At 42.0% G+C, this 109,567-nt stretch overlaps 1 protein-coding gene across 1 annotated transcript; it reads left to right on the forward strand.

Annotated features, from left to right (window-relative positions):
- Positions 1 to 19,054: 19,054 nt before the first annotated feature.
- On the forward strand, positions 19,055 to 87,527 carry LOC124595350 (serpin B6-like). The gene is made up of 8 exons (XM_047134065.1): positions 19,055 to 19,127; positions 33,475 to 33,564; positions 42,778 to 42,957; positions 45,136 to 45,340; positions 58,208 to 58,422; positions 58,976 to 59,161; positions 75,786 to 75,921; positions 87,276 to 87,527. Exons 2-8 carry the CDS (start codon positions 33,487 to 33,489, stop codon positions 87,419 to 87,421), a joined length of 1,146 nt encoding a protein of 381 aa, XP_046990021.1. The 5' UTR covers positions 19,055 to 19,127; positions 33,475 to 33,486; the 3' UTR covers positions 87,422 to 87,527.
- The last annotated feature ends 22,040 nt before the right edge of the window (positions 87,528 to 109,567 follow it).

Below are 109,567 nucleotides of genomic sequence, written 5' to 3' on the forward strand. Positions count from 1 at the left end.
CAACCGCCAGACAGTCAATGAACCCACCCAACCAGCACACAACACGGAGTTCAATGGAACAACGTACAAGGTATTGGCACCCACAATCAATTATACATTGAGCTGTCAAACTACACACCGTGCTGGATAGCGACAACACAATGAGGAAAATACACTGCCTGAATTTACGTCAACGGCCAGGGCAGGTAACTGGGACGTTAACGGCCATAAGCCAGATTCCGCTGGTGCACTTCATTTCGAAATAACCAAGTACAGTTAAAGTCCACCGGAGGGTGTATAAACTTGCCAGCTTGAAAACACACATTGTTGCTCGCGGGAATGTCCCAACAGCTGACAACGAATTCCAAACGACACAGTGTGAACGGTCGTGACTTGCTGATAGATTAAGTCAAAACTCAACTTTCGTGTCCAGGATCGGTGAGCCACCGACCTTGTAGCAATGGGAACAGCACCACACACTCCGACCGAGCGTGGACGCTGCCAGCGGCCTCGGCCAAAACACGCACCACGGAGATTTCCTCGCTGCTCCACGCCAACCGACCAACTGCCAGGCCCAGAGACAGTGAAAGGACCAGATTTACGTCGGCCGATGAGATGACCAACAGAACGACCAACCAACGGAAGTCCCGCTCCAATTTCCCTCTGTCGGACAGTTCATGTATGTCGCCAGCGGTCGGCGAGCACTGGCTGTCGGCGCTTCACTGCTGCTGCATGCCAGCTGCACTGCTGGTCCGTCTCCAACTGACTGCCAGACACACGACGACCCGGAAATACTATCGGTCGTTCCAGAGATGGTACGACAGTGCACTTATCGATACGCCGCTGCTGCCGCTCACGGGCAAGAAAGGCAGGAAGTTAGCGAGCTGTGCGCGGCTCACTGCCCACTCGTTTAATACAGGGTGCCTAGGAAGCTGATTTCTCTGGTCGCTAGACAACAATTCAAGCAAATCACATTAATGGAATTCATTACAGAAAGTTAAATTGACAATACTTACCACAGCGTATTCGCAAAGGCGTGTCACAAGCAAATGGCAGCATGCAAATAATCAATGTCGTTCGGTACATAAAATTTCAAGGCAAGAAAAACAATACAGTTCATAAGTCACTACTGTGGCGTTTGTATGACTGCTCTTCTTCCACTCCGGCCACGCCTAGGTGGCGCGGCGCTTATATTCTTTCCGTGTAGAGGCCGCTCCCCTCTCAGTGTTGTCCTAGGGAGCGTACCATTGGTTGACGGTCGTCTCACAGCCCTCTCTGCTCTTCCATTCGTCCTCGTCGTGCCGGCGCTTGTCGTTACTCTGGAACAAAGGAAAGGAATGAAGATTGGGAATAAACATCCTTTCGACATCGAGGTCATTAGGGACGGAGTACAAGTGCGGATGGGTCAAGGATGGGGTAGGAAATCGGCCATTACCTTTCAAAGGAACCATCCTGGCTTTTTCCTGGAGCAATTTAGGGAACTCACGGAAAATCTAAACCTGGATGGCCGGAACCGTCGTCCACCCGAATGCGAATCCATTGCGCTGACCACTGCGCACCTTGCTCGGTTCAGCTAGATGTCTGAATCATCTATGTTTACGCTTGCATGGGCATGGCTAGGAGGCGGGAACGGTCACGATTCTCTTCAGAAGAAATCGCTACTTTGTTTCTGGGCCGTTACGACCTTATTATTTTTGGAAATTTGTGGTAAGATCTTATGGGACCAAACTGCTGAGGTCATCGGTCCCTAAGCTTACACACTACATAATCTAACTTAAACTAACTTACGCTAAGGACGACACACACACCCATTGCCGAGGGAGGACTCTAACCTCCGACGCGGGGAGCCGCACGGACCGTGACAAGACGCCTGAGACCGCGTGGATATTATTTTTGGTGGCGACTTCAGTTGTGTATTATTGCCGAACAACCAACATCCCCATTTCACCACATGTCAGGAACTCAAGATGCTAGTGCACGAACTACACCTTTCCAGCACTTGGGACTGTATGTATGTTTATCGGCCTGGCTCTAAGTAAGTCAGCAGTCATTTAACGAATCGTCTTCTCTGTGCCTACGTTTTCTCAGGGGTCACAGCTGCCACACTTGACTCTGAGTTATGGCCTGCAGTCTTCTCTGATCGTATCGCTTATATTTGCACTGTTCCCCTCCAGCAGCAGAGAATGTGGCACATGGAGGCTGAATGTCGCACGTCTCCAGCATCTAGAATGCAAACAGCTCGTTGAGACCACTTGGAACATCTGCCGGAGACGCCTTTCAGCATGTCCTTCGACGCCCCGGTAGTACCCATGAAAAAATGCAATGGCACTGACATACCATGGAGTATTATTTCACAATACAATGTCCAGAAAAGTTAGTAGGCATCAGTCTTCTGACTGTTCTGGACATCGTCAACTTCAGGTGATGGTGCTGTTCTGAAGATGGCGTAAGACTAGACCGAAACCAGTCATTTTAAATGAAATAACCATTGCGATATAGACTGTTTTTCACTCATTTTAAATAGCTTACAAGATCGCTGACCCGCGAAAAGGTTACCAAAATTTTTGGATAAATTTGCAAAATGAAAATTGAGTCTTCTTCGTTCTGTTCTAAGGTTAAATACTTTTGATAAGATCCAACTAAACGGAACAGAACATTGACAGGTTATAAAAAAGTGTTGAAGGCGACTGCTCGTGACAAGTGAGAAATCCGGGTTCCAGACCCGCCCCAGCACAAATTTTCAGTGTCGTCATGCCATTACGCACCTGAAGGTTGTCCATGTTAGCGAATGCGAATACATTTCATGCGCAGTCAGTTAAAGTCTTATGAGAGACTTGTAGGCCGAAAATGCTAACACACACAACAGAAACAATCATTACATGATTAATGTGAAGAAATGACACATTTGAGCATACACACACAAATGAATACGCAGAATAGCAAATAGACTGAAAAACAAGAATTCACAGAGCATAGAGAACAAGAAACATGCTCTAGTCATATTAATAAACACCAGCAGAAAACCCGAACAGATACAATGGAGCTGGTGTATACCAATTGGAATGCCTAGACTGCAGATCGGTGTATCCGGGATAACAGAAAGAAATTTGAAAACTAGATGGAAACAACATCTAAGAAGCTGGAAATCTAAAAGCAGCCTTACTACCTCTGCTGAATACCTAATAAAGCACTGACATGGACCATTTCACACGGACAGGATGTGAAAATTGCGAGGATGAACAATCACAACAGGAAACTCTCAACACCACAGGAAAAATTTCACATACAAGAGCCCTTGTAATGAACAAGAAAGTAATAAATGATGAAATAAAAAAAAAAGGTTCAAATAGCTCTAAGCACTATGGGACTTAACATCTGGGGTCATCAGTCCCCTAGAACTTAGAACTACTTAAACCTAACTGACCTAAGGACATCACACACGTCCATGCCGGAGGCAGGATTCGAGCCTGCGACCGTAGCAGCAGCGCGGTTCCGGACTGAAGCACCTAGAACCGGTCGGCCACAGCGGCCCTCAATGATAAAATCAATATAAGGAACAGCTCATTAACCATATTAGTCACAAAAAAATTCTATTCGCAAATAAAAAGTAGTGAAAACAGTGTGCCACAATAATAACAGCCTTTCATTTACTTGCATTAGACGAGAGGCCCATTATAAGAATATCAAAGTTGCAAAAACCTTTTAAAATACTGCGTCCCGGAATGTTGGCCTTAGATGTTATTTACTGCATTGTGTCTTTCTGTAATTAGAAAGAAATTCATTGTTTAACTAATAATCCAGTGAGTGAGTAATCGACAGAGGAACAGTGTACGGTTTACGATATTCAAAAACTTTTAATCGAAGTTGCTTTACCTCAGTGGGACTGCCCGAGAGATTGGTTGTCTTTATGTCTGAGGAGCAATCCAAGTCATCTCGAGAAATTCAGATAATGTAGATAGTGTTTACTTTCATTCGTAAACGACGATAATTACCGCGCCCGCATCTCGTGGTCGTGCGGTAGCGTTCTCGCTTCCCACGCCCGGGTTCCCGGGTTCGATTCCCGGCGGGGTCAGGGATTTTCTCTGCCTCGTGATGGCTGCGTGTTGTGTGATGGCCTTAGGTTAGTTAGGTTTAAGTAGTTCTAAGTTGTAGGGGACTGATGACCATTGATGTTAAGTCCCATAGTGCTCAGAGCCATTTGATAATTACCGCGCACTCGTGCAGCATTTAACGTTACACAAGTCTAGGGAGTGAAAACTGTATTCGACAGATTCTATAAATAAAGTATCCAACTTATAGAAAGAAATGCGGTACAGATTATCACGGTCTAGCTTAATTCACTGGTGGATGTGACAAGAATGTAGAGAAATCTTTGCACTAGACATATGGTTCCTGTTACCTGGCCCAAATATGTCCCATGAGAGATATAATATTTAAACATTTCTGGAAGGTGACTGTCAACAGCCGTTAAGTAATGAATTAAATGCATATTTGTACCACCAGCTGCTTTTATTTTAAACCCAAATATCAACTGGTTTAAGTCTTGGTCCAACCTGACGGATAAGGGTTAAAATGGCTTAATCCACCACATTGCATTAGTCATTACTTAAATGATGTGTAGTGCATGCCATGAATGTAAATATACAACACACGACTTTTAGAAGCAAACATACGAATACTAAATCAAGTATTCCGCAGCAAGCAGAGTATAGGTGCGAGGTATAAAACGTGATGCGGTGACAGTATTCTAATCCTGTTTACATGTATATAGAACAACGTTATACCGCATAACTATTTATCTATTTATGTATCGTATGATGAAAATGAATACAAATATACATTTGTGGACAAATTTGCTCCATCACAAGCTCGTACGTGTCCCATTCGATCGCTTCATCCGATGTGTGAAGAATGTCCATTATTGTTCCGTTGTGCATTCGAAGAGGACAGTCAACAATATCGTGGACTGACTTGAAGGAGGCACCACAATCAGAATTTGCGTGGCTAAACTGAAGTTTTATCACTAGACTCAGAACAGGAAGCTTCAAAACAGTCTCTTCATTACTTGCGTTCTATTTAAGGAAACAACAGTTACAAGTAATGGAGTACAAAGAGCTGTGATAAACGGTGATAAATGAAATGTCAAGTGTGACAACTTCAATAATCCATTACGTTACCCTATCGTGTGACTGCTGTGTAACCTTTAATATAGTCACAAGAGTTACGACATGCTGTTCCAGGAAACCAAAAGGTCAGCAAACATTTCGAACATAACAGAATTAAGAGTAGGCCTCCTTCCAAGAACTCATCAGACGATGAAGGTGCATAAGATGTCAGTGACTCGACGGAAGAGGATGTAGCCAAGCGCTTGTGACGTAGAATGTCGACAACGGATGTCAACAGCACTGCAGACAACCTTTTAGGTGGGGCGGCCAAAGCTGTGAGTAGTCATCTTGGGTATTAATAACAGCTTCAGCTGTATTTAGTCCTTTATTATTGGATCATTAACGGTTTCGTGGCACTAAAATCCACATCTTTAGGGTTGCTATTCCTTCTGGATTTATTCTTTAACAGATGTTCACCTGCAGATGTGGGTTTTAGTGCCACGAAACCGGTAGTGATCCAATAATGAAGGACTAAATACAGCTGAAGCGGTTTGTTAATACCCAAGATGTTGAAACGTCCCCTTAGAAAAATTTATGAATGACTGTGCTGATAAACCCCTTACGTTATTTGATTTTTAAACAGCTGAGCAGAACTGAACGTACTCAGACATTTCGCTCTTTACTTATTCTGATTAACGCTAAACTGACACACAATATTTTTAGCGCAACTCAATCTGACTTTCAATAATCCCTACAAAAGAATGACCCTGACTAACAATAACCTATACCTTTCATGAATCACTTACCTCTCAAAAATCCTCGTTACTCGAACTACTGCAATACAGCGAGCGCCAATACTGCCAGCTAAATAAAGGATTCTAACTACTGAAGGCACTAACTACTGATAGGCGTAGTTAGCAAATGAGAGATTTTGATAGAGAACAAACAGTGTATTTACCTGAATAGTGTTCAAGTCATAATATATGTATCAGTTCATGACATACAGTCTTACAAATTTACTCTCTCTGATGGACACACGTCCAGATCATCCGCTCTCAAAATTCCGCCATCTCTCTCCCCACATCCACCACTGCTGGCGGCTCACCTCCAACTGCGTAACGCTACGCGCTGTTCACATCCAACTGCCCAACACTACAATAGTGAATATTCCAACAATGGAAACCAGCCACAGACTGCACACAGCACAGTCAGTGATTTTCATATAGAGCGCTACGAGGCGTTACCAACATAAAACCTAAACAGCCTACTTACAATGTTAACAAAACTGCTTCGATGGAATTTTGTCTTAAAGATATTTGAAACTAGGTTGCGCATCTTGCATTTTTATGCGAAAGTATAACCGCCGAGATCACATTGCGAATGGCACCGGCGAATTGTTGTCACACACAGTAAATACCATATACGGCCCAAGAGCGGTTTTCCGGCTTAGAAATTATGTCCAAGTCTTTGTCAATTTCTTTACGGCAGTTCAACGAAGATATTTTCCGGTAGACAACCGCATCTTCATGTAACAAAGTGAGAGCGCTGCTGAGCCTATCTCATATATCGTTTATGTATATTCAGAACAAAATATGTTCTATTACGGTTACTTGATGCGCACCCGATGTTACTTTCACTTATATTCAACATTCGCCATCCAGTATAAAATGTGGAGCTATATTAGTAAAATATCCACCGTGTCAGTTACATACAAACGTTGACAAACGTATGGAAGTACCGAAATCACATTGTCATTCCTAATAAGGTGTATGAAATGCGTTGGTATTCGAAACAGTTTCCAGTCGTCTTGGAATAGATACGTAAAGATCCTGTTCGGTTTTGAAGGGTATCTAAAGCCACTCTTCCTGCAAAATAGTTACAGGTTCAGGCAATGATAAGGGAGTTGGACAGCCATCACCCACCCTTCTAGACCACAAAGGCCCAATAACACTGAGATCTGGTGACTGTGTTGGCCATGGGAGACGCGACAGTTCATCCTCGTGCTCTCAAAAACAGTCCTGGACGATGCGAGTTGTGTGAACAAAGGCCGTGTCGTCTTGGAAAATCAGCATTACCATTTGCAATCGACCTGATTCACCAAAGTGCTCACATAATCCTAGGAAAGTAATCACACCTTGCAGTGTAACCAAGGGAGAGATGCAATACCACGATACTGGTGTCCAGGTCATCATCGAATCGCTGTCATTTTTCGCTTTTGGGACATAAACTCGACCAGAAGTAGGAAACACTGTAAAACAAGACTTATCTGATCAAATGATATTCTTCCATTGGTCCATAGTCCGGTTGTTATGGTTTCGCCACCGCCTCTCCTGTTCCAGGCATTGTATCACTGATGAGTGGGTTTGGGATTCCAGCACGCTTTTCAGTCTCCTGCTTATGGAGCTCCCTTCGTGTTGTGTTGGTGTTGACAGGGTTCGGGAGTGCGACATTCGGTTCTGTAGTGACTTCTGCAGCAGTCGTCCTCTTATTTTTCGTCATAATCTTATTACATGACTGTCGGTCACAATCACGAATACACTCTTCATCCGCGTTGTGGCTTTGTGGATGACGTTTTCCTGCTTACTATTGAAACACCAAACACTTCGGCTACCTTGATTGCAGAAGGTCCTACCATACGATCGCCAACACGTTCAAATTCACTTAGTTCTGTCATAATGACTCAAAACTCACTGAAACTGTTGTGACCACGACTGACACGTTATAATATCCCTTCCCCAAGTCAAATGCATTAACGTACTAATTCCCTCTTGAATGAATGTGTACTGTAATGGGCAACTGTGCAGATAAAAAAATGAAAAAAGAAGAATATTATGAACGTTTGTGAAGTTAATTGCAGGATTTTTCCTAACAAAAATCTTGAAAATTCTCTGAAAATAATAACAATTATTATTATTATTATTATTATTATTGTATCTACAGCAATAGAGATTCTCTGGAAGAAGAATTCGTCTTCTGAATCTCGGTGATGTCGATCCCGGGACTCCACAGCTGCGGCAATCGAAAATTTTGTATTGCTGGTTCTGCAAAATCTCGAAGAAAAACGGGTGGGGAATGAAAATGGCAACATATTCTTAATCGTTTTAGCGAGAATAAATCCACGGCCTGCTTATTGAATGTTGCTTTTGAGAAAAGACGGAAATGTCACTCGTCGCGGGTTTTGATCGGTGTTATAAATTCGATGTAGGCTCTTGAAATTATTTTCGCCACAGGATGTAAATCTTGCTGGTAAAAAGTTAAACATATATAATGCCCAATGTGAGGTGCCGGGTTTTTAAAAGAATGCATTACCTTTTCCTCTTTTGTTGCCTTTGACGATAATTATATTCGCCGTTTATTCATCAAGATGAGCTCTTTCGAATTACAGTGGTTTTTAATCCTTTCTCCTTTTCTATATGGAGACCAAACATTAAAGTCGCAATTCTGATTGCAATGGCGGACTATTCCTTTCATACAACCATATATACCTCTCTCTACTTCCGTTAGGAAGACAACACAAAAACCTCCCAAAAATTAGAAATTACATCCAAGTCGGCTAACCAACGCAGAGATACGATGTACAACAGTCTATTTTTAGCGTCGATGCTACCAATCGCAGCCACTATATCTTTGAGTGTTAATATTTCAGTCATAATACAATATACAGCTGATTTAGTCTGGTCAGATCAAAATAAAGAAAAATGAGTTATGGATTACATTTCTAATCATGTACGAAATAAACGTTTTGACACTATCAGCTTTTAGCAAGGTAGATACTATAATCATCTCTGAGACGGTTCTCTGGTCACCTTTGGCCGAGCCAAAGAGAGAAAGTATACCAGAACACCAGAGGGCCTGGAATGTGGCTGACCAATACAGTGGCAAGGTCCTCCCCCACTTCTGCGGAAGTTCGGGATGACCTGATGAACAGCCATGTTTCAGCACTCTGTCGCTGGTTCCTGTGCTTTATGTGTGCTCCAGAAAGACAAATTTAAATGAAAATGGTATGCATGTGGAAATATTTAAGAGTAGATAAAAATGATTTACCTTTTCAGAAACTTTTGGTGGGAGGCTCATGTGATTTGTTCGGAAAAAGAAAGGCAGGTAAAATTCACAGGGAACATAGGATTCTTCGGAAGTGACCAACAGTCACAATGAAACCACACGTTGTAATTATAAGACGAAGTACTTGCTTGTGGTAATATTAAGATGAAATACTTGCGTGTGTAAATCTAAGTTGAAAATATTTAAGAACTGCGTGTGCAGAACTTGAATTAGAGACAAGCACTTCCATGTGGTGAGTACAATGTGAGTCTGAACCTGACTATGAGACAATAAAAAAATTGAAGTGCTTGTCCAAGCTTTCACTTGAGGATCCGTGTGTGAGATAATTAAGATACCAAAAATTTCCATTATGAGATGCATTCGTGTGACGCAAGCTTGATATTCTGATACTCTGAGAGAGAATTAAAGTGAGTCAGTCATCTATCCGGCAACGCCATGTGGGTTGCATTGGACAGGGAGATGTGCATAAAACCTACAGAGTTTGTGGTAGGGAAATTTATTACGTGGGTCAGTGACGTGTGAATCTGGGATGACAATTGATTGATGAGGGAAGGCAGAACAAGTAGATAACCAAACATTTTGTTTCTGAGATGTGTTTTATACTGCCAATGTGATTTATTTTGTATATTTAATCTGTGTGATTTGCATAAGGCAGTAGAGAATTAGTTTCAAATACGGTGGGTCAAACATGATTTTCCTTAGTACAGCCCGATAGTCAGTAAATTCATTGTGTTGCTAATGAATGAGCTTATGAGAGTATGGGAGAGGATGAAGCAGCGAAAGATTCCTAACCAAACCAGAAAGTACACATTAGCAATAAACAGAAACATTGCAAGACCATAGAATAGTAAAATGCTTATGTAATGTCATGCCCATTGGGTAAAGAATCCCTGGTTTAACTATTGTGTTTAATAGTAATGCAAGAAATTATGCAACATTAGCGTGATGGAATTTATTATAATAAAAGTGGAGATGTATGAAACAAATGTTTGTTGAGACATTATACCATAAGCTTCATTTTTTTGCTAGTATGCCCAAGCTTTGATTAAAATATATGCCACAGAAAGGAAATGTGGTCTTGCCTGGACGGAGTAAGTCCATCAGAAATGTGCACAAGCTATTAGTCAGATGCGTTATCCATTCCGATGTGTTAAGAAGTAAATACGAGAATAAATTATAGCTTAACTGTTAGGTACTAGGGCTCTAATTTCAAGCATAGTTGCAGTGTATATGATTAATCATAAAAATATTTCTGATGTACGAATAATAGTTGCACTCGCTTGGCAGGCCGCTCATCTAGTAGGCCTGACTACTAGATGCCACAGATGAGTGTAGCCTCCCAACTGGTGGGCGTTATCACCCTCCGCCTGTATGGCGACTTAAATTGTCCTGGGGTATTTTCAGCCGAAACTAGAGACGGTAATGGTGTTGGACACAGGTGTCTTGAACGAGATGGACGTTCCAACTCATTCAACGGGTGTTCCATTGGGTTCAGCTCGGGACTCTGTGTAGGCCACTCCGTTAGAGGAATACCAGTATCCACGTGCCTTTGCGTCACACATCCTGATTAATGACAGCGTTCATTGTCATGCTGGTACAAACAGCCATCTTCTACGAACTGGTCCTTTTCTGCACGCAGTACACAATGACCCGAAATATATTAATGTCCTACTGCATTTAGCGTTTTCTTAATCGCAATAAGGGGACAACATCCCAATCGCGAAAAGCATTCCCACACCGTAAAGACCACTTCATTCACAGCTGGCACTACATGTCATCAGCTAACGTTCTTCAGGCGTTCACCAAACCCAAACTCTTCCATCGGTCTGCCAGTGGGTACAGAGCGATTTTTTTTTTGGTCATCAGTCTGCTGACTGGTTTGATGCGGCCCGCCACGAATTCCTTTCCTGTGCTAACCTCTTCATCTCAGAGTAGCAATTGCAACCTATGTCCTCAATTATTTGCTTGACGTATTCCAATCTCTGTCGTCCTCTACAGTTTTTGCCCTCTACAGCTCCCTCTAGTACCATGGAAGTCATTCCCTCATGTCTTAGCAGATGTCCTATCATACATCACTCTAAATCAAGTAGTTTCCACTCGCCCGCTGCCCAGTGACGTCACTCTTTACATGAACTCCAGTGTCTATTTGCAATGACTACAGAAGGTTGTGTACATGGAAGAACCCTGGAGATACTAAAAGGTATCAGATAGATTATATAATGGTAAGACAGAGATTTAGGAACTAGGTTTTTAATTGTAAGACATTTCCAGGGGCAGATGTGGACTCTGACCACAATCTATTGGCTATGACCTGTAGATTAAAACTGAAGAAACTGCAAAAAGGTGGGAACTTAAGGAGATGGGTCCTGGATAAACTGAAAGAACCAGAGGTTGTACCGAGTTTCAGGGATAGCGTAAGGGAACAATTGACATGAATGGGGGAAAGAAATACAGTAGAGGAAGAATGGGTATCTTTGAGGGATGAAGTAGTGAAGGCAGCAGAGGATCAAGTAGGTAAAAAGACGAGGACTAGTAGAAATCCTTGGGTAACAGAATAAATATTGATTTTAATTGATGAAAGAAGAAAATATTAAAATGCAGTAAATGAAGCAGGCAAAAAGGAATACAAACGTCTCAAAAATGAGATCGACAGGAAGTGCAAAATGACTAAGCAGGGATGGCTAGAGGACAAATGTAAGGATGTAGAGGCTTATCTCACTAGGGGTAAGATAGATACTGCCTACAGGAAAATTAAAGAGACCTTTGAAGATAAGAGAACCACTTGTATCAACATCAAGAGCTCAGATGGAAACACAGTTCTAAGCAAAGAAGGGAAAGCAGAAAGGTGGAAGGAGTATATAGATGGTCTATACAAGGGCGATGTACTTGAGGACAATACTATGGAAATGGAAGAGGATGTAGATGAAGATGAAATGGGAGATACGATACTGCGTAAAGAGTTTGACAGAGCACTGAAAGACCTGAGTCGAAACAAGGCCCTGGGAGTAACATTCCATTGGAACTACTGACGGCCTTGGGAGAGCCAGTCCTGACAAAACTCTACCATCTGGTGAGCAAGATGTATGAAACAGGTGAAATACCCTCAGACTTCAAGAAGAATATAATAATTCCAATCCCAAAGAAAGCAGGTGTTGACAGATGTGAAAATTACCTAACTATCAGTTTAATAAGCCACAGCTGCAAAATACTACCACGAATTCTCTACAGACGAATGGAAAAACTAGCAGAGGCCGACCTCGGGAAAGATCAGTTTGGATTTCGTAGAAATACTGGAACACGTGAGGCAATACTGACCTTACGACTTATCTTAGAAGAAAGAACACGTGAGGCAATACTGACCTTACGACTTATCTTAGAAGAAAGATTAAGGAAAGGCAAACCTACGTTTCTAGCATTTGTAGACTTAGAGAAAGCTTTTGACAATGTTGACTGGAATACTCTCTTTCAAATTCTGAAGGTGGCAGGGGTAAAATACAGGGAGCGAAAGGCTGTTTACAATTTGTACAGAAACCAGATGGCAGTTATAAGAGTCGAGGGACATGAAAGGAAAGCAGTTGTTGGGAAGGGAGTAAGACAGGGTTGTAACCTCACCCCGATGTTATTCAATCTGTATATTGAGCAAGCAGTAAAGGAAACAAAAGAAAAATTCGGAGTAGGTATTAAAATCCATGGAGAAGAAAAAAAAAAAAACTTTGAGGTTCGCCGATGACATTGCAATTCTGTCAGAGACAGCAAAGGACTTGGAAGAGCAGTTGAACGGAATGGATAGCGTCTTGAAAGGAGGATATAAGATGAACATCAACAAAAGCAAAACAAGGAAAATGGAATGTAGTCGGATTAAGTCGGGTGATGTTGAGGGAATTGGATTAGGAAATGAGACACTTAAAGTAGTAAAGGAGGCTTGCTATTTGGGGAGCAAAATAACTGATGATGGTCGAAGTAGAGAGGATATAAAATGTAGACTGGCAATGGCAAGGAAAGCGTTTCTGAAGAAGACAGATTTGTTGACATCGAGTATAGAGTTAAGTGTCAGGAAGACGTTTCTGAAAGTATTTGTGTGGAGTGTAGCCATGTATGGAAGTGAAACATGGACGATAAATAGTTTGGACAAGAAGAGAATAGAAGCTTTCGAAATGTGGTGCTACAGAAGAATGCTGGGGATTAGATGGGTAGATCACATAACTAATGAGGAAGTATTGAATAGGATTGGGGAGAAGTTTGTGGCACAACTTGACCAGAAGATGGGATTAGTTGGTAGGACATGTTCTGAGGCATCAAGGGATCACCAATTTAGTATTGGAGGGCAGCGTGGAGGGTAAAAATCGTAGAGGGAGACCAAGAGATGAATACATTAAGCAGATTCAGAAGGATGTAGGTTGCTGTAGGTACTGGGAGATGAAGAAGCTTGCACAGGATAGAGTAGCATGGAGAGCTGCATCAAACCAGTCTCAGGACTGAAGACCGCAACAACAACAACAGAAATGTGTGGCTTATGAAGAACTGCTCGACCACTGTAGCCCATTGTTTTCAGCTCCATAGGCACAGTTATTGTGATAGCTAGAATGCTGGAAGCAACATGGAACTAAAAGGTGATTCCTTTCGCTGTTTTCACGTGATTTTATTTGCAACCACCCTTCGCAAAGCGAAACTGTCCCTGTTTGTCAGTACATAAGGTGTACCTGGTCTTGTGGTTGTTCCTTCTCGCCTCCACTTCTCAAATTACCAATGGTCGATTTGGGCAGATTTATATGGGTGAGAATGTACCTAATGTGTTTGTTACTCAGGTGATATCTAACGAGTAGTCCAAGATCGAAGTCACTTAGTTCTTGCGACCGACCCATTTCCCTGTTATTCCTTCTCCACACACAATAAAATTTTTCTCTCCTTTTATACTGTCTATCGCGACATCGAGTGGTCGATTCCGCGTTATATAGGGGTTTCCGGATACTTTTGATCATATAGTGCAAAAAAACAAGAAAACAGTTCTTAACACGAGAAGTATTTTAGCCCCTAACTGAAATTCAATGTTAAGAGGTCTTTTCTGAAGGTATTTGTCCAGAGTATAGTCTTGTACGGAAGTTCAGAAGAGAAGCTTTTGAAATGTGGTGCTACAGAGGAATGCTGCAGATTAAAAGGGGAATCGGATAAATAACGAAGAAGTACTGAATCTAATTGGGGAGAAGAGAATTTTATGGCACTAAAGACTAAAAAAGAGATCGCTTCATAGGACACATCCTGAGGCACCAAAGAATTATCACTTTCACAATGAAAGGGAGTAACGGAGGGAAGTAGGGAATGAATAAAATTTCTGGAAGATTTCAAGTCTTGACTAAATAAAAATGTTAGAATGAATGAAGGCTGTAGTAATGTAGAGATGAAGAGGCTTCTCAGGTTGGGCCACCATGGAGAGCAGAATCGGACTGAATATTCTCAAACAGCACTGTTCAACTGGGCAGATTCACTGATAAGTCACTGTTTCAAAAATCCAACTAAGAGAGCAATTAATTTTACAGTGGCTATTAAATTTCAGGAGACTCTCTACTGCCGGTACTTTCAGAGCGTTCATTTATGCAAATTAAAATGTGCTACGATTAATAGCAATGCGTGACTGCTTTCAGTATTGGCACTGTCATCTTTGAGTTTCTACTTAAAACAGTAACAGAAATTTATAGTGACTTTCAGATAACTAGTTTTTTTCAAGTATCTTAGACTTATGATGTTAAGCAACAATACACACACGTGGAATAGGATCAGATCACAAGTAATTAATTAGTGTTGTACATGAACTATGGTCTCCCTCCTTCGATTGTGGACTGACGTGCCGTACACACAAAATCACGCTGAAAAACATAAATGAACCTGAAGTAACAAAATTTTCCAAGAAAGTAGGAGAAAACTTACGCAACAGCATTAGCAAATTCTGCAAAACCTTGGTGGAGTTGATCAATTCTTGACGTAGTATGCTGCTCTTTATAGTCACTGCATTTGGTGCAATGTGCGTAAATAGACGAAAAGATCCGATAACGTTAGATAACGACCAGCAACTGTAATAATTTAAAAGCATCTCGTGTTATTTGTCTGGAGCGGTGGAAACTACAAAGGCCTTTTTTTTTTGTATGTAGCAACTATCCGTGTCTTCTGCATGGTTTGATGTGGTCCGCCACGAATTACTGTCCTGTGACAACCTCTGCCTCTCATAGTAGCACTTGCAACCTACGTCTTCATTTATTTGCTGGATGTATTCCTACAGTTATTACCCTCTAAAGACTCTCTAGTACCGTGAGAGTTACTCCGTGATGTCTTAACAGATGTCCTACCATCGTGTTCCTTCCTCTTGTCAACGTTTCCCATACATCCCTTTTCTCGCCGATTCTCCGGAGAACCACCTCACTCCTTACCTTATCAGTCCACCTAATTTTCAACTTTCTTCTGTAGCACCACAACTCAAGTGTTGCGATTCTCTTCTTTTCCAGTTTCCTCACAGTCAATGTTTCACTGCCATACAATGTGTTCTTCCTTAAACTAAGGCCTGTGTTGGATTCAAGTAGATTTCTCTTGGCCAGGAATGCTCTTGTTAAAAGTGCTGCTCTGCTTTTCATGTCCTCTTTGCTCCATCCGTCGTGGGCTATTTTGCTTCCTATACACCAGAATTCATTAACTTCACGTACTTAGTGATCACCAATCCTGCTGTTAAGTTTCTCGCTGTTCTCATTTCTGCTGCTTCTCATTGCATATTCTGTACTCATTAGACTGTTCATTCCATTCAGCAGATTATGTAATTCTTCTGCACTTTCACTCAAGATAGCCATGTCCTCAGCAAGTCGTGTCCGTGATGTCCCTTCACCTTGATTTTGATTACAGCCTTTAAACTTTCTTCTGTATCCGTCACTGTTTCTTAGATGTATAGATTAAACGGTAGGGGTGAAAGACTACATCCCTGTCTTTCACCTCTTGTAATTCGAGCACTTCATTCTCGCTATTCTACCATTACTGTTCCCTCTTGGCTCATGTACATATTGTATATTTCCTATCTTTCCCTTTAACCTACCCTTGTTTTTCTCAGAATTTCGAACATCTGACAATATTTTACACTGTCAAACCCTTTTTCGACGTCGACAAATCGTATTAACGTAACTTCGTTTTTCTCCAGTCTTGTCTTCATTATCAACCACAATGTTAGAATTACCTCTCTGGTACCTTTAGCTTTCCTAAAGCCAGTATGTCCTCAGCAGCCAGAGGCTGCCGTCTTGTGTGTATGGGTTGCGGTTGCGTTAAGTGTGTGTATGGTCTATCTCCGAAAAAGGCCTTGTTGGACCTCATTTTCTGACAGTATTTTTGTTGTTCCTACCCTCGACTCAGCATCTCCTCTATATGGTGAGTAGCAACCTTTTCATAACGTTGTTACATTCCATCCTGGATTTCCCATTGACGGATAGGGTAATTGGGAACACCTGATATATAGTGAACGGTTTTTCAAACTAGTGAGTGATTTTAGAATCACATGTAGGAACACACACTAGAGACCTTCATAAGCAGTTTCCTTGCTTTTCTACAGTTTTAGGGTTTGTCTTCTGCAGCGTTTGTATATATTAACAATTCTACATATTTAAGCATTGTATAATATATTAAAGCTGTTTTGAAGATACTGTGGAGTCTTCAAAAAATGGTTCAAATGGCTATGAGCACTATGGGACTTAACTTCTGAGGTCATCAGTCCCCTAGAACTTGGAACTACTTAAACTTAACTAACCTAAAGACATCACACACATCCATGCCCGAGGCAGGATTCGAACCTACGATCGTAGCAGTCGCGCGGTTCCAGACTGTAGCGCCTAGAACCGCTCGGCCACTCTGGCCGGCGTGGAGTCTTCAGTTACGGGGTTTATGGTGAACTAAAGTCCATATATTTTTAAAATTAATTACATAAGTTGTTGGCTGTTAAGTCATAATTCATCAGTCGTGCACCACCTAGTACGTCGAATGGGAGGTCTTTGTACCACGGAACACTTGGTATCTGCAAATGAGCTGAGTTTCTTTAACGTCTTGACAATTTTCCTTGTCTCGAAAATGGAAATTTGTGTTAGTTGCCAGTAGCTTCTATTTCAAAATGTTTTTAAAAATATTTCTTCTTAATTTGATTTCAGTTTCTGAATTTTTGTATGCAGCAAAGTAACTGTTTAATACATCGAGTGTTAAATACGCTACTAAGTACGTGAAATGTATTTGTAAATTGAGAACACGATTATGCATCAGCTGTACCATTTACTAGGAACACATGAAAATGTATGCTTGACCAGGACCCGGTCCCGGATTTCCCGTTTATCGTGAGCAGTCGCTTTAACCACTTCGGCTATCCGAGCACGCCTCAAAGACCGATTCAGACTCCCACACGTACTAGTGTCTCGCACATAATGTGGTCTCCTCAAAGAAAGACCCAGTGTTCTGCTCGTCAGTTTGCCTTTGCTTTGGCATGAAATAACGTTATTGCAGTGACTATTTTCCACTGCCATGTAGCTCGATGCAAATATCCTGCGGACATGCTTGCACGGAACGGGAATAGGGACATACGGAAGTCTGAATCGATACTGGATGCGTGGTATGGCGACAGCCCACGATTAGCTGCAAATCCTGGTTCGAGTGCTGGTCCAGCACAAATTTTCGTGTTTCTAGTAAACTGTATAGCAAATGTATAATCGTATTTGCAAATTGCGAATACAGTTCACGTATGCCTGTCTGAAGTACATTTGCACCGAACTACACATACTGTGAAATGCAGACTCTGCAATAACTGAAATACATTACTGACAAAAATTTCTGGATTGCAGGACTTCAAAATTTGAATGGAAAATTTGTTTCTAGGTACACAACCAGGTTGTACCTTGGAACAGGATTTCACATTTGGAAAAACCTTACTTTTCCGGAGTAATTTTTGTAACTTCCATAATCGACAGCAGCACACATACAGTGAATCCTATCACTTAAAACTGTAAAAGGAAATATTTTCAACTTCTATTACAGGACTAGCTAGAGGCGAATGTGTTGTAAATGTTCCAAGGTAAATGGCTCCGCCATACTGCAGAGATGAGTCAAAAGAAAGCGGTGCGTTTTGTCATGGATTTCTTGTAGTCAGCACGAGAGTTTAAAAACTGGGGTTAATAAATTCCAACAGAAGAATTACAAGCAAATCGAAGTGCATCGCCAAAAGCCTTCCCCCTTAAAAAGTCCGAAATCCCACGCTTCATCACGAATCAGGATACACATTATTTCCTCTAAGGTATACTCGCGTAATGATCGCAAGAGTAAAATTAAAGAAATTAGTGCCTACGGTATTTCTTCCCGCACATCGTCTGCCATGAACTGTACCCTGGATTACGGACTATTATGTAGATTTAAGTCTTATTCATGCGCTACACGCGATATACACACGCAGCACAGGCGTTCACTTCAATTCGACGATGTACTCTACAGTAGCGTGGAAAGAAAGAAAGAATTAAAATGAAGAAAAAGAAGCAAAGGAATGTAATTGTTCTTTTCCTTTGCTTAATGTTAGAGGATAAGGGACGACTAAACAGCATAATCAACGGAATGAAAATCTACACAAGTTATGGAGTAACGGTCAATTCTCCCTGTGTGCAACTGAGCAGTTTTCTCTTTTTTATCTCTTGTGCTTTTTCTTTGGAAACGGACATATAGAAGGGGCAAGTGCGATATGTGGCCCGACCAGTATGAAGCAATAACAGAAAAACCCGTGGGCTCTCAAATCTTCGTTGTGTTGTGCTACCGCTCAGAATCAGTGAGCTTAAGAAAACTGCACGTCGAATTTGGGGCGGATGACGTCAGTAGCTCCTGCGAAGGACGGAAACGCTCTGTCAGGGCCTTGAAATAGCTCCTCACTGCCAGTACTACTCTTCAGTCGGCTGGCATCGGGCAGGCGCTGCAAGTTGTTTTGCTCTCCTCTGAGTAAGTGTGTAGACTATTCGTACTCGAGGACTACTAGTCTGAGAAACAGCCTGTCATTACTTAATGTACCTCATACTTAGTGTATTTTATTAGGAAACAAAACAACCAAGTTTTGAGCGAACTGTACAATAATCTACTGCATTCAAAATATGCAATGTATCAGTTTCAGATATAATCCAAACGTGCGACCTAAAATCCATGACGTACTGTTTTATGCAGCTCGATCACGCTGTGTAGAGCGGATGGGCAAAAATGCGGAAATACAAAAAAACACATTGCTATACCTAATACGGTGTAGGAAAATCGTTGGTATAAAAGAAAGCTTCCATTCATGTCGCAGTGGATAAATACACGTTCTATGTGGTTTTCAAGGGAAACTTACACCATTATTCCTGCACAATAGCGACAAGTTCGTGTAACAGTGATGGAGGACGAGAGCGATCACGGATCATTCTGTACAAAGAAGACCACAAAGGCTCAATAATATCGAGATCTTGTGACTGTGGTAGCCAGGGTATATACGATAATTCATCCTCGTGCTCGCAAGTGGCAAGTGCCCCCCCCCATGCGGTATTATATCTCTTAAAAAAATTATGTAACTATTTATTTACAGGAAACACTCTCCTAGTAAATTTGTTTGTCCTTTGATTTATCGTGATCTGTTACTGATTTTTAGTGAAGTTAGTTTTTACGTTTAGCTTTCAAAAAAATACGAAAGAGATATAATAAGCAAATTAATGAATTTCGTAGGTTGTTAATTACGTATTATATCTGGTTTTATCCAGCGCCAGGCTCCCTACAAATTGCTGTAAATGCAATAGCGTAGTATTACTCAGCGCCAGTTCACTGATCTGAAATTATTACTATCACAGAAAATAGACGAGTTTTAATAAAATTATTTCACTGGGATTCCTTCAATTAATCTCACTGAATATTTTTACATAATTTCTTCCGCTCCGGCTATCAGACATTGTGCTGTGAAAAAATATTTTCAAATGTACCGCGTAATGGCGGCTAATTGTTAACAGTCAGAGATCACTGTTACTCGCTCCGCAGCAGCTGGAAACATGCTAATTATTTTCATTAAATATTCTTTTCATAAGATAAATGTGGCGTAGGTTCTTGAAATAACACACGGAGATCACTTTATACTAATATAGTCTTACTAGGATACAGTTTACACCATTAAATACTTGCAATTACGTTAAGACAGAAACAAATGCTAGCGCAGTACAATATCTTGCGTACTTATTCCAGCTAACACCAGAAAGAACAGAACAAAACAGACTAGACAGAAGAATGAGCATTGCATTGTGTTTTATACTCTTACAAAGATAAAAATACTTCTTTTAATTACTTACACATTATATTCTCATACAATAAAAATGTCTTTTCTGCATCTATCGATCTATATTGTGTATTTTTACAGTTAGTGTTATAACCTTTCGTAGATAAATCGAAGTTTGCAGTTCATTTTGAGTCGCATACAGTCATTTTTATTTATGTTTCACCTCGATAATGGTGAATATTGCAAAAGGGACACTATAGCGGCATGCGGACACCAACAATACTCCCACATTCGGATTCACTTACTCCGACATAACGCACTCACAATTACACGGAACACTGTTCTGACACGCTTAACGCTTGTAACGTGTTAAGGAGTTCGCACAGGTACCGTTCGTACTCAAATACAACAGCGCCACTGGCAGGCTTAACCAGCATCTGAATTTACATTCAAGCATGCGTTTCTCGGGGTCTTTGCTTATTTTTCTCCAACGCTCATGTATGCCTGGTAGTATAGCAACGCGCATTTGAACCGTTAGACGTGCTGTATATCCAAAGTGTCTACTCTCTTTATTCTCTTCATTTAGTACTCTGGATGCGATAATAGCTTTTATTATGTATTGTTTCCTGTTCCTTTCATTATTTCTTTTGTAGATAAGTAAACAACGTTCTATAGTTACATGTACACAAAGTCCATATTTATTGTTATGCATTCTATACGAAAGTAATTACAAAGAATTTGAAAAACAGAGTTCTTTTAAAATAGTCAACAATCTGTAGTTTTACAGACTTTGTTGCACATGCTTATTATTTCTGAATGCCTCGTTTGTTTTCTTCTGAATGTATAAATATATAACTTTGCTAACGTGTGTATTTTGAGAACCCCTCAGCCTTCGTTACAGCCGCGGAAACTCCGAGCGAGAATATGAAAATATGGATAGACCGCTTATTGTGGTTCAAATGGTTCAAATGGCTATGAGCACTATGGGACTCAACTGCTGAGGTCATAAGTCCCCTAGAACTTAGAACTACTTAAACCTAACTGACCTAAGGACATCACACATATCCATGCCCGAGGTAGGATTCGAATCTGCGACCGTAGCAGTCGCGTGGTTCCAGACTGTAGCGCCTAGAACCGCTCGGCCACTCATGCCGGCGCTTATTGTGGTGGTCTGTACAAAAAATCGGTTAGGCTGTCATGGCAGTAATCTCATGATGTTGGACAGCGATAGCTCTTATATTTCTGATATTCATGACTGATGCCACTTTGCTGTCAACAAAAGTTCATCACGAACATAGCTGTCACTCGCGCAAAGTTAGTCTTTCGCTGTTGTGACGATAGTTTCATCATTTGAGAAAACAAAGAGTGAAAGATAGTGTAAAGTGTATCTTAACGTGAACCAGCCGTTTGAAGATGAAACTTTCGGTTCGAAACCAGTAACAGCGCTATTTTAATTAGCACTGTAAAAAATGACTGGTTGCTGTTGTCTTCTCATTAAGAGTCAAAACTCCTTCGTTCTCGAAAACTTACATTAGAAAGCCGCGTGACAGTGTTGGTCACATGTTGGTCAAAACTGCATGACGCGTAAAATTTCTAAGTAGTGGGACAGTCCGGCTCTTACGCAATCCACAAACAAACATTTATCAATAGCGAGCACAGCCGCAGAGTCTACTGCAAACTACTTCGCAATCCCTACTGACCAAGACTTCCACGAAGTCGCCTATTTATAACCACATGGACCATTGCCAAGTGAATTATGTTCACACGTCTTACAGATACACGATAAAATGAGCATCATTTAAATTACATAATATTTCTCAATATGGAACGTACTAGGAGGAGCGCCTACCCACGCTGGCCACTTTCTGACCTCACAAATCATCATTAAATAAAGATTACGCCAAAGAACAATGAAAATGTGAAATATATCTTAGTGCACAACTGTTTTAAATAAACATTAAAAGTACACATTATTTCACAAATAAGTGTTATATATCAGATCACAGTATATGTACCTGTTCTTTTACACGGTGCTATTTATTCAAATCCAAACTAGGGCCCTTTTAATAAAGGCGTTTATCAGCAAAATTAACAAAGGCTTAATTTAACAAGGAAATAGCTTACACATTTAAAAAATACACACTTCGGAAAAAGGAAATGGTATAAGACATCACATGCTGACTTCATGTGGAGTATCTTTAGTTTTGGTCAATTTAAATTAATATTTTTAAAGTCCCGACACTCTAAATCCATCTCAGTGGCAGTCAGTCGGTGTTAGTATGTGTTCAATGTACAGTTCAGTGGCCGTATGGTGTATTGTTTATGACTGTGGTGCCTGTTTTTATTTTTGGGTCATCAGTTCTCTCAGTAGTTTTAATGCTGTCCACTACAACTTCATCTGCTGTGGCAACCATGCCGTCCCAGAGTGGCGCTTGAACCTTACGTCCTCAACTATTTGTTGGATACATTCCAATTTTTGTCTTCCCTACAGTTTCGTCTTCTATAGCTCCGGGTAGTAACAATGAAGTTATTCCACAATGTCTTAACATGTATCCCATCATCCTCTCCCTTGTTCATGTTAGTGCTTGTGACAAGTTCCTTTTCTCGACAAATCTGTGCAGAACTTCCTCATTCTTTATCTTATCAGTCCACGTATTTCTATCGTCATTCTATAATACCATAGCTAGAATGCTTAAATTCTCTTCTTTTCCGGTTTTCCCAGTCACTACCATACAATCCTGTGTTTCAGGCTTATATCCTCAGAAGTTACTTCATCAACTGTGCGGCTGGTCCCGGCGGAGGTTCGAGTCCTCCCTCAGGCATGGGCGTGTGTGTGTGTGTGTGTTTGTCCTTAGGATAATTTAGGTTAAGTAGTATGTAAGCTTAGGGACTGATGACTTTAGCAGTTAAGTCCCATAAGATTTCACACACATTTGAACATACTTCATCAAAGTAAGATCAGTGTTTGATACCACTAATAGACTCTTTTGGCGATGAGTGCCCTCTATGCTTGCTACTTATATTCTCCTTGCTTCCTCTGCCGTATGTTATTTCGCTTTCAACGCACCGGAATTCTTTGACTTCATCTATTCACGGTCCAAGATTAGTATGTTAAATTTTTCACTAATATATGTTTACTACTCCTGATAACTTTTTCTTTCTTCAGTTTACTCTCAATTCATATTCTGTGATCAGTAACCTGTTCAATTCATTTAGTATGACCTGCAATTCTTCCTCGCAATGCCATGAGCAAATCTTGTCATTGATCTTTTAGCAGTAGTGTATTTTAAGGTATTTTCTTCGTCATTGCCCCCAGAAACGGATGTCGATTGAGAAACAGTACTGTGCCATGCAATATTTCACTGAACTCTTTGCTTGAAGAAGCGCAATTTGATGTCTTCAGCTATTACGATTGCACACTGCTCCGCAAAATTTAAGGACGAACAAGATGAAGTAGCATAAAATATTACGCTACTGGCCATTGAAATTACTACACCAAGAAGAAATGCAGATGATAAACGAGTATTCATTGGACATATATATTATACTAGAACTGACATGTGATTACATTTTCACGCAATTTGGGTGCATAGATCCCGAGAAATCAGTACCCAGAACAACCACCTCTGGCCTAATAACGGCCCAGATACGCCTGGGTATTGAGTCAAACCGAGCTGGGATGGCATGTACAGGTACAGCTGCCCATGCAGCTTCAACACAATACCACATTTCATCAAGAGTAGTGATTGGCGTATTGTGACGAGTCAGTTGGTCGGTCACCATTGACCAGACGTTTTCAGTTGGTGAGAGATCTGGAGAATGTGCTGGCCAGGGCAGCAGTCGAACATTTTCTGTATCCACAAAGGCCCGTACAGGACCTGCAACATGCTGTCGTGCATTATCCTGCTGAAATGTAGGGTTTCGCAGGGATCGAATGAAGGGTAGAGCCACAGGTCGTAATACATCTGAAATGTAACATCCACTGTTCAAAGTGCCGCCAGTGCGAACAAGAGGTGAACGAGACGTGTAACCAATGGCACCCCATACCATCACGCCGGGTGATACGCCAGTATGGCGATGACGAATACACGCTTCCAATGTGCGATCACCGCGATGTCGCCAAACACGGATGCGACCATCATGATGCTGTAAACAGAACCTGGAATCATCCGAAAAAATGACGTTTTGCCATTCGTGCACCCAGGTTTGTCGTTGAGTACACCATCGCAGGCGCTCCAGTCTGTGATGCAGCGAACAGGGGTAACCGCAGCCATGGTTTCTGAACTGATAGTCCATGCTGCTACAAACGTCGTCGAACGGTTCGTGCAGATGGTTGTTGTCTTGCAAGCGTCCCCATCTGTTGACTCAGGGATCGAGAAGTGACTGCACGATCCGTTACAGCCATGCGGATAAGATGCCTGTCATCTCGACTGCTAGTGATACGAGGCCGTTGGGATCCAGCACGGCGTTCCGTATTACCCTCCTGAACCCGCCGATTCCATACTCTGCTAACAGTCATTGGATCTCGACCAACGCGAGCAGCAATGTCGCGATACGATAAACCGCAATGGCGATAGACTACGATCCGACCTTTATCAAAGCCAGAAACGTGGTGGTACGCATTTCTCCTCCTTAGACGAGGCATCACAACAACGTCTGACCAGGCAACGCCGGTCAACTACTGTTTGTGTATGAGAAATCGGTTGGAAACTTTCCTCATGTCAGCACGTTGTAGGTGTCGCCACCGGCGCCAACCTTGTGTGAATGCTCTGAAAAGCTAATCATTTGCATATCACAGCATCTTCTTCCTGTGGGTTAAATTTCGTGTCTGTAGCACGTCATGTTCGTGGTGCAGCAATTTTAATGCCCAGTAGTGTAAGTATTCGGTGGCAATGAGTGAAAGTATGGGTACATGGTGCCAGAGGGCTCCCAGTCGTGCACAGAAAGTTGGACGCCACATGTTGTGAGGTCAGCTTGACCGTAGCGCCAAATGGAACTGGCCTGGCAGCACGGGACAGTTGGACGAACGAGAAAAGACACTGTGTGTGTCAATCAACGAGCAGTTACGGTGTACTGTGGTGGGATTCTTCACTACAACATGGCCTAGTTGAAACATTTGGATGTCTTCACGCGGTAATCTGCAAGAAGAACGAAATGTGTAGAGCGTAGGGTAGGTGTTCCACCACAGTCAACTACAGCAGCAGATAACAGCTACATAGTGCAATAGAGGAGAAGGGACCCACGTCAAACAGCAAGTGCAGTTGCACCTACATTTAACAGTACTGGAAGGTATGCAATCTACATCTACATCTACATGATTACTCTGCAATTCACATTTAAGTGCTTGGCAGAGGGTTCATCGAACCACAATCATACTATCTCTCTACCATTCCACTCCCGAACAGCGCGTGGGAAAAACGAAAACCTAAACCTTTCTTTTCGAGCTCTGATTTCTCTTATTTTATTTTGATGAACATTTCTACCTATGTAGATTGGGCTCAACAAAATATTTTCGAATTCGGAAGAGAAAGTTGGTGACTGAAATTTCGTAAATAGATCTCGCCGCGATGAAAAACGTCTTTGCTTTAATGACTTCCATCCCAACTCGCGTATCATATCTGCCACACTCTCTCCCCTATTACGTGATAATACAAAACGAGCTGCCCTTTTTTGCACCCTTTCGATGTCCTCCGTCAATCCCACCTGGTAAGGATCCCACACCGTGCAGCAATATTCTAACAGAGGACGAACGAGTGTAGTGTAAGCTGTCTCTTTATTGGACTTGTTGCATCTTCTAAGTGTCCGGCCAATGAAACCTTTGGCTCGCCTTCCCCACAATATTATCTATGTGGTCTTTCCAACTGAAGTTGTTCGTAATTTTTACACCCAGGTGCTTAGTTGAATTGACAGCCTTGAGAATTGTACTATTTATCGAGTAATCGAATTCCAGTGGATTTCTTTTGGAACTCATGTGGATCACCTCACACTTTTCGTTATTTAGCGTCAACTGCCACCTGCCACACCATACAGCAATCTTTTCTAAATCGCTTTGCAACTGATACTGGTCTTCGGAAGACCTTACTAGACGGTAAATTACAGCATCATCTGCGAACAACCTAAGAGAACTGCTCAGATTGTCACTCAGGTTATTTACATAGATCAGGAACAGCAGAAGTCCCAGGACGCTTCCTTGGGGAACTCCTGATATCACTTCAGTTTTACTCGATGATTTGCCGTCTATTACTACGAACTGTGACCTTCCTGAGAGGAAATCACGAATCCAGTCGCACAACTGAGACGATACCCCATAGGTCCGCAGCTTCATTAGAAGTCGCTTGTGAGGAACGGTGTCAAAAGCTTTCCGGAAATCTAGAAATACGGAATCAACTTGAGATCCACATCTGTACGGCGTTTGCATGGGCATGGTCTCTTTGTCCGACCAGTACGTTGTGGTCCGTTGCCCTCGCACATCGGCCATACCTTTTGCGACGGTACCAAGAGCGTAGGGAGTGGACCAATGAGGAGTGGGATCACGTGGTCTTCTCGGATGAAAGCAGATTCAGTGTGACAAGTTACCCTGTGTAGCAGCCCTTTTTCTGTTTTCGCTATTTCGTTAATAGGTGAAAGTTTGATTTTATTTTTTACACATTGACTGTCGTTGAAGGGTTTTACTTTTATTTAATATTGTCCCGGCTAAATATCAGTTTGATTATTTTTAAAACCCTGTGTTAAACGTGGGTCACTACACGTATAGTCTTCCCAACTCTGAGAGAAAAAATCTTTAGTAGCTTTGCTACCAATGTTTACAGACGACGACACTTCAACCTTTCGTTCAATTGTTTTAGTTACGAATCGCTAATTTGTTCTTGGCATAGATCACGTAATCTTGACGTTGATTAATCTAAGTTAAATTAATGTTCAAGACTTGTATTATGTTTCAAATTAACAACGTCAGTTTATTGACAAGAATTATTAATAAATAGGTTCACTCATACGATCTCATTCAAAGAAGTTCTTGAATTAGATGTCTAAGTAGGATTGCCGCTAGCATCAGAGATGTTAGATAATATCCTGTCACTTTCGGTAAATAAGTTATTTCTATTTAATATCCGCAAACTGTCATTAACTATGATCACTAGTCGCGTGAAGTTTAAGTTTCCCACTATCACAATTCAAAGTCCGAATCCGGTTAAAATTCTCAATTCAGTAAAGCGTTTAAATATTCACACGAATTGACATTAAAGACAAAGAGATTACTATTCACCTTCCGTTTATCTAATCTGATAAATGTCCACATTGACGTCTTGAATTGACATTCCTCAAAAACAATCTCGTCACGATCTATTGTTGATACCCGTTTAATGAAGTCCCAATTGTTGTTCTCTAAAGCTGTACGTCCTAAATAACTTCCGAACTAGAACAGACTAGAGATTAGAGTATCGTAATTACAACGTATGGCTATTTATACTTTAATAAACACTATCTTTGGTGTCCCAAACCTACGCTCTATGACTACGATATTGATTTTCGTACCTATCGGAATAACTAATATTTTAATATTTTCTACTGTTTTTCCCCCTTCCCATGTTTCCAAAATTTATGATTAAATTTTCCTTTTCTTTTCTTTTGCTTTCTATACTAGATATTTCCCTCTATTTGTTTTTTTATTTATTTTTCGTAATTACTACTTGTGGAGGAACTTGGGTCATTTTGTGAATTGATATTTTAAGGACATGGGAACTAATTTGCGAGCTATTTTTGATTTTTCAACACCGAGAGGCGCTGTAGGTGTTACACCTGGACGTACTCTCGTCTGCCGAGTGGTGGGATCACATAACGCACCCAGGAACAGAGCCGTTTTGGTGGTCCCTGTGTTATGGTGTGCGGGGACTTAATGTGGAAAAGGCGTACTGACCACCAAATCTTTGAACATGGTACACTTTCCAGTCTGCATTATTGAGACGCTCTACTCCTTCCCCATGTGCGCCTTTTCAAGGGTGTACACGGCGCAGCATTCTTTCTTTTTTCTTTTTTTATTTTTTTTTATTTTTTATTTATTTATTTTTTTTTTTTTTTGCTTGCTAATACGCGACTGTGTCAAACAGAGCAGGTTGAAGGAGGTCTTGGAGCGAGAGGATATGCGGCGAATGGACGTGCTTGCCCGTTTCCTAAACTTAAATCCCATCGAGCATGTGTGGGATCCTTTCCTTGCAGCACGTCCACACGCAAGTAACGATCATCTATCAGTTAGGAACTGCCCTCGTGGAGGAAAGGGGCCCCATACCACAAGAATTCCTTACAAACATTTGGGCGGGGTGGGAGCACGCTGTAGAGCATGGATTGGTATCCATGGTGACCACACACCTTATTAAGAGCTATGTCCCGCCTTTTGTGATGTTAACTGGACCACCTTGAATCACGATGACTTGAGTGTAATTAGCCTTTGAATAAAACTGTCATCTGTGTTACCGTCTCCTCGCGTTTGTCTTACAATTACCTTCCGTACTATACAGTAGTGGTGCTTTCTACGTACGGTGCAAGTTTCATCGAGCTATGTTATTTGGCATTGACACATCAGTGTATTTCGTCTGCAGTAGGAGGAATATCCGCGGTATGCCACCTGTCCGTAACTGCCACGGTCGTTAGCATCCCTCCTGTTATCTAGCGAGTGACCACTCTTTCCTAGCTCCCTGCCAGCGCTGAACTGCACAAAGCCTATGCCGGAAAAAAGTACAATCTGTGTCTGCTAGTCTCCTCGTTGTTTCAAGGCAGGAGTCCACCAGTATTGTAAATTCACAGCACTTCCCTCGTTCTCTTCCATTCTCATTATTCCTTCTTGATATTTGTACAGTATATTCATTATCTGTCCTCCACTACAGCTTATACGTATTTTTCTAAGATTTTCAAACAGTTAACACTTTTTCTACTTCAACAAAGCTGATGGAGATGACTTGACTTTTCTTAGGTCTTGCCTCCATTACCAACTGACTTTTCCTTTGCTAAAGGACAGCCGGCCGAAGTGGCCGTGCGGTTAAAGGCGCTGCAGTCTGGAACCGCAAGACCGCTACGGTCGCAGGTTCGAATCCTGCCTCGGGGATGGATGTTTGTGATGTCCTTAGGTTAGTTAGGTTTAACTAGTTCTAAGTTCTAGGGGACTAATGACCTCAGCAGTTGAGTCCCATAGTGCTCAGAGCCATTTGAACCATTTTTTTGCTAAAGGACAATCGATCGGCATGTGACAGATCGCCTGTTTTGTTTTACGTTCTTCGGTGTATTACTCTTGTCAGCAACTTGTATGAATGAGGTGTTAAGCTAATTGTTCAATATTTCTCTCACTCGCCTGCTCTTGCTATTTTTGGGATTGTGTGGGTGATATCCTTTCGAAAGTCCGGCGATACGCCCCCATCGCATAGACCCTACACACTAGCTCAAATAATCGTGTGGTTGCCTCGATGATTTTAGAAATTCTGAAGAAATGTTATCTATTTCTTGTGTCTTGTTTGCTCGCAAGATTCCCATAGTTCTAATACTCAAACACGTATATCTTTCAAAATGACATCCACCTGTGCTTCTACAATGCAAGATGACAGTTCTTCCCCCTCATATTGAGCCTCATATATCCACTCCTTCGCCTGCATCAAATGTTGGAATATCATCTGATTAGATTAGATTAGATTAATACTTATTCCATAGATCATGAATACGACACTCCGTAATGATGTGGAACGTGTCAGGTTAATAAAAGGTGTCAATACAAGATATTACATTACACAAAATATTACATGACACTTGATTTTTTTTGTCTTTAATGCTGACGCTCCTTTTTCAGATTATTCCTGCAATCATTTCACATTATCTCCCCCCTCTTACTACGACTTCAACCCTAAGTCATTTACGTTGTTGTAGCCTTGCTTTCCCTGAACACTCGTGTAATTCCTTCTTTCGTCAAGCAATTGAATCATTCCTTCTCTTAACCATGGTTTTCTCGCAATTACCTTTCTTGAGAGATTATTCTCACTGTTTTCGACCCTCTGCTGTTTTATGATATTTTTGCGTAGCTTGTGGGCAAGGTTCAAATCCCTGTCGAGTTAAACACATATTGCCTTCCGTGGTCTTCCTAAATCTCTCAAGACGAATGCTACCTTGGTCCCTTTCAGTAACGACTTGGTCGATTTTCGTCCCCATCCATTTACGCTCTGAACTTACACCTCGGCTATGACTACTCGTTGTCTGTGAACCGGTACATCCTTATCTTCTTTCCAGTTTTTTGTTCAATATCATGAAATAAAAACCGTTGATTAGTTTTGTAAGCTCGGCAAATGTTAGTTCTCTGACATGACTTTAAAACTTGTTTGTTTGAATCCATCGTTCGTTCATGCACTGAACAGACGTAGAAATGTGTGTTTCAACCCGAAATGGTTTTTTTTTTTAATGTGAAATGTCGGAGGTGATGATAGCCTGAAAGCCTGTTTAAATCGACGGGAAGACCTTGAAGTGGCGTTCTAGTAACTGGATGCAAGCTCTTCTTTGTTCTATACTTAAATTTCTTTACACCTTCTCCCGGTAAAGAAAGTAGCTACAAACTGATTTTATTGATGTAAGCATCACGCGTGGTTAGTCAGGCTGGGTTCAGTGGAGACTTCCGTATGAAGAGCTTGCTCGTAAGAGGAATTCGGAATAATCAAGGTGGTCAGCCACTTGCAAAGCAAGGACATTTTGAAGTAGTTAGGCCACTAGCGTAGCATTCTAACAAGTTCATATCGTCATTGGTTAGCATCAGGCTGTCGACGAGTACAAATTTACACGACAAACAGAGCACCTTCGCCCGAACCAACTAAATGCTAGTGATAAACGATAACCAATAGCTTTGTCACATGCACGCCACAAAAGCCTCTGAAGTTCACTACTACCAGTAATCCATGTTCGACGGTGACTTTAATCAAGGGCGTCCATACCCGATGGGAAGGGGGGGGGGGGCGACATATCTCTCAGGGAAAGGGCAAAATGTAATGTAGTCAGGTGTTTTTCTTTCATGAAAATGATTTTAAAGAATGTATTACATAGGTTTTAACAGGATCGGAATGGAGCTTTTTTATGGTTACTTACAAGTCGCCATTCCTCTTCCAAAATATTAAAAAAAAATACTTCATTTCCTCCCCACCCCATCCCCCATTTGCCGCCCAGCTCCACTCCAAACTACCGTATGGACACTATTGATTGTATTGACGACTTATCCTGCTCAGATTTTACGATTTAATTTTAATTCAATGAGCCACTGTAAAGATTCAGCAATAACTACTGTAACACAGTTATTTATATCACAACTACCGACTTACGTTGACACCAAATGTTCTAAATTGCGAAATAATATAACTTGCGGTCTTGTGACAATTGCCTTTAACACTAAACCAGCCGGCCGGTGTGGCCGAGCGGTTCTAGGTGCGTCAGTCTGGAACCACGCGCCCGTTACGGTCGCAGGTTCGAATCCTGCCTCGGGCATGGATGTGTGTGCTGTCCTTAGGTTAGTTAGTTTTAAGTTGTTCTAAGTTCTAGGGGACTGATGACCTAGGATGTTAAGTCCCATAGTGCTCAGAGCCATTTTTTTGAACACTAAAACAAATATACTTGACTCGGATTTCGCGGCCAAAGTCAGTCGACATAAAAGTTTTCTGGGTATGGTGCCGCGTCATATTGGGTAAAACTACTGCTGGAGAAAACAACGTTTCGGCCACGGTTGCAGCGGCCTTCTTCTGGGTCTACTGGTGCGTTCTAACTATGCAGTGTCCCTTACATTTTGTTATCACTGTTCACTGCACATTCCATTACGTCATAATTTTAAGAAGCTGGTTCATCTCATTGGTCATTTAAGGAAGAAGGAGAGGGAACTTTATTTTAATAGTTTACTGCACTGGAGGGAGAGCGTAACCTCAGTTGTCTGTTGGCTCTTGTGCTAAGTGCCACGATGGGTGGTCACCGGTGAATGAAAAGTTGGCTCCTGTTTACCAAGGACACGAGCGCTATATTCGTCTAGGGCAACACAACAAATCTGCAGTGGTAGAATATCAGCAAGATTGCAGAAAAGAAATAAAATTCAACGAAGCCTACGTGTTGGCCAAGCAGCCGGTTATGACGAAACGCAAAATCAGAGAGACCATCGAAATACTTAAACACACTAAGAACATGAATAGGGAGGATGGACTCCGGCTTGCCACATGTTGGGTGCCAGCAATCAGAGCCCAACAGACCGTACTGTCAACACGAGGTGCGAGCACTACCGGCGAGTAACTGCCGCTGTGGGACCGACCTACTTCTTACTTAAGTGACCAATGAAATGAACCATCTCTTTAAAATTATTATGTGATAGCATGCGCAGTGAACAGTAATAACAAAAGATAAGGGACACTGCGTAGCCAGAACGCACCAGTAGACCCAGAAGAAGGCGGCTGCAATGGTGGCCAAAACATTGTTTGCCGCGCGGGATTAGCCGAGTGGTCTAGGGCTCTGCGGTCATGGACTGTGCAGCTGGTCCCGGCGGAGGTTCGAGTCCTCCTTCGGGCATGAGTGTGTGTGTGTGTGTGTTTGACCTTACGATACTTTAGGTTAAGTAATGTGTAAGCTTAGGGACTGATGACCTTAGCAGTTAAGTCCCATGAGATTTCACACACATTTGAACATTTTTTTCGAAACGTTGTTTTCTCCAGGAGTAGTTTTACCAATATGACGCGGCACCATCCCCAGAAAACTTTTATGTCGATTAAAATAAATATTTACGATGATTTTCGTTAGATTTATCGGCGTATAAAAATCACCTTCTATAAAGCAGAAATAATTTGCAACGAATGTTTAGTCTCATCTTACAAGGCTGACACGAAAAGGAAAAGAAAATTGTTATGAGTCTTAGTTATTATAGAAAGGTAGGCGTGTACAATTAATGTGGTACTGTCGCAATACATCACGAGGAATAAATAACTTTAAAATTTACCACTAAGGCAACCGAAGACCCTATCTTTAGCCATGCTGGAAGCCTCTTTCCAAAACTGCTCTGATTTGTCATTCTAGGTTTTCGAGAAAATGGCTGATGCGGCCGTCAGTGATGCGCTGCAGACGGTGTCTGAAGCAAACGGCCTCTTCACCTCGGACATCTACAGGGTAAGATTACATGCAACATCTCGCACGCTCCTCTACACGGAATGGGCAGCCAAATGGCCTATGGCTGCTGCATAGTCTCTGTATCCGTTACGAAATCATGAGACACGCCACATGCGCCTGTAACAAATTAACAATGTCACTAATCTCAGTTTTAAACTTAAAGAAGGCCACAATTAAAGGTGTGAGTCGCAAGAGTTCAGAAGCCTGCCGGACATACAAACAGATCTGTAGCTCAAATTTATAAGTAAATTAAGATTAGTGATGCGAACATTTTTAGGTAAGGTTTTCCTGTGACTGTTATTGACAAAGAATGTTGATCCTTAGACTGCACGGGCGACACAAATGTACCGGGGAACAGACGGGAGAGGATGACAGGATTCTGACTGTAACAAAAGTGAAAGTGAGCTTGGCGAGATACAGAGCGGGGTGAATGATGATGAATGGACCAAGAAAGGGCTTTGCTGGCGTCGAGTCAAGTGAGCTGAAACATTAAGACCATTTGGTTAACAGCCATCTTTGGAATGAAAAACAGCACAGCAGTTCTGCTTTCCATGGATTTGGCAAGGTCTTCGTAGCTTACTAGAGGTATGTGTCACTAGATTATGCACAGGTCACGTGATTACCATAAATTGCCGAAGGTCGCCTTCGATAGCGATCAGGATGTGTTCCAGTAGGTTCAAATCAGTCGAATTTGGTGGCCAAGACATCAACGTGAGTACACTATCATGCTCTTCAAACCACGGTGGCATGATTATGGCGTTGTTACATGGACATTTATGCTGCCGGAAAATTTAATCGCCATTGGGGGAGACATCGAGCATGAAGGGATGCTGCTGATCCACTGTAACGTTCAAATAGACCACAGCTGCAATGGTGCCTTCCGTTACTAATGCAGGTCCCTTTAAAGCTCAGGTGAATGTTCCCCACAGCATAATGCTGCCCCAGAGAGCCAGTGTCCGCGATGTGGTGGATGTTGCCAGCAGCCGTTGCCTGAAAGACGACATATCCAGACACGACCACCGCCCTAGCGTAAAAGGGAACTTGATCTTCGGACCGGGCCACACGTTCCCATTTATCCGCGGTCCACCATCAATGACATCGTAGCCACTGCAATCGTAATTGATAACATCTTTGGACGGAGATTGGAACATGAAGGGTTCGTCTGTTGCTGAGCCTCAAGTTTCATAATGTGCTAAATTTTACGTTCAAGAAATCGTTCACACTGGACAATCGTTCAAACATACCGTCATTTGGCCATCGGACAGAATCCCATAAGGACGACGTAGTAATAAACATCTCTGCCGTAGAGAAGCAACTGAAAGATTTGAAAAGAAACAACTCACCAGGTCCGGTTGGAACCTCACTTCGATTTTACAGGAAGTGCTCTACGGGATTGGCCCCTTACATAGCTTGCATTTATTGCGAATCTCTCTCCCAGCACAAAGTCTAAAGCGACTGGAAAAAAGAGCAGATTACTACAATATATGAGAAGTGTAAAAGAACGGACCCGCAAAATTACGGAACAATGTCTTTAACTTCGGTTTGCTGAACATATTCTCAGTTGGAACATAATAAACTTTGTTGAGACTGAGAAACTTATGTCCATGAATCAGCATGTTATTCGAAGGCGTCGCTCGTCTGAAACTCAGCTTGCCCTTTACTCTCATGACATACTGCGAACTCCCGCAATTTTTGTGGAACAGCTTGAAGGAATCCTCAGCGAGTGGCTTAACCTGTATGCGACGTACCTGTACAACCTTGTGGACTCATTTCCGAACCGAATCCAGGCGGCTATCAAGTCCGAGGGCGGAATTGACATAGTAAATTACGCCTATAATGGTTTCCCTAGGAATGTCTAAATTTTTGTCTGGGGAGCTTAGCTTGCATATTACGGGTCATTCGTAACATTGATTTGACATTATTTAGCATACAATCTCTACCCTTAATCATGTGTCATTCAGTACAAATAATAACTTGTGTTAAAATTATAATCTCAGGGATCGTATTTGCAATTTCTGAAACTAAAGTATTTCATAGTATGAAGTTCATTTATCAGTTCATTTAAACTGATTAAAAATCTAAGCTCTATGCATTGGTAGCCTTTGTTTAACCATTTGCTGACGTAAATTTTGCTGAGTGAAAGTCCAGAATGTAATCAATAATTTTTAATAACTGATTACGTAAAAGTTTTAAACATGGCTGTGTAGACGTTGCATTAGAAACACTGTTACCTGCTTCCATCTTGAATTTTTAAGTACAAAATCACTTTAACAGACCGGATTATTAATGAACAATAAATTTGAGAATGAATAAAGTAAATTAGTGCCTTTAGACCTTGGTGTACATAACCACCTAGCCATAACATTTATTTCACAGGATTTAATAAGGTGAGTCACAAACATCTTCTTTCCTGTGGCTGCAGAAAGAAACTGTTTAGATATAATCACGGTGTCAAACCGACATCGAAGGTAGGCAGTCCTAAGTTTAAGCTAGTGTTTTTGTAATAGAGGCTGAAACATACGATTGAGCACTTTCTGCATTACTTCGAAGTCACTAATCGATCGCATTTTTTGTTTAACATCTATCTAGTTAGAGTACACATGCACCAAATTAGAAAACAGTGATTTTAATAACGTTATTGTCCAAGTAACAATAGTGCAAATACTCCATTAAGTGATGGGGTAAAACGCTTATTGCTGATGACTGTTGCGAAAGCAAGAGTTACTGTTTGTTTCACAGACAAGATCGAGAGCCACGAAGACGCAGACCGTAGGTGTAGCGTCCGATTTTGTACGTAGCAGCGGAAGACGGGAACAGTGCACTTCGTAGCTCAGTATAAAAGTGTTGGCCGCACTTTGCGTAATCAACTAAAATTAATAAATGGAGGAAACTACAATAAGCCCAATTAGTCGCAAAATATCAGGTATTTCTGTGACTGATATGTAAGAAACCTGACCCGATTTTACGCAGTTTCCCGCCACACCAAAGCACAAATCAAAATATTACAAAATCATTGGCGTTCGATCACAAGTGTGGCTATGAAAGATGGGTAGATAACATTAGTAAATAGGCAAGAGCAGTATGGCTGCATATCGTTGAGGAATGTAACAATTAATAAGTTTAAAGGAGACCTATACGCGTCATTGGATGTCAAATGGCTGGTGATGTCACTGATGATTACTGTTTTGATAAAAGCCTACAATGACATTTTACAGCACGCGGTAAACATCACTGAACGACCCTGTGGCCAAGAGGCATTAATTTTCATGACGACTGCACATAGTTCGTTTTATCCTCTGTTTTCCATTAATGAATGATACTGTAGACTGAAATTTCTAGACACACCTAGTAAGCCACTAGAGCTCCAATTATCCGATTGTGTAAAAACAGCAAAATGCATTAGGGCGACCGATTATCAGATGGTGTAAAAACAGCTAAATGCATTGGCGCGATTTACCATTTCTGTACGTAAAACACAGTCTACACATAGATTAAGCTATTCTGATATCCTTAATATCGTTATACTATGCGAACCAACCAAGCAAGCACACACACACACACACACACACACACACACACATGTCAACAGGTTATCTCTTCTGACATTTGTGAAGTGCAGCTAATACTCTCTGAGACCTGTTGTAGAATATACTATATTTGTGGTTGTGCTCACATCCGGCAGCCAGACCAGAAGTGGCTCTACCCCAATAGGCAAAAACTGAGCTCATGAGCCAGCACTAAGCTGATTATTAAGTTGTGCTTAAGTATAGACTGAGGTGACAATAGCAGTGTGCACATATACAGATGGCGGTAGTATCGCTTACATAACGTATAAAAGACCTCATAATACTGTTAATTCCGACAGCAAAATAATTAAAACCATAAATACTAAGCTTGTAGAAAAATTTGCTTTGCTAACGAAGTCTGATAAGGGGATTACCATTGTCGTTGCTAGTAAGGAAGAATACGTTAAAAAATTTTGCAGTTCTTTGACAAAACGGTATTTTCGAGCTACATGAGGACCCCACGCCAACTTTGCAGAAAGAAGTCAGAACCGCAATTAACGATGCCAAATCTTTTCTTAAGCCTTTTCGGAAAAAGCAGCTAATCAACATGAATTCTCAATCGCCTAAGTTACGAGCTCAGTTTAAACTCCATAAAAAAGACCAACTGATCCGCCCAATTTCCAACAGTATGAACAGTGCCTATCACGACTTAGTCAAATTTCTGCAAGACATATTGAAAAAATCGTTCACTTTGCGTAATAATTATTCTGTTTCCAATAGTCAATATTTAGTCAACAAAATTTAAATCGTTCACTGTGACAAAGAAACGAAATTGCTTCCTATTGACATTGAAAATCTCTTCACAAAGGTGCCAGCACTTGCAGCCTAACACATGGTAGAAAAAATTTACGTTCGTTCAAAAAAGACTTGTGTGATGGGCAAATAAAGGATCTTCTCAGTTTACTTCGTATGTTAGTGAAATGTAATTATTTTGAGTTTAAAGGAAAGCTATATCAACAACTAGCTGGCCTTGCAATGGGGAACCCCTTAGCAGGAATCCTTGCAGATGAGTTCATTAATCCCTTAGAAGAAACATTTTTCAGTAATTTCTCAGCATCAGCTGTAGGCATTCTTTCATACGCTAGATACGCTGATCTGAGGTTCGCCGATGACACTGTAATTCTGTCAGAGACAGTAAAGGACCTGGAAGAGCAGTTGAACGGAATGGGCAGTCTCTTGAAAGGACGACATAAGATGATCATTAACAAAAGTAAAATGAGGATAATGGAATGTAGTCGAATTAAATAGCGTGATGTTGCGGGAATTAGATTAGGAAATGACACGCTTAAAGTAGTAAAGGAGTTTCGCTATTAGGGGAGCAAAATAACTGTTGATGGTCGAAGTAGAGAGGATATAAACTGTAGACTGGCAATGGCAAGGAAAGCGTTTCTGAAGAAGAGAAATTTGTTAACATCGAATACAGATTTAAGTGTCAGGAAGTCGTTTCTGAAAGTATTTGTACGGAGTGTAGCAATGTATGGAAGTGAAACATGGACGATAAATGGTGTGGACAGGAAGAGAATAGAAGCTTTCGAAATGTGGTGCTACAGAAGAATGCTGAACATTAGATGGGTAGGTCACATAACTAATGAGGAGGTATTGAATAGAATTGGGGAGAAGAGTTTGAGGCACAACTTGACAAGAAGAAGGGATCGGTTGGTAAGACATGTTCTGAGGCATCAAGGGATCACCAATTTAGTATTGGAGGACAGCGTGGAGGGTAAAAATCGTAGAGGGAGACCAAGAGATGAATACTCTAAGCAGATTCAGAAGGATGTAGGCTGCAATACGTACTGGGAGATGAAGCAGCTTGCACAGGATAGAGTATAGAGTAGCTTGGAGAGCTGCATCAAACCAGTTCAAATGGTTCAAATGGCTCTGAGCACTATGGGACTTAACTTCTTAGGTCATCAGTCCCCTAGAACTCGGAACTAATTAAACCTAACTAACCTAAGGATATCACACACCTCCATACCCGAGGCAGGATTCCAACCTGCAACCGTAGCGGTCGCGCGGTCCAGGCTGTAGCGCCTAGAACAGCTCGGCCATTCCGGCGGGCATCAAACCAGTCCCACGACTGAAGACAACAACAACAACAACAACAATGTTTACCGAAAAGCCGTATGCTGTCTTATACAGAGTTTATCATAGATAGTGGCGTAAATCCGCACAGTTGAATGTTCACGATACCGCAAGCAAAAACACCTGAATAAACGTAGATTCCAAAACGCATACCTTTAGAACTAACAGCACTTCTTCATCTTCGATGTCGCAAAACAAATCTCTTCCACTTCAGTTTCTCTCCTCTCATATTTTGAGAGCTGGTCGTATGGACCAAAAGAAGAATATACATTTTCAGTAAACATGCTCTCTAAAGTGTATGTTTTAAGAGCCAAGAGTGCTCCTTCGGTGGGGACCCTTTAAAACCGTTCGACGAAATTTGAATGTGATTCGAGGCAGCTCTCCTGTTTCGCTACCTTGGGGGGTGGGGGAGTGGTCTTAAAGGGTCCCCTTACCACTTTATTTACTTCTTTGTAATCATGCCACAGTACGGCGCGGAACAAGACGGCTGAAAAAGAATAAACACCCATTGATGTTTTGCATCATTTTCAAATTTCGTTGAATGGTTTTAAACGGTCCTTAGTGGCTTCACCGTGTACACTAGAGCAAAATGTGTGATCGCTCTACACTCCGAAAAGCCAGGAATATATACCATGGGTTTGTAGGCCCACGATGTCCTCAGAAGATAAGACTTGAATTTGTCTGGAGGGGAAGGGGTTGATATCAGCAGTGTCAGTTTTTCAAGAATGTGACCCTGTTGCTCAATGCACTGCGAGCTGTCTTTTACTACGTTGGAAAGTGTGTAAATGACACATAAAGGGAAGGGATGGCTTCATTGCCACCCTCTATGACACGCTACGACTTTTCGTGTGTATTCCGAGCGGCGATGTGTCTGAAATGTTATGCTCGGCCACACATAAAGAAAACTGTGTGATGTTAACACTGGTCGTCAGAGTTCTGACCTCCATCGCACAGGAGTCAAAAGAGGGGGTAAAATGTTGGTAAGAGGGGGATTGACAACCTTCCCCATCGTGTAACTGTCCACTGTAGCTTTCTGCAGAACTGTAGTGAAAATTGATGCCAATGTGACATCATTAAGCAACTTTATACTTCACATGAACTTCTGAGCTCTCCTCTTTTACGCATGTGTCGATATCTTGCTGCCTGAAGCCACGACAAGCCCGAGGATGACGTAGCTTTGTAGACACTATTGAGTCAAGTTTAAAACTGCTGCGTCCGAATGGGAAACAATTAAGAGGTTTCCAAAAAGTGACCCTTAAATTGTGTTGCGCAGTGTAATTACAAGCATGAAAGAAAAGGTATGCCTTCTCAAGGATCTTCGTCGCTACCGGTTACCCAGAAAATGTGACAAGTGTACGAACTAGGTGAGCTTGAATTCCTGACGGAGAGAGAGCCGAGGCCTTTTAAAAACTGTATATCTGAGCAATAACGTTATTGATCACCTGCCGGATGAGATATGCAGCTTAAGAAACGAATGCATAACAGCAGAAAAAGAATTCACGAAGAAAAGGCATTGCCTGTTTTCCAAATTTTTGAACAGAAATTTCAAGATTTGAAAGATAACGGTTAAGATTTCGTCGCAGATATACCAAATTATGAAACTCCAAGACTGCATTGTGTAAAGCAAGAACGGTGGCTACTGAGACGACCAAGAACCCTAGCACTAATTCGGAGATTCAACTCAGCGAAGACAGTTTGAAACTAACTGAAGGTAACAGTTTTTTTGAAAACTAACGAAGGATCTGCTCCTGACGAAAGAATCTTGGTGTTCGGTTGTCAAGATGACGCGAAAATCCTGCGTCAAAATGGAACTATTCTTATGGACGGGATATTTGACAGCTGTTCGAAAAAAGACGACTACACGCAGTGCACATTGACATCGGAAGCACAGAAGAAAATATAAAGACACTTAACGTTTTATTTGCTTTATATCCAAACAAAAGTCAAAATACGCCAGAAACACTTCTGGATTGAAAACTAAGATGCCTGGGAGGTCACCGAAAACTGCAGTGTTAGACTTTGAAATGGTTACAGTTAAAGCTATGAAAATAGTGTTTCCGGAAGCATCCTTTTCCGGTTGTAGTTGTCGATTCAAGCTATGTTTGTTGTAGAAAATACAAGAACTGGCAATAAAGGAGGAACATAAGGATGGGGAAGAAGTCAGTGTTTAAACCGCGTATGGTGCTGCAGTAGCACATCTTCCACCAAACAGTTTTATTAAAGCGTGGGTGGTGATAACGCAGGAAATGCCCAGTGGGGAAGAGGCCATAAAATTCGCGAACTAAATGGTCTATCAGTGAACGGATAAACCCAACACACCTACTGAAATGTTGAATGTTTTCAACCAGCGGCGCAGGACCACGAATGCTGTCAAAGGTTGCCATAGCTCTTCCATAAATCAAAAACGTCCGGATGTATACCTTCTGATAAATAAGCTGAAGGAGGAAGCTGTAAACAATTTGAAATTTAAAAGAATCCATTGGCCGACCTCCTCATAATACAAGAAAAAGGTACAAAAAGCGAATATAGAGATCTATAACGACACGGAGGATTTAAGATGTTTAAAATCTCTAGGTTTCTTACAAAAAGTTGAGTGAGAAAAGCGTAAAAATAAAATGAAGGTAAAAGTAAAAAAGCAAAATTTAAACATTCCTGTGTACTAAATACTAACCACTATTAAACCTGAATAAAAAGGGCAGGTATGTCCTTATTCAAAAACCTCCTCCACTACCCCGGCTTTCTTTGGTGGCCGGCAAACCTACGGCTAGAGTATCTGTGGTTGGAAACAACACGTTGACGTCACGGGTCGCAAAGCCCACGGCTGGAAATCCTACGACAAACTTCACCAGGCCACCCTCTTACATTAACAGTGCAAAATCCGATAATAAGCATGCCCACCCCTTGTAGGTAAGGGATGCAGGCAAAAGAAAAACGCAATGCTGAGAGTCTTCACATTATAAAATTGTTAGCAATGGATGTTTTTCTTCCAGTTCGCAATGTACTACATATTTCAGATGCGAAAAGTGTCTAGGTAATGTCTTAAAGGCGGAAAGTAAAATTCACATTTATTTTACAGGTCCCTCTTGATCACACAAACTTTTACACTTCTTTATTACTGGTTTCGGCTACTGCCATTTTCAGATCACAAAATATTCTGATGTACTATCAACGTCAAACTAAACATGTAGGTACATAGTAAGTGTACTTACTATGTACCTACATAACGGAGGAAATGCCAAGTGGGGAAAAGGTCATGTAATTCGCGGACTAAGTGGTCAATCGGTGGACGGATAAACCAGACACACCTACTGAAATGTTGAATGTCTTCAACCAGCGACGCAGGACACTTACTATGTACCTACATGTTTAGTTTGACATTGAAACCACATCAGAATATTTTGTGATCTGAAGATGGCAGTAGCCGAAACCAGTAATAGTGAAACGTAAAAAAAGTTTGAGTCATTGGTCAGACAAACGGACCTGTAAAATAAAGTGCCAGATTGTGGCCACGGAATTCTTTTCAGACTTTGTCTTCAGTTGATAAAATTCACGTATTTGTTTCTAGGTGCTGGCGGAGGAAGAAGGTAACTTGTTCTTCTCGCCATGGAGCATACAAGTAATACTTTCTCTTACATTTCTTGGAGCTGGCGGAAACACGGCGAAAGAGATGGCGAGTGGACTTCGTCTTCCAGAAGATAAAAATACTACTGAGCAGGGTTTCAGTGAAACACTGAGTCAGCTAAAGGTGGGTATGATCATATTCTAAACTCTATGTGCTTGTTGGTAAGGTTCTAACATAAATCAGAAGTTGAATTTATTTGACATCTGAAACAGGAGTAGAGAATACGAGTTCGCACAAAATTTGTACAACACTCCTCATTGTTGTCATCGAATGCTGTGAGTGTTGGTCCGATGTGTGTTCGCTATCCTAACTCAAACCACGTATTAAACTACTCGTGATTACTTCGAAATGTGATGGTATTGCTTTTCTACAAACCTGACACTATGTTTTCACCTGACTAGATTTTGACACTACGTGAAACAACATCCCATTTGATAGAAATTCCACTGTTATTGGCAAGTTCTGCTCTGTCATAATCTGATAGCAGTACTTGATGAACTTTTTATTCCACTTTATCTTCCTCTTCTGTCAGGCTATTCGGCAGCTCTTCTTTGCCATACGGTCTTTTGACGTAATTCTGCAATTTACCTGTCGCTTCATCCGCTCTTCTCAGACGATTCCCATCCATAATTCGGAGATCCACAACAGTTCTTTTATTTCTCAGATGTATCTGTTAACGTTGTAACCCACATTTCAATAGTTTATAAAAATCGGTGCTAGAAATTTCTCGCAGCAACAGTACACTCGCCTCGGGGGAAGCCATCAGCCCTAGAAAGCGACGTTGCGCAACGTATCTGTATGTTGCTACCTAATACAATAAATGTTAATAGTTTTAAGTTGATCACTACCTTCCATTTTGTAAAAGAAACTGATGCTATCTCAGGTTTAATAGTTACGGATCGATAAAATACTGTAGAAGCAGTTATGGAAGGGATTGGCTTTGGGTTTTCCTCTCGCTAAACAAGGTGACCTTCCGACTCAGGTCCGTGTGCAAACGATAACAAAGACAGATACGGATAGCTTAGGGAGAAGGTGCGGACATGAGTCGAATTCTGTCCTCAAACTAGTGCTACTGAGCATTCAGAATTAGCCGCACGGAGTAGCCGCGCGGTCTTCGGCGCCATGTCACGGTCCGTGTGGTTCTCCCTGTCGGAAGTTCGAGTCCTCCCTCGGGCATGGACGTGTGTGTTGTCCATAGCGAAGTTAGATTAACTACTGTGTAGTTTTGGGGACCGATGACCTCAGCGGTTTGGTCCCATAAGATCCTGCCACGAATTTCGCATTTCCATTCAGTATTAGTGCGACCACATAACTCAATTAGTGAAAACCAACCGTTATGCAGAGATGGCAATAGACATTTTGTGTTGGTCATCATGCCAGTGTGGACGTGGAGGGGCTCCACATTAAAAAAAGAAACAAAAATCGGAGCAGCAGACCCGAAGACGGCAACGAGACTGTTTATCGAAATATCGTGTAGTCATTGCGACGTGATCCGGCCAGACACCCAGGAATTGTACAGTTTTGTTGCTGTTGTTGTTCAGATGAATATTTGCTAACCTTTAGCACAACAGATGTCAAAGTAAAATACTAGAGCTTTAGAGTTGCATCCCATTTAAAATGTTTAAATTATTGTTCGTACCCCTCCAGGTTAATTGCTGAGTCTTTTGCCTGCCTATCAAAGAGATATCTAGATTCAGTAGTAACATTCTGATGCTGTTTTCGAAATGTGATATGTTCATAACATCCCTCACTACCTTGCACAAAAACAATTCATCACCTGTTTTGCATACTGTTCGAATCATTTTCATCCAATCTTCCGCGTTCGTCTTGCAGATAGGTGATAAAGTAGATTTTCATAATATCTTTGTGCCTTTGGTAAACTGAATTATATTCCATATTCACCGTTTCGTTCATATAAATGTCCTACTGCACAACCCTTTTTTGAACCAACTCAGACTACACTTAACAACAGATAAATTGAAAAGCTTTTCCTAAACACCTGTGGAAGGACATCTAATGGCGCAGGTCTGATGCTTGGCATATTATTCCACTGATACGATCTCATTTACCGTCCATGTACGGAACATCCAGCTCTTAACAATGTTTCACTGTCAGAATAGGTATCCGCTTGCTAGCCTCACCCAAAACCTTTGTGCGTGGTCTAGGAAAGGCTCCCATACACCACCACTGTCCGCGTGCTACCATTTAACGCACTAGAAAGGAGCCTTTCCATGTTTATTGTTGTTAAGGAGAGAGTGTACGCTGGAAGCAATAATTAGCGTTCATGCGCATTTGCTTCAGGATGTCAACGACGTCACGCTAAGAGTAGCCAACAAGGTGTTCGTGAAGAAAAATTTTGAGATTTATGAGGCGTTCAAGCAGTCTGCTGGGAAATTCATGGCTGGAGTGGAAGAGATGGATTTTGTACAAGGTGGAGCGGCTGAAATAATAAATAGCTGGGTGGAAAAAGTAACAAATGGAAAAATAAAAGACATAATTCCATCTGGTAAGTAACCTCCATAACGTAGTGGTGAGTAAGCTAATCTTTCTGTACTTTTCATATAGGTGGGGCGGGTTATTCGAGTAATGACCCATAGTAGTTATAAGGTAAAAAAAATAAACACACTTGAAAATAAAAATTAATCTCTTAAAGGCGTCAAACTTTAATAACGAAACCAAGTAGTCTTAGCTCTGATGTTTAATTTACCTACTACCATTAGATTGGGACCTAACGCCAATGGATAAATGCCAATTGTGGTGTAGGAGCACTAGCTCATTCACGTGTATCACTCCACCTTTAATACGTTGACTGACGAATTAAATTTCTGATGTGTATTAACATACTTAGTTTCAAAAAACCCCTATAGTCCTCACGTTTTTACAACTGGACGAATTTGATACCTTCATTCTCGTATTTCAGCTCACCAAAGCCAACCGTAAATATTACATCGAGCGACCATTGACCCAAGACTATTGTTTGAAATTCTGTGGAAGTATGGGCTCTTCGTGCACTATGAGCAGATACGCCATCTTCTAAATTGTACTTACTTTTGAGGGTGCGTTGACTACATGCACAGGGAGTCGTTGGTAGGTAATTTGTTCTAATGTGGTCCGGATAAAATGCGGATATCAGCGATCAGTTTGAAATTCGCAGTACGCTGCTCGTCAAACGTCAGACTTCCAGAAGAACTCGGGGTCTTCGCGATGTTAAGCATTTTCACATGTATGAAGGAAGCAAACCCATTTCAGGCCGAGCTATCACATACGTGACTACCAGCTCATTAAATTCTATCATACTTGGCACTTTGACTTTTCGAGACTTTGGGCAGATCCTTGTTCCACTGACGCTCAGAATTAGAGGGAGGAGATGGGAATTCATGCTCTGGAACGGGCAAGTGGGCAACGAACCTAAATGTAGAATATAAAACATTACTTAGTGGTGCGGTAGGCTATTTCTGACATCTACCAGAAAGTAAACCTGAACTGAAGAATTGTATAAAGCGGTTACGGCATCGATGATTGCAGCCGTAAATAGGAATATTAAAAAAGGTAGGAAGATTTTTCTGTTTAGCAAAAGTGGCAAAAAGCAGATTACAGAGTACCTGTCGACTAAACACAAAAGTTTAGTCTCAAGTACAGATAGTGTTGAGAATCAGTGGACAAAGTTCAAAACAATCGTACAATATGCGTTAGGTGAGTATGTGCCAAGCAAGATCGTAAGAGATGGAAAAGAGCCACCGTGGTACAACAACCGAGATGGAAAACTGCTGCAGAAGCAAAGGGAACTTCACAGCAAACATAAACACAGCCAAAGCCCTGCAGACAAACAAAAATTACGCGAAGCGAAATGTAATGTGAGGAGGGCTATGCGAGAGGCGTTCAATGAATTCGAAAGTAAAGTTCTATGTACTGACCTGGCAGAAAATCCTAAGAAATTTTGGTCTTATGTCAAAGCGGTAGGTGGATCAAAACAAAATGTCCAGACACTCTGTGACCAAAATGGTACTGAAACAGAGGATGACAGACTAAAGGCCGAAATACTAAATGTCTCTTTCCAAAGCTGTTTCACAGAGGATGACTGCACTGTAGTTCCTTCTCTAGATTGTCGTACAGATCACAAAATGGTGTATGACAAAATAGACGACAGAGGGTTAGAGAAACAATTAACATCGCTCAAAAGACGAAAGGCCGCTGGACCTGATGGGATACCAGTTCGATTTTACACAGAGTACGCGAAGGAACTTGCCCCCCTTCTTGCAGCGGTGTACCGTAGGTCTCTAGAAGAGCGTAGCGTTCCAAAGGATTGGAAAAGGGCACAGGTCATCCCCGTTTTCAAGAAGGGACGTCGAACAGATGTGCAGAACTATAGACCTATATCTCTAACTTTGATCAGTTGTAGAATTTTGGAACACGTATTATGTTCGAGTATAACGACTCTTCTGGAGACTAGAAATCTACTCTGTAGGAATCAGCATGGGTTTCGTAAAAGACGGTCGTGTGAAACCCAGCTCGCGCTATTCGTCCACGAGACTCAGAGGGCCGTAGGCACGGGTTCACAGGTAGATGTCGTGTTTCTTGACTTCCGCAAGGCGTTCGATACAGTTCCCCACAGTCGTTTAATGAACAAAGTAAGAGCATGTGGACTATCAGACCTATTGTGTGATTGGATTGAAAAGGTCCTAGATAACAGAACGCAGCATGTCGTTCTCAATGGAGAGAAGTCTTCGGAAGAAAGAGTGATATCAGGTGTGCCGCAGGGGAGTGTCGTAGGACCGTTGCTATTCACAATATACATAAATGACCTTGTGCATGACATCGGAAGTTGCGGATGATGCTGTGGTATATCGAGAGGTTGCAACAATGGAAAATTGTACTGAAATGCAGGAGGATCTGCAGCGAATTGACGCATGGTGCAGGGAATGGCAATTGAATCACAATGTAGACAAGTGTAATGTGCTGCGAATACACAGAAAGAAAGATCCCTAATCATTTAGCTACAATATAGCCGGTCAGCAACTGGAAGCAATTAATTCCATAAATTATCTGGGAGTACGCATTAGGAGTTATTTAAAATGGAATGATCATATGAAGTTGATCGTCGGTAAAGCAGATGCCAGACTGAGATTCTTTGGAAGAGTCCTGAGGAAATGCAATCCGAAAACAAAGGAAGTAGGTTACAGTACACTTGTTCGCCCACTGCTTGAGTACTGCTCAGCAGTGTGGGATCCGTACCAGATAGGGTTGATAGAAGAGATAGAGAAGATCCAACGGAGAGCAGCGCGCTTCGTTACAGGATCATTTAGTAATCGCGAAAGCGTTACGGAGATAATAGATAAACTCCAGTGGAAGACTATGCAGGAGAGACGCTCAGTAGCTCGGTGCGGGCTTTTGTTGATGTTTCGAGAACATACCTTCACCGAGGAGTCAAGCAGTATATTGCTCCCTCCTACGTATATTTCGCGAAGAGACCATGAGGATAAAATCAGAGAGATTAGAGCCCACAGAGAAGCATACCGACAATCCTTCTTTCCACGAACAATACGAGACTGGAATAGAAGGGAGAACCGATAGAGGTACTCAGGGTACCCTCCGCCACACACCGTCAGGTGGCTTGCGGTGTATGGATGTAGATGTAGGTGTAGAAGTAGATGCGTTAGGGAGTTTCCACAACAATCTTGCGAGTGAGAGAGGTGTGCATGCAGGTGACAGGCAGAAACTGCTACAGTCAAGACTATTGGACAATGCCACTCCAAGGGATAGGATTGAGAGAATTGAAGCCGTTCATTCAGGTACCTGCACGATTTTCATCCTGTAGTTAGTTGCTTATGGGACACAACACGAAAAGATTGAGGAAGTAAGTCAAGGGCATTTGAAGGCGTCTCTATAATTCACTTGCGTGAGGGGATTGTTTCTGTCGTTAAATGTGAAGCTATAGAATCAGTTACCAGCACAGCAGTTTTTATCGAAGAGAGCTGTTGCTAGAAAGAGAAACCCAGCAACACATTGGTCAGAGCAGTAGAATGTTTTATGGAAGACTGCAGTTCTTGGAATCTGAGTCGCGATTGCATTGTGACCCCTTCACTGCGACAAGCGAAGTGGGACTGTGGTTATCACACGGGACTCGCATACGGGAGGACGACGATTCAAATCCGCGTCTGGCCATCAAGATTCAGGTTTTCAGTGAATTCTCTAAATCACTCCAGGAAAATGCTGAGGTTGTTCATCCGAGCTTGTGCTCCGTCTCTAATTCTCTTGATGTCGATGGGACGTTAAACAGTTATCTTCTTTCCTTCATTGCGTGACGTAACTAAGTGTAGCCCTCATCAGTCGACGAGTCTGTATGTAAGAGTAGTATGCCGACAGAATGACAACCAGGGGCCGCGTGGTGGTTTGTTTCCTTGTGGCAGACTGACCTCTGTACGGAAAGTGCTTTGACAGTGTGTGTTTCATGTCATCCCCGGGGATAGGAAGTCATTGGCTGAGGGACGGAAAATACTGACTGTTGTGGACTGCGTGAGCCTGGAGAGATGGAGAACGAAGTCCATGTTACCTTCACCAGTGAGACTGTAGTACAGTCCCAACGATACGGATTGAACAAGACGCAAAGCAAAAAGGGGATTAAGTTGCAAACTTTGGAATGACAGTAGGCACCTGACAGAGTGAGGACATGACGTAATTAAGATATCGAGGCCAGGTGTTCGCAGTGCATAACGGGGACTTTCTCCTGACAATAAGTCCATAGTTTCTTTAGTTTCTTCTGATGGATGATAAAGCTTGGCTGGTTCCTTGAAAATGATATTATTTTCTCGAGTAACCTGACTGCTTCGCCAGCTGGAAAGATGTATGCAAGGGATATGAAAAACAGGTAAGTGAGCGAAGCAACTCTTTCGCTCCATCCATTCAGGACTGCAATTGAGCTGAGGCTAGGTCCACACAAAAAGGTGGATGTATTATTCCATGAGTTGATTATAATTCCTCGGCAAGTATCTCCACAAAAAGTCATGTTTGACATGAATGCTTGGAATGGTGTTTCTCTGTCGCTTACCCAACGTAGCATTTCTTTCCCTTTCATTTTAAACATTCGTTTAACACTTGGGCGAAACACTATCAGACTGATACTCCAGTATTTTCATTCCATTGAGATTCAATGATCAGTCATGGAACTTCTTAGGTGAGATTGTAACACGGTGTACACAGAGCACGTGCACATGTGTGAACTGTCGTCTTCTTCCAGGCTTTGAAAACGATTGAAACACTGGCATGAGAACATGGGAGCATAGCAATGACAGGTCCTACAGACAGTTGGTTGTAGTGATCTGACTGCAAAACAGGTGGTGATGAGACGGACTCAGGCCAGCTCCAGTTATCCCAGAAGACACGAAAATATCGCAGGTTTGTTTAAATGGTTATGACGAACTGAGGGATGACAACAACAAAAATCCGAGCATTACAGATGGCCACGAGCCTTAGTGTATTACTGGTAGCTCGTTTGAGATCGTGCTGCCATGCATCATTTACTGTTGACACCAGACCGCATCTACGTCTGCATCTATACTCCCCTGAAAAACTAATCATCTGCATATCCACTCACACTCATAAATTAAGTATAATTGCAGAATCTGGTGCCACACAACGTGGCACTTCACAAAACTGGCGCTAATAGCATAGGCACATAGGGAACACACACGACACAGATCTGTAAGTCCACAGTACTGGTGATGAGTTTCCTGCGCATGTACTCAGATATCAATATGGGATATGATCACCATGCTTACGTACACAGGCCGCACAATGGGTTGGCATACTCCGGATCAGGTGGTCGAGCAGCTGCTGGGGTATAGCCTCCCATTCTTGCACCAGTGCCTGTCGGAGCTCCTGAAGTGTCCTAGTGGTTTGAAGACGTGCAGCGATACGTCGACCGAGAGCATCCCAGACGTGCCCGATGGGGTTTAGGTCTCAAAGAGGCAGACCACTCCATTCGCCTGATATCTTCTGTTTCAAGGTACTCCTCCACGGTGGCAGCTCGGTGGGGCCGTGCGCTATCATCCATCAGGAGGAAGGTGGGACCCACTGCATCCCTGCAAAGGCGGACATACTGGTGCAAAATGACGTCCCGATACTCCTGACCTGTTACAGTTCCTCTGTCAAAGACATGCAGGGGTGTACGTGCACCAATCATAATCCCACCCCACACCATCAAACCACGACCTCCATATAGGTCCCTTTCAAGGACATTAAGGGGTTGGTATCCGATTCCTGGTTCACGCTAGATGAAAACCCGCCCAAAATCGCTGTTCAGACTATACTTGGTCTCGTCCGTGAACATAACCTGGGACCACTGTTCCAATGACCATGTACTGTGTTCTTGACACAAGGCGGAATGCACCTTCCAGGTCTCCGGGCGAATAAACCATGTCTGTTCAGTCGACTGTGGACTGTGTGTCTGGAGACAACTGTTCCAGTGGCTGTGGTAAGGTCCCGAACAAAGTTACCTGCAGTACTCCGTGGCTGTCTGCGGGCACTGATGGTGAGATATTGGGCTTCTTGTGGTGTCGTAGACTTTGAACGCCCCGTACTGTAGCGCCTGGACACGTTTCCTGTCTGCTGGAATCGCTGCCATAATCTTGAGATCACACTTTGTGGCACACGGAGGGCCCGGTTTACGATCTGCTGTGTTTGACCAGCCTCCAGTCGCCCTAGTATTCTACCCCTCATACCGTCATCAATATGTGTTCTTTGAGCCATTTTCAACGCACAGTCACGATTAGCACGTCTGAAAACGTCTGCGCACTTACTCGCTGCACCGTACTCTGACATGCGTATGTGGACTGCTGCCAACGCCACCGTGCGACGACCGCAGGTCAAATGCACTGTATGGTCATACCCCGAGGTGATTTAGACTCGCAAACCACCCACCAGAGCGTTGTTTCACCATGTATCAGCATTACTCTTAATTTACGAGCATGAATGTCCAAGCACGCAGTACACTTCATCCCAATGTGGCGTGTGTGACATGCCGTCTTCATCGTGCTGCATAGTGTATTTTCAGTTCTGATTCTGCTACGTCACCTTCAAAGCCTACCTCTCTTTTGTTTGTATTACACTGAACAGGATTCGACACACGAAAGCCTACAGTTCGTCGAATATTATTCTGATTTGTTGTTGCCTGATGGTGTGTACTGGAACTTCTGTATTTGCCCATATTCTCGTTACCGTCTTCAATACAGTGCTCGCTGAGAACTGACAGGGGTTGGCTGGAAATTTATTTAACCAATTAATTACTTTGATTTAAACAATGTAGCACAATGGACAACCTGAAAGGGAGGAAACAGGAAAACCGAAGGCGATAACTGAATGAGACCGCTTGCAGCGCAGTGTGACACGATAAATATTTGCGTGGGGTTCTAATTTAGTTACAGACTCAATCAGTGCAATTTCATAGGATAGGTCTGTTCAGGATTGCATTATCAGGTGGGGTCGAGTCACTGAAAGTATCAGCGTGAACAACGTGAAGGTATTTCTCGTTCAACGATACAATCTATTATGGGACTCTGCTCAAACAACAGATGTGAACAAAACATACACGGCACACTTCACTCGATGAAGGGTTTCAATATCTACAAGTAATGGGTCTCGTAATTTACTTTGTGCGGGATTTGGAGTAAAATAAACTGATCAACCAAAACATTATGACCTCCCCCAATGCGAGGTCGGATGCCGTCTGGTGGAGGTGTGGACGCGTGATGGCTTAACAAAAGTATGTAAGCGAGCAGACACAGACGAGTCATCGCCCTAGGGAAGATATGGGGTGGAAATTAGGGGGGGCGGTGGAGTTTGACAAGGGGAAGATTTTTATTGCGCGGAACCTGTGAACGGGTATCTCCATAGCGGCAAAACTGGGCGAATGTTCACGCGCTACTGTCGTGAGCATCTACGGAAAGAGGTAGAAGGACGATGAAATTACCACTAGGCGCTGGAGATGGGTAGTTCGCGAACGAACGGGTGCAAAGGAACGGTTCAAGAAGATGAACGAAAGGATCGAGGAACGAATTCCAAGGAACGATCGGTTCATAGTTCACTTCGGTCGTGGCGGTCTACTTATAGTTCCCGGGAACGAGGAACGATCGGTTTATAGTTCAGTAGTTCACTTTGGTCGCGGCGGTCACTTCGGCAGTTCTCGTTCCACCCTCGGTCGCGTGCTCGTCTCAGTCTCGGTCTCCCTCGGCCGCACTCATCGTTCTTCGCATGACCACCTGTCTCAGTTCCACTGCCGACTGCTCCTAGTTAGTTCAGTATCCAGTTGTCCGTTTCGTTCACTGCGCTCGCCCATTTTACATGTGTTCCAAACCGTTCTTGCACTTGGGTCTGGCTATTCAGTGTCCACGACCGGCAATCAACAAGTATTTCATAGTTACGTAAATTACATAAAAATTACGTTGTATGTAATAGGTACGTCTTTTCAGGTAACAAAAGGGCATGTCAGCTCACTTCATTATATCGATGAACAGCAGAAGACATAACAAGGCAAGTTTTTTTGTTATTCATATATTTTTTGGTTTCATCGACCTGATTTAGCAACTAACAATAATTTGCTTAATTTTTAGTGTAAGAAAATTCATATAAAACGATTTTCGTGTATCTCTCATATACAAAACATTACATTTAGGAAGGCTCTAATTATTTTTAAGTTCGGTTGTTCCCAATTTGCATTACCTGCTAGTTTGGTTTCTTTGAAAAAAAAAAAAGAAAAAAGTGGGTTGTGGGTCATTTTGGCTCAGTAGGAAAAGCGGTGCCTCTTCATTTGAAAAGATATAGATTGCCATAAAATCGTATTTACTTATTATCTCAAAAGCATTTGTTCAGAAGGAGCTTTCAAACCAAAAACTTTATTACTGAAAACTTTATTATTATTATTGGTGCATTAACTTTAATAATGTAACATAGAAACCCAATTTTTACTAATCGTGTGACGCAAGTATATGATGAGAAAACCACATTTTATTTTATTTTCATGTTCTCTTCTCCATCTCTCTACACATCGTCATTGATTGTTTCGCAGTTGTTGCTTGCATTAGCTTGTTATTTCTTCACTGCCTAATTATTACATGTTTGTGTGTTTGTTGTATCTGCTCGTAACGGGCAACACATCGTTCGTAATTGGCGAACAGTCTGTACTCGGGACCGGTTGTTCGTGCGCCACCCTATATTATTTCCCTGCGATCAGCCACACAACGCTACAGTTGGCTAAACGAGAGGTTGTGCAGGAATCACAGAAATTACTTCTAAAAGTGTGTAAGAATTCTGTAATGAATAAAAACTCTATACTCCAGAGGGGAGGCAATTGCCCCCTCATGGTGCCCTCCATCCTTCAGCCACCTACACTACTAGTTTTCAGTTTTTCATAAGAACCACATACCAAGCACAAATGAACGGTGAACGAGTAAAAATGAACGGTTCCCAAAAAAGAACGATCAGCAGTGAACTAGTTCCCAAGGATGAACGGGTTTGCCCATCTCTACTAGGCGCTAAATGGATGGACACGGACGACTCTTCACAGAACGTAGGATTCTACGGCTTGTCTGCTCTGTAAAGTAGGATAGATGGGGATTTGTGGCATCTCTGCCGCAAGAGCATAATGCTTATACACGCACAAGTGTTTCGGAGCACGCTGTCCGTTGGACCCCTACTTGATTCCAGTGGGCAGGGAACCATCGGGATTTGACCGTCCATCAAAGGAAACGTGTTGGATCTTCTAGTGAATCACATTTTGCTACATTAGGTTGATAGTCGTCTCGACTAACGCCACCACCGAGGTGAACGGCGGCTCGAAAATTGCATTGCGCTATAGACACAAGACTGGTGGGAGCAGTCTTACGCTAGGAGAGGCACTCTCCTGTGCTTGCACGGGACCTGTGTTAGTATCACACGACACGTTGGCAGCAGCGAACCACCTGCATCCCTTCATACTTGATTTCCCCAATGGCGATGTCATCTTTCAGTAGTGTAACTGTCCGTGTCTCGGAGTCAGAACCGTGCTCCAGTGGTTTGAGGATCATTATAGTGAACTCAAGTCGATGTCTGGGCGATCAAATTCGCCTGATGCAAGCCCTATGGAATCCAGATGGCTCGCTATCCGGTGCCATCACGGCGTACGCCAATCAGAGGCTCGTTATTTACGCGAATTACATGACCTGTGCAGAGACACCTAATGCCACATACCTACACAAACCTACCAACAAACTGTCGTATCCCTGATACTCAGAATGAGTGATGTATTTCGTTGCAAAGATGGGCAAACAAGCTATTAAGCAGATCGTCATAATGTTTTGACTCATCAGTATATGTTGGTACCGGCATTAAGGTGCGTTTCACACGTAACATTCATACTCATGGTATTGTATTGTATTGTGTGGAACAGGGGACCAAGTAACGCTGGAGAGGCTTCGTACCCGCCGTAGCCCTCAGTTATTTGTGTGGTAGAGTAATTATGGTGTACGCGTACGTGGAGAGAGTGTTTGCGCAGCAATCACCGGCATAGTGTAACTGAAGCGAAATAAGGGGAACCAGCCCGCATTCGCCGAGGCAGATGGAAAACCGCCTTAAAAACCATGCACAGGCCGGCCTGGCCGCCACACTGTACCTCGACACTAATTCGCCCAGAAAAAAGTGCGTTAGACCGCATGGCGAACTGGGCAGGCCCATACTCATGGCACTCATATGCTGTATAATGGCTACTATTTCTCATAATTATGCACATAATATGGCTGCGAGATAATGAATAGATTAGACGGGAACCGTGAGCGCGTTATCTCATGGTTTCATTTGAAAACTAGTGGGACTGGAGAACTACATGTAAAACACGTGTATATCAATGGTACCTCCTACCATACTCTTCACACGAACGTAAACTTAGCCTGGTATGAAATTCTTCAAGAATGGCCAGCTCTCATGGACTACGCAGCCAACACCATGTGGACAACTGGATGTCAATGTCAAAATTGTGTACTCTCCATGCTGAATCGTTCTTGGTTTACTAGCAAAATTCCACACGCAATACATGTAAAACCCAATTTCTCTCAACAACGATAATCGCTTATTGACTGTGTAGCCAGTACCATATAGGTAATTGGAAGTTAATGGCACAATTATGTGCACAACCGACTGGATCGTTCTTGGATTAATAGCAAAACTGCAGACGCATCACAAGCAAATCCTGTCCTCACCTAACCTGGGAAGCAGATGGTCCTTCCTCTGTGCAGCCGTGTTCTCGTGGGACCACGAAGACAATGATCAATCAATCAAAAATAAGTAAACTAAAATAACTCCACACACCAGAATACTCAAATAATGAACACTATTCACTCGATTGTGAACCTAAGCCGGAACAAATTTATGAAAGTGCCTATTCTTTGTTATAACAGTTGCGACCATATGGTTAGCTGATACACAATGGGTGAAGCCCATATCATAAAGTAAGAAAGTAAAATACTCTGAAAAAAAGTTAACGAAAATGAATAGCGTAAATTAAGTGCAATATCAAGTCAACAAACATCAGATGTGCTAAGATTAACTTGATACCATTGGACTGAAATAAGCACCTTGAGCTCGTTAGAAATATGTCCTCACTACTCAGTTTACTTGAAAAATAATTACAAAAGGTGCTCGCAATATAACCCTGGCTAGGACGATACTGAAAAGGGATGCATTAGTTGTTTTATAGCAATATATCTCATGCGTTTCATTTATCATTCAAGGTGATGAAGACGTGCACAAAATCCGTCCATCCTCTCAGCCAGCTGAAACAGAATGATGAAAGCGGCAAAGTTGTGGCTGACGTTCACTCTGCTCGTCCCTGAGGGGAGGGAGGAGGCTCCTACCAACCCCAGAGACTCTTCCACCGTAGGTGCATATTTGACTGTTCACACCACGCATTAGGGTGGCAGCAAATCCCAAACGAAACATGTACACCTGCACTAAACTGCTCTACTCATGAAACCGCAGCCAAACACTCTCTCATTTGATAACTGACAGAAACATAACAGGAACTGGAAAGGGATGTGTATTACATAATAAATAAATAAGCACAGGAGTCTAGATTCCTTCTTCTGTTTTAGTTGCAGGTGATAGATACTAGTAATTAATAGAGAAAGCTTTTGACAATGTTGACTGGAATACTCTTTCAAATTCTGAAGGTGGCAGGGGTAAAATACAGGGAGCGAAAGGCTATTTACAATTTGTACAGAAACCAGATGGCATTTATCAGTCGAGGGACATGCGACGGAAGCAGTGGTTGGGGAGGGAGTCAGACAGGGTTGTAGCCTCTCCCCCATTATATTCAATCTGTATATTGAGCAAGCAGTAAAGGAAACAAAAGAAAAATTCAGAGTAGGTATTAAAACCCATGGAGAAGAAATAAAAACTTTGAGGTTCGCCAGTGACATTGTAATTCTGTCAGAGACAGCAAAGGGCCTGGAAGAGCAGCTGAACGGAATGGTGTCTTGAAAGGAGGATATAAGATGAACATCAACAAAAGCAAAACGAGGATAATGGAATGTAGTCGAATTAAGTCGGGTGATGCTGAAGGAATTAGATTAGGAAATGAGACACTTAAAGTAGTAACCGAGTTTTGCTATTTGGAGAGCAAAATGGTCGAAGTAGAGAGGATATAAAATGTAGACTGGCAATGGCAAGGAAAGCGTTTCTGAAGAAGAGAAATTTGTTAACATCGAGTATAGATTTAAGTGCCAGGAAGTCGTTGCTGAACGTATTTGTATGGAGTGTAGCCATGTTTGGAAATGAAACATGGACGATAAATAGTTTAGACAAGAAGAGAATAGAAGCTTTCGAAATGTGGTGCTACAGAAGAATGCTGAAGATTAGATGGGTAGATCACATAACTAATCAGGAGGTATTGAATAGAATTGGGGAGAAGAGGAGTTTTTTGGTACAACTTGACTAGAAGAAGGGATCAGTTGGTAGGACATGTTCTGAGGCATCAAGGGATCACCAATTTAGTGTTGGAGGACAGCGTGGAGGTTAAAAATCGTAGAGGGAGACCAAGAGATGAATACTCTAAGCAGATTCAGAAGGATGTAGGCTGCAATACGTACTGGGAGATGAAGCAGCTTGCACAGGATAGAGTAGCATGGAGAGCTGCATCAAACCAGTCTCAGGACTGAAGACAACAACAACAACAACAACAACAACAATTAAATGACGCTGTCGTGAATCATTAATTCTGACAAAATATGGTTCTCGTTTTCATATTCACAATTATATAAGAAATAGAGGCTAACGAATGCTGTAGGTATAATATTAATAAAAAGTGTAGATGAACTGATGTGTAAAGATCGTAATGAGCAAATCCTTTCAGATGCCCTCAGTGAGCTCACTCGTCTGGTACTGGTCAACGCCGTTTATTTCAAGGGTAACTGGATCAAGCAGTTTACTAAAAGCGCTACAAGACCTGAACTTTTCTACCCAGAATCACAACCAGCAAAAAATGTGGACACCATGTTCATCAAGGACAGATTCAGTTATGCACTCATAAGTGAACTGGATTGTCAGGCCTTGCTTCTTCCCTACCAGGTAATCAGTCTGAAGAACGGAAAGAATTGTACTTAAGATATAAGCAATGATATGAAACAGAAATTCGTAAGAATTGTAAGATAGTGATTCCTTACCCTGTATTACTGTCTTCTATAAATCCTTAAAGTTGGAAGTGCAATATTTTCCCCATGCATAAATGAAGAAAAAGTAGCAAGAAACTGAGCTGAGTTATTTCTTTGCATGTTTTGAACAAATCAATCAAGTTCACTATATGGTAAGCTTATTCTTAAGTGCTTGAAGTACATGAAATGAAGTGTGGAATAAATAAGTTCTCTGTAATTATTAAGTCAACAAAGAAAAATTGTAATACATTGTAAGATATACACGCAACACTATACTTGGAAGTTTAAATGTTCCTTCAATCACATAGATATCACGGGAGAACATAGTAAAATTAGATTTCAGGTACGTAGCTCATTGTATATTGTCTGTGATGACACTCTTACATTGTTTTAGTGTGTAGTCGATTACTCTGTTGAGTAAAGTATGGTATTAATGTGCTTCTGTTTTCTGATCTCATTTCATACGTCAGGGTCGTAGAATAAGTATGTTGATACTTCTGCCCCGAGAATTAAACGGTCTACCGAATGCTGAGAAGAAACTTACAGATGTAAGTCTTCAACAAATTATGTCCAGAATGTACAGGCCTGAAGTGATTGTACACTTACCTAAATTCAAAATGGAGTACAAGAAGGAACTTAAAGAAACACTAATGAAAGTAAGTGGAGTTCTGATATGTAACAAGTAACATTAAAGAATTGTTGACTTTTAACATGCTAAAGTTAATCATTGTCATATGGATACTGTATTTCAACTCTTTTACCTGAGGATGGTCATGTTGCTTGAGACTAGTGGCGTATAAAATTCTTCAACTCAGCAGATGAAGGTCTTATTCCAAGGCCGGTTTAAGGCCCAAACTACACAAGTGGCTGCTTGGGGTGACATGTTGAGAGGGGCACCAGAACTGCCAAGCGCAATTTTTTTTATAGAGGTTGAATCACAATTAGTATGTACAACTGTAACGCAGGAAAATGTACCATTACCGAAGCAAAAACTTTCCAGTGAACACTGTGTCATAAACGAGATATGTGAGATAACTGTGAATGTGTGGTCATGAGCTGCCACTCATTTGTGTCAAATATTGTCCCAGTTAGTATAAATGTAACTGAAATGTAAACTTTTTGATGAAGCCACCATCTAATTGGGCTCAAATTTTATCCGAGGCTTACGTTAAAAAGAAATACAATAAATTTCAGCAGGTTGCATATGGTGAAAGAATTTTCTCAAAAACCCAAATTGGTAAAGACATACCATAAGTCAACACTTTCTGATGAAAGGTTTTTTGAACTGTCAACTCCAGCCGTTGAAACTGATACCTTGGACTCAATAGATTTAGATTAAATTCTGGAAGAGTTTTCCAAGTTAAAAGCTAGAAAAATTATAATATATTTTTATTCAAGGGAAATGTTATCAGTACAAATTTTGAAACAATGTAGGAATTACTTGTATTTCTCTTTCGTATCACACAAAAATTTGTCTCTTCATTTTCAGTTTAACCATGTTTATCAGTTTTTCACTACTTTATGGCAGATTCTTTAAAATGTAAGTGCAGACTGCTGCGTTTTCTTCACATGTAAAATACACACAACCCATTTAAATAGCATGTTATGTTGAAATCGTCATCATCATTTAAGACTTATTATGCCTTTCAGCGTTCAGTCTGGAGTGTAGTCTCTCTTATGAAATTCCTCCATGAACCCCTATTCAGTGCTCTCTTCTGATGTTAAGCCGATTACTTCAAAATCATTCTTAACTGAATCCAGGTACCTTCTCCTTGGTCTACCCCGACTCCTCCTACCCTCTACTGCTGAACCCATGAGTCTCTTGGGTAATCTTGTTCTCCCATGCGTGTAACATGACCCTACCATCTAAGCCTGTTCGCCCTGACTGCTACATCTATAGAGTTCATTCCCAGTTTTTATTTGATTTCCTCATTGTGGACACCCTCCTGCCATTGTTCCCATCTACTAGTACCTGCAATCATCCTAGCCACTTTCATATCCGTAACCTCAACCTTATTGATAAGGTAACCTGAATCCACCCAGCTTTCGCTCCTATACAACAAAGTTGGTTGAAAGATTGAATGGTGCACAGACAGCTTAGTCTTGGTACTGACTTCCTTCTTGCAGAAAAGAGTAGATGGTAGCTGAGCGCTCACTGCGTTATCTTTGCTACACCTCGCTGCCAGTTTTTCACTGTGTTGCCATCCTGTGAGAATATGCATTCTAAGTACTTGAACCGTCCACCTGTTCTAACTTTGTTCTTCCTATTTGGCACTCAATCTATTTATGTTTCTTTCCCAGTGACATTACTTTCGTTTTGGAGATGCTAGTCGTCATACATAGTCCTTACATGTCTGATCTAGCTCTGAAATATTACTTTGCGAACTTTAAATCGAATCAGCCATCACAACTAAGTCATCCGCATATGCGAGACTGCTTATTTTGTGTTCACATATCTTAATCTCACCCATCCAGTCTATTGTTTTCAATATATGATCCATAAATAATATGAACAACAGTGGAGACAGGTTGCAGCCTTGTCTTACCCCTGAAAATGTTGAAAATGTCAATATAAAATTAGATGATAGTTTTTGTATTTATTTCCTTTTCCAGTTGATAAAGAAAATGACTTGTATATCACACAATTAAAAGGTTTCCTTATTAAAATAAAAAGGAATACCAAAAGTTTTATGCCATCAATTTTCCCACCCAATTAGATAGCATGTTTTTGTTGAACCTGGAACTGCACAGTAGGCCTAGCTCTTTTTGTTTTCATTAAAATCTTTTCAAGATCTCAGAAGTTACCTTAAATAGTAATGAATGCTTTCATCTTCTAATATTTAGTACTGCAAAGAGGTTCTGCTACAGAAGACTATCCATGTAGTACATATTTTGAAAGGACAGCCTTTATATTTAGATTTATTTTTACGATTCTTACATGTAAGAGCCAAAGGAGAGGCAACGGATGTCTGACGGGAGGGGGATGCCGAAAGCTATGTTGTTTGTGTAGAAATGTTCTGAAACCAGTCCTGTTTTAGTCACACAATATTGTATTTCTCAGTTGTGATATTAGTCAGTTAGTTAATTATTAGTCACAAAACAGTAATTTGAATGTTAGTGAGGAGCAGGGTGACAAAGACTTTGTTTATTGGCTTAAATGCATTTGATATAACAAGACCCAGTGTCTTAGCTTGCTGTAGAAAACTATTTCAATAATTTAATCAGAGCTTTTCACGTCAGAATTTCGGTTATCAACAATGAGTAAACTGTTGTAAGAGGTAAAAAAATCTTACTTTTTTAGGTCCTTCTTTGTTGTTATTTAATATGTGTACCACTGAAACGTCTTTGAATGATAAAATAGAGTACATTTTTCGTGTAACACCTATCATTTCAACATTTTGAGTTAGTATATCATCCACACTGAAATCATTCAGCAATGCTAAATGGTATAGAAGATACCAACATCCACTGATTTAAGTACATGTATACAACCATGCGTTTTAAATCATTTTGATTCCACACTTTCTGTGTGGCTGTACAAGAAAAGCCTGTACGAATAATTAGGAAATAAACGTAAGGATTTTCGGTATTTTGCGTCTTACAGCTCTCAGATGTTGAAGAAAATACATTTTTAATTGCTTAAGTCAAAGGTGCTATTTATTTATTGGTTGACTGGTTTCAGGTTTCGCCCATTTTCACTAGCAACCTATTACAGAGAACAGAAATACCTTTTATTCGAACTTAAAGAACGTTAAAACAAGGTCGATGGCTTCTTTTGCTCATGGAAATATGTGCTAAACTTTAGCCACTTTCTATCATAACGAACTCAAGACTGGTGTAAATAATCGACAAGACAGAGAAATATAATGTCATGTCAGTTAAACAGAATCAGTGTAAATACAAATCACAATCGCATCTCTCCTCATCATAATAAGCTTACGTAAGTCCCCAGCTCAATTAAAAACCTACATGTTCTCTATTGTGAAAAGTATGAGCACCTCATATTGTTGCTGCTACGAGCAACAATTGACGTTTCCCATCACTCATGGTGTCGCCCTTGTAGAGGCGAGTAAAATGGCAACTGAGAGGTCTCCATTAATTGTTTTGAACACCAGCTTTGTTTACCCTTCGCCGTTTGTTCATGGTATGACGGACAATGACAAGTCCAGTGGCTGTCTGGAAGAAAAAAGAAGAAAATGGCTATCTAGCAACCTGTCGTCATAAGCCTTTAAACGTGAATGGGAATTACTGAAGAGAGGGATGAGAATCCTATTGTGCAGTCGCATAATCGACAGCTACTGCCAATTTGGAATGAAACGACATAAAAATACCATGCAGAAGTAATTTAAGGATTTAGTTGACCATAAAAGAGCAAAAAATTACAACGATCATTAGTTGGGTTTCATTTTTCTGCACCTCAAGAAGCACTTTGTGCTAAATTTGCGAGCATGGAGGAGTGAAGGAACTGGTGGTATGAATGGCAAAATTTCTGAAGTCGAACGCATTATTCAGCTGTCGTGGCAACAGTTTTCAATGGAACAGAACGAAGGGTATGGAGACCTTATACATTATTGCCAAGCACGTAGGGTAGGTCAAGGAACATGGCTGGAACTCTTTCCAGATTTAAAACCTGCTCTTGTCGAATTTATGAGGGAAAAAAGTAATGCAGGAATGAAATTTACAATTTCCAGAATGGATTCGAAAACTCGTATTTTAACTGAACTTGACTGCATACTGCACACATAAAGGCATTGCAGGATATGGAACAACATATTTCTGATTTGTCTGCGATGAATCTAAAAAGATAATTGCATTACAGGAGGGTCAAAGTCTGACACATACACATAGTAAATTTCCGTAAGGTCACTGGAGAAAACGCGAGATTTGAAGAATTCATATTTTTCTAATAGTTTTTAGGACACTGCCAACTTACATCCGGTTTAGAGCTGTTTTCGAGACCGTTTGCCATTTCAGTTGAACGTGCGCCTGTACATGTGCAGATCTTTTACAGACAACTCATTTTACTTTAAATTGTTACGGACTTCTACATGTTTTTCTCTGGTAGTTTACACGGCTCCATAATGAGGTTGCAAAAGTGTCACAATATTTCAGGCAACATAACATACGTGTGAAATACCTTCTTTCGATTACGGAACTAAATAAAGTATGAACACGAGTGTTAAAATCTGTGAAACTATCCTCGTCTGTCAGCATGCCGAGAATCTGTACCAGATAAAAATAATATTGTGTGTTCAGTGCACCAAAATAATTAAACGATACTGAAAATTTGATGTGTTTGTGATCAATGTTACTGAGAAATCTTTCTTTTAATGTTTTCAACATTTCGCGGCCCTATCAGCAACTGTATAAATATTAATTTTAAATTAACAACAGCCTCAGTTGCAATGTTTACCTAGATTTCAGTCGGGATAACGCAACCTTCTTCAGAATAAAAGAACTACGATTTGTCCATAATGGACAACGTCAAAAACTAAAAACTGTAATATAGTAATACATAGTCATATTGCAATAACATATCTGGGAAACAAATGTTAAGACAGTCGATATTATCTTTGTTCCTTACAGTATAACGTATACGTCAATTTCGTTAGCCGCACGTGCTTATCCATAAAATTTTAAGTTTCGGAGTACAGTGTTAAAAAGTACGCATGACACACTATCGCACATGCACTCTCGAGGCTATAGCCAGTTCCAGTACAACATCCGCTGCTGCCGTACTGTGGTCGCGAGGTGGGGCCGAGGCTGTTTCCCAGATAATTTATTGCAATATGGCGATGTATTATTATATTATAGTTTTTAGTTTTTGACGTTGTCGATTATGGACAAATCGTAGTTCCCTTTATTCTGAAGAAGGTTGGGTTATCCCAACTGAAACCTAGGTAAATCTAGGTAAACATTGCATCTGAGGCTGTTGTTAATTTAAAATTAACTTTCTTCCTTTCTTTCTCGGGGCCTTGGTCCCGCTTAAATGCGGGATCGGCCGTGTTACTATTGATTTGGCAGTGTTAGTTGGAGAGGGTGGCTGGATGCCCTTCTTGCTGTCACCCCGAACCCCCCGTGACAGAATTAATGCACCCCATCTGTCTGCATCTAGTGTAAGCCATGGAATTGTGTGAACGGTTTCAAATGTCTGCGAGTAGTGTAACTGAGGCGGAACGCGAGGACCGGCCTGGTATTCACCTAGCAGTATGTGGAAAACCGCCTAAATACCACACCCAGGCTAGCCAGCATACCGGCCCTTGTCGTTAATCCGCCTGGCGGATTCGATCCGGAGCCAGAACGCCTACCTGAGTCCAGGAAGCAGGAGCATTAGTGATCTCGGCTACCCTGGCGGGTCTACGTTATTGAGAAATGCGAAATATAAAACAAAGTCGTATCCAGCGTGACTGAGTTGCCATTCAGTGCGACGCTACGTTGTCAGTAGCTGTCCGATTTGGTAAGGACCTGTCCTTCATTCTTTTCGTTATTGTTCAGGTTTATAGCGTTTTCTGCATTCTTCTGACTGGTTTTATGTGGCCCACCACGAACTCCTTTCCTCTGCCAACCTTTTCATCCCAGAGTAGTAACAATTGCACCCTACATCCGCGATTATTTGCTGTGTGCATTCCGATCTCTGTCTTCCTCCTCAGTTTTAACCCTCTACACTTCCCTCTAGTATCATGGAAGTTATCCCATGATAGTAGTGGTAGTAATCTGTAGTGGTAGTAATCTGTAGTGGTAGTAAACTGTAGTTGTAGTAAACTGCAGTTGTAGTAAACTGCAGTTGTAGTAAACTGTAGTTGTAGTAAACTGTAGTGGTAGTAAACTGTAGTGGTAGTGGTAGTAAACTGTAGTTGTAGTAAACTGTAGTGGTAGTAAACTGTAGTGGTAGTAATCTGTAGATCTCTTTCTATAGGGATATAGGACATGTCAAAGTGTTTATAAGTTAAACCAATTTAAAATAATGTATGTATGTACACATACATTTACAGACTTCTAGTTAGAGACAGTCATCAGATTTACTCCTGGTACACATTAACTTTTTTTACAAATAACTTACTAAATAATGTAATGCCACAATGTTCACTCATATCTCACTATCAGTCACTGCACACACTATGCACACATTGTTTCATAACACTTCACTCACTACACACACACACACACACACACACACACACACACACACACACACACACATACACACACACTGGTGATCTCTGGGTCATTTTCTGTACCGCAGCATCCTACTTGCATTTCTGAAAAACTGAGTCAGCATCCCTCTAAAACGAGGGAGATGTTGAGCTCAGAAGGAGTAAGAGTTGTCAGTATTGTGATATGCATAGCTTGGGGTAAGTTTTTCTAGAAAAGGAAAAAGGAAGGAAAAAACATAATGTGAAGGTGTTAGGTGGAATATTGGATGTATTATAATCATAATTATTATTTATTTGTATAACTTTTTTTTACCAAATCCCTACTCTGTTTTATCTGAGTAATCCTTCAATGTACAAAATCTATTGCAGGACAGATACTTTTTAGCTGTCTTTCTAAATAAGTGTATTTTTCAATTTCTTTAATCTCTTTTGGTAATTTATTGTACTGTTTTATTCCTTGGTAGAAAATGCTGTTTTGAGGTTTTTGTTTTATGTTTATTTTTTGGTAAATGTAAGTTGAGTCCAGCTCTTGTTCCATAGTCATGGACAGAGCTGTTTGTACAGTAATTACCAATGTTACTTTTGATGTGTACCACTGAATGGTAAATGTATTCACATTGAGGAGTTAAAATCCCCAATGTTTTGAAGAGATCTTCGCAATGAGCACAACTACTATTTTTGGTTATTATTGTTATTGCTCTTTTATAGAGTTCAAAAATTATATTCATATTTTTTGCATTTGTTCCCAAAAAAGAATGCCATAGTTAAGAATTGAGTGTACATATGAATAGTATGTAGCTAAAAGACTGCATGTAACACACTGATGGTAGGATTCTAAGGGCATAACATGCTGATGACATTCTGCTGTGATGCTGAACACCTCTCTTGCAGCATCTACACTGCAGTTGACTGAGCATCTCTGTGGCACTTTCATGCTTACTAAATGAAAATTACTGCTCTTCTTTGGATATTTTCTATTTCCTCTATCAGTTATCTGTGTGTTCACACCACTTCAACTGAGAATCAATATTCATTCCTAGAAATTTTCCAATTGTCACACTGTCTATAGAGGTGCCAACTACATTTAATTTAACATTTTGATTTTCAATCTTGAAACTGAATTTCATGGCCTTAGTTTTCTTTACGTTCAATGTCACTTTATTGCTTACTGACCAATAGTAAACTTCTTTGAAAGTTTCATTTGCTTTCTCTGCAAGTTGTCGTCTTGTTTTCTCAGTGACTATAATATTGCTGTCATCAGTGAAGAGAATTTTTTCACCGTGAGGAACACTAGAGGGAAAGTCATTGATGTATAACAGGAATAGTACTTGTACTAATATGCTACCTTGCAGAACCCCTATATTAATGTATTTTGGTTCGGATAAATGTTTTACTAAATATTTAGATCTATTTGAAGTATGTGTTATCTCTACTCTTTGTACCCTATCTGCTTGGTATGATCGAAACCAATCATTAGCTATCCCTCTTATTCCTAATGCTTCTAATTCATTTAGCGGAAGCTTTTGGTCAACTGTATCAAAGGCCTTAGAAAGATCCAAAAATTTTCCTGTGTCAAGAGCATCAAGTACAAGTTTTGTGAATTCTACTATGACTTGTAGCGGGACTTTGAATTTCGCCGCGCTACACTCGTTCCCTCAGATATAAATTATACCGTCGCAGCGGTATGAGCACTCGACGGCAGAGAAAATATATAAGGAAATGAAGGTACTAAAATTGTAACTCTTTTTGTTTTCTACCCGCTTTTGTCTTGGAGAGCAGAAGCTTAACTTACTTATTAGCTAGTCTTGGTCGGATTAAGACAAAAAAACTCACTGATGTGCAGACGTATTGCGGAATGAAATTTGTAAGATGGAAGCAGCAACGTAAAATACGTTGCATTTAATATCAAGATGGTTTTTGTAGACATTAGTAATTCCTGGACAATGAAATTTATTGTAAGATTTCGGAGCACCTACGACTTTTCACGCAGAAATGAAGCAGGAGATTTTTGGAGAACAAGACCTGGACGCCGCACAAGAGAAGACATGTTAACATGGTAAAGGATGAACTCTTACCTACGCCATTTCCCCCTATTAATCACATTTTGTTGTTCTCTGTTCTCCTTCAAATAATATTTGTAGTGGAGATGGGTTTGACTTTTGCTCAGAAACGCCACAAGGACCACCCCAACAATAGCTTTTCCGAATCACCAAGTCCGATAACTTTTCTGTAATACGAAGTCCGATTTGCATTTCATTCTTTCCCTTTTTCACGGTCATTAACTATTTTAAAACCCCGTTTTTATTCACCATTTCTTCCCACATTTTCAACCTTTTCTTCTCTTCTCTTTTTCTTTTTTATTAACCACTACAGACTGACTCCATATTTTTTCCACTTCGGAAACCAAATCTGATTCGCTTAAAAGATTGTATTTATTCAGGTAATTCATTAATCTGTCTTTCATAATTGCGTATATTATTTTTGAGAATGGTGTCAGCAGGGAAAGGGCTGGTAATTTTCTATGTTTTCTGCATTACCTTTCTTAATTAAAGGTACAATTCTTGCGTGTTTTAACTGCGCTGGAAATGTCCCTGATGTGAAGGATTCATTTACTATGTTCGTTAAGGGGCCTTGTATAATCTCTATGCTTTGTTTCAGTACACACATTGGTACTTCATCTAAGCGTATTGACTTTCTATTTTTTAGTTTTTGAAGAGTTTTACTAACTTCATTTTCTGTGGTTGGAAGTAACATAATTGTTTTTAGTGCAACATTGTTTGTAGGTGTTCTATTTGTTATGGGGAATTTTTGCTGTAACTTCTGTGCAAAACTTGGAAAATGCTCGTTTACATAGTTTGCTAAGTGTTGTAGATCATTTATTTACCTTATCCCCCTCCCTTTGCAGTATGTTATTCTGTATTTGTTTGCCTACCTTGTTTCCTTTTTTATAACATCCCAGACTGCTTTGCTTTTATTCTCTGCATTATACAGGGTGAGTCGCGTAAGATGTAACACCCCCATTATTCCGGGGGTGATTACACACATCGACAAGCGGTGTTCGGTGAATCATAGCAGACTATGGGGCACATACTTTGGTACATGTACAATAATCACAACGTTTATACTGACCGAGATAATGAGGAGTACATGTTTTTTAAATGAGACGCTATACTTTTCTTACCATCATCCGAACGCTCTGGAAAAGACGCGTATAGTGATGTAACGCATGTTGCTATTGTGATTCAAACTTAGCTTAAGACGCTGGAAGATATTGTACGATTGAAGGTCGAGGCGGTCGGAAGCGGCTGAAGACTGTAAACACGCCTCGGGCAACCCGCAGGCCGAGTTGCCGTGCTCTCTGCAGCATGCACGTAGGTAAATCCTCATACGCCCTCTTTTAAGCCAAGTTCGAATCACAATAGCAACATGTTACATCATTATACGCGTCTTTTCCAGAGCGTTCGAATGATGGTAAAAATAGTATAGCGTCCCATTTAAAAACATGTACTTACCTCATTACCTCGGTCAATATAAACATTGTGATTATTGCGCATGTACTGAAACTTCCCCTTAGAAAACTTTATGAATTACTGTGCTGATAAACCCCTCACGTTATTTGATTTTTAAACAGCTGAGCAGAACTGAACGTACCCAGACATTTCGCTCTTTACCTATTCTGATCAACACTAAACTGACACACAATATTTTAAGTGCAACGCAATCTGACTTTCAATAATCCTTACAAAAGAATGCCCCTGACTAACAATAGCCTATACCTTTCACGAATCACTTACCTCACAAAAATCTTCGTTACTCGAACTACTGAAATACAGCGAGCGCCAATACTGCCAGCTAAATAAGAGATTCTAACTACTGAAGGCACTAACTACTGATAGGCTTAGTTAGCAAATGAAAGATTTTGATAGAGAACAAACAATGTATTTACCTTAATAGTGTTCACAAATCATAATATATATATCAGTTCATGATATCCAGTATTACAAATTTACTGTCTCTGATGGACACACGTCCAGATCATCCGCTCTCAAAACTCTGCCATCTCTCTCCCCACATCCACCACTGCTGGCGGCTCACCTCCCAACTGCGCAACGCTACGCGCTGTTCACATCCAACTGCCCAACACTACAATAGCAAAAATTGCAACAATGCCGACCAGCCTCAGACTGCGCACAGCAGTGTGAGACAGTGATGTAATCTTTTGCTCTCCACTGTTAAATGTACACATCGAAGAAGCAATGACGGAAATTAACTGAAGGTTCAAGAATGGAATTTAAATTCAATGCGTAGTGATATTAGTGATAACATTAGCTGTTGAAATTACTGTCCTCAGTGAATGTGAAAAAGAATTACGGAATGTGGTGAATGCAATGCACAGTCTAATGAGTACACGTAATGGATTGAGAGTAAGAAGATGTAGTTTATAAGAAACAGCAGAAATGAGAACGTGATTTTCATACAGAGCGCTACATGGCGTTACCAACACAAAAACCTAAACAGCCTACTTACAGTATCAATGTATGTGCCCTATAGTCCGCTATGGTTCGCCAAAAACCGCATGCTGATACGTGCAATCGCCCCCGGAATAAATGGGGTGTTAAGTCTTACGCGACTCACCCTGTATATTATTTTGTCATAAAATGTCTTTTTTGTAACAATCAGCACCTTCCTATAGGTCTTTTTGTATCTATGATAGAAATGTAAGAATCTGGATCACTGCGACTCTTTTTCGTGGATCTGACATATCTAAGTGTTTGGGAGGACTACTTAATACCTGCTGTTTTCTATCTGTTTTTGTGAGATGTTAATACAGACATGCATACTTTCAGAAATGCCTTTTCAACGTTCAATTGAAATAATGTGGAGAACTTCGAAAATTTCATACTCACATTGGTTTCCTTAGACACTTCAGCCCGGCTTTGTTTTGCTAGTTCTATTGAAAAAATCTTTTATTTTGGTTTCTGATAGATGTCGTTTGTAAGCTTGTAGTTTAGGGAACGATTCGATGCCTCTGTTTACTGTTGATATTTGATAGAGATGATCTGATAGTCTGAGATCTTTTACAGCTACATCACATTTTTCACTGCCCATATTTGTGGCCACAAGGTCAATTACTGATGCAGACATTGTAGTAACCCTTGTCGCACTATTGACCATTAGTGACATGCCAAAACTTTGAAGGATATTTATGAGGGTGCTGCTGGATTCATTTGTGATATTAGTGTTGATGTTAATGTCCCCACACAGAATTATGTTGACCTTTGTACTTGAGACTTTATCTAGAAATTTTTGTTAATTTATTGAAAACTTTGTCCACATTACCACTGGGACATCTATACACCCACAAAATGATCAATTTCTTGGTGGTCTCAAGCCCTGTTAATTCAGTAGCTGATATTTCAAGTGTTTGTCTTCACTTACTGTACTGAGGTCATGTCTTGATTTGAACTGTGTTCCTTGTCTGATATAAATGCATGATCCTCCATCCATTGAAGTAGTTCTGCAGTAAGTTTTTGCCCTTTCATTCAGTGATAATACTACATGTTGGATTTCTGTGTCTCTAAACCAGTGCTCAGTAACACAAGCTACTGTGCAGTTCAAAGATTGGAGCTCAACTTCTAACAGTTGTATTTTATTTTTTATTGATTGTATGTCTTGATGAAGGATTGATAAGCGTGGGAAATGCTCTATGTTACTCTTCCCAGTGGTTTGTTTTTCTTTGTGACATTTGGCATATTTGATATTTGGAGTGTTAAAATCTGTCTGTGAGTGATTGTTTCAGTATTTTTTAAACTGCTGGAGATACTCTTTAGGCCAGGGAACCTGTTGTCTGGATTTATCCTAAAAAGACTTACTTTTCTTACTCATGACAACAGATATCTGACCATGTGTGGCCCGAGATCCACTTCCTATACTTTCATGAATCAGCTGTACCAATCTTCCCTGCCCAGTCCTGTTTAGGCGCAGGACATGTCTAGTGAAACCCCGTCTGTTGACAGTACCGACGGGCACCAGAGAAACGTTATGCCTTAACAGATGTCTATCATCTGTCCTTTCTCTTGTCAGTGTTTCCCAAATGTTGCTTCCTCGATGAATCTGCGGAGAAACTTCTCATGCAAATACCTTATCAGTCCACTTACTTTTTAACATTCTTCTGCAGCACCACATCTCAAAGGATTCGATTCCCTTCTGTTCTGGTTTTCACGCAATCCATATTTCACTAACTTACAATGCTGTGCTCCAAAAGTACATTCTCAGAAATTTCTCCCTCAAATTAAGGCCTATGTTTGATGGTAGGGTAGATTTCTCTTGGCCAGAAATGCCCTTTTCGCCAGCGCTAGCCTACTTTTAATGTCCTCCTTGCTCCGTCCATCATCGATTATTTTGCCACATAAGTAACATAATTCGTCTACTTAATCATCACCAATCCTGATAGTAAGTTTCTCGCTGTTCTCATTTCTGCTGTTTCTTATAAACTACAACTTCTTACTCTCAATCCATTACGTGTACTCATTGGACTGTGCATTGCATTCACCACATTCCGTAATTCTTTTTCACATTCACTGAGGACAGTAATTTCAACAGCTAATGTTATCACTAATATCACTACGCATTGAATTTAAATTCCATTCTTGAACCTTCAGTTAATTTCCGTCATTGCTTCTTCGATGTGTACATTGAACAGTGGAGAGCAAAAGATTACATCACTGTCTCACACTATTCTTAATCCGAGCACTTCGTTCTTGGTCGTCCAGCCTTATTTTCCACTCTTCATTCTTGTGCATACGTGAATTTTGAACATCTTGCACCTTTTGACATCGTCGAACGCTTTGTCCAGGTCGACAGCATTGGTGTGCAACATTAGCTCCGTTTCAAATAGTGCAGTTCATGACATAATTTCATGGCTTGTAGAAAATAAACTAACGCTAAATCACAGTAAGACGCAGTTTTTACAGTTTATAAACACAATTCAACAAATACCGTCGTTTTAATTTCACAGAATGAGCCTTGTGTTCAGATAGATAGTAAACTGTTGCGAAAGACCACATTCATGATCTTGTTGGAAGAGGTAATGCTGCCATTTTTACTATTCGAATGGTATTTGACGTAAGTGATCATTCGACAAGAAAATTAGTCTGCTTTGCTTATTTTCATTCGCTTATGTTGTACGGTATTATAATTTGTCTTCCCATTCTTAAAGGATATTTTTGGCTCAGAAACGGGCGGTTCGGGCAATATGTGGTGTAAATTCGCGAACCTCTTGTTGCCCCCCTGTTTACTAGTCTGGGTATTTTGACACTGGCCTCTTAATATATGTATTCTTTACTGTCGTTTCTTGTTAACAATGTCAGCGTATTCCCAAAATAATCAGCTTTCACTCGTTTGATATTCGTCAAAAATCCAACCTACATTTGGATCACAGTTCCTTAACTATTGTGTAGAAATGTGTGCAGTATACTGCTGCATCCATTTTCATTAAGCTAACACAAGAATTCAAAAATCTTAGCCGTAATCTATACACCTTCAAATCGAAAGTTTCCTTATGGGTCACTTATCCTATTCTGTTGAGGAGTTCCTTGAAAAATTAAGTTGGTTCTTGTGTTATATTGTTGATAGCGTTTACTTAAATTTACGGCTTGACTTTTTTCGGGTTGATAACATTTTATTTTTATCTATCACTCTTATATCGTAATTTCATGTATGGACACTTCCCTTGGCCTTGCAGATTTGCTACCCAATTTGGTCCTAAGGAACTTGACGTGTAAATAAATAAATAAATAAATTCAAAACTTAATTCAAAAGCTGTAATAAATGTCATTGACGCAAGGTGGATTTCAGTTTTTTTAGTTAACGTACATTAATACAGATCTGTGCGATAAGAAGCAGCAATTATTATCATGTACAAGACGATAATCACTGGAAGAGTTCAAAGTAAAATTTTCCGCACGGGGTAGCCACGCGGTCTTGGGCGTCTTGTTACGGTCCACGTGGCTCCCCCCCATTGAAGGTTCGAGTCCTCCCTCGGGCATGAGTGTGTGTGTGTGTGTGTGTGTGTGTGTGTGTGTCGTCCTTAGCGTAAGTTAGTTTAGGTTAGATTAAATAGTGTGGAAGGTTAGGGATTGATGACCTCAGCAGTTTGGTCCCATAAGACCTTACCACAAATTTCCAACATTTCAAAGTAAAATTTCTGATTTTTTTAACAAGTTTATTACCAAATACGAATCTTTTGATGTGTGGGCTGAAAGTAAATGCATGTTACAGCAAAGCCAAGTGACTGGAGATGATATGTTCTTAAGGCTGTTGATCTGCATTGTTATTAAGTGTTAATTGATAGACGAGGTGGACGTAGTTGCTCAATCAGGCGTGAACAAATTTAAGTTGCTTCTTACATTAACACAATTAACATTTGTTTTCCATAATGCCACACGAACTGCATTTCCTTAGCGTGTTGTTAGTGCTAGGATATATCCAATAAACTGGAAAATGAACAAACATTAAATTAACTAATATATAACTGAAGTATTAGAACCGTATTTCAGCGATTATCAGATGTTTGCATGTTTTGTCCAAACTTGTTATTTTGTTTATTGTCTATATTACTGTTGGAGACAATTGAATATTTATTGTTATTAAGCTGAGTGGACTCTTGTAGTTGCGATGTTCATTTAAACAGGGTTTCCCATCAAAGGTACCTGCACATTACCTTAGTCTTGACAGACTCAATTATTCTAAAGCATTGCAAATGCTAAGGAATACGCATAAATCTAATACTTTCTAACCTGTTATGTAAATTTTTTTTAAATTTACTGTACGTCTGAGTAACAACTTTCCTATTTTTATCCGATTTCTTTAGGCGTTACATTAGCCACATTTTATATAACTCTAATAATCAAATAATCTATTCTGTAAATTTTATTAATTTACTTTACGTCTGAGTAACAACTTTCGTATTTATTATCCGATTTCTTTCGGGCAAGGACATTACAGTGTTAAAGTACAAGATCACCAATACGTTCTCCCAAGATGTTATTACTCACTTTCTGAGAACACTCTTCATCATGTATCACTTAATCTTCCAGAATTGCTTCAATTCAGTTTCTTCTCGCAAACATATCTCTTCTTCCTTCTGATACACAATCATACTCTGTATCTTCGCTTAAAATACCTTTTCTTTCTTAAATACAGGAATTGATCCTCCCTTCCATATCCCTCACCATTTTTCCACGCTCACCTGTCTCCTTCTTCGATTAATGACACAATTACAAAAGTGGATGATGATTAAAGCCTACTGGACATAGTACTTAAACGTGCAGATGAACGATCTTTGACAGTGCACAGTATCAATAACTGAAAGCACATATGAGAATAAATCAAGCAAGTGGGTATTTTTGGCGGGTATAGTGTTTTAGTATCACAGTAAGAAAAGACGGTTATTGTAGTTCCGACTACCGACATCAACTATAACTCATCCAACCACCCACTTTCAACTACTTTTTTGTGTAACCCTGCCAAAAAAACCCTAAACAGTCAGCTATTTAAGAAAATCTACATGTGTTTTTGGATGGTGACATTGAAAAGTAAATGTAGGTGGGTAGTTGAAGACCTTGATAAATAGCTGAATGTGGGTAGTGCAAATTATAGTAACAGTCGCTCTTACTTGCATGAGTGCTGAGCTAAAACTGTTGTACAAGAGAATATTCCCATTTGTCTCGTGCAGTCTCATGCGTTCTTTCAATCAATGAAATTCACACGGTGAAAGATCTTTTATCTTTGTCTTCAACTGGACGTATTTCCCTTGGACGTGTTTCCGGCCATGTGCCCACACGATCTTTTTTGCTATTTATAAGGGATTGTTTCCTGCAGTTTGTCGTCAGGTAGCAAATCCAAACCGAATAATTCGTCGGCTACAATTATGTTTGCATTGTATCTTTGTCCCAAAAGCTCGAGACGTTACCTATTTATGTGCCTCTATTAGAGACATAATAGTCAAATTTGTCAACTGAATTTGTATGGAACTGTTGTTTGCTACTATTGTCACAGATATATTAGGAAAATACTGTGAATATACAAGAAACTTTGCTTAAAACTTTTCGTCATTTAATTTCAGCTCGGCATGACTTCATTGTTCGGTGATGCCGCAAATTTTTCTGAAATCGCCAAAGAGGGACTTAAAGTGGACCAAGTACTGCACAAGGCTTTCATCGAGGTTAACGAAGAAGGTACAGAGGCTGCTGCTGCTACTGGTGAGTAATCTGGAAAAGGAAGGCAGGAAGATTAAGGTTTAACGAGTTCCTTAGAGACGGAGCATGAGCTCGGATTAGTAACGGACGGGTAAGGAAATCGGCAGTGCCTTTCCAAAGAAACCATCCCGGTAGTTGGCTGGAGTGATTTAGAGAAACCGCGGAAAACCTTAAATCAGGAGAAGAATTGAAACGTCATCCTCCAGAATACAAGTGCTAGCCACTGCAACACCTCGCTCACTTAAATAATTTGCTGCCGAAGAAGACACTCGGCTACACGTGACGCTCTTGTTGCTGAATAACGATATCAATGTTTTCGGTTAGTATGAAATTGCCTTTACGTCAGTATTGTCTGACTCAGAAAAAAAAGAAGTTCAGAAAATCGAGAGCTCTGGCTATTTATAGGTAGCTCAGATTCTTTTTATTAAAACCCATCTGAGATTACTGCCACGACATCTTCTTACAAAACACTTGAAGTGAAAAAATAATAAAATAAGTCAGCATTTCGGCTGTGTTGCAGCGATCCCCTCAGAGGTCCCTGTTGAAGGTTTCTGCAGCTCTGCCAAAATGTCGATTAATGTTAGTATTTTAAGTATTTTTTAAGACGTCCCAGGAGTACATCCAAAAGGACTTTAACGTGACTGACACAGGTCGCGGAAGCCAACATATTTTTATCATTGTGGTTTTATTCGTATTTTGTTGAGATAAGCACTGCCCAACATACTCACCCTAGAAGCATGTTTAGTAGTAACACACAGATCATACAATTCGGTGGGCAAGTTGATAATACTGATAGAGTGAAATCCACACTCTGCAGTGCAGTGTACGCTGGTATGAAACTTCCTGGTAGATTAAAACTGTGTGCTGGACCGAGACTCGTGGCAAAGTGCTGTTCCGAGTGAGCTATCCAAGCACGAATCGCGACGTATCCTCAGAGCTGTACTTCCGCCAGTACCTCATCTCTTACCTTCCAGACCCCACAGAAGTTCTCCTGCGAAACTTTCTGGACCAGCACTCCTGTAACAAGGAGATGATGTACACGTGGAAGTGAAGCTGTGAGGGTGTGTGTGTCATGTTTGGGTAGCTATGTCGCCGGCACAGTAGCTCAGCGTTTTCGCTCAGAGGACTGGATGCCCCTGTAATAAAAAAAAAAAAACCTGAGTGAAGGAATTAACGATGAACTTGAACGGGTGTCATGTGATGCCTGCCTCGACCAAAAAAAAAAAAAAAAAAGTCTGTGGAGCACTTGTTGCAGAAAGGCAAAGGTCGGAGTTCGAATCCTGGTCTGGCATATAGTTTCAATCAGACAGAAAGTTTCAAGTTGATATGTGTTGTCCGAATGTACAAGATGCAGGAAGCACGACGAATGTGTCGAGGGAAATCTAATGACTAATTACAAACAAATGGAAGAGATGTTATAGCTATTATTAGAAACCATTCAACAGGGAATGAATAAATTACTTTACACTTTATACAGTTAATTATGCCACAATAATGTATAGTGAAATGATTGATGGGTGGTTGAAAGCGCGGAGAGTAGTACTGAAATAACGGGGAGGGATCTGGAAATTATTCTGCAGAATCGTTATAGCCTAACAAGGTCACTACGCAGATTCTTGACGTGAAAGATATCGAAGATAGAATGAAACATTCTGAGGTTGACAGAAGAATTAATACCTGTTAGCAGGTGATGACAGTTCACGGTTACTCATTGATTAATTTGTTTGATGGCTCATATTTATTAAACATAAGACTTTTCACAAATTTTAAAAATACAGGTAACGCCAAGATAGAAGGTACAAGCTACAAGCCGGCCTCTGTAGCCGGCGCCGGCACGGTAGCTCAGCGTGTTCGGTCAGAGAGCTGGTTGGCCTCTGTAATAAAAAAAACTGAGTGGAAGGATCAACAAACGACCAAACACAACGATCATCAACGAATTGGGGGGGGGGGGGGAGGAAAGGCGGTTCTAGGCGCTTCAGTCCACCGGAACCGCGCTGCTGCTACGGTCACAGGTTCGAATCCTGCCCCGGGCATGGATGTATGTGATGCCCTTAGGTTAGTTAGGTTTAAGTAGTAGTCTAGGGGCCTGATGACCTTAGATGTTATGTACCATAGTGTTTAGAGCCATTTGAACCATTTTACAAGCTACAAGAGAAATATTAGACTGTCAGTTAAAATAATGTTCAGGTAAATAGACAGGAAACTTAAATGTGTCTTGGTGAAAGAGCGGACAAGATTTCCGCTTTTAGCCGTTACTATCCCACTGGGCTGTAGGTAAAATGAAGAAATAAAATTTCAGAATAGTTCTAAAACTGCACAAGGAATGCAAATTGTAATACTGAGGTTCTCAGGCTACAAAACGCTTGTGGCGCAACACAAGTAAATTTTACAACAGTGTGAGAATGGCTAGCCCATTTGTTGCTGTGTTTGGTGAAATGTCGATTGCAGACTACAATAGTGAAGACAGAGTGAAGGGGAAACAACCACCTGCTGAGCATTTGAACAATGGAAGGCGCAGCGTAAGATGTTAGCTAATACGATACTGCAGTGCCTGTGATATTTTAGAAATAGGATGCAATGTTCCTTCGGACATGCCAGCATGTCCGGATGAACATGCATTGGTCAACTAAAGCCATTGTGAAATATATGAAATTTACTTTCGGTTGCGAATATTGACAATATATCGTATTTATCAGCCTACACCGACCAAGCGACTTTCAATAAAATGTCTCGAAGTAAAGGAATATACAAAAGGTAAGAGCGAGTACTGGTTGAAGACGCAAGGTTAAAGACATACGGAAGTTTGATTCTGGACGTGAAACCTAATGGTACAGTCAGTGCCGGCGGTTGTGGCCAAGCGGTTCTAGGCGCTTCAGTCTGGAACCGCTCGACCGCTACGGTCGCAGGTTCGAATCCTCCCTCGGGCATGGATGTGTGTGATGTGCTCAGGTTAGTTAGGTTTAAGTAGTTCTAAGTTCTAGGGGACTGATGACCTCAGATGTCAAGTCCCATAGCGCTCAGAGCCATTTGAATTTGGAACAGTCAGCCTTCGGCAGTGGAGCGGCGCGGACTTGCTGTTTACGTCCTCTTCATGGTGTCGCGTGTGCGCACAGTCGTCTTCTGCTTCTATCCCACTTACTCATAGTCCATCACAGCTGACGTAACATGGTGCTCGCGCGCCCTCTCTCTCTCTCTCTCTCTCTCTCTCACACACGCACACACACACACACACACACACATACACACAACTATAAGTTTCAACCCAATCACGCATGGTCCCGAGCTTTTGAAGTTGAACGCTTCATATGTGACGACTTTAAAATTGATGCACAGGACATAATCGGTATCCACCTCCTTTTTTTCGAGCAGTGTCGTCTACATGGCCATGTTGGAGTTTAGCTTCCACAAGCTACGAGTTTTCGAATTCCCGTTCGCAGTCCGAATGTAGTCACCACGTCTTTCCAACCTTAGAGCAAAGTGGTCAGCCATGTGGTCAAAACATGGAACAGTTTTACAACATACCTGCTCATCAACATGGTACTGCAGATTAAAACTGGCTTCAGTAAAGACGTGCCTTCCTAACTCGTCATCGGCGGCTGTATGGCGATTAGTATGTATGATGGACAGCCACGTACAAGCTCCGTTTGCAGCCAAGAAGGAAACATCAGGTCGGTGTGTTTACAATGGCGACTTGCTCAAATCCCAACAGGCGAAACTGTGACTCCTCCTAGGTTCAAAAAATGGCTCTAAGCACTATGGGACTCAACATCTGAGGTCATCAGTCCCCTAGAACTTGGAACTACTTAAACCTAACCAACCTAAGGACATCACACATGTCCATGCCCGAGTCAGGATTCGAACCTGCGACCCTAGCAGCAGCGTGGTTCTGGCTACTCCTCCTAGGATCACGACCCGCCCTCACAATTATGCAGAGGTTGCTCGGCCGGCATCACCATACAAAGTTACCCTACTTGTCAGACAGACGCTCCAGACAGGATGAACATAGTGGAGTTGGAGATACTAAACTCATTCACTATGAAGGCGCCCACTTCAGAAGACAATCAGTGTTCGACCTTGTGGGAAGGTACGGATGAGAAGATGGGTGTTGACGCATGGGCAGTGCTGACTGCAGTTTTTCTTTCCGACAGCAGGGCAATCAAAGAGATCCAGCCCTATTCGGATACTGAAACATAAGTCGGCAAACAGCGTTCCCAACGAAGGCACAAGAAACGGAGGCGAGTTCCGTGGTGGTGACGGCACCACAGAGCCGCACACCCTGTAGTCCGTATTGGTGACAGCTTCAGTCTCTCCGTTCCCTCTGTAACGTAGGATCGCATGGAGATATCCACCACAGATTATCAACATGTAATAACTGTGGAGTCTGCACCAAGGGCCGCAGCTGAGATATCCCACCAGCAGTCGACGGTGTGTCTTGGCATCTGGGGCCGGCCGCGGTGGTCTCGCGGTTCTAGGCGCGCAGTCCGGGACCGCGCGACTGCTACGGTCGCAGGTTCGAATCCTGCCTCGGGCATGGATGTGTGTGATGTCCTTAGGTTAGTTAGGTTTAAGTAGTTCTAAGTTCTAGGGGACTGATGACCACAGCTGTTAAGTCCCATAGTGCTCAGAGCCATTTGAACCATTTTTTCTTGGCATCTGGGCGGACGATTGTGAAGAAAACGCATTGCACGTCGTGTCGGACACCACGCAAGGGATTTCACTCCATCAGCGTCGATCCCTTGACACTGTTTGTGACCGCGTAGAATCACCATGATATAATGCTCCCACACACTCCATCGGTGTTGATTTCTTAACATTGCCGGTGACCGCGGTGAGTCAGTCTGACATAACGCACCCACACAGTTCATCAGTGTTGATCTCTTGACACTGTCGGTGACCGCGACGTGTCACCCTGACGTAACACGCTCACACCAGTTACTTTGATGCTAATGGACAACTTGCGTTCGATGGACAGGCTTCATACGCATCGTGTTGCGACTATGATATGATTGTGTGCCATTGTTACCATTCAGCTAAGCAGGCGGGCTTTCTTCAGGAAGTACACGTCGACGACTTCGCAGGCATCTACGGCTATGACACATACGTCTCGCACATCTCTCCCACAGGTAGCGGTATCTCAATAATTCTACAGGAAGGAATAGTGGCGGGTGGCATTCAATGTCATCCCAATGCTTAAGGAATGCCATTCACAGCGCTGGATGTTAGGCTTATCAAAGTCTACGTACCTTGTCGTGCGGACAGACGTCCCTAATGTTCACATTTCTTTGCGGAAGAAATCACGCCGCTCTTCCAAGGCCACCGCGACCATTTAACATTTGGGGGTGTCTTGAGTTGTGTGCTGGCATCCAAAGATCAGCTCCCTCGACACAATCCATGACCGCAAGTCGGAACTCTAATCTGGGACCTGCATGTGGTGAACACTACGACGATCCGCTGGTTGTTGGTTCAGATGGCTCTGAGTACTATGGAGCTTAACATACGAGGTCATCAGTACCCTAGAACTTAAAACTACTTACACCTAAATAACCCAAGGACATCACACACATCCATGCCCGAGGCAGGATTCGAACCTGCGACAGTAGCGGTCGCGCGGTTCCAGACTGAAGCGCCTAGAACCGCTCGGCCGTAGCCGCCGGCCTGGTTGTTGGACAGCGCGGAACTGCCCCTACGACGAACGTTGATAAGCTTTGGTCGAGACCACGCAGCCTGACGCAGACGTACGCTTGGTTTCCGTTACAAGGTACTGCGGGACTGCAATACTATGGCGTCATCTCCGGAATGGCAAACGGCTACTCGCCGTACTGAGGCTTAGATCAGGACCGGCCAGAAATTCTGCACGCGTGCGGTGCTCCTGCACGTGTGCAACTCCCGGGTCACAGCGTGCACGCCGCAGCCGTTAGCGTGCATGTAGTGCATGTTTCTACGCACAGATGTCGCTTTATCCACTTGCTGGGATACTCTGTACCGGAGCATTCTAGTGCTCTTTCCACAACTTGCAAGCCAACCATGGGATGGTATTTCGCGTATTAAACATTTAAAATACTGTCACAGTCCACTCATTGCGACGTCTACTTTTATGTTAACAATTTAACCCAGTAAGACAAGTAAAACAGTTAACAACCGTGGGTTTTTATTAAGGCAGCTTGACTGATGGCACGTAAATATGCGTAATGTTTTTGGCCTAGTATTTAAGAAAGAGAGCACTTAGCGACTTCTAACGAACCTTATTCATAATTTCAAATAACATTAAACTAATGCAAGGTTTCCTATAACTAATTCTCGGTGCCCTCAGTTACACCCACATAATTTCTGTCTCACTGACCTCTGAACAGAATGATAATCGCAGACCTCTCGATGATCACCTGTACCATTACTGCTACATCTTTCATCAGCTCCGTCTGAAATCTGCATACTAAACGACAATTAGATGAATGTTTTGTTTTATAGACTTCAGCTGAGCGTAGCACTTCACACATTAAAAAAAAAATGTAAGTATACATTGGAACAATCGGTTTAATGACCAACATTCCTGATAATAATGTAATATGGAGCAGAATGACGCAATAATGCACAGTTAGTAAACAACAATTTTTAATTATGAAAGGAATAAATCCAGATACGTTTATCACTGGTCATGAGAAATGATAATTGAGGCGATGTGTCTCATCCATTTTCTTAAGGACATTTAATTTTGCTTGCCGTTCTTCACTGTTGAGTACACAACACTCGTCTTTTTGATATTTATTGTAGTGTCTTTCAATTGAAAACTTACTCTGGCCGCCTATTATTCGGCGGCACAGCAAACATTGTGAGTTTTCACCAACGGATACAAAAAATAATTGCAGTTCCCAGTCATTGTTAAACGACTGAGAACATAGATCTCCCGTCCTTAGCTTTTTCACAGTACCTGCCATTTCTCAGTGCTTCTCTGTTAAGGTAACGGTTACCAGGGGTAAACGAGACTGGGTATGTTGCGCTCTTGCTTGTACCACATAAACAGGGAAGTGGAGCCGCCGCCGTTCATTTAGGACACATGTCTAATAACAGATGTCGCTGTCGCACACGTGTGCACATGTGCAGCACTTCCGCACGTCTGCACACTGTGCAGCGTGTGGCCGGCCCTGGCTTAGATCGTCGTCGACATGCGACGCCACCTAGAGTGGGCGGTAGTCCGATCGGGGACGCAGGACAGGACAACAAGTGAGCGCCCGGCTACCATCTATTTACTTTATGAACGTAAATGACGCCGGAGCGGTCCGAAGAGCTCCGAAGAGCGCTGATACACTCAGTCAACACAAGGGACGGTCGTTGCATCTCCTCTTATCCTCATAACATGACATAGCCACCGCATTCCACGACTATTATTTTGCTAAGCTCAGACTCCCGATCCAATGGCGTTAGCAGACGTTTCTCAGACGATTTACAGCACCATTAGCCAAGCGATGGTTGCTGCTTTGCTAGAAGAAATTTCAGAAAAGGAAGTGATAGATGCCATTGGTAAAGGGGCGGCAAATAAGTCTCCGAGCCTTGACAGTGTCCAGTTAGAATTTACAGGACTTTTCAACATTTATTAGCCATCCGATGGAGGGATGTCTGTCTGCAACTACACTCCTGGAAATTGAAATAAGAACACCGTGAATTCATTGTCCCAGGAAAGGGAAACTTTATTGACACATTCCTGTGGTCAGATACATCACATGATCACACTGACAGAACCACAGGCACATAGACACAGGCAACAGAGCATGCACAATGTCGGCACTAGTACAGTGTATATCCACCTTTCGCAGCAATGCAGGCTGCTATTCTCCCATGGAGACGATCGTAGAGATGCTGGATGTAGTCCTGTGGAACGGCTTGCCATGCCATTTCCACCTGGCGCCTCAGTTGGACCAGCGTTCGTGCTGGACGTGCAGACCGCGTGAGACGACGCTTCATCCAGTCCCAAACATGCTCAATGGGGGACAGATCCGGAGATCTTGCTGGCCAGGGTAGTTGACTTACACCTTCTAGAGCACGTTGGCTGGCACGGGATACATGCGGACGTGCATTGTCCTGTTGGAACAGCAAGTTCCCTTGCCGGTCTAGGAATGGTAGAACGATGGGTTCGATGACGGTTTGGATGTACCGTGCACTATTCCGTGTCCCCTCGACGATCACCAGTGGTGTACGGCCAGTGTAGGAGATCGCTCCCCACACCATGATGCCGGGTGTTGGCCCTGTGTGCCTCGGTCGTATGCAGTCCTGATTGTGGCGCTCACCTGCACGGCGCCAAACACGCATACGACCATCATTGGCACCAAGGCAGAAGCGACTCTCATCGCTGAAGACGACACGTCTCCATTCGTCCCTCCATTCACGCCTGTCGCGACACCACTGGAGGCGGGCTGCACGATGTTGGGGCGTGAGCGGAAGACGGCCTAACGGTGTGCGGGACCGTAGCCCAGCTTCATGGAGACGGTTGCGAATGGTCCTCGCCGATACCCCAGCAGCAACAGTGTCCCTAATTTGCTGGGAAGTGGCGGTGCGGTCCCCTACGGCACTGCGTAGGATCCTACGGTCTTGGCGTGCATCCGTGCGTCGCTGCGGTCCGGTCCCAGGTCGACGGGCACGTGCACCTTCCGCCGACCACTGGCGACAACATCGATGTACTGTGGAGACCTCACGCCCCACGTGTTGAGCAATTCGGCGGTACGTCCACCCGGCCTCCCGCATGCCCACTATACGCCCTCGCTCAAAGTCCGTCAACTGCACATACGGTTCACGTCCACGCTGTCGCGGCATGCTACCAGTGTTAAAGACTGCGATGGAGCTCCGTATGCCACGGCAAACTGGCTGACACTGACGGCGGCGGTGCACAAATGCTGCGCAGCTAGCGCCATTCGACGGCCAATACCGCGGTTCCTGGTGTGTCCGCTGTGCCGTGCGTGTGATCATTGCTTGTACAGCCCTCTCGCAGTGTCCGGAGCAAGTATGGTGGGTCTGACACACCGGTGTCAATGTGTTCTTTTTTCCATTCCCAGGAGTGTACAACCTACAGAAGTGGCGCTCTATTCGACCATTGCGGAAGGGATGATGATATCATTTCGCAAACCGTCCGCTGCGTCATAGATGCGCTGATGCTCCTGAACTGAGATGTCAATATCTGTTGCACACTGTTGGTGATACGTATACACCAGATCTTAAAACGGGATATTTCACGCGATGAAACGTCACTAGGAGATGACAATTACATTCAACCAGCGCTCAGTATATAACGTGACTTCTTCGCGTCGTCTGAACGGTGCATTGGCGTCAATTGACTTCGGTCAAGCTTTCGATCGCATGGACTGTGACTATTTGGAAGCGGTTCTCCGACATATGCGATACCCGTGGTCATTCATCGCTGTCGTGATTCGACTCCTCCACTGCGCTAACTGCAAGATGATCGTCCACGAACCAACTACGCCGCCCCTCACGACTTCTCGATGGTATGCCAAGGCTGCCCTCTGTCTACATTGCTCTGTGTTCGAACCAACTTCAGCAACAGGTATGACAGTACGAGGTCACACATTTTGATGTAAAGCGTTTGCTAACGACCTGGTGATTCTCATCTGCGACGGCGACAGCTCTGGGAACGCTCGGATGACGTCGCTACATATGTCATGGTCTCGTGTAGTGGTATCAGCATCACCAAATCAATTTCGATGAATATCGGGGTCGGTCTGCCTGTTGACTGTGTCACCCCCTACAGGTCAGAGATATCACGAAAAGCCTCAGGGCCGATTTCACTGACGATGTTCGGCGCACCGCTGCTCGCAACCAGCAACGAATTTTACAACATGTCCGGACAGGGACTACCTGCAGTTAGCTAGACTCACTGGATATCCATCAAAGGACTCATTATGTCAACAATATTTGGCGTCATGAGGCTTTTGGGTCCTTTGTGAGTTCAGGTATGCCTTTCAAGATCAAGTATGAAACTCTCCTCCTATCACCTGATCGGGAAGATCTTGGTCTTACCCATGTTTATGAGAGGGCGTCGCTCTATTTGTAATCACGCCGCCGTCCGGACATTTTGACGGGTTTATCAGAGGAACTGATGCCGCCCTCCGTCACGCCCCCTGTGACGATACAATACCTCCCCCCCCCCTTCCCCCACTCTTTTACATTGTTGTCTCTTATGTAGACCTCAGTTACGTCCGGATAGCCCTACCAGCAGTTCGAATGGCGACGGCACGGGCAGTGTATCATGTCATACAGCGCGCACGACCAAATAAAGTGATTGAGAGGGAGCACCCGAACGTCTCTTAGAGCGTAATATGGCCGACGACTCACCATGTTACGCTGGTCATCACCGCCATTGCTGCAGTATGGTTTATTACGGTTTACAGCAAGCAGGTGAACAGATCGAAACTAAACATGATCCATATGGCGGATTCACCACTGTGCACAAGATAAGGAGTCCAAGAGAACGACACAACACCGAACACCGTCTTAGCTGCGGCAGTGTGACGCTTGGAGAAGCAAATGTCGGCGGTGCACTTTCTTCAAATGACACCACATAATGTTGCGACCAATTTTGGAACTGTGGCGTCACGTGCTACGAGTTTCCGCATTAAACAGATGTGGGCGAACTACACGAGAAGTAGCTGACTACCGACCGAGGTGGCGCAGTGGCTAGCACACTGGACTCGCATTCGGGAGGACGACGGTTCAATCCCGCGTCTTGTCATCCTGATTAAGGTTTTCCGTGATTTCCCTAAATCGCTCCAGGAAAATGCCGGGATGGTTCCTTTGAAAGGGCACGACTGGCTTCCTTCCCCGTCCTTCCCTAATCCGATGAGACCGATGACCACGCTGTCTGGTTTCCTCCCCCAACAACCTAACCCCAAGCAGCTCACTGTACACACACTGTAGCCACTGATGTTAGAGAATAAGCTGGTGGTGGCAGAGCCATGTCCCCTACAGTGTTTCATTCGAATTTCCTGCGATCACAATCAGTAGCCGTTCTCTCTTGGAGCAGATCCCGAGGTCATTAATTTCAGTGGAGGACGACATGGCACTAACATTCATGACTACCTACCAAAACGTCGCTTGAGCTTACTTAACCCCATTAATACCGTACGCTGCAACTTGCATACCAGCAATCACAATTCCTTAAATGTACAATAGCATGACTAAAACACTTAGATGTAAGGCAGCAATATCATCTCTCCACTAACGGTTAAAACGCAGTCATAACTGCAAACAAAGTACTGCGTTAATTGCGGAACACCTAAGAAAATGAAGAATGAGTGTAAATAAATTGCAAACAGTTACTGCAGTGCGCGTAATCTCATAAAATTTATCTGTTGCAGCTGTTATCCTTGGCGCAACTTCCCTACAACACACACCACCACAACCAATCATCTTCAGGGCGAACCATCCATTCCTATTCTACATAGTGGATCAAAAGACGAAGGTGGTGCTCTTCGCGGGACGTGTCTCCGATCCTTCACTTTAAGAAGGCTCCTATGGTTCAGCAAAAAGAGTTTGTGTTCTGATGTCACCTCAGTCATCTCCACTTCAGCGATATGCCATAACAATTTCTAGTATGATAAAAAAATATATTATTTTTCTTTCCTTAAATATATTTCAATTCTATCAATTTAAATCTGTGTTTCATACTAGAATGCCGTGTTCCCGGTTTGGCACAGCTCTGCCACAGGAGACACGAAAGCGGTCGAAGGCGTCCGCCTTCTGGTCGGCTCCTGATCGTTGTCAGAAGGAGGCTAGTTTTTGATTACGCAAATTCTGTTATTTGGAAAAGAACAACCCGGATTTCTTTACGTAATTAGTACGAATTTTATAATTACCTAAGGGACCTTTCACAATGAACAGTAAAAAAAAATGCATTTGCAAATGAAATAATTAATAAACGGGGCAGCTATGAATTGTATAAAAGACAAGGAGCGGCCTTCTGTCTACGACCAGGATGCCGCAGTATTCTCTGCTGCAGTAAAGGCTGTTTGACATTTATAAAAATAATATGGCATGGAGGATAAAAAAGTACAAAGGAAAAGAACAGAATAAGAAGTCTGGTAAACACTAAATATATTCAAACAATTCTCACTAGCAAAATTAGGGCTTATTTATAAACAATACAACTTACATAATTATTTTTCTAACAGTATGGTGCGATCAGATTTCAGCCTGTCCTGTGCTGTCTCCTTGGTTCACTTTTTTTTTTTTTTTTTTTTGTCACAGATTATAGTCACTACTTTTCTCCTTTCGTTGAAGACAATTCTTGCACTGTTCAACACCTCCGATAACAATAACTTGCTGATTTACAGTTTTGAACATGAATTACCTTAATTTTATTAATTAATAATGTTGTCTGCACGCTAGCAAGACCGCTCACTTTTGTTTTTAACTTAAAGTCGACCTCCTTTACGTTTTCACATAACAAGCAGAAGTACATTAAAATCTGAAGATCTACAAACGTTTTTTACTGTCATCTTTTATTTAGATCGAAGCGGAACGACCGTTCAGCTTCTGTTAAAATGCTTCTTTGACTGCGCAATCGATGTATTAGCGTTCGCGCTAGATGCGCATCTTTACAGTTATGTAAATTATACAAAACAAATGTCTTTCAAAGCGTACTCAAAGCTTTCATAGGACGGAAATACCAATAATATTACAAATTGTACTTATAAATACGATGTATTAAATTATCAGAAATTTATATAATCTTGTATTTTATCCTAGAAATTTTCTATTATATATTTTCTGGATCCTCTGAATAAAGTGACATGGATAATATACGCGCGAGTAATACTATTAAAGCTTTTCATTAGAGCTGGAAAACTACAACTCAGCGACAACCTTTACTAAGAAAATTTACTCAATGTCTCCAGTACTTCACAGCTTAGATCTACTGCTATAGCGCCAGACAATTACCTCTTGCAAGGTAACTTATCACACGCTCTTGTCGGTATTAATCGCACTCACATTTTACTGTATACTATTGTTACTGGAATATGGCAGCCAACACTGCTTGGAATGAGAGTTCCAAACCTCTCAGGATATTATTGACACATTATACATTAGAAAGAATTGTTGGTAGTGTAATTTAGATAAACTAAACTCCAATAAAAGTAATGTTTACTTACTCACCAACACAACGTCTGATCAAGTAGACAGTCATTCAAGCTGTTCAATTGCATCGAATAGTAAACTGCTAATAAACTGTATTATTTACTTTTCTCCATCGTTATATCAAACGACTCGAATGGTTTGTCAAGATATTACGTTTACACTGAAACGAAAAAGAAACTGCTATACTCACGCGTATTCAAATACAGAGCTATGTAAACAAGCAGAATACGGTGCTGCGGCGGGCAACGCCTATATAAAACAAGTGTCGGGCGCAGTTGTTAGACCGGTTAATGCTGCTGTAATGGCAGGTTATCAAGATTTCAGTGAGTTTGGTGTTATAGTCGGCACACGAACGATGGTACAAGCATCTCCGAGGAAGCGATGAAGTGGGGATCTTCACGTTCGACAATTTCACGGACATACCGTGAATATCGGGAATTCGGTAAAACATCAAATCTCCGACATCGCTGAGCCATATATGGTTCATATGGCTCTGAGCACTATGGGACTTAACTGCTGAGGTCATCAGTCCCCTAGAACTTAGAACTACTTAAACCCAACTAACCTAAGGACACAACACACATCCATGCCCGAGGCTCATCGCTGAGCCGGAAAACGATCCTACAAGAACGGGACCAACAACGACTGAAGAGAATCGTTCAACATGACGGAAGTGCAGCACTTCCGCAAAGTACTGCAGATTTCAGTGCTGGGCCATCAACGAGTATCAGCGCGCGAATTGTTCGACGAAACATCATCGATACGGGCTTTCAGAGCCGAAGGCCCACTCGTGTACCCTTGATGAGTGCACGACACAAAGCTTTACGCCTCGCCTGGGCCCGTCAACACCGACATTAGACTGTTGTTGACTGGAAACATGTTACCTGGTCGGACGAGTATTGTTTCAAATTGTATCGAGCACATGGATGTGTCCGGATATGGAGACAACCTCATGAATGCATGGCCCCTGCATGTCAGCTGGGGACTGTTCAAGCTGCTGGAGGCTCCGTGATGGTGTGGGGCGTGCGCATCTGGAGTGATATGGGACTCCTGATACGTCTAGATACGAGTCTGACAGGTGACACGTACGTAAGCACCCTGTCTGATCACCTGTATCCATTCATGTTCATTGCGCATTCCCATGGACGTCGGCAATTCCAGCAGGACAATGCGCCTCCCCACACGTCCAAAATTGCTACAGAGTGGCTCCAGGAACACTCTTCTGAGTTTAAACACTTCCACAGGCCACCAAACTCCTCAGACTTGAACAGTATTGAGCATATCTGGGATGCCTAGCAACGTGCTGTTCAGAAGAGATCTCCACCCACTCGTAATCTTACGGATTTATGGACAGTCCTGCAGGATTAATGGTGCCAATTCCCTCCAGCACTACTTCAGACATTAGTCTAGGCCACGCCACTTCGTGTTGCGGCACATCTGTGTGCTCGCGGGGAACTACACGGTATTGGGGTGGTGTGCCAGCTTCTTTGGCTCTTCTGTGTATAATACCGCTCTAGAGGACTTATCATGGGGAGTATCTGCGCATTAAAATCAAATTTAATAGAATACCTTTACCAATAAACGGATAAAACCCATCCCAGTCGCAGTTTGCTTTGAGGGACAAGAAAAATTCGATTTTCATGGTTTCATATAATTTACCGCATTTAAGAATTTAAAATAGTGTCACACTATACTCACTAAGAAGTATAAACATACGATAAAGATTTCACATAATAAGTGCCGGCCGCGGTGGCCGTGCGGTTCTGGCGCTGCAGTCCGGAACCGCGGGACTGCTACGGTCGCAGGTTCGAATCCTGCCTCGGGCATGGGTGTGTGTGATGTCTTTAGGTTAGTTAGGTTTAAGTAGTTCTAAGTTCTAGGGGACTTATGACCTAAGATGTTGAGTCCCATAGCGCTCAGAGCCATTTTTTTAACATAATAAGTCAACTATTGATGTTCGAAAAAGTATGTGTGTTAAGGCAACGGAACTGACGGCTTGCAAATTACCCGGATTTTATTCATCCAGTATTTGAGAATGCGAGCACTTAGCAACTTACAACAAACTTCATACATAAATTGTAACCTTTCCGAAACTTTTTCACACTGATACCCTCAAACCCTGTCAAAATAAGGAAAGGAAGAAAGTTCATCGAGTGCTTTTTCGCTACCCATGCAATAAAACATCAGCATCATGTATGAAATTTTGATTCATTATTTCTTTATTACAAACTGTTTTCGCAGCAGAATTTTGCATACAGTATCTACATAACCACTGAATGTGCCGTCAGAGGTTGTCAATTTGTGATCAGGAAGTACGACGTCACGGACACTGATCCAAGTAGAAAACGTACCTTGTGCTCCATATCTTATGTCATTTTCGTGAGATACACTGACGCTGCAGCGTTCAGCTGCCGCACGCTGGAGTAAGAACGCAACACGAAACCAGCCACTTGCAAAATCCGTGAAATTCGCTCACTGATTTTCTTATACACTGCTGGCCACCGTAAATGCAACACCCTGAAGGAAGCATCCGAATCAAGTGAAATTTACACCATGAGTTTGCAGCGATGAGATATGCAACTGATTAGAATTTCAGCGCAGACGCACGTCACGCGCGCCTGTGGCGCCACCTCATAGCGCCATTTAAGGCTTGGCAATTTCGACGAGTGTACGTTCGGCACGTGTGTTTACCTTGTGGTTGTTTCACAAGACGATCAGTTATGCCTCGTAGACAACAGCGAACATCGTTTGATCAAGTATCCGAGTTCGACAGAGGAAGGATAGTGACTTACCGAGATTGTGGATTATCATACAGAGAAATCGCTAGTCGTGTTGGACGAAACCAAACAACTGTAATGCGGATATGTGACCGTTGGATGCAGGAGGGTACGACGGACCGACGTGGTCGATCGCATTCACCTCGGTGCACCACTGCACGTGCTGATAGGCAAATTGTGCTCATGGCAGTGACGGATCGCTCAGTGACATCCCGAACCATAGCACAGCACATTGCGTCTGTAACGCATCATCCAGTGTCTGCGCGTACCATTCGACGCCGTTTACAGCAGAGTGGTCTGTCCGCAAGACGTCCATTGCTTCGTCTACCATTGACCCAGAACCACAGACGGCTCCGTCGCCAATGGTGTGATGACAGACGGATGTGGACGGCAGAATGGAATGACGTTGTCTTTACTGACGAGGCACGCTTCTGTCTGCAGCACCACGATGGTCGGATTCGAGTGTGGAGACACCGTGGAGAGAGGATGCTGGACAGCTGCATTATGCACCGCCACACTGGTCTTGCACCGGGTATTATGGTATGGGGCGGTATTGGATATTACTCTCGCACGCCTCTAGTACGCATTGCCGGTACTTTAAATAGCCGGCGCTACATATCCGAGGTGCTGGAGCCAGTTGTCCTTCCTTACCTTCAGGGCTCGGCCACAGCCATATTTCAACAGGATAATGCGCGACCACACGTGGCAAGCATTGTCCAAAGGTTCTTCGTCAATAACCAGATTGAAGTGCTTCCCTGGCCGGCTCGCTCTCCGGATCTTTCGCCGATAGAAAACATGTGGTCCATGGTTGCTCAACGAGTGACCCAGATTACATCCCCAGCTGCCACACCAGATGATCTTTGGCAACGTGTGGAAGCTGCTTGGGCTGCTGTACCCCAGGAACACATCCAACGTCTCTTTGACTCAATGCCGAGACGTGTGGCAGCGGTGATCTCCAACAATGGCGGCTACTCTGGCTACTGATTCTGGCAGGAACCACATGTCACAGACGTCTGTAAACGTAACCATTTGATACTTGGTCAACATGTTATCTACAAAATAAATTTTGTTGTGCTACTTCATGTCTTTCTTGGTGGCCAGCAGTGTATTTACGGATATTAGTCGACTTTCGGTATTCCCTTTTGTGTCCGAACAAAATCACGTGTATCAGATGAAATCCCCTCGAAAACTTTGTTCTAAAACCCGAGCGTTAAATTTTAACGTGTTTTTCGTTTTCATTACATGATAACTCGAGATTGTGTCAAGAAAGAACTTGCCCCCATTCTAACAGCCGTGTACCTCAAGTCTCTAGACGAACGGAAGGTTCCAAATGATTGGAAAAGAGCACAGGTAGTCCCAGTCTTCAAGAAGGGTCGTCGAGCAGATGCGCAAAACTATAGACCCTTTATCTCTGACGTCGATCTGTTGTAGAATTTTAGAACATGGTTTTTGCTCGCGTGTCATGTCGTTTTTGGAAACCCAGAATCTACTCTGTAGGAATCGACATGGATTCCGGGAACAGCGATCGTGTGAGACCCAACTCGCTTTATTTGTTCATGAGACCCAGAAAATATTAGATACAGGCTCCCAGGTAGATGCTATTTTCCTTGACTTCCGGAAGGCGTTCGATACAGTTCCGCATTGTCGCCTGATAAACAAAGTAAGAGCCTACGGAATATCAGACCAGCTGTGTGGCTGGATTGAAGAGTTTTTAGCAAACAGAACACAGCATGTTGTTATCAATGGACAGACGTCTACAGTCGTTAAAGTAGCCTCTGGCGTGCCACAGGGGAGTGTTATGGGACCATTGCTTTTCACAATATATATAAATGACCTAGTAGATAGTGTCGGAAGTTCCATGCGGCTTTTTGCGGATGATGCTCTAGTTTACAGAGAAGTTGCGGCATTAGAAAATTGTAGCGAAATGCAGGAAGATCTGCAGCGGATAGGCACTTGGTGCAGGGAGTGGCAACTGACCCTTAACATAGACAAATGTAATGTACTGCGAATACATAGAAAGAAGGATCCTTTATTGTATGATTACATGATAGCGGAACAAACACTGGTAGCAGTTACTTCTGTAAAATATCTGGGAGTATGCGTGCGGAACGATTTGAAGTGGAATGATCATATAAAATTAATTGTTGGTAAGGCGGGTACCAGGTTGAGATTCATTGGGAGAGTCCTTAGAAAATGTAGTCCATCAACAAAGGAGGTGGCTTACAAAACACTCGTTCGACCTATACTTGAGTATTGCTCATCAGTGTGGGATCCGTACCAGATCGGGTTGACGGAAGAGATAGAGAAGATCCAAAGAAGAGCGGCGCGTTTCGTCACAGGGTTATTGGGTAACCGTGATAGCGTTACGGAGATGTTCAGCAAACTCAAGTGGCAGACTCTGCAAGAGAGGCGCTCTGCATCGCGGTGTAGCTTGCTCGCCAGGTTTCGAGAGGGTGCGTTTCTGGATGAGGTATCGAATACATTGCTTAACCCTACTTATACCTCCCGAGGAGATCACGAATGTAAAATTAGAGAGATTCGAGCGCGTATGGAGGCTTTCAGACAGTCGTTCTTCCCGCGAACCATACGCGACTGGAAGAGAAAAGGGAGGTAATGACCGTGGCACGTAAAGTGCCCTCCGCCACACACCGTTGGGTGGCTTGCGGAGTATAAATGTAGATGTAGATGAAGATGTATATATATTATCTATTTTCGTACGGTGTATACAACAAGAAACAAAGTTTGTGCTACAACGGTAGTTCCAATTAACAGTTGTGGCTTAACCAATGTTTGCAGTACTATCCGCGTTGAAGGGATTGTTTATCTCGAATATCAGTTTGTGTCAACACGAATAATAGCATATTTCTGAAAATAATTGGGAGCTACGAGAGTTCGTTCAAGACACAAATGTTTATTGCGAGAATACAAGTGTTTGTGCAAACCTATCTCGTAGTCAATCGGTCTTTGTGATTTACAGTTACTGTAACTAATTAAAGTATCATGTCACATTTGTTTCCTCTTTTAACAAAAGTCTACATTGTCTGCATTAATTGTACGTTAACGTTGTTGTGGAATCTGTTAGTGACACTTACCTAGAAAACGTTTCAGAGAAACAGTATATTTTGTATCAGGTTGCAATAGATGTCTCGTTTCGGCTATAAATCGCTCAGTTCTAAAAGATTGCTGGTAATACTTGTAGCATATCACACCTGTGGTGTCACCGCCAGACACCACACTTGCTAGGTGGTAGCATAAATCGGCCGCGGTCCATTTAGTACATGTCGGACCCGCGTGTCGCCACTGCGTGATCGCAGACCGAGCGCCACCACAAGGCAGGTCTCGAGATACGGACTAGCTCTCGCCCCAGTTGTACGACGTCTTTGCTAGCGACAACACTGACGAAGCCTTTCTCTCATTTGCCGAGAGACAGTTAGAATAGCCTTCAGCTAAGTCCATGACTACGACCTAGCAAGGCGCCATTAACCGTACCTGAAGATAGTCTTATTTGTATATCAAGAGCGATGTACCACAAGGATGGAATAAAGATAAGTATTCGAGGAGCTGCATATTTTTCTTGTTAGAATTCACTACTTATCCTGTTCCAGAATTCACGCCCGTCTGCTTAGATAGCGTGCATTTAGGCCGCCTCCATCTACAAGGTGTTGGCACATTTATCAACACATCACACACCCACACATTAAAGAGAATCAACAAGCTTAGTTTAAACAGTTGGTTGCTTACACGTTCTGAGGCATCGTAGCTAGGGCGCGATCGCCAATTTGTCTATTAAAGCTTTCTTGTATGAATGCATGTGGACTCCAGTGTAAGCAGTCAGAATCTTACACGATCTGCAACGGGCGGGCTGTGTCCTGCGGACATGCGTCATGACGGTGTGGCGTGACTGCAGCGTGTGAAAGTAGCGGAGAGGCGCTTACAGAGCAGTTACATTCTCTGGAACTATAAACATTAATAACTGATCTAGAAATAGCGTGAGGAATTTCATGTTAGGTACATAACCTTCTGTTGTGTAAAGGAACAACCTGTCAAAATCTGAAGTTAGAATAAAAATGAAAAGTCAGTAAAAAACTTAATTATCAGACACTTAAACTAAATCAATATATAGATGTTAATAGTTCACCAACCGTGACTATTTGAAAAGATATGATAAGACTTTTAGTGCTTAGATTCAAATTTGGAAAGTTCTCATTTTAGAAAACCATTCGTAATTTTGCTGTAGTAATAACTTTAAGAATTTCAAGTAGATATTTGTTTTGTTTTAGGGTGAGTGTGAGAGAGAGTACTTGTGTGAGTGTATGTGGGACATTCGCCAATATTAAATTTTCAGTTTTTAATTCTCTATAGGAACTTGCAAGTGTTCCAGCTTTGTATCGTGGGAACGAATCCACCAGTGTTTCCCCTACTAGTGGATGACGGATGTCCAAGCATGTTTGAATATGTAAGTGAGAGCCAGAACGTTCGCGACTATATAGTTAAATTCCAGACGTAAACTACTGCTTAGAGTGTATTTCATTTTATTTGTTTAACAAGGGAGTTTTGAGTTGCTTATTTAAATGACGTCAATGAGCTGACAGCAGTGGTCGTTTCTTGCTAGATTTTGGCGCGAGCCGCCTAACGCAGGAGATAGAGGTGCTTGTAGAGGCAGAGAGAGAAGGAGGAAGTGGACTAGCTTTCGAAGGAGCTGGTCATGCTGAAAGTGTCCGAACGCATGTGTAAAATGAAGTGATATTGTGACTTCCGCGTTTCGGTACAGTGATAAAAGTAGCTGGTGTTTACCATTAAATATTTGTGAAATCGAGAAATATTTTGTTCGGGAGTAATCGCGTGCGTAAATTTTGAACTAAAAGCGTGGCGGTACTAAGTAAATTTTTTTACTGAGTATTTATGGCGAAGAAAAACTTTATTAAAGACAACCACTGAACGCTGAGTGCAAAAGTAAACAGCATTTTATTGAATGTGTTACTCTCGTAAACGATTTCGGAATTGGATAGGAAAAGTTCTGGCTGTTTGAGTGTGACGACGAGTGTGAACAGGAACTTTAATGATATGAACACATGTGGGCTGATGATCTTGCTTAATAGCAACAAAAAAATCGTAATGCAAGTTTAAAAGGATCTTTGAACTTAGAAATTTGAACAGCAACCTTTTCCGATTTATTCTCTAGAGTTCACAAGACTATTTTCAGCTTTTTGTACTTATAGCGGCCTCCGACGCGTAATTATGAATTCTCAGTTTCTTCACCACTGCTTTTCTGAGATCTCATAAGTAGCTGCAGTCAGGAGTTACGTGTGTAGATCTGCAGCGGTATTGAGGTGGGTGGATAATTTATGTTGCAGAACCGCCGTCGATATGCGAAAGAGCGCGTTACGTCGCAGTTCCATAGATGATTTGAATGATTCTTTTATCTAAATGATGTGTAACGAATCGGTTATCTATTTATTGTTCGCTAAAATGCTGCATGAGACACATTGCAGCCCGACTGTGTATGCTCTTCTTGAACATGGGGTAAGTTAGTTGCTAGAATGAGATTTTCACTCTGCAGCGGAGTGTGCGCTGATATGAAACTTCCTGGCAGATTGAAACTGTGTGCCCGACCGAGACTCGAACTCGGGACCTTTGCCTTTCGCGGGCAAGTGCTCTACCAACTGAGCTACCGAAGCACGACTCACGCCCGGTACTCACAGCTTTACTTCTGCCAGTACCTCGTCTCCTACCTTCCAAACTTTAGGTTCGCAGGAGAGCTTCTGTAAAGTTTGGAAGGTAGGAGACGAGGTACTGGCAGAAGTAAAGCTGTGAGTACGGGGCGTGAGTCGTGCTTCGGTAGCTCAGTTGGTAGAGCACTTGCACGCGAAAGGCAAAGGTCCGAGTTCGAGTCTCGGTCGGGCACACAGTTTTAATCTGATAGGAAGTTTGAAGTTAGTTGCTGTTCATAAGCAACCTAAAATCGCACTGACTGATCCCAAGCGGCTGGAAACAGCTGCAGATATGTGTATTAGGAGGGCTAACGAGTCATGAACCAGGGCTAAGGAGAACTCAGGATGTCACAGTCAGCGATAAAAAAAAGTGTCACAAAATTTCGTCCGGCGAGTACATTCAGCAGAGAAGGGACGTTAACGAGTGGCAGTCTGCCAATACCCGACAAGTTCGAGGCGTTGTCTTCTACTAAAATTGAGCTGGTGAGACTCGTTTCACCTATGTGGAAACGTTCTGTATCCCGTGGCACAGGTAGGCAAACATAACGGAGTAGGGTATATTAATAGTCAGCAGATCAAATGTACTGCGAATAATGGTACCCTTTAGCGAAATGTCAGCAAAGGATGCGTTCAGTGTATACAGGGCGAAGCGAAATTCGCTCACTTGGGGTTTGCAGCGCGAATCCTCACAAGCCAGCGATAAAAAAATGTCTGTCACAAAATGTCGTCTGGCGAGTACATTCAGCAGAGAAGGGACCTTAAAGAGTGGCAGTCTGGCAATACTGTAAACACAATATGGTAACTTTCTTTATCTGGATGTTTCGCTTGTGCTGTACAGTTGGTGATGTGGATAGAGTTTTGAGTTAGCATACCGGAGGTTGATGGTTCGATCCGAGGTTGGGGCACATTTTTTTTTATTCGCTAATTTCATTCTGACATTTCATACTGTAATATACACCGTTTATTAGGTCACATGTATTCTAAATTTACAACATTTTGTAGCAAATACGTGGTTAAACAAATAAGAAATAGACAGTTGAAACAAACGACTTGTCACAGGACAGAATAACTACAAAAACCATATCAATTTCGAGATGCTAAAGATGATACCATAGTACTTGCCATTTATATTACGTGTAATGTGAGCACTAAGTTGTCGCACATTAGCAACCAGTGACAATAAAAATGTCCATATGAATTACCGCATGACCTCCACAACAGAATACGTTGTCCTCAGAACAGATGCTCAAAGCGACCTCTCTGTACATCCGAACATTGCGCAACCCGTCGGATCATACAGCACTGGACCCTTCGCAGCAAAGCTGCTTCCACAATAACAAGAGTAGCATGAACACGTGCTACCAATTCTTCCACATTCGTCGGCAGAGCAGAGTACACGTGCTCCTTCAGGTGTCACCACAGGAAGAAATCCGGGGGTTTGCATCCGGTGAACGTCGTGTCCATACAACTGGACCTCCACGTCAAAGCTATTTCCCTGGAAAGTTTTTTTTCCAAATACTGTTGCACATTAATTCCAGAGAGTGCCGGCCGGAGTGACCGAGCGGTTAAAGGCGCTACAGTCTGGAACCGCACGACCGCTACGGTCGCAGTTTCGAATCCTGCCTCGGGCATGGATGTGTGTTATGTCCTTAGGTTAGTTAGGTTTAAGTAGTTCTCAGTTCTGGGGGACTGATGACTACAGCAGTTAAGTCCCATAGTGCTCAGAGCCATTTGAACCATTTGAATTCCAGAAAGTGGGGTGCTCCATCAAGTTGGAACCGTATCCTCTGCCAAACATATAGTAGAACATCTTCCAGCACATCAGGCAGATGGTTTGAGAGGAATGCATGATACCCTCGTGCAGTCAACTGGTCAGGCAACATGTTGGGCCCCAAACACCGGTCGCCCAATATTCTGGCCCAGATGTTGATACCAAAGTGAACTTGATATCCACTGTCGCGGGTGACGTGTGGCTTAACCTCACATCAATGTTCGGCATTGTGCATATTTTTAATACCCCCTCACGAGTGAATGCTGCTTCATCTGACCATATTATGGCGTTCTCGAAGTCATCGTTGGCTTCCTGTTGTTGTTGGAACCATTCACGAAACTGCGTCTGCTGATGGCGATCTGCAGGATGCAGGTGTTCTGTGAAAGCAGTCCATACCCGTGCAGCACATTAATGACCATGCCTTGTGAGAAACGCAGCTGCCTTGCTATGCTACGTAAACTTCGCTGAGGTTCTCGGTGTATCATCTCCAGAATAGCTTCCTCAGTAGCTGAAGTATGGCGAGTCCGTGGACGACCACTATCACCTAACTCCTGAAGGCGCAGCTCCAGACGACAAAACACGTTTTTATCTGGATATCTAGCAGCATATTCACGAGCGGCAATGCCAGCCCGGTTATCAGATGCTTCAAGGACCAGAAGCATATCCACATATTCATCGTTTGTGTATGCCATACGTCTGCACACTGGTTTAGAGGTCTACAATGAGAAAATTCGATACGTGTACGCATGTACGGGGTTATTACAAATGATTGAAGCGATTTCACAGCTCTACCATAACTTTAATATTTGAGATACTTTCACAATGCTTTGCACACACATACAAAAACTCAAAAAGTTTTTTTAGGCATTCACAAATGTTCGAGATGTGCCCCTTTAGTGATTCGGCAGACATCAAGCCGATAATCAAGTTCCTCCCACACTCGGCGCAGCATGTCCCCATCAATGAGTTCGAAAGCATCGTTGACGCGAGCTCGCAGTTCTGGCACGTTTCTTGGTAGAGGAGGTTTAAACACTGAATCTTTCACATAACCCCACAGAAAGAAATCGCATGGCGTTAACTCGGGAGAGCGTGGAGGCCATGACATGAATTGTTGATCATCATCTCCACCACGACCGATCCATCGGTTTTCCAATCTCCTGTTTAAGAAATGCTTCTGCTTTAGCCTTTTCCGTAAGATTTTCCAAACCGTCGGCTGTGGTACGTTAAGCTCCCTGCTTGCTTTATTCGTCGACTTCCGCGGGCTACGCGTGAAACTTGCCCGCACGCGTTCAACCGTTTCTTCGCTCACTGGAGGCCGACCCGTTGACTTCCCCTTACAGAGGCATCCAGAAGCTTTAAACTGCGCATACCATCGCCGAATGGAGTTAGCAGTTGGTGGATCTTTGTTGAACTTCGTCCTGAAGTGTCGTTGCACTGTTATGACTGACTGATGTGAGTGCATTTCAAGCACGGCATACGCTTTCTCGGCTCCTGTCGCCATTTTGTCTCACTGCGCTCTCGAGCGCTCTGGCGGCAGAAACCTGAAGTGCGGCTTCAGCCGAACAAAACTTTATGAGTTTTTCTACGTATCTGTAGTGTGTCGTGACCATATGTCAATGAATGGAGCTACAGTAAATTTATGAAATCGCTTCAATCATTTGTAATAGCCCTGTACATTGGAGGCTGTCACGGGCGTGTTACTCCATTCGCAACTAGTCCCCGTCTGGAGGACAGCGCATGCAGTATAAACATGCAGTCAGTTCTGTGCGCTGATTCACCTAACGTGCGTTACCCCTCTGACACATATTGCTCTGCATGATTCATCCGAATACCGCTAACTGTGAAGTGTTCGGTTTCACGTGATGTTTCCACAATTCCATCGATAGAATAATAATAATAATTCATCGAGATACAAACTAAGCAACATGTTCTTACCAGTCTCAGTGCTGAAAGGCATAGTTAGTGGGACCATGGAGATAACACATACAAATAATAACCGAGTTTGGACAATATTCACAAAGCACTTTGCTAGTCCTGCTGCTAACGTAAGGCCCTAACAAAAAGTAATGGACCTGAACGAGGCAAGAATAATAGTTGGTACTAATCCATGGGACCACTGGAGGAGGATACAACGAAAACAGATTCTGCATCTCATAGATGAATTGGTGCGAATAAAGCTGACCAATCTTCCATTTCTACGGTTGTAGTATGTAAAGTTTCTAGAAGACCCGCTGTTGACGATTAAAATGCCACCTGGACAACATTTACCAAATAAAAAATATATACCTCAACCCAGGGGCGAACCGTCGACCTCCTGCACGCTAACCCAAAACTCTAGCAACTGCACCAACTGTACAGCACAACTGACAAGAGCTGACAGAAGTAGTTATCCTAACGTGGTTACAGTGTTGCCAGAATGCCACTCATTAAAGTCTTTTTTGTGCCGGATCTACTCGCCAGACTCAGTTCTGTGAGAGACATTTCTTTATCGCTGGGATGGGAGGAGTTGCACTGTGAAGCCCAAGTGCTCAAATTCGCTTCACCCTGTGTATCTTGGGGCCTCATGCAAAATTTTGTACGCAATTCTGGCAGCCATTGAGGGAACAGGGTGTAATCAGCTGCAAGTTGTGGCGCATTTTGGGACAAAGGATGCCTGTCGTTTGGGCACGAAGGTCGTTCGTGGATCATTCCAGCGACTGACAGAGAAGGTTGAGAATACCAGCTTTGTTCATGAAGTTCCAACGAAGCTAACAATCTACAGAACAGATTGTGGCCCCATGATTCTGAGTCGAGTGGAGGGCTTAAACCACAGATTGTGAAGTTCTGTACTAGCTAATATGTAACATCCCAAACACAGGATTGAGAACTGTAAGGTACACCTAAAAGACTGAGTTGTGTACTACACCTCATATAGCTGATTGTGTGTGTGAAGTGCACACAAGGGTTTTTCAGATTAGGCTACATTTCATCCAGTTCACATAATGGTAGACGTAGGAAACCCGAAAGTATCAGTGTCAGATCCGAAGCAGTGCCCCCACAATATTATTAAAAATTAGTGGTAACTGTTGCAGCATTTGCAGCGAACTGCCAGAGTTTGAAGCGCTTCTTAAAATGCCGTAAGGCTCCCATAATACTAGGTACTGAAAACTGGATCAAATGTTAACAGCTATGAGATTTTGAGGAACATTTACGTGAATATCGATACAATAGGTTAATGGGAATTGGAGGTTGTGTATATGAGACATTATCAGTGACCCTTCCGAGAACATGCCATGACAAAAGTATTCCACCAGGTATGCAAAACACGTGAGACGAGAAATTTAAAAAAATAATAATACCAATTTCAAAAATAGCACGACAATGGTACTGACATGTGTCTGTTAAAGAACTATTAGTTATTAATTCGTAGATCCAAAATACTAGAATTAATTACTTACAGAAGTATTGGAAGACTGGTAGAAGCTGATGTGTTCAGGGAGAAACATTGAAATCCTTGTTGTTCCCCAATACATAGTAACTCTGTCAGTATCTGGAAGATCAGCTGGGCGAATTACATAGGGTGTGGAACTAAGGGTAATAGAATGCAGTCCGATTAAATCGGGTGGGAGTGAGTGAATTGTATTAGTAAATGAGACACTAACTGTACTAGTAGATAATTTTTCGTATCTGGGCAGCCAAATAACTATAACCGAAACTGAAAGGCTACACACTGATCAAAAATATGTGGACACCTACTGGTGGACGTTACTATAGGGTACGTCCGCGCTACGCCTTTATGACGGCTTGAACTGTGCTGGAGGACTTTCGACTGAAACAAGAGACGGCAACAGTATTCGACACATGGGTCTGAAACAAACTCATCCAGAAGGTGTTCCACTGGGTTCAGTTCGGGACTGTGGGTAGGCCAGTCCGTTTCAGAAATACCAGTGTCCACGTGCCATTGCGTCACACATCCTGCTCAATGACAGTGTTCATTGTCATGCTGATACAAACAGCCATCGCCTACGAACTTATCCTTTTCTGCATGCAGTACACAATTACCTAAACTATATTCATGTCCGACGGCATTTAGCGTTTTCTTAATCGCAATAAGGGACAACATCCCAATCGCAAAAAGCATTCCCATACCGTAAAGACCACTTCCTTCACAGCTGTCACTACACGTCATCAGCTGACGTTCTTCATGCATTCACTAAACCCAAACTCTTCCATCGGACTGCAACTGAGTATAGCATGATTCATCACTATAAACCACACAGTTTCCACTCGCCTGCTGCCCAGTGATGTCACTCATTACGCGAACCCCAGTGTGGCTCTTTGCAGTGACTACAGAAATGTGTGGCTTATGAAGAACTGCTCGACCACTGTAGCCCACTCCTTTCACCTCCATAAGCACAGTCATTGCGCCAGCTGGGATGCTGTAGCAACTTTGAACTAAAAAGTGATTCCTTTCGCTGATTTCATGCGATTTTTTACAACCACCGCTCGCAAAGCCCGACGGTCCATCAGTACATAAGGTGTACACCGTCTTTTCGTAGCTGTGGTTGTTCCTTCTCGTCTCCACTTCTCAAATTACCAACGGTCGATTTTGGCAGATTTAGATGGGTGAAAATTTACCTGATGGGTTTGTTACATAGTTGATATCTAACGACTACTCCAAGATCGAAGTCACTTAGTTCTCGTGACCGACCCATTTCCCTGTTATTTCTTCTCCACAGACAAAATTTTTCTCTCTTTTTATACTGTCTATCGCGACATCGAGTGGTCGATTCCGCATTATGTAGGAGTGTTCGAACACTTTTGATCATGTAGTTTAGAATAACAAGAAAAGAGTTTCTGGAAAAGAGAAGTATTTTAGCACCTAATAGGAATTCAGGGTTAAGAGGTCTTTTCTGAATGTATTTGTCCAGAGTATGGTCTTATACGGAAGTTCAGAAAAGAACAGAAAGAAGCTTTTGAAATTTAGTGCCACAGAGGAATGCTGCAGATTAAAAGGGGAAATTGGATGAGTAATGGAGAAGTACTGAATCGAATTGGGGCGAAGAGAATTTTATGGCCATAAGACTGAATAAGATCGCTTCATTGGACACATCCTGAGGCAGCAAAGAATTATCACTTTGGTAATGAAAAGGAGTAGGGCCGGCCACTGTGGCCGAGCGGTTCTAGGCGCTTCAGTCTGGAACCGCGCGACCACTATGGTCGCAGGTTCGAATCCTGCCTTGGGCATGGATGTGTGTGATGTCCTTAGGTTAGTTAGGTTTAAGTAGTTCTAAGTTCTAGGGCACTGATGACCTCTGATGTTAGGTCCCATAGTGCCCAGAGCCATATGAACCATTTTTTGAAAGGGAGTAACCGAGTGAAGTGGGTGAAGGGATAAAATTTCTGGAGGAGATCAACTCTTGATTAAATAAAAATGTTCGAATGGATGTAGGTTGCAGTAATGCAGAGATGAAGAGGCTTGCACAGGACAAACCAGCATGGAAAGTAGACTCAAACCAGAATTCGGACTGAATATTACGAGGTTTGGAACTTTAATAGTGGCAACTATTTATTTATAGCTCGTGCAAAATAGATACGTGTTTCAAAGTTTTACTCACCTTCGAGTAGTCACCAGCATTGTGTATAACCCATTACCAGTGATGTGGAAGTCGTAGGATACTGATAGCAGTGCCAGTTGTCTTGACAGTTCGAGTGGCACGGTCTATTGCCCGGAAAATTCGTTGCAGTTGTGAAGCGAATGGTGTGAAGTATTGAAACGTCCCCTTAGAAAAATTATGAATGACTGTGCTGATAAACTTCTACGTTATTTCATTTTCAAACAGCTGAGCAAAACTCAACGTACTCAAACAGTTTTCTCTTTACTTATTCTGATCATCACAAAACTGACACACAATATTTTTAGCACAACGCAATCTGACTTTCAATAATCGCTACAAAAGAATGGCCCTGACTAACAATAACCTATACCTTTCATGAATCACTTACCCCACAAAAATCTTGGTTACTCGAACTACTGCAATACAGAGAGCGCCTTTACCGACAACCAAGTAAAAGATTCTAATTACTGAAGGCACTAACTATTGATAGGCATAGGTAGCAAATGAAAGATTTTGATAGAGAACAAACAATGTATTTACCTTAATAGCGTTCAAAAGTCATAATGTAAATATCAGTTCATGACAACCAGTCTTACAAATTCCCTTTTTCTGACGGACACACGTGCAGATCGTCCGCTCTCAAAACTCTGACATCTCTCTCCCCACATCCACCACCGCTGGCGGATCACCTCCAACTGCCCAACACTATGCACTGTTCACATCCAACTGCCCAACACTACGCAAGCGACTATTCCAACAGTGAGTCCAACCAGCCACAGACTGCACACAGCGCAGTCAGCGATTTTCATACAGAGCACTATGTGGTGTTACCATCGTAAACACCTACTTACATAGCCCCCATGTTCCCCACAAAATATTTTACAAATTGTTTTGGGCAGTGGGCAATACTGATTTGAATTTTTTTTTCACAATTACAATAACAAAGATATCAAATGCATACACTTATTGATACACTGTTGGTCAAAAGCAAAAACTGTCCTCACAGTCAATAAAGACAGTCCTGATCATTCATCACAGAAGTACGAAGTATGAGCACTGAAAGAAAATGCACACGGAAGTAGCGGATTTACATGCAGACTTGAAGAAGTAGTGTTGTCCTTCCAGCGGAAAGACAGTGCTGACTCTTAACGTGCAGGCAGGTAAGGTGCCACAACATATCAAACCCACAGCAGAGCAGTCGAAGTTTTGAAGAATATTGGCAGGTAGGTCATCTTGGAGCACACCCACAGTATTCCTTGTAGAGATGATGGTATTAGAGGGCCACCACAGATGCAGACACACTGTATTCCTGGTAGAGATTATGGTATTGATGGGCCACCAAAGGTGCAGACCCACTGTAATCCTTGCAGAGATAAGAGATAATGGTACTGGTGGGCCATCAAAGGTGCAGACAAACTGTAGTCCTTGTAGAGATCGCCAGCAGCCATCTGTTGTGACTGTGTGAGTGCACAATCACCATCAAAGAATCTTGTGGATAATATAGCAAGTCCCTGAACCACCACTTGTGCACTTACAAAAAAAATTTTGAAATGTCCTTAGAATCAGCAATGTCATTAACCAGTACCTTGATGAATTATCAACACATGTGCGAGCACTAACAGTCCCCTTTTTTTTCTAACTTCTCACATATTGTGCATACACTATGGCCAACAGAAACGTGTGCAGTAACCTACGATATACTTCATTTGAAGAACTGGTGTCTGTACAATTTTATGACATGAGAGTACAGTTACAAAGGCACAGAAAACATCATTAAAGTGCATAATAATACAGACAACATTTGTAGTAATATTGGCTTTAGAGAAGAATAGAAATAAGCACATACATCAGTGTTGCAGGAATTATGACATAAGTAAATAAATAATAATATTCAAACATTAATTTGACATATGATCATTAAAGGAAAACACAACAGAGGAAATAATATCCAAACATTTTTCCATGGTACTTGAGGAGAACACTATTCCTCATTATAGTGAATGTAGCTTAGTATTAGAAAAATTCTACAACATAACTCTTATCAGATAAACACATAAAGACAGGAAGAACACAAATACACAAGGGTAGACAAACACATAGTGGAATAACACAGAAGGAAAGGACAGGGTTTTGTTTTCAGTATAACATTTGGTACTACAGCCCAATCTAAAACTTCATTCCACAGATCTTTCAACTTATTTCAGCATTTGTTACAGCAAAAAAAGCCCTATCGAAGCATGCTTTCTGTATTTATATGTTCACATATTTCTTACCTCATTATTTATTTTCCATTATCTTATCTCATCATTAGTTTCCAAGAAAATCCTACCTAAACCTGTTGTCCCTTGAAGTGTTGGCAGAAGAGCCAACACCGTGTTGCTAGAGGAGGCCGAAATGCACGCTTTTAAGCTCACATAGATTGGCGTGAGGTCTGGAACAGTTAAGGGAATTAATAGTAGCAAATAAAGTACGTAGTTGATGTAATACTTAACTTTAATCCATAATTGGAGAACATCGGTCTGACGGTACAGGCATCACAAGTTAAATATCTATTGATAATGGCGCCTTGCTAGGTCGTAGCAAATGACGTAGCTGAAGGCTATGCTAACTATCGTCTTGGCAAATGAGAGCATATTTGTCAGTGTAGCATCGCTAGCAAAGTCGGCTGTACAACTGGGGCGAGTGCTAGGAAGTCTCTCTAGACCTGCCCTGTGGTGGCGCTCGGTCTGCAATCACTGACAGTGGCGACACGCGGGTCCGACATATACTAACGGACCACGGCTGATTTAAAGGCTACCACCTAGCAAGTGTGGTGTCTGGCGGTGACACCACATCCCTAAATCCTACGTTTTTGTTGATATCCTCTTTGAAAATAATTATCCTTCACTGCACACTGCTTTTTTGGACAAACTTTTTTCTTATAGCTTCTCAATACATTTCTTCCTATTCATCACAACTAATTCTCTTATATAGCCTACCCCATTTTAAGCTAACTTAAATCTACTGAGCTCAGATACACACTAGAGAATGAGGCAATGCAGCAGCACAGAACAGTTAACACCAACAGCAATGACAAAAAAATGCAGATTGGCAAAACAAGCAGCAGTATATTTAAATTAGCAAAGCAAATGCAACATTACAACTTATATAAGGCAATGTGAAGCAACAAGAAAAATAAATCAGTAGCAAAACTGGCTTAGCAGAGTAATACAAAGTAAAATTGAGTATAACTATGCCTGGCAAACAGCAGCAGCAAATGCTATAACTTATACCTAAACATGACAAAGCTCAAGCAGAAAAACATGTTAGAGTAAAGATAGCCATGTCTAATACCTATGTCACATCTTAACACTAGAGTGATGCATCACAATAACTTGCTCTACCAAACAAGTTACCAAGTCGTTGAAAAAAATTATGTATGCAAATCCTATGAAGGGAAAAGTCTATTTGTGCTCCTTTTTTTTAAGAAATGAGATCATTAAATTATTATTTCATACATCTGTAGATAGAAAACATTTCTATTAGTACATCCATAAAATTTGATTTTAACCAATGCTGCAGTGCCAGGTAGAAACTAAGAAACTATACATTAAACAAAATACGCAAATATATATATATATACATATAGCAAAGCATGAAACATCATTCTCTAGGCATATTGCATCCCCTAAGGCAGTAAAAAAATCTCTCAACCAGACAGACAGTATTCATAATCAGGTGTATAGATGTAAAATATTTCTCATCATTTCATGAGGCATTTTAGTAAATATCAGAAATTATGAGCTCCAAAGTGTAATCATATGTCTTCAAGTATGAGTGTGTTGTATTTGCGATGCTTTCTACAAAGAAATGTCAATATCCAGGTTAATGGCCTCTTTTTTTCTCCACCTGTGCCTCTGAAAGGCACACACTAATGGCTTTTTTCCAGGTGACTGTCTCACAGCTTGGCAGCCACAGCGCAATACATGAAGGTCACCTACATTCTTTACCAAAATATTTACAACAGCAGTTTCCACTACAGTGACAGTGTGATACCAACAAAATTTCACAGGTCGAGAAATGACAGTAGAAGTGTGTAGAAACGAAATCTCATGAACAGCAGTGTTGTGATACATTCACGCATGTACACACATTCCATAACTCTTAACACAAGATTCTTTGTTTCCGACATCCTTTTCACAAATCAGAGTCCCTAACCACTACTCATTATTCCTTACCTTATTATACATTTACATATTTGTTAATACTTATTCAATATTTCATCATAATAAATACATAGCATAATGAAACTCCTCATATAGCATCATCTCATTGATCATGTAATAATATCATCATAGCACATCAGTCAAACCTCAAAATCGTCGTAGCTACCTCCAGTAATTCCAAAACCTTTAAAAGTTCCCTCTGTTCGCTTCAGTAGAGTCATCTACTTCAAAAGTACTTCAGAAATCATGATCCCTTACCAAATACATCATTCAAAGCTTTTATAGTATCACAATGCTTCCAAAATAAATGAACAGTTCACAAAGTACAGACAAAATACAATGTCATAAGTGTAAATTAATTTAACTGTGTAATTACGTAAATATGTGTCACTGACATAGTAGAAAATATGTTTGTATCTCTGTTAAATAATCAGATAGCTGTGTAATTCTG

This window comes from Schistocerca americana, chromosome 2 (assembly GCF_021461395.2).
Source record: "Schistocerca americana isolate TAMUIC-IGC-003095 chromosome 2, iqSchAmer2.1, whole genome shotgun sequence".
In the NCBI taxonomy this organism is placed as follows: Eukaryota; Metazoa; Arthropoda; class Insecta; order Orthoptera; family Acrididae; genus Schistocerca; species Schistocerca americana.

What these genes read in the sequence shown, in the direction of transcription:
- LOC124595350 (XM_047134065.1), top strand. Translation starts at nt 33,487, where the DNA reads ATGGCTGATGCGGCCGTCAGTGATGCGCTGCAGACGGTGTCTGAAGCA. An exon ending in AAAAGACATAATTCCATCTG is followed by an intron (nt 45,341 to 58,207) that starts GTAAGTAACCTC and finishes AAATCCTTTCAG; the next exon opens with ATGCCCTCAGTGAGCTCACT. An exon ending in TTAAAGAAACACTAATGAAA is followed by an intron (nt 59,162 to 75,785) that starts GTAAGTGGAGTT and finishes ATTTAATTTCAG; the next exon opens with CTCGGCATGACTTCATTGTT.